This window comes from Amia ocellicauda, chromosome 7, assembly GCF_036373705.1.
Source record: "Amia ocellicauda isolate fAmiCal2 chromosome 7, fAmiCal2.hap1, whole genome shotgun sequence".
NCBI classification, from domain to species: Eukaryota; Metazoa; Chordata; class Actinopteri; order Amiiformes; family Amiidae; genus Amia; species Amia ocellicauda.
Genome location: NC_089856.1, coordinates 2,140,974 through 2,268,953, shown reverse-complemented (window position 1 = coordinate 2,268,953; position 127,980 = coordinate 2,140,974). Strand labels below are relative to the sequence as shown.

Genomic DNA, 127,980 nt, shown 5'->3' with positions numbered 1-127,980 from the left:
CATCTGGCACAGCTGCAGGACCCCGCCCGTCTGTATGGGGTCAAATTAGCGCCACAAGAATGTCATCAAAAATGAAACTCGTATTATACACTGGGGGAAAGATCAAGTTGAAAACGTCGCAGGAATCTTTTTGCGCAAGACTGAAAAAATGGATGTTGAGATCAAAAATGAAACGTTCAAAATCCAAATGTATAGAACTATTGAAAACCATTATAATGCAAGATTAAAACTTGCATTTTCCCCGACTGCCTTTGGTTTCGACACTAGGATCTCTTTCGCTGAATGTTTTTTCGATTCACTTTTGTCAATTTTTCTACAAAGGCGGCGATTAGAGGGAAGCGTGAATCGTGGCTCTCCATTGGTCCACTAGGTTGAGTGAAGGTTCTTCCAGGCCAATTAATGGCTGATCTGACGTGTCACCACTATGCACCAAATCTTTTCCTTTCCCTGTGTTTGTACCCACACGACTGAGGGGCTGCGTCCCAAATCGCACACTTGCTCCCTCGTTCCCTTCCCTTACAGGGTGGAAGTACTGCGGTGGCCATCTTAAGGGGTGTCCCAATAGCGTCTTTTTGTTTTCTAACGCAGTTATGCCAAAACCACGCCCTGTTTCCGTTAGGGGCATGCCCTAGCCTTATAGATCTGCGTCATTGGTCAACAGCCCGAGAGCGCTGATTGGACAGACTCGGAGAGAGCGAGCCCGAGACTCTCGGTACAATAGTGATGGGCAGTTCGACTCTTTTTAATGACTCGATTAATTTGATTCAGTTCGCTTAATCGATTCAATTAGTTCATTCCATTCACTGATTCAATGACACGAAAATAACCAATGCAGACTAAAACAGGATTGTTAGATTTATTTTAAAGGTGCAGGAACGAGTCGTTCACAAACTGCACCTCACAAAAGTGAGGAAAATCTGTATTTGGTTCACTGGGTTACATTAAATTATAGTTGTGACAAATATATATTTAGAGTCCTGCACATAACAGTTTGAAGCATTAACGTGTTGGATAAATAATCTAATTTAATCTTGTGCAGTAAGCAAGGATTTATGTAACCAACATGGGCCATACGGTCTTCAGTTTTGTAACACTCGAGTTGAGAGGCAACTTGGTTTCTTTTTAAGAAGAACGAATGTGCCAGACTCGAGTCAGTGATGCTTTCAGCTTGTCGCCATTGTTGACCCATATGGACTGAACAATTAACATCTTGTAAACAAACACTCTCAGATCGGATGCCGACGCAAAGGCCGAGCTAAAACACAACACCTGCGTTTTAATCAGAAAGTGTAACGTTTACATGTGTCTGGAGCTCATAAGGACAGGAAAGGCTATATGATGTTCAAACACTGAAGATCCATCAGCAATAAGTGTATGAGATGTAAGACTGATAAGCGCACTAACTGTTTATATGAAGGACTTCAAAACACACACACTAACAGCGTTTTTAAACAAGGGATGGCGGCTGAAGTGCATTCATCACATCTGTAAGCACAGTAATAGAGAGACCCCGCAACACTCAGCTGTCGCACTCGTATAAAACTGCAGAACCAGTACCGGTACTGTGGGTCTCTCAGAGTCTGTCCAATCAGCGCTCTCACGCTGTTGACCACTGATGCGGACCTATAAGGCGAGGACACTGGGTGTGGTTTGGTGTAACTGCGTTTGAAAACTAATCACGTGTCCCAGTCCCTCAGGGAGTGAAGAGCCTGTCGAGCGGTTTGTCCCTTCAGCGCTCCCTTCGACGGAGTGAACAGAAGAGCACACTGCGGAACAGTTTTAGCGCTGAAGTCCCAGACCTCTCTGCGTTCGAGGCGGAGACACGTCAACTGGGAAAATATGTCAGCGGTGGGTGTATGTAAATGTAATGTAATGCTACTTAGACAGTTGTATAATTCTGTATAATTTGCTTTCGATTTTTATTTTTATCAATTTTTTCACTCCTGCTCCAAAACAGTTACTTTTTCAACTTTATTTATGATATTTTTAGTTTTGAATTCAATACTTATGCTACTGATTTATACTAATGCTACTACTTTGCAACTGGGCGTGTGCACACAGGCCGTGTAGTGCTGTGCGTCTTCTGTGCCCATAAAAGGTCCACACGCTAACACAGCCCTTCTGAGATGCATGCGCAAGTTCATACAATGCGGACACTGCTGGGCCAGATCATGGCACCGAGATTAGAACCAGTCATCAATAAACGGTTCTTTTTCTTTATTTTGGTTACATTTTCTTCTAACTTTTTCCGAAGAAGATTATAATTTTCTTACAGTTTGAATAAGTTCGTTTCTGGCTGCCGGCCCAGCCCCAGTGAGGGCGTGGCCATGGACACCGCCTGTATACAATGGCTGGCTGTTTTTGTTTTGATCTGTTAAACTGAACTTGACATAAATCCTATTAATCTCTTTGAGGGAACAAGTGTGAAACAGCACAGAAGAATGTGTGTAGTGGGTGGAAATATGGTTGGAAAATAGAGGTTTGAGACACAATCCATTGCTCCAAGAGAATGATGTGGATTCTCGTGTTTTTAACAGGACTAAAACAGGACACCAGAGCCAATGGGTTTACAGCTGTAATTATGCAATTGTTTCCTTGCCAAGTTACATAATGCTTAAAAAATGCAGTACATTTTTATTTATGATCAGGGAATCAAGATTGTAAAACTGGAACCTTAATCTCTTGGTAGCTGCCCTGCATGTCCCCGTGAAGGCCCTTGAACAGTGGTTAAGCTATAGATCACATGACAGAAAAACATTTTAACAATAACAATCCTGAGACAAACACATGGGATATAATTAATGTTTTGCGCTTCATAGTGGAGTCTGCAGCGCTGCAGTGACAGGCTGCGCAGGACAGCAGTCTGCAGGGCGCGGCGTTGTGTGCAGGGCTGTCTGCGCAGAACTGCTCACTGTCCAACACATCCAGGGTCATCGCCGTGTCATGACTTGAACTGGCAGCCGTGACGGCCGCTCCTGGTCCATTGATCCTGGATGCCGGTGAGGACAGCATAACGATCCTTTGACCACACATTTCATTCAGTTAAGGTCTTAATCAAGAGCTCAGCGGGAACAAAAGCCACGAGAGGCCCGAGTGTTGGAGAAATGCTGCTCTGTTCACAAACTAATACCCGTCCGAACAACAAAACATTACAATCATGATCAAACTCCTAGATCTCACAGTGCATTGCAGAAACTCCCTGTGAAAGTCTTGGTCTCTCAGGACTGTCACGTCTCATCCTCCTGGTTAATGTACAATTACTGAACACAGAGCTTTCAGGACATGTTTTCTGTCGTTTCCATTAAGGGACAGGATATGCAAAACTTCCCCACTGCCTGGTTGCTTAATCAGACGGTTTCTGGGAATTATTTGAGGTTTTTTCCATTGTAAAAACTGATGTTATTTTAATAAAAAAGCTTTACAGTATTTTAGCCGAGTCGTTTTCAAATGTCAACACAGTTAACAGTGGAATTACAGAAATATCACCTTTCACTTTGAGTTTGACATACAAGCCGTGTAACGCTGAGGCCGCGCCCTTACTGACCAGGCTGTGTGTGCTTTTCTGCCGGTAATAAATACTACGGTGAAGGGACAGTTCAAGTGTTTATGGTCCATCGGCCACCGTTGCTGAGGTGCGTTCTGGGGGATCCTTCAAGACCTGTCTGGCTGAGTTTGTTCGATTATTATTAAAACGAACTCCACTGTGTCAGCACCACGGCCAGCCAAAGCAAACGCCTGCTGTACAAAGGAGCGAGTGCTGTGGGCACAACAACAGCGCTGTGCACACTTATGACCGGTGAGCTTGGCTCAGGGGAGCTGGCGCTGTATTCAGGTTTGTGATATTCGACTCACATAGGACTCCTTTCCTGCCCAGCCTGGACTGTTTTGTCACAGATCAGGGATTCACAACTCTGGACAAATCATTAGCTCATTTGAACCAAAGTAGCCCTTTTCCCCAGAGCTGAAACTGAGGGTGATTTAATGAGTCTTATAAGAAGGACTGGGATTGCATATCAGGAAGCTTTTGTCTCTCGTTTCTTTTTTTGAGGCATTTTCTTATTGCCGTAAAATAATGTTGTCAAACTACAATCAGTGGTTATCTGAGTCGCCCCGCAGGTGACAGTCCAAGAGTAAGGCAGGTCAGAGATTTACAGATTGACCGATATAAACAATGCTGGACACCGGGCGCACAGTCGGTTTTGTACTGGTGGGCTGCAGTCTGTTAAGCTGACCTCAATCAGGGCAGCTTTGGACCACTTGTATACGTCCGTCTCCACTGTCTTACAGTGGTGGTCAGCGACAGAGGCTGTAAAGACGGCCGGATTATGACTCTCCGGGACTAGGATTGTGCGCCCTGCTCCAGTCACGCCTGGTCACCCGTCTCTCTCTGACATAACAAAACATTGTGTAAAAATATATAAAAATCTTGTGTAGGATTACAGCAATTTCTGACACTTTACAACCCCCCCCCCCTTTTTTTTTTTTTTTTTTTACTTTGACAAAGTCTAGCAAAGTCTTGCATCTGCTGTAAATTCAAGAAACTTCCAGTCTGAGTTTTTAAAACATTCGAATCACCTCCGACATCCTGTTGGCAGGAGGTGCTCTTAGCTGTGGTTTAATAATTCTGTAGAAAGCTCATCAGTGAACATCAAATATAAATACATTTCTTGAAATGGTTATATGAAGATAAAAACATTAAAAGAATCTAAACTTCTGCCAAGATTATTTAATTTCCTTTGTTTTTGTAAAAAAAAGAAAGAAGGAACCCGATCCCCCACCCCCTCCCCTGGAGAAAAAGAGAAGGAGAATATCTGTTCTGGTGACAAACATGTTGCACAAGTTGAGGTCTGCTTTCTCTGTCACCCGTGTGAGAGCGGGTTCACGAGAACGGGTTCTCTATGGGTCTCTCACTGAGGGGCAGCGCGGCCCGTCACAGCACAGCCACACGGCAGCAGTTTGTCAGTAAAGGCCTGAGACAGAAGTCATGCTGGTCACCAAGGACATAGAAAGAGCCGGTGGGGGGTGGGGGGCAATTCCTGTCCCGGTGCGTCGGAGGGGTTGGGGTTTTCATGCCACCGTGGATCTCAATTGCTTCCCTGAAGTCAATATTAGACTCAAATCACCCTCTTTTGTATATCGAGGAGTGGAATTGCCTGCACCCCCTATGGAAAATGTTAAACCTCCTCCTCCCCCCTCCATCAAGTCTCCACCTCAATGTGGTTTGTTTTGCACAATTAATCTAATTGCAGAGGATCTGGAGTCTGAGTGACTGGTTATTTGTCTCTGGTTGTCTGGCACAAGATGCCAGCCGTGGACTTCAGCACCGGGGAGGAGGTTAGAGTGGGGAGAGTTGAGAAGGGAAAGAAATGCAGCGTGGAGATCAGGCAGACTAGGATATCTCCTGACAGTGTTTCAGTCAGAGGAAAAAAACAACAACAACTAACTAACAAACACACAAACACAGGAACAGACCTGGATACCAACATCAGCTATTTGAGCTAGGAAACCAACCACCACCCCCCACCTTCCAGTCTGACGCGCTCTCCAGGTCAAAGCCATGCATTTTCAGCCAGACACTCGTCACACAAAGCAGTTATCCATCATGCGCAGCAGAGAGGGGAAACGTCCGTCTTCTCTCGGGGCTTTAGATAATAGAGTTCTTACCCGCCCTGCTCTTTAGGATGACATAGCCAATGAGTAACAGAGCTGCCAGGGCAATTCCAGTCACAAGTATTGCCCAAAAGGTGGTCCTACTTCGACCTAGAAAATAAATAAAATCTATAATTAATATGGAGGCGGGGTTGAGGGGAGAGGATCTTCATTTTCTTTTTTTCTTTTTTAATCAGTAAGTCTCATTTTGCATTCCTCTGCTGGTCCCAGCACTTCCTCAAGTCTCCCCTCTTTCGGTAAACAAAGACACCAACTCCTATGAGTATTAGAGCAGATATAATTCCAACTATAATCCACCTCGTGATTCCGGGACCTAAATAAAAGGGAATATAAACTTGACTGTTAATCATCAGTGTCAGGTATTTATGTAGCCGACGCCTCCGCTCTCCCGTTCAGCTCCATGGAGTCGATATTATCAAATCAATTTTCACACCAGAGACTTATTCAGTAGTTTGACAAACCCCTACAGCAGCAGGTGGAAGACGGTAGAGCTGAAGTAATGGAGTTTATTTGCCCTGAACCCACTTGGCTGAGGGACTGACAGGCTGGGACTGAGGACAAGGTCATCGGGCCCCCCCACGAGGGATCCCTGGAGACTGGGGAGGCGGAGGGATGCAGATCCCTGATTGGTTGTGCTGTGGAGCACGGCTGCTGTGATTGGGGGTTGTCCTCCTGCCAAACTTCAGTTTAAAACTCCATGTAGTATGGCGATCAGGTGTGGTACTGAGTGGCATTTCCGTGCCCTGGAGCTCAGCTTAAGCATTAGAAAGTGTCCGTCTCAGTTGCATCCATTTGTCAGTGCAAGCAGTCTGTGTGACATCATCTGCCTCAGGGTGAGGCCCAACCTCCCCCCCAAAAACTCCCTGTATTCCCCACCCCCACCTCACTTCTCTCTGTCATTTCCCACCCCTCTCCACACACTCTGGAGTCGGGGTAAAAACAGGAGCGAGATTGGAGTTACACAAACACAACTAGAAGCGACGGACTGAGCTCGCTTCCTGCGTCACATTCCTACACGCAATCATCGATACAGTTGCTGTTAACGTGATATTGTCTAGTGGATCTGTGGAGGGGTCTGGGAAGGTGTTACCAGGTTCTACTTTACAAACCAGAGATGAATACTGTGGTGCAGAGGGGCAACCTGATAAGGAAGTATTGAGGCTTTGTGTAGTATTCTTATTGTTGGCTGTAAACACGATTTGAGAACTCGGAAAAGCAACACAAACGCACTGCTAGGGGCTCCCCAAAACTGCGTCCAGAAAAGCTGTGGAGGAAAGACAGGAGACTTGAACTTACCTTCCTCCAAGCTGACCACGAATGTCTTGGACACTGTGCCATAGCTGTTCGTAGCATTACACACATATTCTCCAGGGAAGACGGGAGACAGGTGCATCAGCACCCCCCCTTTCTTGAACTGGGATTGTTGGTCATTGGGAAGCCCGGGGGGGAATTTCCACTCGTATCTCGGGGCGGGGTTACCGCTGGCGCTGCAGGTCAGGTATTCGTCCTCCACACCATGTTTAACTAACACATGCTCAACATGCGGATCCTTTAAAACAGGCTTGTCTGGAAAAGAAAGGGTTAAGAAGTCTCGTTTATGAAAAGAAACCCAAGCACAGCACGAAACATTATTGTCCTCCTGCCTTCCAGCCCACGCTACGCAGGTAAAGACACGCATTTGTGTTGAAAATGTATTTTGACTGCATTGGTGATTTGTAGACTCCTTCAGATAAGACCCAGAAGATGGAAAAATCACTTCTGTGAGCTACAGTCAGACTAGCAGTTTGAATAACTATTTTGTGCAGTTTGTATTTCTGCACTTTTGGAACAGTGCTGAACGTTCATTGTGAAAACTAAGTCAACCTGGATACGGGCGTCTGCTATGAACCCAGTACTAGTAATAATGGACAGTTATTCAGTGTGGCTTCCCTTTAGTGGGGAGGGCCACGGACAGTGCGGCTCAGACCCCTTGGGGCTCTTTGTAGAATCAGTCCGATGGCAAGTGGTGAAGAAGGAAGTCTGTTAAGCTTGTTTTTATGGATTTGAAGAACTTTGTGTTTGCATGTTTTGGATGCACTGCATTATTATATTTTTTATTTTATCAGTCTTGTGTCGAGATACAGAGTTCCCTTCACACATTCAATTTCCCCTTGATCTGTCTTTCCTGAGGTTACAAGAGAGGAAAGACTGCTTTTCCTCTGCAGATCTCAAGGTAATCAGCACTTTTAATACTCAATCCCTACTTGGGAACGCAACAGCACTGCTCAGACAGCCCTCGCTTCGCTTTGATCAGGACGTCCTGAGATGCGATATGCAAAACTGTCAGAACTGCCTGTGCAGAAATCAAGCACCAATCTGCCCAACATGCATGGCGGTGGAACTCACACAGCACTGTGGTAACGAGGGGATCAGAGATCTTAGTAAGTTTTTGTGGTGGTCCTCCTGGTCCCAGTCTCAGCTCTGCCACACACATATACTGAGCTTTATTATCAGTGTGACTGAGTGTGATCAAGAAGGTAGGAGATACATCCACAGGTGTTCTCGTGGTGTCTTCAGAGAAGGTTTCATTGTAGAGTAACACCCCAAATCTATACCAGCTCACAGAGAGATACTGAACAGGGGCAACTCTGTGGACATCACACTGCAGCCGGTACGGTCTCCCCTCCTCCATTGCACCACTTGGACTATTGCTGATGGAGACACTGTCTGGATACTCTGTGGATGGAAAATCAAAGGATTACAATTGGAAGAAAACTAAAAATCCATAAAACCCTTAAAGAATTGGAAAATGAAAAGCATAAAAGAAACAAAAACTTCACACCTGCCATCTCCTTCATTCACTGGTGCTTCCAAAGTACAGCCCCATGTAAAAATATAAGGATACTTACTGTAGAGACTGATGTTGAGCTTTTTCAAACACTGCTTTGGCTCCGTATCAAAGTTTGCGTAGCATTTGGGCTCTACATTCCAGTCAGTCAGATTGCTGACGCTCCAGACGAGAGACTGGGGACCCGTCTGCATGTCTATGGATCCAACCGATGCCTCCCAGCCCATTCCTCTGGTTGTCCGTGTTACAGTGCAGTTGGCCGATACTGGATCTCCATATTTCACCACCACTCTCTCAGGGTTAATCTCAATGGGACAGTCTGCAGCAGCAGCTGAAAAACAACAACGACATCATCACTGAGGAACTAAACTGCAAGGGTTGCCCAAACATGTTCTGACTCTAGAAGTTAACATTAGTGTAAAATAACACCTGGCATGTTTGGTATCAAATGTAAGGTCATGCTTTGAGGGACTAAAACCTAGATCAACAATATAGAGAGTTAAGAACTCTAGGTAACATTTGTACCATTTTCACATTCCTCAAAACCATCACTCCTCCAATACACATCCTGCAGGAACCAAGGGAGAGGAATGGCAAAGACTGCTTCAGTTTGTATTTTCAATTTTATTACCCCAAACGTGACCAATCAGAAGTTTAGAGGGAAAGAGATTAGAATCTCTTTGTCTGAAAACAAAAGTTAAAATTGCATATGTTTTAATGTTTTAATTCATATCTTTGCAGCTGGTTTTCATTTCCATTTAGTAAAAAAATAATTACGAGAACAACTACACTCTCAAGGTCCTCCATATTGTCATCTGAAAAACCCGCCTATCTTTGGGCCTATGCACGGTTCTGTTCAGTGATCCGTTCAGTACGAATCTGGTTCTTTTTACTTTTTGATTTGTTCAGTTCTTCCGGGTGACAGAATGCACGTTAGCCGTAAATGCAGCAACACCAGGTAACTGTGTGTAGTATTTACTGAGTAAAGGTTTTGAAACTGGTGCTCGATGGGGTACATTTCAAGTCACGCTGATAAAGCTGAGCTCCCTGCGGCAGGGCAATGTGTCGGGTTATAAACTGGGCTGCGCACTGAAATCGTGAATGCGCAGTGGCTCCATACAGCCCTTAAATCTGAGCCACCATTCACGGTAATTTTCTAATATACCAGCTTTGTTTTTGGACAGTCTTTCCTTATATAAGAATTTACTTATGAACAGCTTTAAGCATTTCCTTCTTGAATCACTAGAACTTCACAGATCTGGCTGCTGTTTACAGTGGATTGGCACATTTCCTTGTAATGTACAGAAATCATCAATGGACTGTCAGATAAGCAGCACCGTTAACGTTTGGGTACCTTGCGGTATACCTGATTAATTCAAAATCATTTGTTCAGACTAGTGTGACAATCTGAGCTATAGCTCATCTGAGAGGGAAGCTCAGTTTGTCCGAGCAGCAGCGGCCTGATTATGGCTGCATGTCTCGCCCTGCTTTCTTGCCTTCGCCTAACGTTTCCGTTACCGGTACACCAACTCTCCCAGAAGTGACTGAAACCAGTGTGTGTGTCAGTCAGCCTATCAGCCCAGCAAAGCTGCAAGCGCAGCCCCAGATGAACAACTCAAATAGCAGAACCGTGTCTCCCGAGTCAGTGAACTGAAAGAACTGAAAGATTCGAAGTCCCCAGCTCTCTGGTGAACTGACAGAGAAAGACACAGATCTGCGCTGCTCGCTGCTGCACATGCGCAAGCATGAAACCCTGGTGATCCATTTCAACACAATATGTGCATGTAGTCATGCTTTCACAAAATGGATTGTTTTTATTTAAATAGACAATATTTACATTGAGTTGTCAAACCTGATTTGCTGGTTTAATAAATATATTTTAATGATAAAAGGAATGCCTATAAGTATTCTTTATACATCTCCCCCAAGAAATACCAGAGTACTATTTAACAGAGCAACATATATAAGACAAGTAATATAGGTTTTAAGATTTAATAAAATAATACAATTACTTAATAGCAACACTTTGATTTCAGTACGTATTTGGTTGTTAGTTTCAATTGATATGATTATATTTATTTATAATTAAATGGCTTAAAACAAATTGGAAATCTCGAAGCTGAATACCAACACAAAATTGGGCGCTCAGCCCTGGCAGGGTGGGCACTTGCTGCCCAGTCACAAGCCCGCTGCACTCAAACCCGGCTGTGTGTATGAGCAGCAGCATGAGGGGGTCAAACCAGCGACTCATAAAGAGAGGAGTCCGTTATTTCTGTTCACTTAACAGATCCGTTCAAAATGAACTGCCATCACTATCCACAGCGTGGGCTGCGTGCAGTGGGAAACACCCGACCGGTCAGGCCTCATCACTTTGAAACTCAGCTCAACCCGTCACAACCAAGCAAGGTCCTGAACTTTCTGTGTAAAACAAGGCCAGACTCCCACAGCAGCAATACGGCTCCGACGCACCAACGTCAGCACACAAAAATAACAGTGCAAAGGAAAATATGATCTATTGAGTAAGTTCATCTATTTTATTTAAGTCTACATCATTAAAAATTCCACCATTGTCTGCCAAACTTAAACCAAATTATTTGCACAGATTTGTCCATCATTGCTGTAATATTCACAAACACAGGAATGAGGTTAGTTGGCACAGACAGAAATAGCGCACTGGAGAAACTGGTGACTGTCATCCCATTGTCTGTCAAATATTAAACCTCAACTCTCTGCTACATCTCTCACTCTAATATTACTGTAAATTTCAGGAACACTTACTGTAGCATTCCCAGTTATGCCGCCCCAAAGTGGGCATGTAATTCACAACATAGGTGAATCTGCCATATTGTGCACTCCATGCATATTCCTCCATTGTCCATGGCAAACCACACTGGATTCCTATAACAGACTTCCCTCACTGGCATTTCCTAACTCTTGTGATTATTTACTGTAGCTTCATCCAGCTACGACACCCCAAAGTGGACACATGCACATTGAAATAGGTCAATGTGCCACATTATACTGTATAAACTGATTCCCCCATTATTATCTGTTGGTCTATATCAGTCAGGGAGGAGTATTCTACTGCTAACACTTGCTCTAGACAAGGGGGGAAATTAATTCAAATTATAGAGAATGACAGAATCTCTTATTCATTCAATGATATTTTGCTTTGGGTTATTGTTACAATGTTGCATTAAACTCACAGTACAGGAGCGAGGTCTACTGGAAGAGCTCAGTCTGATTTGTGGATTTGATGGGTTGACCACGGTGTTCAGTGTGATGAGAGCCTGACCTCAGTGGGTCAAGGAAACTGAGCACGCAGCTCAGCTCAGCCACATGGACAGTATGAAGGATCTGTACAGATGAAGCGATGTAAAATAGCACATGCACAGCAGAGACGCAGAACTGCACTGGGAACCGAGGTTAAAGATTCAGCAAAAAAATGAGGAAGCATTTTTAAAAGTAAATGGGAGTCATTTCTGCAACACAAACCACAGGTTGTAGCCAAATGTGTTTAGAGGACCTGTCCAGTGCAGTCAGGCCTGGGTTTATGGGGGTTGAGAGAATGCTACATTGCCCCCCCAATACTGTGTGCCTGGCTCCATAGGCATAGGGACCCCGGAGAAACTGAAAGCAAACCTGAGTACAGTGATGGCATAATATCAAGGTTATTCATATGAAACTACTGTTCCCTTCGTCTCTGACTGCTGCTCGTCTCTGAGCGCTGAAACGCGATGGCTTTGCAGGAGTGGCGCAGTGTCTCTCGCAGGCGCAAGTACACGGCAGCTGCAGATCTAAGGAGCACAAGCGATTCCACACATAGACATTGAAATGGGAATGCAGGGTCCCTTACCTGTGCGCAGCAGACACAGAGCCATGAAAGCGCAGTGTCTTGGCGCAGTCCAGTCCATGGCGGCGGCTGGGGGTCACCTGTGTGAGGGGTCTTCTGGGCTGTGTCTGTCACTGCAAATAGTAACTCCGAGGATCGCCTTGCTGAAGTGAAGTGTCCTAGGGTGTGTCTGAACGGCTGTGTCCTACCCCAGAAATAAAACACATGCCCTGTATATAAACCACTCCCCCGACCCTTCCCACAGAGCTGCTGTCCAGAGGACCGACGGGAACTGCAGTGAGTGTGTGTGTGTGTGTGTGTGAGTGTGTGAGTGTGTGTGTGTGTGAGTGTGTGAGTGTGTGTGTGTGTGAGTGTGTGTGTGTGTGTGTGTGAGTGTGTGAGTGTGTGTGTGTGTGAGTGTGTGTGTGTGATCGTGTGTGTGTGATCGTGTGTGTGAGTGTGTGTGTGTGTGAGTGTGTGTGTGTGTGAGAGTGTGATCGTGTGTGTGTGTGATCGTGAGTGTGTGTGTGTGAGTGTGTGTGAGTGTGTGTGTGTGTGTGTGTGAGAGTGTGATCGTGTGTGTGTGATCGTGTGTGTGTGTGTGTGTGTGTGTGTGTGATCGTGTGTGTGAGTGTGTGTGAGTGTGTGAGTGTGTGAGTGTGTGTGTGTGTGAGTGTGTGAGTGTGTGTGTGTGTGTGAGTGTGTGAGTGTGTGTGTGTGTGTGTGTGAGAGTGTGATCGTGTGTGTGAGTGTGTGTGTGTGTGAGTGTGTGTGTGTGTGAGAGTGTGATCGTGTGTGTGTGTGATCGTGAGTGTGTGTGTGTGAGTGTGTGTGAGTGTGTGTGTGTGTGTGTGTGTGAGAGTGTGATCGTGTGTGTGTGAGAGTGTGTGTGTGTGTGTGTGTGTGTGTGTGTGTGTGATCGTGTGTGTGAGTGTGTGAGAGTGTGATCGTGTGTGTGTGTGTGTGTGTGCGTGCGTGTGTGTGTGTGCGTGTGTGATCGTGTGTGTGTGTGTGTGTGTGTGTGAGTGTGATCGTGTGTGTGTGTGAGTGTGTGTCTGTGTCTGTGTGTAACTCTGATTTCAGTTATTGTAATGTTGAACACAGTAAAACACAAACACAAACCGCGGATCTCATCTCCCTCTACTGCTCAAATCTGGCATCACCACATTGAATTCTCCAAAGTCCTAAATGGTGACCTGTAAATATAGACTTAGCAAGATAACACTGAAATACGTGTTTTCTTGTTCTCTCTCTCCAGTTACAATCAAAGCAATTACACACACACATCAATAGTAACAATAAGCATCACACCTGTAAACACTGTGGACATTCCTTAACACAGGGAAGTGGGATAAGACACTGGAAACATATAGACAGTAAGTTTGAAACATGCAGCATATTCTCTGCTGTGTGGCTATAGGTCCCCAGTTTAAGATGAACCCTGGGCTTTTGTATTGTGTTATATATTACAGCCCCAGTTGAGCACATATATCTTATTGTATTTGTGAATGTTTAAGGGGGAGTTTAAGTAACTGTTGTGTTCGTTGTATTTCATAGAACTGTGCATTTTATGAATAAAGATTGATTGTACTCCTGGCCTCCTGATTGCTGCTTGATCTCCCAGGTGTGTAAATAGTGGACCTGTCTGATGTAGAGAAATATTGAAGCGACACTCCAGTCTAAAGAACAATGTTTGGAACAAGAAACAACAACTGGAGCAAAGGTCAAACAATGCGATGTGGTTCAACAGCGAGGCACAAGGTGGTGTCGTCTACACTACACCACATCTCCATTTTCATATTTGTCCACTGTCCTTAATTGCTCTATAAGGGATACCAAAGCAAAAGTGGTTTGACCAATCAATTGCATCACACTTGCTCTGGTTATTATTAGTAATAGTATTAAACACTTATCTCTTCTATTCCTTTATTTCATCATTATTATTTGAACATGCCCTGCTCAGTATAATAAAATAAATAAGTAAAACAGGTAAAGAACATGAAGAACTCAACTGTAAAGTCCTAAACAGTCCAAGCGTGTTGCTTTGCTGGTAGATCAGTTACAGAGCGAGTCTGTCTGGTGGTCTTGACTGTCTTTCACTGTGAGAGAAAACGGGGATCTTGTCCGCAGGTGGCTGTTTCCTCCAGGTGCTGTGTCTGAGGTGCTGCACTCTCCTCTGACTGGGGTGCTTGGCCCTGAAACACTGAGCGCTGTGCTAACTTGCACGAAGTCCTCATCCTGGTCACAGCAGCTGCACACTCTGCCCTGGTGGCTTCAAGCAGATCGGCTTTCTGATGTTTGGGAGTCCTTTGCAGATGCGTCGTATGACAGTTTGGAGATCCGTTTCCTCCAAGGCAGGTCCTCTAACACACTGTGCTACTGGCTATGAAGTCTTCATCCTCCTTGACTTCAGGCGCTGCGGAGGACCGCTCCATGATTTGCAAACTGCGCCTATGCCTGGCACCCCCCTATTTACATCACTTTGCTTTATTTATTGCTGTAAATAGTGAGTTTGACTACTAAGAATAATCAATTCTAACAACAATACTAATACAAAATTATTAAACACAAATATGGCAAGCACACACTGGCACTGATAAAAACAAATTATAGCTAAATTATTAGCTATATTAACTAGCGCTGTGTGTGTAGTGTGTGTGTATATATAAAAGGCAGCATTTTCAATGTATCTTTAAAATATAATGCACTGGAAATCACCTTTTGCAAGATTACATTGATTTTGAACTATTATTCATATTTCATCATTGTGATGGAGTGATCCCATCTCTATTACAACTACACTACTCATCGCTCGTTTAGTGTGATGCAGTGTGTTGTAGTTAAACTGGTTTTTAAAAGTTATTAATGGTGGTAATTTATTGTATTTAAAAAAGGGGAAAAATATTTAAAAAAAGGGCATGGTTGGTATTAACAACTCTTATGAACTTACCTGCAGTGAAGGGAAAGGGGGAGTTGGGCTGGAGTTGCTGGGGTTGGTGTGTGGGCGGCCATGTTGGTGAAGGGTATAAGTGGTTACAAAGGCCGTCATGGAGAAGTGCAATATATGCTTGGCCATTACCCTATTTATTGTATTAAGGTAGCCACTCTTAATTCTCTGGCCATAAGGGAAGGGTTCAAGGGGTTATAGGAAAGAGGTGTTTTCAATAATGTTTTGTTTTATTTTTCTTTGTGCTAATGTTGGTTTGTTTTTTTCATGGTTTTTGATATAATTAGTTTTGTTTATTGATATCATGATGTAGCGTAAGGTACACTTATAAATTTCAATTAAAGAAGTGAATTTACAGTATCACCTTATCACGAATCCTGGAATCTTGTAGAACTCAATTTCTGTAATAATTGGACGCAGACAGATATAAATTGTCAAATTTATTCAAAACAAAGACTAAATGTAGCACTACACTAATTATACAAAAGGGAAAAACTAATTAAAATTCAACTCTAGATCAACAAATCAAAGACAAATCACTTCCGTGACCAAATCAAAGACCATGGGATCGCATATGATAACACAAATCGTTAAACAAAAAAGGTTATAAACACATTGACTACAATACCGGTTAGTAAGACGAAGGTGAGTCTCTCATTAGTATTGTTAGTCAGACATGAAATAACTACACAGGTTAGTATTTATGTCAGGTAACTTCTCGTTATATATATATCAGTCTCATTTACGTTTAGGTGGAGAGAAAGATCCTATCATTACTTGTTACTTGCTTGATTTATGACTGAACGCAATCCATGCCATCTTTTGGAAATGCCGGTTGGCCTGGGTTCGTAGCTCTATGTCGGGATTTCGGCTCTCATCCACTTCAAAGAGTTTTTATCACCTACAGGCCCCTTTCTCCAGACATCTCATAGCAGGATTCCAAACTATTTGGCCTATTCTTGGTGCCGTCCTCCCCACAACTGTCACTTTGATGTAAACCAGTTCCAAGCTGATGAGCTAAGGGAATCTGATAACTTTGGGGGGGAGAGGTATTCTTTAGATCAGTGCTTCGGCTCAGAGCTAAAATGCTCTTATCAAAATACACCCAACATAACGCTACAATGATAATGGGTAATTTACTGTATTTGGGTCTATATCTATCTATATAGATATAGAGATATTTATAATTTATTAGTGGTATGTTCTTGGGGTATAAAGAGGGAGTGTGTGAACTGCTAGGGGTCAGTTGGAAGGTTGGGTTCCTCCAAGGAGGTGGCTAGAGTAGAGGGTAGCTCTTGTTTTCCCTGCTCTCAGGAGTTTTTCTGTTCTCTTGTGAAGGGATAGATTTTCTACCATTATTCTGTCCAGCTATTTGTTTTTTTGTGTATGTTAAAAAAAAACTTAATTAAACTACTTTCTTCTGGAGAACTGTCTATGTGGTCCTACGTGTTCCCTGCTTGATAACACCTGACCCTGGGTCCGTAACAATCATCATCAACTTTATGTAAATAGGACCATTTGTTTTAAAAGCAGAGCGCTGAACAATAGGCCTACATACAAAGACACAAACCCGGTTAATGGATAGTCTCTAATACAGTCAATACATCAACGTGAGCACATGTTCAGAAATGCAGCACAATTAAGGAAGTAATGGACAATTAGCACAGATAATTAGTGGATGATGGATGATAGTCCATTGATTTACCCTTGAAGTTGAGCAAAAACTGTGATCAAAACATGTTTCAAAATAAGTTAAAATTAAAGATAATTGAAGGAAACTTTCAACAAAACCAGGTTAAAGCATGTTAAAAAGAATGAGCCCGTAACCCCTTTGGTAGACAGTGGAATTAATTTAAATAACTACTTTCTAATAATTTAATCATCATGAAACTTCTTCAGTATTTAGATAAAACATATTAAACGTCCATTTACTTTTTTTTAGTGTCCAAAACTTATTTGTGACAGAGGAAGGTGGACATGCAGTGATATTGTGAAAGGAAACAAATTATGAGAGTTCACAGAATAAAATACTCTAAAGGCAGTAAGGTGATTTATCCTACGGTCTAGCAAAACATCTCAGAGAAACTCCGTTATGAAAGGCAACAGAAAGCCCGTTTACTGGGATCACCCTCTGCGCATGCGTAAGTAGCAAACAGTTCTGCTGTCCGCTGAGCCTCAGATTCTGTCAAACCTAATAATGTTGCATTTCTACCTCAACGACCAGACCTACGAAGTGACATGGCGAAGTTCTTCATCCAAACCTCAACCTCTCCTCACAGGCGTTCCCCAAGGCTACGTCCCAGGCCCCCTCCTGTTCTCTCTCTACACTCGCTCCCTGGGCCCCTCATCGCATCCCGTGGTTTCTCCTACCACTTCTACGCTGATGATGCCCAGATCATCAGCTCGTCCAGTCACTGGTCCTCTCCCGCCTGGACTACTGCAACTCCCTCCTGGCCGGCCCGCCTGCATCTACTACCCGCCGCTCCAGCTCGTCTGGTGTCTCTCTGCCCCGATTTGCACACGCTACTCCACTGCTCCGCTCCCTCCACTGGCTCCCGATAGCGGCAAGCATTCAGTTCAAGACATTGACCCTGACCTACCGCTGTCTGGACCACACTGCACCAAGATACCTTCAGTCACTCGTCTCTCCATACATCCCCTCCAGACCACTGTGCTCCTCCAGTGCCAGAAGGCTAACTCTGCCTCCTCTCCACTCTCCTTCCTCCAGAGCCGCTCCTTCTCATCCCTGAACCCTAAGTGGTGGAATGACCTGCCCACCGAAGTCAAAACAGCAGAGTCCTGGACCTCCTCCCGGGTAAAGTATTAATTTCTCTGGATAATTTTGATACGACAAATCATTCATCAATATAATCGAAAATGTATTACATTTTTTGGGAGGTTGGGGAGCCTCATGACCAAATCACTGTTTCCCCTACACAGGTTATTTGATCCCAGAGCAACCACAGAAAAGGACTCGAGTTAAAACATACAATATTTTATTCATCCTCTCCATACACACGCACACACACGCAAGGGAGATACATAATCATTTCCATAGTACACAGCAGCAAAAGCATAAAATACGAAGTGCGAGTGCATTTAATATCCCATTCCTTTTTAGTTCAATCCCGGCACCTAGTCCTAGTCCGTCCACAGCGGGGCCTTTGGAGAGGCTACCATCCCCCCTTACTCCCATTCCTTCGGCCCTCCGGGAATGGTCAGCGGCACAGTCCGTCATGCACACACACATTTTAAAATAAAAAATTGTGATGATTCCATACATTTTGTTTGCTTTTATTTGTTGCAAAGGAATTACGCATGAATTCATGAGGAACATACTGGAGATAAGAAGACCCTTAATAACCATGAATCCTAATGGATTCAGACCCTCTTACTCGCTCGCCAGGGGGTTGTGAAGACATGATATATACATATGATCAACTTCATTTATTAAAAATGAATTCCATATGATTAAGAGCCTTAATTCACATACTTGAATTACAAATTAATTTCATCTGAGTTCACATGAATTACATCATGTATTCATGTGTTTGTCCTGTTTGTCCTGTCGGAATTCATGAGGAATTAATGCCCATTATTTAAACGTGTTACCACACTGATGAACTTTTGAACTTATTATGTTATAATGCTCTTATGCTTTGTAAGTCGCACTGGATAAGGGTGTCTGCTAATAAATAAATAATACAAATAATAAAGTGTCGGTATTTAGAACTTTTTAAGAAATCTTTTGCGACAATTTGTTGTTTACACCTTGGGGTCTATTCATCAAAGTGTCAGTTTCAAAAATCAATATTATGGACAGATTAAGAATGGTGTGTGAATTATCACGTGGATTTCGTCTTTCTTGACAACTGCGTGGCGTTGTGGCATGTTAGATAGCGACTGTTTTCCACAATCTGACAAATCCCAATTACCTAATTTGAATATAATTGCCTAGGCAAGTAGGTTAAGGGAAGCAATTCATCAAACATTTTTGGTGCAAAGAAGGACCATTAACACCACATTGAAGCTGTTCGTAACACGGTCCAATCATGGATGGTGCTGCAGTGTTGGCAGAAAATGGGGGTGTGAATACATTTCCAATGGTAGCCCTCGCAGCATATGACCTTATAGAACACAAGGCTGCTATACAACAGCATAATCAGGGTCAGCAAAGGCAAATCCATCCAAGAGTCTTTAAGCAAACAATGTCTTTCCTTAACATGCCCAGTGATGAGGTTAAAAAGGTTCAGGCTGGAGAGCTGAGATATTTGACCTGTGTGAGGAAGGGAGATCTGCAAAGCCAGTGTAACACCTGCGCCCTGACTGTTCCCCGCTTTCACCGCTAGAGGTCACCCTAGCCACACTTTCCTCAGGCTCTGTTCCAGGACTCTGATCACTCCATTATTCAATCATCATCGCCACTGTTCTCATTAATCATCTCCACCGGTTTCCAATTCCCACACTCATTACAACCCTTATATATTCTCCATTGTTCCCTCCGCCAAACATGAAGTCTTGCCTTGTCTATGTGCAGCAATTCTTGTGTTTTTAACGGGACAGCATAGCCAATGGGTTTACAGCTGTAATTATGCAGTCGTTTCCTTGCCAAGTTACATAATGTTTAAAAAATGCAATACATTTCTATTTATTTATTATCAGGGACCTTTATCTCTTGGTAGCTGCCCTGAATGTCCCCGTGAAGGCCCTTGAACAGTGGTTAAGCTATAGATCACATGACAGAAAAACATTTTAACAATAACAATCCTGAGACAAACACATGGGATATAATTAATGTTTTGCGCTTCATAGTGGAGTCTGCAGCTCTGCAGTGACAGGCTGCGCAGGACAGCAGTCTGCAGGGCGCGGCGTTGTGTGCAGGGCTGTCTGCGCAGAACTGCTCACTGTCCAACACATCCAGGGTCATCGCCGTGTCATGACTTGAGCTGGCAGCCGTGACGGCCGCTCCTGGTCCATTGATCCTGGATGCCGGTGAGGACAGCATCCTGCGAGTCTCTCCTGCTGCACAAGGTGGCCGGTAACGGCGACCGCCCCGCCGTGGCTGTTCCCTGTACGCCATGTTCCCCACGCAAACCGCAGCTCCTCTCACACTGACAGAGCCGCAGCTCTCGGACCAGAGTCGGGCCAAACCAGCCCTGCGCTGAGCTGCTGGTTTGTGATCCAGCTGAGCCCCCGGTTACTTAACTAGTTAATTTGACTGAAAACACTTTTATTGGTGCTTCAAGACAATATGACCGATTAAACACACATTTCATTCAGTTAAGGTCTTAATCAAGAGCTCAGCGGGAACAAAAGCCACAAGAGGCCCGAGTGCTAGAACCTAAATACTTAAAAAGTAATTCTGTAGAAAGCTCATCAGTGAACATCAAATATAAATACATTTCTTGAAATGGTTATATGAAGATAAAAACATTAAAAGAATCTAACCTTCTGCCAAGATTATTTAATTTCCTTTGTTTTTGTAAAAAAAAGAAAGAAGGAACCCGATCCCCCACCCCCTCCCCTGGAGAAAAAGAGAAGGAGAATATCTGTTCTGGTGACAAACATGTTGCACAAGTTGAGGTCTGCTTTCTCTGGCACCCGTGTGAGAGCGGGTTCACGAGAACGGGTTCTCTATGGGTCTCTCACTGAGGGGCAGCGCGGCCCGTCACAGCACAGCCACACGGCAGCAGTTTGTCAGTAAAGGCCTGAGACAGAAGTCATGCTGGTCACCAAGGACATAGAAAGAGCCGGTGGGGGGTGGGGGGCAATTCCTGTCCCGGTGCGTCGGAGGGGTTGGGGTTTTCATGCCACCGTGGATCTCAATTCCTTCCCTGAAGTCAATATTAGACTCAAATCACCCTCTTTTGTATATCGAGGAGTGGAATTGCCTGCACCCCCTATGGAAAATGTTAAACCTCCTCCTCCCCCCTCCATCAAGTCTCCACCTCAATGTGGTTTGTTTTGCACAATTAATCTAATTGCAGAGGATCTGGAGTCTGAGTGACTGGTTATTTGTCTCTGGTTGTCTGGCACAAGATGCCAGCCGTGGACTTCAGCACCGGGGAGGAGGTTAGAGTGGGGAGAGTCGAGAAGGGAAAGAAATGCAGCGTGGAGATCAGGCAGACTAGGATATCTCCTGACAGTGTTTCAGTCAGAGGAGAAAAACAACAACAACTAACTAACAAACACACAAACACAGGAACAGACCTGGATACCAACATCAGCTATTTGAGCTTTGCAGTTTGACGCGCTCCCCAGATTAAATTCCAGACCAGATTCCAGTCCCAAGTATTGCCCAAAATGTGGTTGTAACGTACCGCGGGGCACGGGAACAGGCATCCCAGTTGCGGTGCGGGGTAGAGGTGGTCAGTCAGGTGTGGGTCGGATACCGGCAGAACAGGGCAAACAAGGACAAGGCAGAGACGTGGCCGTGGTCACAGACAAGGGTCGGGCGATCAGGCAAACTGGCAATCAGGGGAGGAGCAAGGTTGTGGTCAGGAAGTCAAGCGGGAGGTCAAGGAATCAAGGCAATAGCTAGGCATGGGTAAACTGCTCGGAGATGTAGATAAGACTGACAAAACTTTGCAAAGTGTGAGATACAGTGAGGGGTTTATATGTGGAAAGGATAACCAGTTTGAGAGGTGCAGGGCGAATGGGAGAAGAGGGTGACCAGAAGTGCTGGTTTTCAGGTATGTAGATTGAAAGGAGCTGGGAGAGGTGACTGGAGAAGAGGGGTGATGGTGACATCTAGTGGTGAGCTGGGGATGTGCTTAGAACTGTGACAGTGGTCCTACGTCAATCTAGAAAAAAATAAACTCTATTATTAATATGGAGGGGGTTTGAGGAGAGATTTTTTAATAATTAAGTCTCAGTTTGCCTTCACCTGCTGTTCTGCTGTTCCCAGCAGTTCCTCAAGTCTCTCCTCTTTTGGTAAACAAAGACAACAACTCCAAGTATTAGAACAGATATCATTCCAAATATAATGCACCTTGTGATTCCGAGACCTAAATAAAAGGGAATATGAATCGATTGTTACTCATCATCAGTATCAGATGATTGTTTATTTTGTTAGTTGTTGTATAAGACAGTAGAGCTGAAGTAATGGAGTTTATTTGCTCTGACTGACAGGCTGGGATTGAGGACGAGGCCATCGGGCCCCCCCACAGGGAGGAGGGCGCTGCTGCCGGGGCGGAGACTGGGGAGCCGAAGGGATGCAGGTCTTAATGTTCAGCGAGAGGGAGCGTGGGTGCGGCGCTGTGTGAAGCGAGGCTACGGACACTGAGGGAAGGAAGCCTGTAATCTGGGGTTCGTGACAGTGTTGCCCCTGATTGGTTGTGCTGTGATTGGGGGTTGTCCTCCTGCCGCACTTCAGTTTAAAACTCCATGTAGTATGGAGATCAGGTGTGGTACTGAGTGGCATTTCCGTGCCCTGGAGCTCAGCTTGCCATGAACGCTTAAGCATTAGAAAGTGTCCGTCTCAGTTGCTTCCATTTGTCAGTGCAAGCAGCCTGTGTGACATCATCTGCCTCAGGGTGACGCCCAACCTTCCCCCCAAAAACCCCCTGTATTCCCCACCCCCACCTCTCAGTCTTCTCTCCGTCACTCCACACCCCTCTCTTCACACTCTAGAAGTGACGGACTGAGCTCGCTTCCTGTGTCACATTCCTACACGTCATCACCGATACAGGCTGAGTTGCTGTTAATGTACACTATGAAAGACTCAGTCGAGCTTTAGAACAGAGGCCGTAAGACGCATGAGTTAGCTGTGCTGGAGTCATGTAAGAAGAAACTTTCTTCTATATGGAAAAAAATATATTTTTTACATAAAGTATATGAGGGAATAATGAAAAATCAGTACCAAAAGAGTCAGAATAAGATCATTATCACTGCGTCCAGAAAAGCTGTGGAGGAAAGACAGGAGACTTGAACTTACCTTCCTCCACGCTGACAACGAATGTCTTGGACGCTGTGCCATAGCTGTTCGTAGCGTTACACACATATTCTCCAGGGAAGACGGGAGACAGGTGCAGCCGCGTCCCCCCTTCCTCAGACTGGGGTTGTTGGTCATTGGGAAGCCCAGGGGGGAATTTCCACTCGTATCTCGGGGCGGGGTTACCGCTGGCGCTGCAGGTCAGGTATTCGTCCTCCACACCATGTTTAACTAACACATGCTCAACATGCGGATCCTTTAAAACAGGCTCGTCTGGAAAAGAAAGGGTTAAGAAGTCTCGTTTATGAAAAGAAACCCAAGCACAGCACGAAACATTATTGTCCTCCTGCCTTCCAGCCCCCGCTACGCAGGTAAAGATGCTCATTTATGTGTGAAAATGTATTTCAGCTGCACCAGTGATTTTCAGACTCCTTTAGATGGAAAAATCACATCTGTCACCTACAGTCAGACAAGCCGTTTGAACAGCTATTTTGTACAGTTTGTATTACTGCACTGTTGTCATGGACGTGCCAAAGCTCAATTATTTACTAACTGGTTAAACACCCCTGCAAATATCAAGGTAATCGGCACATTAACACACTTTTAACACATTCTCAGCAACGCAACAGCACTGCAAAGGCAGCCGAAGCCAATTAGAAATGTTCTGTGTCAAAGGGAGCGATTACATCCCATTATAGCAAGAAATTATGAATAACATTGAAGGGGGGGCATTCTTAGGTTGTTTTAATGAAAAATCATCAGCAGAGGTCCTGTGCACCACTCCACAACACAGGTCCGTCTCCTCAGTCCAGAGACGAGCCGCTCAGAACCGGTCTATCACAACTGACGGGCACTAGACCTCCAGACCTGGAGACTGGCAGGGTCGAACCTCAGTCAGGGGTCCTCACCCCACTTTCCTGCAGACCTGAGGCAGCGCAGTGTTCGCAGTGCTGCCTGTACCAGCAACTCATCTGACACCTTCCTGCCGCTGTGTGCTGTGGGTTTGAACCGACACGTGTGGTCGGAGAGCTGCTGTGCATTTGATAAGATAATTAAAACCTGCTGAGTCAATACATAGGAGCTCTATAAAAAGCTCCTCTGCCTGCAATGCTTCATTTGAAACACTTTTGTTTTGCAAACCAGGTGTGATCTGTGGACACTTCACTTCCTTTATATGCTCTTGCGTTTCTGAGAAACACCTCTATGTGTCAAACAACCAGCCTGCCTTGCACAGAACCAATGAGTGAGATCTGTTCAGGTTGCTTGTGTGAAATCTTCTGTCAGTTTGTTTAGTCTTGTACAACTCAGAGGGTTTGCTTTGATGGAACAGATAACAGACTTCAGAAGTGCTTTGTAGGCTGACAGTATCTGACAGTATCGCATCGAGGCTGTGCACGAGTTCAGGGACACTTCCTGGCTGTCCAGCCCGTGTTCAGACCCAGTCAGCGCAGCAGCCCGTGTGCTCTAGTGCTGCAGACGCGCAGGAAGAAACCCTTTCCTCTGCACTGACTCTCCTCATGCCTGCACACACAGACGCTGATACAACTGGTCTAGATCAGCACCCCCCCCCCCTCGCTAAAGAGCACCGCAGCTGCCCACTGCGGAAACACTGAACGCGAGAGAACACACCCTCAGGGTCACACGCAGACAGCCCGGTCCAGAGGGACAGTGTTGAACCCACACGAGGGATCAGACACCACAGGTCAGACAGCCCTCGCTTCGCTTTGAGCAGGACGTCCTGAGATGCGATGTGCAAAACTGTCAGAACTGCCTGTGCAGAAATCAAGCACCAATCTGCCCAACATGCATGGCGGTGGAACTCACACAGCACTGTGATGTTGAGGGGCTCAGACTTCATCACAGGGTTTGCTTGTAGTCCTTCTGGTCCCAGTCTCAGCTCTGCCTCACACATGTACAGAACTCTATCATCAGTGCGATTGGGGGTTATGGGGAGGGTAGGAGACACATTCACAGGTGTTCTAGTGGTGTTTCTAGTGAAGGTTTCTGTGTGGATTAATGCCCCCCCTCTATACCAGTTCACAGAGAGATACTGGACTGGGGCGATGCTCTGGACATCACACTGCAGCAGGTACTGTCTCCCCTCCTCCATTGGACCAGTGTGTCCCACAGAGCTGATAGAGACTCTGTCTGGATACTCTGTGGAGGGAACATTAAAGGGTTAAAATTAGAAGGAAATAAAATCTACAAGGAAACACATTAAAACACATTAAAAAAAAGACTTCACACCTGCCATCTCCTTCATTCACTGGTGCTTCCAAATTCTCTGCTACAGCCCCATATCAAAATATAAGGATACTTACTGTAGAGAAGGATGTTGAGCTTTTTCAAACACTGCTTTGGCTCCGTATCAAAGTTTGCGTAGCATTTGGGCTCTACAGCCCAGTCAGTCAGATTGCTGACGCTCCAGACGAGAGACTGGGGACCCGTCTGCATGTCTATGGATCCAACCGATGCCTCCCAGCCCATTCCTCTGGTTGTCCGTGTTACAGTGCAGTTGGCCGATACTGGATCTCCATATTTCACCACCACTCTCTCAGGGTTAATCTCAATGGGACAGAACGCAGCAGCAGCTGAAAAACAACAACGACATCATCACTGAGGAACTAAATTGCAAGGGTTGCCCAAACATGTTCTGACCCGAGAAGATTTCACTGTCTCTCTAAACCTGCAGTGTTGACATGGGTCTAAATGTGAGTTTTGAGGCAAAATGCCCCAAAAACAAGCAGGGACTAAAGACAGCTGCAGTGCAGGCCTGGCAGAGCATCACCAGGGAAGAAACCCAGCATCTACCTCAACTACCCTCACATTAAAGATGAAAGTCTGCACTTAAAGCACATCTTGATTGTTTCCTTTCAAATCCATTTTCAAAAATGATGACAATTGTGTCACTGTCCAAATATTTATGGACCTAACTGTATATAGCAGGACTGTATTTAGCAATTATTATTTCCTCTGATATCAATACAAGGTAAACAAGCTAAACTCCAGTTTAAAGTCCTAAGCCAATCGAAAGTAATAAAACGAATAACTGCAGAACGATGAATTAAAAACTATTTGTCCATTGCAGCTTGTTTGCTGTATCCTATCAGATCAGCATCTCCCTTCACTCATCCTTTTCTACATCATTTACAATGGGGTTAGTTTTGAACTGAAATCATGACTGAGGAGGTGGGAGTACATGGTCTGCAGGAAAATATTTTGACACGGTTAATACACCCGTCCCCACCTTACTCCTAAAGGCCCCGTCACCCTGAAACATTCCTGTTAAGAATGAGTTTCTATGTAGCAACTTATGCAGCAGACATTTTTGCGCATTAAATATAAAACAGGATATACGCACAGGAAGCCCTCTCACACAGCCCCCTCTACGTGACTCAGAGTGGAGGCCTCCACTTTCCATGTTCGAATGTCTCAGAGCCTTCTCACTCACAACATCAGCTCAATGAGACGCCAAAGATTTTAAAGATTTGTATATTAGTTCAAGAGCGAGTTCAGTCTTTTTCCCAGATAAACAGTTCTGCCCAGTAAAGCCTGTGGAAACGTGAGCAGCGCAGTATGAAGAGCATCATTCGGACTTCAGACACTCATATGCACACAGGCAGTCCTAATCATGGGGTCACATGCAGATCACAATCCTCCCAAAATGAGGAGAGCGATATCTAATCCAGTCTGATGCAAAAGTGGAATATCCACTGGAACAGAAAAACCTGAACGACAGTAGAAGCTTTGTACAGGTCATGCTGGTTACATCCATCGTGGGGCTCTGAGGGGACATTGCTCAAAGCAAAGGGGAAAGTGATGCCCTTCACGAGGGACAGTATTATCTGCCGAGAATGGTTTACACAACAGCCAAGTGAGACAACCCAGACTGGGACTCAAACTTTGCAGATTAGCAAATTGAAAAAATAAGTCTTATCTGCCAAAGAATAGACCTTTTGTGATTATTTACTGTAGCTCTGTCCAGCTATGACAACCCAAAGTGGAGACATGCACATTGGTGAAATAGTTTATACAGTTATATTGTGGGACATTCACCTAATGTCCCCCCATTATTATCCATGAGTGTTTCAGTATATCAGTCAGGGAGGAGTATTCTACTGCTAACACTTGCTTTAGACAAGGGGGGAAATTAATTCAAATTATAGAGAATGACAGAATCCCTAATTCATTCAATGATATTTTGCTTTGGGTTATTGTTACAATGTTGCATTAAACTCACAGTACAGGAGCGAGGTCTACTGGAAGAGCTCAGTCTGATTTGTGGATTTGATGGGTTGACCATGGTGTTCAGTGTGATGAGAGCCTGACCTCAGTGGGTCAAGGAAACTGAGCACGCAGCTCAGCTCAGCCACATGGAAAGTCTGGTAGCGATCTGGGACTGGTGGGGGTGGGGGTTTATGGTGTGTGTATGTGGGTGCTAGTTAGTGTAGTGGGGGATGTTCCAGGGTTAAGGGTTAGCCCTGCATGGGAACATGGGGGGCGCCGTGATTGGAGGAGCCAGTCTCGGAGCCAGAGAGTTTAAATACAGGTGCCCAGTTCCCGCACAAGTTAGTTTGAGAGTTAGTCCAGTTCCACTGCAAGAGTGCACAGCGTGTGAGGGTTGCGTGTTTGAGGAGTGTTGCTGCAGCCTGAAATTGCACTGTGCCAAATAAAAGTTCCTGTTTGTTGAACCCTGTGTCCTCTCCTTACGAGGAGAAACCAGAAGTTGTTACAGTATGAAGGATCTGTACAGATGAAGTGAAGTAAAATAGCACATAATAAAATAGCAGAACTGCACTGGGAACTGAGATTATAGAATTAGCAAGAACATTAGGAAGCATTTTTAAAAGTAAACTGGAGTCATTTCTGGAACACAAACCACATGTTATAGAAAAATGTATTTAGAGGACCTGTACTGTGCAGTAACAGCATAATATCACAGTTATTCATATTAAACTACTGGTTAACACTGTGGCTGCTGTTCTCGCCATTCAGCGCTGAAAACCTGCTTGTTTCAGGATGTTTCTACACTGTGCCTTTCTAAAAGTGTCGCACAGTCTTTCTCAGTTGGCTTTTTGTTCGTGTGGTTTCTTATTCATGCAGCTTCCTATTCAGCTAAGTGCACACATTTATTAATAGTTTAATATTTAGCAAAGTAAGTAACGGGTTAAAGCACCCAAGGGGCATTTTCTCTACCAGGTCGCAGTATGTTTACCCTGGCCCAACATGGCTTTCATTGGCAAAACAGCAGGTAAACATGCCACATATGCCAACCTATTTATACAAGTTTAATATCTAGCAAGGTAATTAATGGGTTAATTCGCATTGGTTCACTGATGTCTCTGCGTTTTCCTGAAGAGGGGAAAGGTCTCTATCAGGTCCCAGCGCGGGTCCCAGTGGTAAAATGGGAGGATACATGCCACATATGCAATGCAAAAACATAGCAATGTAAGCAACGGGTTAATTCACCTTGGGTCACTTACTTATCTGCAGATTCCTGTCCACAGGTCATTTCTCTACCAGGTCACAGTATGTTTACCCTGGCCCAACGTGGTTTTCATTGACAACACAGCAGGTAAACCTGCCACATATGCCAACCTATCTATCCAATTAACATTGACAGTAACGGGTTAAATAATAGCCTAATTGTTAAATCGTATTATTGTTAAATCTCCTCTTGTTATTGTTTACTCATCCATGAAGTCTTAATATTTCAGATAATTTTTGTATTATGCCGTGTTTGTTTCCATCACAGTGTGTCCCACTTTATTATGCTAACTGATATTGCTATTAATTGTTTCCATTTCATTATTTCCACTCTGGAGTGTTGGGATTTATATTTTGCATCTTTGTGTAACATTATTCTTTAAATATTACATAAATGGTGTTGTATCTCAATTCTGGCCTATAACATGTGGTCATTCATTTATATATACACTCACCTAAAGGATTATTAGGAACACCATACTAATACTGTGTTTGACCCCCTTTCGCCTTCAGAACTGCCTTAATTCTACATGGCATTGATTCAACAAGGTGCTGAAAGCATTCTTTAGAAATGTTGGCCCATATTGATAGGATAGCATCTTGCAGTTGATGGAGATTTGTGGGATGCACATCCAGGGCACGAAGCTCCCGTTCCACCACATCCCAAAGATGCTCAATTGGGTTGAGATCTGGTGACTGTGGGGGCCAGTTTAGTACAGTGAACTCATTGTCATGTTCAAGAAACCAATTTGAAATGATTCGACCTCTGTGACATGGTGCATTATCCTGCTGGAAGTAGCCATCAGAGGATGGGTACATGGTGGTCATAAAGGGATGGACATGGTCAGAAACAATGCTCAGGTAGGCCGTGGCATTTAAACGATGCCCAATTGGCACTAAGGGGCCTAAAGTGTGCCAAGAAAACATCCCCCACACCATTACACCACCACCACCAGCCTGCACAGTGGTAACAAGGCATGATGGATCCATGTTCTCATTCTGTTTACGCCAAATTCTGACTCTACCATCTGAATGTCTCAACAGAAATCAAGACTCATCAGACCAGGCAACATGTTTCCAGTCTTCAACTGTCCAATTTTGGTGAGCTTGTGCAAATTGTAGCCTCTTTTTCCTATTTGTAGTGGAGATGAGTGGTACCCGGTGGGGTCTTCTGCTGTTGTAGCCCATCCGCCTCAAGGTTGTACGTGTTGTGGCTTCACAAATGCTTTGCTGCATACCTCGGTTGTAACGAGTGGTTATTTCAGTCAAAGTTGCTCTTCTATCAGCTTGAATCAGTCGGCCCATTCTCCTCTGACCTCTAGCATCAACAAGGCATTTTCGCCAGTCCAGAATCTCCCATAGGTGTTCAATTGGGTTGAAATCTGGTGACTGCGAAGGCCAGAGCATATGAGTCACATCATTTTCATACTCATCACACCATTCAGTGACCCTCGTGCCCTGTGGATGGGCATTGTCATCCTGGCAGAGACACTCCCATCAGGACAGAAATGTGTCACCATAGGATAAAGGAGATCACTCGGAATAACTGTGTCATGATGTGCAGTGAGCCTTCCCTCTAAGGGGACAAGTGGACCCAAACCATGCCAGGAAAATGCCCCCCACAGCGTAACAGAGCCTCCGGACCCCCTCACTGTAGGGGTCCAGCAGTCAGGCCTGTCCCGTTCTCTTGGTGTCCCACACATGCACTCGCCCACTTGTCCAGAACACGAGCCAGTTGAGCGTCTGTGTGACTGAAGCTCCTGCCATTCGTGCCCCAATAATGCCCCCTCTTTCACAGTCACTTAGATCCTTTCCTCTTGCCATCTTGATCCAAAAGCGAGGTCAGCTGAACTGCTCAGCATTTGTATACATGCACAGAGCATGACAGGATGTTAATTGCTTAATTGTATCATGCAGTGCACCTGTTTGGAGGCATCTGCATTCGTTATGTTCCTCCACTCATTTATTCATGTTTTTCCTTGTCACCCGTCTGTATGTAAGTATGCATGTATATACACTGCCGGTCAAAAGTTTTAAAACACCCCCATTTTTCCAGTTTTTATTGAAATGTAAGCAGTTCCAAGTCCGGTGAATAACCTGAAATGGTAAAAAGGTAAGCGGTAAACTGCCAGACGTTAATAAAAAAGTTTACGTTACCAAAACTGGGAAATAATGTACATTTCATAGTTATACTGTGTTACTACACCCTCTTAAGCATTATTTGGTGTTACACGCAGCTCCTGTGCATAGAAGTCACACTGTATTCCTACAATGCACACATCGTTTGAGAGCTTATTCTCTTGGCTACCAGCGTGTTTCATTCTCAAACACATCCGATTCACCACCGTCATTCAGAGCCTGGGGGGTTCATTCAGACGGTCAAAGATTACTCAGTTTCGATCGGATTTCTTTGCAAATGGGCTTGTTTTGTTCAAAACAACCTAACGATTAATCCAGTATATATTATTTGATGTTCTAGTTCAGATCCAATGATGTAAAATCGTTGTGTATTAGTACACTGTAAACAGTTTTCCATCTTGACATGTTGAGCTTTCTACGGGTGTGTGTTGCTTCTACCAAAATTGCTTCTATTCCTACTCAGACCAAGTATCCCCCTACCCCCCCATTTCAGAATGCAGTAGGGGGGCGTAAATGCTGGAGGGTATAAAAAAAACACATTTTTCACATCAGAGAATGCTTCACATCGTCACAAAGCTGAGAGTCTCAGCTCTCATGGGATACCAAACACTTGGCAAACAACACAGTGAAGAGTCCACGTGGGATTAGAGAGAACAACACGGAAGTGGTTTAATAACAATTCCATTATACATTTTTTATCTCCATTTATTGTCAATTGTTTATTTGTTCTATGCTTTAATTTCAGAGTACATTGAGACATTACATTTTCAATAAACTTTTCAATTAAGTTTCAATAAAAACTGGAAAAACAGAGGTGTTCTAAAACGTTTGACCGGTAGTGTATGTATATATATATATATATATACACTCACCTAAAGGATTATTAGGAACACCTGTTCAATTTCTCATTAATGCAATTATCTAACCAACCAATCACATGGCAGTTGCTTCAATGCATGTAGGGGTGTGGTCCTGGTCAAGACAATCTCCTGAACTCCAAACTGAATGTCTGAATGGGAAAGAAAGGTGATTTAAGCAATTTTGAGCGTGGCATGGTTGTTGGTGCCAGACGGGCCGGTCTGAGTATTTCACAATCTGCTCAGTTACTGGGATTTTCACGCACAACCATTTCTAGGGTTTACAAAGAATGGTGTGAAAAGGGAAAAACATCCAGTATGCGGCAGTCCTGTGGGCGAAAATGCCTTGTTGATGCTAGAGGTCAGAGGAGAATGGGCCGACTGATTCAAGCTGATAGAAGAGCAACTTTGACTGAAAGAACCACTCGTTACAACCGAGGTATGCAGCAAAGCATTTGTGAAGCCACAACACGTACAACCTTGAGGCAGATGGGCTACAACAGCAGAAGACCCCACCGGGTACCACTCATCTCCACTACAAATAGTAAAAAGAGGCTACAATTTGCACAAGCTCACCAAAATTGGACAGTTGAAGACTGGAAAAATGTTGCCTGGTCTGATGAGTCTCGATTTCTGTTGAGACATTCAGATGGTAGAGTCAGAATTTGGCGTAAACAGAATGAGAACATGGATCCATCATGCCTTGTTACCACTGTGCAGGCTGGTGGTGGTGGTGTAATGGTGTGGGGGATGTTTTCTTGGCACACTTTAGGCCCCTTAGTGCCAATTGGGCATCGTTTAAATGCCACGGCCTACCTGAGCATTGTTTCTGACCATGTCCATCCCTTTATGACCACCATGTACCCATCCTCTGATGGCTACTTCCAGCAGGATAATGCACCATGTCACAAAGGTCGAATCATTTCAAATTGGTTTCTTGAACATGACAATGAGTTCACTGTACTAAACTGGCCCCCACAGTCACCAGATCTCAACCCAATAGAGCATCTTTGGGATGTGGTGGAACGGGAGCTTCGTGCCCTGGATGTGCATCCCACAAATCTCCATCAACTGCAAGATGCTATCCTATCAATATGGGCCAACATTTCTAAAGAATGCTTTCAGCACCTTGTTGAATCAATGCCACGTAGAATTAAGGCAGTTCTGAAGGCGAAAGGGGGTCAAACACAGTATTAGTATGGTGTTCCTAATAATCCTTTAGGTGAGTGTATATATATATATATATATATATATTAGGGCTGTAAATATTTGATTGTTTAATCAATGGGCATTAGTTGATTAATCTGTAGATTAATCAGGCACTTATTAAGTGTAACAGTCTTGAAGTGGTTGTGCCACACAGTAATACTTCAATAAATACTAGGCATTGAACGAACAGTATAACAATGCTGAATGGGAATGGTAAAAACAATATAAATTAATAATACTTTTTTTTTTTTTTAAATACACGTTAAATACACTTGGACCTGGTGCCCATGGTGAAGAATCCGCAGACACATCAGTGGCCCAAGGTGATTTTACCCGTTAATTTAATTACTAAATATACGACTTGTGCACGGATGGCGTGGCATGCTTCCCTGACGTTTTGCCACTGTGGACCATGTTGGGCCGGGCTAAATACACTGGGACCTGGTAGAGAAAATGTGCATCAACAGAAAACTGCACAACTGTGATCTGACCTGTTACTTTCATTGCTAACTGTTTAGCTATAAATAAATGCGTGAACATAAGCTGCGAGTAAGAAATCAACTTCAGCGCTGAGCTTGAGCTGTAGAGCTGCAGCAGAAACACCAGGGACAGGGACTGGGACAGGGACAGTGACTTGTGCAAAAAGGTACAGCTCAATGACTTGTAAGCATACATACTATGCATACTATGGTAAAGCAGAATAGTACATTATATACCTGTAGAGATCTAAGGAGGAAAGACGATTAAACACACAAATAGTCTGTATCCACACATAGACATTGAAATGGGAATGCAGGGTCCCTTACCTGTGCGCAGCAGACACAGAGCCATGAAAGCGCAGTGTCTTGGCGCAGTCCAGTCCATGGCGGCGGCTGGGGGTCACCTGTGTGAGGGGTCTTCTGGGCTGTGTCTGTCACTGCAAATAGTAACTCCGAGGATCGCCTTGCTGAAGTGAAGTGTCGTAGAGTGTGTCTGAACGGCTGTGTCCTACCCCAGAAATAAAACACATGCCCTGTATATAAACCACTCCCCCGACCCTTGCTGCCTAATATATCCCACCCACTGACTGGTGCCATGATAATGAGATTATCAGTGTTATTCACTTCACCTGTCAGTGGCCATAATGTTATGGCTGATCGGTGTATATATATATATATATATATATAGAACATCATAAAACACAAACACAAACCGCGGATCTCATCTCCCTCTACTGCTCAAATCTGGCATCACCACATTGAATTCTCCAAAGTCCTAAATGGTGACCTGTAAATATAGACTTAGCAAGATAACACTGAAATACGTCGTTGCTCGCTCAGTTCAATTTCAATTTCAACTTAAGGAGCTTTATTGGCATGACACACAAATTCATGTTGCCAAGCAATTGAACATTAGATACATGCATGGAAAATAAATACAATAATAAATCACAAAGCCTTATAAAATGTATTAAAATACAGAAAAAAGGACAATATAAATTATATTTTGTACATAAAAAGAAAGGAAATAGTAATATTAATATACATAAACAATTTACTTATTGTTTTTGCAAAAACACAGAATAACAAGAACATACATTTACAATTCCTCTGCCAGTCGGTGCTGGTGTGAAGTGTGACGTTGTGTCCCTCCCCCAGCAGGACTGAGTTTTTCTTTCTTATCCATTCTTTCAAAGGTTGGGCGAATATTTATTATTTTATTAAAGAATATGTCCCTTATTTGGGCATAGATATTGCAGTGCAAAAGAAATTGCATCTGTGTCTCGAACTCTCCTGTCTCTCAGTGACCACACTGTCCTCTCTGTGTCCATCTCTCCTGTCTCACAGCACTGCTCCTCTCTGTGTCCACCTCTTCTGTCTCTCTGTGACCAGTGTCCTCTGTGTGTCCACCTCTTCTGTCTCTCTGTGACCACAGTGTCCTCTGTGTGTCCACCTCTTCTGTCTCTCTGTGACCACAGTGTCATCTGTGTGTCCACCTCTTCTGTCTCTCTGTGACCACAGTGTCATCTGTGTGTCCACCTCTTCTGTCTCTCTGTGACCACAGTGTCATCTGTGTGTCCACCTCTCCTGTCTCCCTGTGACCACAGCGCCGCTCCTCTCTGGGCAGCCAGCTCTGCCTGTGTCGGCCCGTCTCTATGGCCAGGCTGTGATCACTGAGCCTGTACTGGGTCAGGATCCGTCTCTGCTTCGTATCTCTGACAGTGAAGAGAGACTGCCAGGGTGGACTCTCTGTTTTGGCCCCGATAGCAATCCAGTTCACTTTGGGATTTAGTTTCATTGTCCCAATGATCCAAAGAGGAGGTTTTGGGTTGTTCTGTAATCTGCTGGGCTCTGATTGGCTGTTCAGCAGTGCTGCTCTGAAGCTGGTCAGTGCTCTGGTGGTCAGTGCTGTGAGCTGCAGGGCCGGCTGACAGAGGGGACTCTTCCCTGGGCTGAGCTCTTGGGTTTTTATGGCTTTAGATTGTAATGAGTCTCGTGGGCTAATTTTGATCTCTCTCCAGTTACATTCAACTGGTGCATTATTGGCATGTCAGACATTTGTAGTATTGTCAAAGCAATTACATACACACGCCTCATCAGTAATAATCATCATCTATGAACACTGTGGACATTCCTACACAGGGAAGTGCTGGGGAAGCTACTGCACAAACCGTTTGGAAAAGTTATAAGAATACATTAGACTGGTTTGTTTTGTTTTGGCTTTGTTAGAGACAAATTTTGGTTTTTATTTTGATTAATGCATGTATTGTTAATTATAATAATGCATCAGATTGATTTTTGAATGTTCTGTTGGGAAGTTAATTTGATTTAGTTATATGCACTGATTGGTTTAAGTGCACTGGTTCACTTGTTTTGTTTTTGTTGAGATTTATTAGATTTTAAAATGAAAATGTTAGAAATGAATTTTAAACAATTTTAATCATAAGCATTAAAATTTGAATGTTTGTATATCTGTAAATGTAAAATACTATACCAATAAAAACAGTATTTTACTGGGAGCCAGTGTCCCCTCAGTGACCACCAGCTCCACTGACCGCATCATGGAAGCACAATCAGACAATTTGATGCCCTGATGACGCACTAAAACGGCTCTCATTACACGGGTTACTGACACCCCGCCCACTGCTGTGAGAGAAACGATATTTATTTTTAAAAAACAGGGATTTAGCATTTATTTAAGTATTTAATTAAAAAAACGAAATATTTATAACTGTGGAAAAAACTACTTAAGTATTTACTAAATCTGGTAACACAAGATATGTTAAATCTGTGAAAAATAAAAAAGTGTGCTGTTTTACATTTGATGCCCCATATTTAAATAGCTCACCAATGAGGCTTTAAAATTAGACACCGGTCTCACCTGCTACATTCAGAACTGTACATATTATCAATAAAGATTGATTGTACTCCTTGCCTCCCGATTGCTCCTGGATCTCCACAAATGTGTAAATAGCGGACTCTGACACACTCGCCAGTGGAAAGAACAATGTTTTGCAAAAAGTAACAACTGGGGCAAAGGTCAAAGAGTGATGTGGTTCAACAGTGAGCCACAAGGTGGTGTCGACTACACAGCTACCATGTCTCCCTTTTAATATTTGTCCACTGTCCTTAATTGCTCTATAAGATTTACCAAAGCAAAACTGGATTGCATCAATTGTATCACACGTGCTCTGATTATTATTTGTAATAGTTTTAAACACTTATCTCTTCCATTCCTTTATGTCATTATTATTATTTGAACATGCCCTGCTCAGGAGAAGAAAATAAATAAGTAAAACAGGTAGAGAACATGAACTGAACTGAACTGAACTGTTGAACTGATCTTGTCCGCAGGTGGCTGTTTCCTCCAGGTTCTGTGGCTGAGGTGCTGCACTCTCGTCTGACTGGGGTGCTTGGCCCGGAAACACTGAGAGCTGTGCTAACTAGCTTTAGGTCCTCATTCTGCTAACCCTCTGGATCGGCTCACCGATGTTCGGGAGTCCTTTGCAGATGCGTCGTATGACAATTTGGAGATCCGTTTCCTCTGACGCAGTTCCTCTAAGACACCGTGCACCACGCAGCGCCATAGCAACTTTTCATTACTGGCAATTACAGTTGGGTGCATAAATATGTGGTCAGTGATACAATTGTCATCATTTTGGCTCTGTACACCACCACAGTCCATTTGAAAGCAAACAATGTGCTTTAAGTGTAGACTTTCATATTTAATGTGAGGGAAGATACATCCAAATTGGGTGAACAGTGTAGAATTACATTTTTATATGTGGTCCCCCAATTTTAGGGGCTAAAAGTAATTGGACAAACTGACATAATCATGAATTAAATTGTGAGTTTCAATACTTGGTTGCAAATCCTTTGCAGCCAATAACTGCCTGAAGTCTGAACACATAGACATCCGCAGATGCTGGGTTTCTTCCCTGGTGATGCTCTGCCAGGCCTGCACTGCAGTGTCTTTAGTTCCTGCTTGTTCTTGGGTGTTTTGCCTTCAGCAAGTGAAATGCTGCTCAATTGGATTCAGGTCAGGTGACTGACTTGGCCATTGCAGAACATTGCACTTCTTCACCTTAAAACAGTCTTGGGTTGCTGTCGCAGTATGCCTTGGGTCATTGTCCATCTGCACTGTGAAGCGCTGTTCAGTGAGTTTTGAAACATTTGGCTGAATTTGAGCAGATAATATAGTCCTAAACACATCAGAAGTCATCCTGCTGCTTTTGTCAGCAGTCACATCATCAGTAAATACAAGGGAACCAGTTCCAGATGAAAGTCTACACTTAAAGCACACATTGTTTGTTTCCTTTCAAATCCATTGTGGTGGTGTACAGAGCCAAAATGATGACAACTGTGTCACTGTCCAAATATTTATGGACCTAACTGTAAGTTAGGATCGGTGATGATCTGGGGGTGCTTCAGCAAGGCTGGAATCGGGCAGATATGTCTTTGTGAAGGACGCATGAATCAAGCCACATACAAGGCTGTCCTGGAAGAAAACTTGCTTCCTTCTGCTCTGACAATGTTCCCCGACTCTGAGGATTGTTTTTTCCAGCAGGACAATGCTCCACGCCACACAGCCAGGTCAATCAAGGTGTGGATGGAGGACCACCAGATCAAGACCCTGTCATGGCCAGCCAATCTCCAGACCTGAACACCATTGAAAACCTCTGGAATGTGATCAAGATGAAGATGGATGGTCACAAGCCATCAAACAAAGCAGAGCTGCTTGAATTTGTGCGCCAGGAGTGGCATAAAGTCACCCAACACCAGTGTGAAAGACTGCCAGACACATGAAAGCTGTGATTGAAAATCAGGGTTATTCCACCAAATATTGATTTCTGAACTCTTTCCTAAGTTAAAACATTAGTATTGTGTTGCTTACAAATGAATATGAACTTATTTTCTTTGCATTATTCCAGGTCTGACAACACTGCATCTTTTGTGTTATTTAGACCAGTTGTCATGTTCTGCAAAAAAATGCTCTAAATGACTATATTTTTATTTGGAATTTGGGAGAAATGTTTGTCAGTAGTTGTCACAAACACAGAACTGTATCTGTCTTGTGGGGTGCAACACTATCAACATTAAACTGACTACACCACCCCAAGAAACAAACAAGGTTGGGGAGGGCTCTACACCAAGCTTACTTCTCCAGCAGGTTCAACAAAGATGCCAGTGCACCCAATCACAAACACCAGTTTAGCAGCAATTATCACTGTTTATCTGCTCATTAAAGCTGGGCAAGAAATCAGCTTCCTATCTGAAAAGAACAGTGGGAGGAACTAAAATAAAATAAATAATCACTAAAATCATCTTTAATATGACCAGGGCGAATAAAAAAATTCCTAAAATATATACCTAAAACCGAGCACAAAGCTAATAAAAAAACAATTATGGGCTCTATTCATCAAAGTGTCGGTATTTAGAACTTTTTAAGAAATCTTTTGCGACAATTCGTTGTTTACACCTTGGGCTCTATTTTTCAAAGTGTCAGTTTCAAAAATCAATATTATGGACAGATTAACAATGGTTTGTGAATTATCACGTGTGGATTTCGTCTTTCTCGACAACTGAATGACATCATGGCATGTCAAATAGCGACTGTTTCCCACAATTTGACAAATCCCGGCAAAACAAGTTCCCTCATTGGCATATAATTGCCTAGGCAAGTAGACAAAGGGAAGCAATTCATCAAACATTTTTGGTGCAAGGAAGGACCGTTTTTCTGTCCGAGTTAATACCAAGTATCGGATCCAGTTAACGCCATAAGAATTTAATAATAATAAACAAGATCATATTATAAGAGAAAAATTAATTGAAAACGTAACAAGAATATTTTTGAGTAAGAGTGAAATAATGGATGTTGAGATCAAAAATAAAACAATCTAAAGTACAATGTATAGAATTGTAAACAAAAAGAATATCTAAAGCAAAAAATAATGCAAAAGCAAAATATATATATATATATATATATATATATATATATATGTGTTATGTCTATATCTTTAATTAAAAATGTTTTGTTTATAATTAAATTTAAAAGCCACGTAGGTGCAACCCACTCAGTCGTGTAACAAATTTAGCGCAGAGTGGTGACATGTCAGACCAGCTCTCCTGCTCATTGATTGTGTTGGAAAAACTGTTACACAACCTGGTGAACCAAGAGACACATGATTTACGCCTCCCTCTAAACCCCGCCTTCACGGAAAAACTGTCAAATCTCACAATCGAATAAACATTGAGCAAAAGCAAATTTTCTAGTTTTGTAACCAAAGGCAGAAACTCCAGACAAGAGCATCAAGGAAACGGACTCAATTAGTTTTACTTTCGCTTTACAATTATTTGCTTTCAAGTTTTTTTTGCTTTTTATATAATTATTTTTGTTTACATTTACAGCCCGTATTTTGTTTTCTATTGTTCTATTTTTGATCTCAACATCCATTATTTCACATTTACTCGAATATATTCTTGTGACAATTTCAACTTTATTTTTCATTTTGAATTCAATACATATGACGCTAATTTGATCCCATACAGACAGACGTGCGCACTCATGCATTGTAGTGTTGTGCATCTTCTCCAACTTCTTTCCAAAGATTTGCTTACAATTTGAATAAGTTTGTTTTTGGGTGCCGGTCCAGCCCCAGGCACTGTATTCTGCAGTGGAGACAGCCTGTATACAATGGCTGGCCTTTTTTCTTTTGATCTCAGTTAAACTGAACTTGACAGTGTCATAAAACCCATTCATCTCTTCGACGGAACAAGTGTGAAACACCACCGAAGAATGTGTGTAGTGGGTGTGAATCCTCCCCCCCTCAACTTAATAATGTAATATAGTAGGACAACAAATAAAAGGAGTGGTTTACAAAACAATCCATTCCTCTGAGAGAATGATGTGGATTCTCGTGTTTTTAACAGGACTAAAACAGGACACCAGAGCCAATGGGTTTACAGCTGTAATTATGCAATTGTTTCCTTGCCAAGTTACATAATGCTTAAAAAATGCAGTACATTTTTATTTATGATCAGGGAATCAAGATTGTAAAACTGGAACCTTAATCTCTTGGTAGCTGCCCTGAATGTCCCCGTGAAGGCCCTTGAACAGTGGTTAAGCTATAGATCACATGACAGAAAAACATTTTAACAATAACAATCCTGAGACAAACACATGGGATATAATTAATGTTTTGCGCTTCATAGTGGAGTCTGCAGCTCTGCAGTGACAGGCTGCGCAGGACAGCAGTCTGCAGGGCGCGGCGTTGTGTGCAGGGCTGTCTGCGCAGAACTGCTCACTGTCCAACACATCCAGGGTCATCGCCGTGTCATGACTTGAGCTGGCAGCCGTGACGGCCGCTCCTGGTCCATTGATCCTGGATGCCGGTGAGGACAGCATCCTGCGAGTCTCTCCTGCTGCACAAGGTGGCCGGTAACGGCGACCGCCCCCCCGTGGCTGTTCCCTGTACGCCATGTTCCCCACGCAAACCGCAGCTCCTCTCACACTGACAGAGCCGCAGCTCTCGGACCAGAGTCGGGCCAAACCAGCCCTGCGCTGAGCTGCTGGTTTGTGATCCAGCTGAGCCCCCGGTTACTTAACTAGTTAATTTGACTGAAAACACTTTTATTGGTGCTTCAAGACAATATGACCGATTAAACACACATTTCATTCAGTTAAGGTCTTAATCAAAAGCTCAGCGGGAACAAAAGCCACGAGAGGCCCGAGTGTTGGAGAAATGCTGCTCTGTTCCCAAACGTATACTTGTCCGAACAACAAAACATTACAATCATGATCAAACTCCTAGATCTCACAGTGCATTGCAGAAACTCCCTGTGAAAGACAGGGCTTGGTCTCTCACGATTGTCACATCTCATCCTCCTGGTGCAATTATTGAACACAGTATAAATGAGGTAGGAGGCACTGCCTGTCACAACATGTTTTCTGTTGTTTTTCCCTACCAAGCAGTGAGAGGATATGCAAAACTTCCCCAGTGCCTGGTTGCTTAATCAGATGGTTTCTGGGAATTTATTCATTTATTCACTGGGAGTTTTTCATTGTAAAAACTGATCTATTATTTTAATAAAAGAGAGCTTTACAGTATTTTAGCCGAGTGGTTTTAAATGTCAACACATTTAACAGTGGAATTACAGAAATATCATTTTACTTTCAGTTTGATCTACAAGCCGTGTAACACTGAGGCCGCGCCCTTACTGCGCAGGTGACCAGGTTGTGTACGATTTCTCCTGGTAATAAATAATATGGTGAAGGAAAAGGCACTGCGAATCATGGCTTAGGGGAGCTGGCGCTGTATTCAGGTTTGTGATATTCGACTCGCATAGGACTCCTTTCCTGCCCAGCCTGGACTGTTTTGTCACAGATCAGGGATTCACAACTCTGGACAAATCATTAGCTCATTTGAACCAAAGTAGCCCTTTTCCCCAGAGCTGAAACTGAGGGTGATTTAATGAGTCTTATAAGAAGGACTGGGATTGCATATCAGGAAACTTTTTTTTTAATCCTTTCCTTTTTCAAGGCACTTTTTTTACACTGAAACATCTTTGGCAAACTACAATCAGTGGTTATCTGAGTCGCCCCGCAGGTGACAGTCCAAGAGTAAGGCCGTGTGTCCACCAAAGCGTTTTTTCCTGAGGTTGGCGTATTTTTTCAATTGTTTGCAAACAAACGCTCAGCGTGAAAAAGACAATGGCAGCGCCGCGTTTTTAAAACGCCGGCAGCGTGACACGGGGCTGCCATTGTCTTTTTCACGCTGAGCATTTGTTTCTGGGCGCCAAGAGTTGAAAAATGTTCAACTCTGTGTAAAACGCAGCACTCGTCACTGTCACTTTTTACCCAGCCGTCCTATCACAGTGGAGGAGGGGCGGGACAAACACCACACCGACCGTCCGTCCTCTCTCTCTACGCGCTTCAGCCTTCCCTCTACATTGTGCCGACATCGTACAGTCAGTATTTGTTAGCAACACAAACTATCTGCGACATTAGGCACTTCAACACATGACTGCCGCGGATATTCCGTATCAAAGCACTGAAACAGCGCTGCGCCTCCAAAGCTCTGTCAAGCGCTCGCAGTCGGGCACTTTCAGACGAGTGCCTGGCGTTTTCAGCTGCGGAAAACGCTTTGGTGGACACATGGCCTAAGGCAGGTCAGAGATTTACAGATTGACCGATATAAACAATGCTGGACACCGGGCGCACAGTCGGTTTTGTACTGGTGGGCTGCAGTCTGTTAAGCTGACCTCAATCAGGGCAGCTTTGGACCACTTGTATACGTCCGTCTCCACTGTCTTACAGTGGTGGTCAGCGACAGAGGCTGTAAAGACGGCCGGATTATGACTCTCCGGGACTAGGATTGTGCGCCCTGCTCCAGTCACGCCTGGTCACCCGTCTCTCTCTGACATAACAAAACATTGTGTAAAAATATATAAAAATCCTCCTTAGGATAACTACACTTTCTGACACTTTAAAAACCCGTTTTTTTTTTTTTTTTTTGACAAAAATCTAGCAAACTCTAGTATCTGTGATCCCCCACCCCCTCCCCTGGAGAAAAAGAGAAGGAGAATATCTGTTCTGGTGACAAACATGTTGCACAAGTTGAGGTCTGCTTTCTCTGGCACCCGTGTGAGAGCGGGTTCATGAGAACGGGTTCTCTATGGGTCTCTCACTGAGGGGCAGCGCGGCCCGTCACAGCACAGCCACACGGCAGCAGTTTGTCAGTAAAGGCCTGAGACAGAAGTCATGCTGGTCACCAAGGACATAGAACGAGCCGGTGGGGGGTGGGGGGCAATTCCTGTCCCGGTGCGTCGGAGGGGTTGGGGTTTTCATGCCACCGTGGATCTCAATTGCTTCCCTGAAGTCAATATTAGGCCCAAATCACCAGTTATTTTTTTGTTTTGTTTTTCTAAGCGTTAATCTGTCATGTTTTGAAAGGCACCTGTAAACCCCCGGGACGCCCGGCCTCGAGGAGTGGAATTGCCTGCACCCCCTATGGAAGATGTTAAACCTCCTCCTCCCTCCATCGAGTCTCCACCTCAATCTGCTTTATTTTCCCCCCCTAAGCACAATTAATCTAATTGCAGAGGATCTGGGCCCCGTTCCTAGTAGCTGGCTAACCGAGTTTGTGTTTAACGTGACAGAAGTCAGGCTTTTCCTGTTCCTCGAAGAAACTTCAAGTCACACTGAGTGAGTTACTGCAGCAACACATCCTTAATCGTAAAGCTGCTCCCCTCTGAAATGGCAACATTATGCAGAGATCCACAAAGTCATCGGTGCTGTAGAGTCAGATCCACATCAAGGCACCTCAGGACCAAATGAGGCAGATTTTGTGAACAGGAAATCACAGCATTAATGTACAGCTGCGAATGACAATTTTAACGACAATTATACAATGCCAGTGCTAGACAGTAGGGCATCAGATTTTGGATAATACTGCACATCATCCTTGACTCAGTTATTCAATGATGTCCACGACTAATGAATGTTCAGAGACTGTGCATTGTGTCAGAGATTTGAGAAAGGTGAAGGAAATAATCTTATTTGTCAGAAATCATTGCTTCATTTTTTTAATGTGTTCAAAGTGTTCATCTCATAGGTCGATATGATGGGATAATTTTCTGTTAATTTGGCTAAAGGCGAATAAACAATTTATATCAGACAGATTAATTAGTACAACATAATACTAAAGTATAATATTTTAAAAAGAACAACGGCAAAATATGACAATACAATAGAGATCTAACCGTTCTGCTGCAGCAAACTCAGTCCATGTTACATTCCATTACTACACGCGTGCCGATTTAAATTGGATGCGTGTGAAATTATTTCTTAAGTAGTGATCCAGTTAACGAGACAAGTTTAGCCTCTATTCGACTTTGAGGAACGGAGATACCCGAATTAAATCATCGGATTAACTGAATCTGGCTAACGTCTGGTTAGCCTGAATTAATTAAACCAGGTACGACGAATGGGGCCCTGGAGTCGATTGGTTATTTGTCTCTGGTTGTCTGGCACAAGATGCCAGCCGTGGACTTCAGCACCGGGGAGGAGGTTAGAGTGGGGAGAGTCGAGAAGGGAAAGAAATGCAGCGTGGAGATCAGGCAGACTAGGATATCTCCTGACAGTGTTTCAGTCAGAGGAGAAAAACAACAACAACTAACTAACAAACACACAAACACAGGAACAGACCTGGATACCAACATCAGCTATTTGAGCTAGGAAACCAACCACCACCCCCCACCTTGCAGTCTGACGAGCTCCCCAGCTCAAAGCCATGCATTTTCAGCCAGACACTCATCACACAAAGCAGTTATCCATCATGCGCAGCAGAGAGGGGAAACGTCCATCTTCTCTCAGGGTTTTGCTGCCCTGCTCCGCAGCTTTAGATTATAGAGTTCTCACCAGCCCTGCGATGGATTAGGTAGCCAACGACTAGCACAACTGTCACGGCAATCCCAGACCCAAGTATTGCCCAAAATGTGGTCCTACTCCGACCTAGAAAATGAATAAAATCTATTATTATTGTGGAGGGGGGGATTGAGGGCAGAGCATCTTCATTTTCTTTCTTTTTTAATCAGTAAGTCTCATGTTGCATTCCTCTGCTGTTCTGCTGGTCCCAGCAGTTCCTCAGGTCTCTCCTCTTTCGGTAAACAAAGACACCAACTCCTATGAGTATTAGAGCAGATATAATTCATAAATATAATCCACCTTGCGATTCCGGGACCTAAATAAAAGTGAATATAAACTTGAGTGTCACTCATCATCAGTGTCAGGTATTTATGTAGCCGACGCCTCCGCTCTCCCGTTCAGCTCCACGGAGTCGATATTATCAAATCAATTTTCACACCAGAGACTTATTCAGTAGTTTGACAAACCCCTACAGCAGCAGGTGGAAGACGGTAGAGCTGAAGTTATGGAGTTTATTTGCCCTGAACCCACTTGGCTGAGGGACTGACAGGCTGGGCCTGAGGACAAGGTCATCGGGACCCACCCACAGGGAGGAGGTCGCTGCTGCCGGGGCGGAGACTGGGGAGTGTGGCAGAAGAAATATTTGGAGTCTGCAAACTTTTAAAATCAGAACAAACCTTATACATCACTTCTGGGACAGCACACCCTCAAGGGGCCAAACAGTGTCTGATTGCCAAATTACTTCTATAGTTATTAGAAATGGCCATTCTCAACTAAGCCTTCTCATCTCATCAATATTATAATCAATACTCATGAATGATAATCATTAACCTCTAATTTGCCAGATACATTGGAAGGTAATTTGCAGATAATACGTTACAAGAAAGGAATGTGAGCTGCTGATAACCAAGATGGGAGTAACAGCACACCAAGGACAAAGGCAGGATAGGATTTCAACATTTTTCCCCCGCAGGAGGCAGAGGGATGCAGGTCTTAATGTTCAGCGAGAGGGAGCGTGGGTGCGGCGCTGTGTGAAGCGAGGCTACGGACACTGAGGGAAGGAAGCCTGTAATCTGGGGTTCGTGACAGTGTTGCCCCTGATTGGTTGTGCTGTGATTGGGGGTTGTCCTCCTGCCGCACTTCAGTTTAAAACTCATGTAGTATGGAGATCAGGTGTGGTACTGAGTGGCATTTCCGTGCCCTGGAGCTCAGCTTGCCATGAACGCTTAAACATTAGAAAGTGTCCGTCTCAGTTGCTTCCATTTGTCAGTGCAAGCAGCCTGTGTGACATCATCTGCCTCAGGGTGACACCAAACCTCCCTGGAATATCTCCCCCCACCTCTGCGTCTTCTCTCTGTCAACCCCCCACCACCCCTCTCTCTCTCTCTCTCTCTCTCCACACTCTGGAGGCAGGGTTAAAACAAGTGTGGATATTATTATGGCCTATTCAAACAAAACTCCTCTACCTGCAATGCTTCATTTGAAACCAGGTGTGAACTATGGACACAGGGCAACGCCCAACCTCCCCGCCAAAAAACTCCCTGTATTCCCCAACTCCCACCTCTCCGTCTTCTCTCCATCACTCCACACCCCTCTCTTCCCTTCAACACCCCCTCCCTCTCTCCACACACTCTGGAGTCGGGGTAAAAACAGGAGCGAGATTGGAGTTACACAAACACAACTAGAAGCGACGGACTGAGCTCGCTTCCTGCGTCACATTCCTACACACAATCATCGATACAGTTGCTGTTAACGTGATATTGTCTAGTGGATCTGTGGAGGGGTCTGGGAAGGTGTTACCAGGTTCTACTTTACAAACCAGAGATGAATACTGTGGTGCAGAGGGGCAACCTGATAAGGAAGTATTGAGGCTTTGTGTAGTATTCTTATTGTTGGCTGTAAACACGATTTGGGAACTCGGAAAAGCAACACAAACGCACTGCTAGGGGCTCCCCAAAACTGCGTCCAGAAAAGCTGTGGAGGAAAGACAGGAGACTTGAACTTACCTTCCTCCACGCTGACCACGAATGTCTTGGACGCTGTGCCATAGCTGTTCGTAGCATTACACACATATTCTCCAGGGAAGACGGGAGACAGGTGCAGCTGTGTCCCCCTTTCCTCAGACTGGGGTTGTTGGTCATTGGGAAGCCCGGGGGGGAATTTCCACTCGTATCTCGGGGCGGGGTTACCGCTGGCGCTGCAGGTCAGGTATTCGTCCTCCACACCATGTTTAACTAACACATGCTCAACATGCGGATCCTTTAAAACAGGCTTGTCTGGAAAAGAAAGGGTTAAGAAGTCTCGTTTATGAAAAGAAACCCAAGCACAGCACGAAACATTATTGTCCTCCTGCCTTCCAGCCCCCGCTACGCAGGTAAAGACACGCATTTGTGTTGAAAATGTATTTCAGCTGCACCACTGAAGATGTAAAAATCGCTTCTATCACCTACAGTCAGACAAGCAGTTTGAACAGCTATTTTGTAAAGTTTGTATTACTGCACTGTTGGATCCCTGAGGTTCAGAGTAGCAGCTTAGCCGTGTAAGAAGGGAGCAAACACACAATAGGCAGCGCAGACGAGAACTGGGAGACTTAGTTTGGCAGCGTTATTGAGGAGGGGTACTTTTAGTATAGGTTTTAGAATAGTTTTTGCCCTACTTTAATAAAGGTGGTTTTATTTAGTATAATTAATTTACCTTTCCAGCCACTGTAAACATCTTTTTAGTCAGACTTCTTGCCCTTCTTCTGGAAACTGTGTTTCAATAAACGTCATATTCCCTTTATTGCATTGCGTCAGCCTGCTGGAAACCTAATTAAGGAGTTGCTGAGCCTCCCCCCGTCCTCAATATTATTACTGCGGGTGTCATAGTTGGACATTCCAGTTACCAACACCATGTCCACTCCAGGTGCTGTTGCCCCCGCATGGGACATTGTAAGATGTATTGGTACGAACTGTACTCCTGCACTCTTGGAACGCTGTAAGATGGTTTTAGTACCGATTGTATTACTGCACTTTTGGAACGTTGTAAAATGTTTCTTGTGAAAACTAAGTCACCCTGGATAAGGGTGAGCCACGGACTGTGTGGCTCCAACACATGACCCCTTGGGGCTCGAGTGTGCAATCTGTCCGATGGCAACTGGTGAAGCAGGAAGTAATTTAAGCTTGTTTTTACGGATCTGAAGAACATTGTGTTTGCGTATTTTCAGGATGCATTGCATTATAGTTGTTTGTGGAGCTGTGAATGCAGAGTTCCTTTCATACTTTCAATTTCCCCTTGATCCGTCTTTCCTGAGGTCTTTCCCCTTAGGCAGTGGTTCTGACTAACCTGCTAATCCTAATAACTAGGGCCTATATAAACAAAGCTCCTCTGCCTGCAATGCTTCATTTGAAACACTTTTGTTTTGCAAACCAGGTGTGATCTGTGGACACTTCACTTCCTTTATATGCTCTTGCGTTTCTGAGAAACACCTCTATGTGTCAAACAACCAGCCTGCCTTGCACAGAACCAATGAGTGAGATCTGTTCAGGTTGCTTGTGTGAAATCTTCTGTCAGTTTGTTTAGTCTTGTACAACTCAGAGGGTTTGCTTTGATGGAACAGATAACAGACTTCAGAAGTGCTTTGTAGGCTGACAGTATCTGACAGTATCGCATCGAGGCTGTGCACGAGTTCAGGGACACTTCCTGGCTGTCCAGCCCGTGTTCAGACCCAGTCAGCGCAGCAGCCCGTGTGCTCTAGTGCTGCAGACGCGCAGGAAGAAACCCTTTCCTCTGCACTGACTCTCCTCATGCCTGCACACACAGACGCTGATACAACTGGTCTAGATCAGCACCCCCCCCCCCTCGCTAAAGAGCACCGCAGCTGCCCACTGCGGAAACACTGAACGCGAGAGAACACACCCTCAGGGTCACACGCAGACAGCCCGGTCCAGAGGGACAGTGTTGAACCCACACGAGGGATCAGACACCACAGGTCAGACAGCCCTCGCTTCGCTTTGAGCAGGACGTCCTGAGATGCGATGTGCAAAACTGTCAGAACTGCCTGTGCAGAAATCAAGCACCAATCTGCCCAACATGCATGGCGGTGGAACTCACACAGCACTGTGGTAACGATGATCTTTGACTTAATGACAGGATTTGGTTGCGGACCTCCTGGTCCCAGGTTCATCTCTATCTCACAGCTGTACTGTGCTCCATCATCAGTGCGGTTGGGGGTGATCACGAGGTTAGGGTATACAGTCACAGGTCCTGTACTGCTGGCTGTGGAGAAGGTTTCTCTGTGAATCACCACCCCAAATCTATACCAGTTCACAGAGAGATTCTGAGCAGGGGCAATGCTCTGGACCTCACACTGCTGCACGTACGGCATCCCTTCCTCCAATGCACCAGCCGGGTTATAGCTGATGGAGACACTGTCTGGATACTCTGTGGAGGGAACATGAAAGGGTTAATTTGTAGTAGAAAAAAGTCTACAAGGAAACAAACAGATAAAAATTTCATTCACTGGTGCTTCCAAATTCTCTGCTACAGCCCCATATCAAAATATAAGGATACTTACTGTAGAGAAGGATGTTGAGCTTTTTCAAACACTGCTTTGGCTCCGTATCAAAGTTTGCGTAGCATTTGGGCTCTACAGCCCAGTCAGTCAGATTGCTGACGCTCCAGACGAGAGACTGGGGACCCGTCTGCATGTCTATGGATCCAACCGATGCCTCCCAGCCCATTCCTCTGGTTGTCCGTGTTGCAGTGCAGTTGGCCGATGATGGATCTCCATATCTTACCACCACTGTGGGAGGGTCAATCACAATGGGACAGTCTGCAGCAGCAGCTGGAAAACAACAACGCCATCATCACTGAGGAACTAAATTGCAAGGGTTGCCCAAACATCTTCTAGGGTGAGAACATTTCAATGTCTCTAAATCAGCAGTGTCGACATAGGTCTAAACATGAGGGGGCCACGTCTGACTTGAGGGTGCTGGTGTATCAAAGTGGCGACTGCGTAGTTGGTGGGTTGTTTGGTGAAATGACGACTGGGGTGGGGGGTTGGTTTACCTTTTCATGTGCATTCAAATCACAAATTCCTGGTTTGCGGAGTTGACAATGGGGGTGGGGTGAAGTTACTGAACTGGGGAGTGGATGTACATGGTCCACAGGAAAATATTTTAATTGGTTGATACACCCATCCCCGTCATACTTCAAAATAAAATAAAAATGTGACTTTGATACATTACGTCCGATCACGTTTCAGTCTTCTTTAAAGGCAGGCCTGGTTGAAAACAGAAAGAGACCCAATGGCTCTCCAGCACTCGAGATTACAGCCACAGAAACGCCAGATTTCTTACTTATTTTTTCAGGATGTTGTTGTCATCCTGCTCCTGGTTTGTCCCCTTACACACTTCACTCACTGGGGGCCAATGGCATTTTTGGTTCCCTTTCAAAGGCACTTGAGAAGTATGGCTTTAGGAGCGATTGGTTATACTGTGGCCATGTAAACATGGAGCACCTTGGATAACAAGCACCGATTGTATATATCATTGCCTTCTTCTCTACTGGTGATATTTCAAAGGATATACGCACAGGAAGCCCTCTCACACAGCCCCCTCTACGTGACTCAGAGTGGAGGCCTCCACTTTCCATGTTCGAATGTCTCAGAGCCTTCTCACTCACAACATCAGCTCAATGAGACGCCACAGATTTTAAAGATTTGTATATTAGTTCAAGAGCGAGTTCAGTCTTTTTCCCAGATAAACAGTTCTGCCCAGTAAAGCCTGTGGAAACGTGAGCAGCGCAGTATGAAGAGCATTATTCGGACTTCAGACACTCATATGCACACAGGCAGTCCTAATCATGGGGTCACATGCAGATCACAATCCTCCCAAAATGAGGAGAGCGATATCTAATCCAGTCTGATGCAAAAGTGGAATATCCACTGGAACAGAAAAACCTGAACGACAGTAGAAGCTTTGTACAGGTCATGCTGGTTACATCCATCGTGGGGCTCTGAGGGGACATTGCTCAAAGCAAAGGGGAAAGTGATGCCCTTCACGAGGGACAGTATTATCTGCCGAGAATGGTTTACACAACAGCCAAGTGAAAGACAACCCAGACTGGGACTCAAGTCAAAAAACAATTGGGAAAACGTATCCGAGGATAAGGTGTGTGATACACAGACACAGAGTGGCTTATTGGGGAGCGGAAAGTTGCACAAATGGAGAGCATCACAGTAGAGTGGATGGAAGAGGAAAATGAAGAGGTTGGCACAAAAACAAGGTTTGAATTGAATGTTGCAATCTGTGAGCAACTGGCCTGGAAGTACAGAACTAAAATCTGCAAAGTTTATGTGCCAAAGAATAGATCTAATTCTTACACCACCTCTTCAGTTCTGTTATGTGTAAGTCTATAGTGATCACAGTGCAGGTCTATTACCCTTGTCTTGACAAGCAGATTCACAGCAAAACAATGACTGAGTGAATGAGTGAGTCCATCAATAAATCAATCGGTATACTACTGACACAATACAATGAGCACAGAGAGGAGTGCGTCATCAATACCCCTTTTCCACTGGCATATCTGACCTGAACCAGAACCAGACTGGCGCGGTGCGGCACGTTACCCACTGACTATAATGTCCCACCGACCCTGAACCAGGCCGTGAATTTTCAACCCTGCTGGGGAAGGAACAACTGAACTCGTCAACAAGTAAGGGCTAACCGTTTAGCACAGCTTTTAATCATAATTTATTTTCACAATTACATTCAAACATCCACAAACACAGCTGACACGGTGAAAAAAAAAACAGCAACGATTACAAATGAAAAGCATTACTAGGTTTAAATGCATTACAAATAATTAAACTACTATTTATATACTGGTAAGAAATCATAGGCTTGATCTACAGTGTAAACTCTATATACAGTTTAAATAAAATAATCTAGGTGTTTAGACCACATTTCCCCTCCCTCCCTCTACACCAGTGGTTCCCAAAGTAGGGGTCACGACTGGGGGTCGCGAGATGATTTCCAGAAATCAAATAAAAAATTTAAACTATTAGAAATAGTATATTTTAGCCATAATTGTAACAAAATATAAAAATAGTCGTTAAATTAGAAATAAAACCATGCAAATAAAATTGTCCTTGTCCCCTCATGACCCCGGATGTGATTAGATAGATTAACAACATTAGCATCAGCATCAGTTGCAGCAGGTCAATTTACAGCACCCATACACATTCTGATCATTTTTTAGGCTTTAAGTTTACGATATTATTTAAAAGGTCAATATATTTATACATTATTATGATATAATTGTACTGTTTCAGTGCATGCTGGAATACTCCGGGAATCAGGGTTCAATGACTACCTATAGCATACTATAACAAACAGAAATTACATTAAATTGCTACTGGCTTTCATATGTTGTATTTGTCGCACTTCATCTAAGAATATCTGTTAATGTTTTAATTAATTTAATTACAGTTTGGTAGCCAGGCCAGCTGGTTTTCACTTCCATTTAGTAAAAAATGTAATTACGAGAACACACTCTCCAGATCCTCCATATCGTCTGCGGTCATCTGAAAAACCCGCCCATCTTTGAGCCTCTTGCACAGAGCTCTCGTGCATACAAAAATAAAATGATGTATTGAGTAAGTTAATCAGTTTTATTTAAGTCTACATTATTCGAAATTCCACGATTTCTACATCATTGCTGTATTATTCACAAACACAGCTTTTACAGGAATGAGGTTAGTTGGCACAGACAGAAATAGCGCACTGGAGAAATTGGTGGGAATTGAATTCATATGGAGAATGACAGAATCCCTAATTCATTCAATGATATTTTGCTTTGGGTTATTGTTACAATGTTGCATTAAACTCACAGTACAGGAGCGAGGTCTACTGGAAGAGCTCAGTCTGATTTGTGGATTTGATGGGTTGACCACGGTGTTCAGTGTGATGAGAGCCTGACCTCAGTGGGTCAAGGAAACTGAGCACGCAGCTCAGCTCAGCCACATGGACAGTATGAAGGATCTGTACAGATGAAGCGATGTAAAATAGCACATGCACAGCAGAGACGCAGAACTGCACTGGGAACCGAGGTTAAAGATTCAGCAAAAAAATGAGGAAGCATTTTTAAAAGTAAATGGGAGTCATTTCTGGCTGCTGTTCTCGCCATTCAGTGCTGAAACCCCGATTGTTTCAGGACGTTTCTACACGGCGCCTTTCTAAAAGTGTGGCACAGCCTCTCTCACAGGCGGAGCCCCTAATGTAGAGCTGCACCCTCAATAGCTCCGATGCAAAACAACGTAAGAGACCAACGTTTCCTGCCTTCCCCGGGGCTTTGAGGAAATGTTGAAAAACTGGTTTATTAAACAGGACAGGTAACACACAGGTGTGGGAAATCTTTCACAGGGACTAACTTGTCCAATCAGATCTACATCACAAGAGACACATTCATTATCATTTACTTTATGACTAATTAAAGAGAGACTCTTTAAAAATCAACAGTACAATTGTCACGTTTTACCCGTTTCTCAGCAGTGTATCGAGCTTTCGAGGGTGCGGCCTGCAGTGCTCAGGCTGGCCAGGTGTGCAGCTGCATCTGCTTTGCGTAGAGCTGCCAGCAGAGGCCAGCCCAGCCCAGCCGAGACACAGAGATCCAGGGACACAGGGACCCAGGGACACAGGGACCCAGAGACACAGGGACACAGAGACCCGGAGACACAGGGACCCAGAGACACAGGGACCCAGAGACCTGGAGACACAGAGAACCAGAGACACAGAGACCTGGAGACACAGGGACACACAGACACAGAGACCCGGAGACAGAGACCCAGGGACACAGAGACCCAGGGACATGGAGACCTGGAGACCCAGGGACACGGAGACACAGAGACCCAGGGACACGGAGACACAGAGACCCAGGGACACGGAGACACAGAGACCCAGGGACACGGAGACACAGAGACACGGAGACACAGAGACACGGAGACACGGAGACACGGAGACACGGAGACCTGGAGACACAGGGACACACAGACACAGAGACCCGGAGACAGAGACCCAGGGACACGGAGACACAGAGACCCAGGGACACACAGACACAGAGACCCGGAGACAGAGACCCAGGGACACGGAGACACAGAGACCCAGGGACATGGAGACCTGGAGACCCAGGGACACGGAGACACAGAGACCCAGGGACACGGAGACACAGAGACCCAGGGACACGGAGACCTGGAGACACAGAGACACGGAGACACAGAGACCCAGGGACACAGACTGGCCAGGACGCACAGCTGGAGCACATGCACTCACACATGACACACCTGTGGACAAACGTGTGGCGCCACATGTGAAAACTTTCCCCCCCGAGTGTCTTTTTTCACAGATTGAACTTTTGCAAAGCCCAGATTTACGATTTATCTACATATTTAATCAAAGCATACAATAACGAAGATTTAGCATTGATTTAAAAGAAAACCGTTTACAGATGTGGGAAAAACGGCTTAAGTATTTCCTAACCGAGTTTTAGTTCGCCGTTCCCATGTGGCGCTGATCTGCAGACCCGATTAAACGCAGTCGACGCACATGGCGCAGCTCTTACCGCAGCGCAGGAGACTCAGGGCGGCGCACAGGGGCAGCGCGGCCCGGGCCATGGCGGCGGCTCGGAGGGTCTTCTGTGTCCGTCACACGCACGGAGCGGCTGGGAGGAGCGGCTGTGTCCGGTGTCTGAGTCTCTCCACGCAGCCGCTCACACTGCTTACAGCCCGGGCCGGCGCGGTGCTCTCCACAATGGCGCCGGGCGTGTGTGGCAGGGGTGGTCATGACGTCACTACAGGTGGGCGCGTCGCAGGTGTTGAATCACGCAGCGCCATCTTAGTTTGAAAACGAGGCTGTGAAACACGCAGACGCACCTGTCCGAGTTGGCCTGAGACACAAGCTGGCTCTGAAATGTGAAGAATTTCCCATAAACGCTGCAGGTGGAAGCAGATCAGTGGGCAGATGAAGAGGGAAGTCCAGGAGCAAAGCAGGAGAGGGTGATGCGCTCCAGGGCTGCCAGATATTATTATTATTATTATTATTTCTTGCAACATAAGTGCAATACAAAGTGTAAGAATACAGTTTAAGTACAAGGCATCAAACATTACAAATTCAAATTTACATTATACAAAGCAATTCAACATAAAAATACATTTTAAAACTTCCAGTTTCCACAGGCAAGTACAGTAAGTGAGGACCTACATCCTGGACGGTGAAAGCTAAGTGCTGTCAAGATGTAGGGTCACAGTCAAGGGTTATGGGAAAGGGAGCAAGAGGAAAACAAATCAGGAATGCAAGAAGCATGATAAAACTGAGAAGTGCTATCTAGCGGGGATAGAGGACTAATATTACAAGTGCTGTCGGAAGAGATGTGTCTTGATAAGCGCCAGGATGAGGTCAAGGACTCTGCGGTTTTGACTTCGGTGGGCAGGTCGTTCCACCATTTAGGGGCCAGAGATGAGAAGGAGCGGCTCTGGAGGAGGAGAGTGGAGCATATTATGCTGTATACTGAATATTTTTTCTCTTGGGAAGGGGATGTAAAATATTGCAGCAGGTATACTGAAATATTTCATTTTAGCGGTGCTGGGCTTTTCTCTGTGTTTTCATGTGACGTTTCATTTATTGATCTTTGTTCAGGGGGTTGATCACATAGAGACGCTGCTGATAGTGTCAGAAACCAATAAATCATCCTTTAGGCCATTAGACCCATCATGAAACCCAGCTGCTGCTTCCTTCCAGTTAAATGAGTCTTTTAGGCCCTTTCATAATTATTATTATTATTATTATTATTACTATTATTGTGGAGTGTGTAGTGGTGGTCAGGGCTCTGGATCAGCCAGTGACTTCCCACTTAGAGTGACTGGACTTCCACTGCAGTTAAATGTGCCAGTCAGAGGATCATGCTCAGCTTCCCGGGCACTCAACAAACACCAACAGAAAAGCATCCAAGAGATTCACATTCACAGATTAGAAAATAATGTGCCCTCATCTTTTTATTTCCTTTTATTCTTTGTTTATTTGAAGTTTTCCACAGACAACAGTATGACTTTTCCAGTACACAGTGGCACAACATCCGTCTTCCAGAGCTATAGTTTGGAAAGTATTTTGCAGATCTACTTTGTCATATGTGCTGTAAGTTTTTTTTCCTTTCTGATCAATTCCCTGGCATTCCCAGCTCAGTGAGATCAATCATGTGTAATTGCATGTACAGTGTAAAGGAGTGAAATGCTATGTTTTTATATTGTTTGTCCTGCTGAAAATGTGTTCCTGGAATTGCTCATGTCTATGCAAGGCTATCTGTGGACAGTATTCCCCAGGCGGAGGCACCGCAATGATAGTTAGATCTTTCCAGTGTAATACCTCTTGCAATTCAACTTTCAGGCTGGGAACCAGGAATTCTTACGTGGGGAAATCGTCTTTAAAAAGTTGTTTTAATATATAAATATTATACTTGCCTACTTGGCTTTCATTTATGTCAAAGGGGCTTCTGTGGGTGACCTTCCTTACAGAGGGGTGACTTATGTCACAAGTGGTGAAGATGATGGGGGTCTCAATATCATTGTAAGCAATCCAGTTTGTCCCAGACCGGGGCGGCTGGGTCGGGGGGCCTGGCAGCTGACGGGACCTGTTGGATCCCTCTCCCGGTAAATAGTTCTTCCCCTCCCAACCTCTACATTGAGAGCACAGCCCTCGCAATTTTAGTGTGCACTGTATTTTAGCTTTTCTTTGAATTATTTAAAGTTGCTGTGAGGGTATAGGTCCCCAGATTAACATGTGCTTTTCTATCACTATTGTATATTGTGATTATATTTGACAGCCCTTTTTATTTGAGCACGTAGGCCTATATCTTATTGTATGATATATGGGTGTTTAAGGGGGGGTTTAAGCAACTGTTGTGTTAATTGTATTTTAAAGGACTGTGCATTTTATGAATACAGATTGATTGTACTCCTTGCCTCCTGATTACTCCTTGATCCCCATATATGTGTAAATAGCGGACCCTGTTTGATGTAGAGAAATAACGACACGACACTCGCCAGTGGAAAGAACCGTGTTTTACAACAAGTAACAACAACTGGGTAAAAGGTCAAATGGTAAGCAGATACAAGTACAATGTGGTTCAACGGCGAGCCACTAGGTGGTGTCATCTACACAAGTACCACATCTTCCTTTGATATTTGTCCACTCAAACAGAAGTGAATTGACCAATCAGTTGCATCACACTTGCTCTGGTTATCATTTGTCGTATTATTAAACACTTTCATCTCTTCTATTCCTTTCTTTAAAAAATATCAGTAGAAGAAAATAAATATGTAAAATAGAGGTAAAGAACATGACCAAACTTGAACTGAACTCAACTGTAAAGTCCTAAACAGTCCAAGTGTGTTGCTTTGCTGGTAGATCAGTTACAGAGCGAGTCTGCCTGGTGGTCTTGACTGTCTTTCACTGTGAGAGAAAACGGGGATCTTGTCCGCAGGTGGCTGTTTCCTCCAGGTGCTGTGGGTGAGGTGCTGCACTCTCCTCTCCTCTCGTCAGTGCTGGTGATTACGTATGCATTCAATTATTTTCTGTTTTGTATTTGTAATTAATTTAGACCAACTTGCAGATTATATTTTTCAGTTTGACATTTTCTGTGTTGATCAGCGGCAAAAAATCCTGATTAAATCCATTTTAATTTCATGTTGTAACACAATGCAATCGGTAAAAGTCCAAGGGGGTGAATACTTTTGAGAGCCACTGTATGCATGTATCTACATATTAATGTACCTCTAAATTCAGCTAAACAACACATACATTTCTTGTAAAAAAGGTATAAAAGCAGTATAAAATCAACATAGATGAACAACAGCCCATTTAATCAATAATACACTTTGCATGTTGTGGACGATTCTGTTTTCTATGCGACTGTAGTGTGTGTAGTTCCCTATTTACCTCCTCTGCTACTCGTACCATCATGGAAATACACACCTGTGGTTTTCAGGAAGTCATGTATGTGCAAAGATGTCGATCAGACACAATGCCATTCCCGTCTGTCCCACTAGAGAGCGGCTCTGCTGCACCCCACAGAAAGGAGTGGTTTATTATAACAGTGCATTTATTTGCTTGGGGAAAGACAGAGCCGCCCACTCACGCCCTAATATAAGACACTCCACAAAGGCAATCCTCAGAGGTATTATTTGCATGTGGAAAGACACAGACCAGAAGACCCCTCACACAGGTGATCCTCCGAGCCGCCGCCATGGACTGGGCTGCGCTGCAACAATGCGCTTTCATGGCTCTGTGTCTGCTCTACACGGGTAAGAGGACCTCTATTCACATTTAGAGATCTATTTGTGGATACAAACTCTGTGTTTAATTGCTTTGCTTCCTGTAGATCTACAGCTACACATTTACTATACCATGTTATGTCCACACATGAATGTATGATTACAAGCTCTTGAGCTTCTTTGCACAAGTCTACTGTGCCTGGTGTTTCAGCTGGACTGGCCTCTGGTAGCAGCTCTAATCACAGTTCAAGCAGCCTATTGAATAGGGTGTGTAACCGCACCACCAGTGTGGAGACTGTGGGATACTTATAGATACTTAAGTCAATCCAGGGAACTCTTCCCTCCGGAGGCTGCAGGTACTCAGATAGTTGCTGCAATAGTTTCTAAGGGACTGAATTTACCACCTGCTTCATTGATCAGCATTAAATACTTCCCGGTGTTTATAAACTGGTGATACAAGGGTGACGTCTAAAACCTGCTGGATGGGGGCTCTCAGGACCAGGGCTGGACGCACCTGGTCTAAACCAAGTGTTAGCAGTAGGCTACACCTCCCTGATCAATATAATTGAAATACTCACTGATAATAATGGGGGACATCAGTTTATACAGTTATAATGTGGCACATTCACCTATTTCGCCATTGCACTCCATAATTGCATGTGTCCACTTTGGGGTGTCATTACTGGATAAAGCTACGGTAAATATCAACAAAAGTTACAGAAATGCCATTTTATTATAAGTGTATTATAAGAATCCAGTGTGATTTTCCATGGACAATGGGGACATAGATGTATGGAGTGCGCAGATTCACCTATTTCGTGAATTACGTGCCCACTTTGGAGCAGCATATCTGGGAAATGATACAGTAAGTATTGCTGACGTTTTCAGTAATAGTAGTTGGAGAGATTTACCAGAGAGTTTAAGTTTAATATTTGACAGACAATGAGGGTTTCTCAATATATCTGTCACGTGGGGTGCAACACTATGAACCTTAATCAAACCGACAACACCACCCCAAGAAATAGACGAGGTTGGGGAGGTCTCTACTCCACCCTTACTTCCTCGGCAGGTTCAACAAAGATGCCAGTGCACCCAATCACAGACACCAGTTTAGCAGCACTATTAATCTGCTCTTTAATTGTATAGAAGTAACAGGAAAGCTGGGCAAGAAATCTGCTTTCAATCTGGAAAAAAAATAATAATAACTAATCTCTTGTCTTATAATCGGAGGCAAACAAAAATGTTCCTAAATATATACCTAAAAATACTCCCCAAAGCTAATGAAGAACAAAACACAATAGCAAAAGGTTCCTGTTCTAGTGCTAAAACCAGTGGACTGACCATCTGGACCACCGGGAGAATTCAGGAAATGGTTTAAACAAAGAATTGTCACAAAAAATATTAAAAAAAGTTCTGAATACTGACACTTTGATGAATAGAGCCCCTTTCCTGAAATCAAACTTGCAGTTCAAAAATCCGACAGTCCTAAAGTCATTTCTGTCAGATTGCCATTAAATTAAAATAGAGGTTACCTACGGACCACCTACGAGACAGGACAATCCCAAGATAAAAGGAGCAAAATCAATTTGATTGTGGATGAGAGCAAGAGAGATGCACAAACCCAATAGTGAAGCATGAACCGATTCCAAGGGACATCAATACTGGAAAAGTTAAATTATGATGCTGATGGTCATTGAGCCACAAATATTACAGATTTGCTTTATTACTATATCTGTGTCTTTGAAGACTGTTGACATTTTTAATTCAACTTGGGGTAGATGCTATTACAGCCTGTGTTTCCTGTTAAATTGTTGCGATATTTCAGAAAAAACGAAAAAGCAAAACAATAAGCATTGGAGCAATTTGTGTTTTCTTGTATGAAACTCTGGTGTACGTGTGTATACAGTATTTTTTCTCAAAAATAATGTATGATTGTATGAAGTGTAAGTTCTCTGTTAAACTATACATGACCGCAAGATGTGTTTTAAGTGTGTTGAACACTATGTTCCTAACGCAAATAGAGGGTACGCGTATTTCCAACTTCAACTTTACAAATATAACTTATTGTTGTCATTATTATTAGCCCACCACAGTTGCACAGCAGTCAGGAGGCCAAAGTGCAGCTTTTTCTGCAGCGTTGGAAAGTGAACTCCAGTATCTCACATGAAGAGAAAACAAAAACATCAATTAAATTATGAAAGCATAGACCTATTGGTGAATGAGGTGTTAAAATATTAAACAGCACAGACAAGAAACATATGTCATATAGAAATTACATCATAGCCAACAAAATAAATGCCCAAGGGGCATGTACAAGAAGAACACAAAGTGGCATCCAGAAAAAATATTAACAAAACCGGGAGGAAATGATCCAATCATAAGAAAAAGATTCCTTGTGTTGTTGCTGCCATTGCTGTGTTCTCAGGAAATAAATGTAATAACGAACATAAGAATATAAGAAAGTGTCCAATCGAGAGGAGGTCATTCGCCCCATCGTGCTCGTTTGGTGTCCATTAATACCTAAGTGATCAAGGATCCTATCCAGTCTGTTTTTGAATGTTCACAAATTGTCTCTTCAGCCACATCGCTGGGGAGTTTATTCAGATTGTGACGCCTCTCTGTGTGAAGAAGTGTCTCCTGTTTTCTGTCTTGAATGCCTTGAAGCCCAATTTCCATTTGTGTCCCGGGTGCGTGTGTCCCTGCTGATCTGGAAAAGCTCCTCTGGTTTGAAATGTGCAGCCCAGAACTGTCCACAGTATCCAGATGAGCTCTAACTAGTGCATTGTACAGTCTGAACATCACTGCCCTTGTTCTCAATTCTACACTTTTGACAATATACCCTAACACTCTGTTTGCCTTTTTTATTGCTTCACACATTGTTTGGATGGAGAAAGTGAGGAGTCCACATAGACTCCTAGGTCTTTCTCATGCGTTACTTCATCTAGTTCTGTTCCTCCCATAGTGTAATTATAGTGGACATTTTTGTTACCTGCATGTAATACCTTGCACTTCTCCACATCGAATTTCATCTGCCAGGTGTCGCCCACAACTGAATGTTATCTGAGTCCCTCTGAATATCCTGTGCTGCCGAGATTGTATCTGCTGAGCCACCTATTTTAGTATCATCTGCAAATTTGACAAGTTTACTGACTATCCCAGAGTCCAGATCATTAATATAGATTAGAAAAAGCACAGGCCCTAGTACTGATCCCTGTGGAACTCCACTAACAACCTCACTCCAGTTAGAAGCGACTCCTCTAATCGACACCCTCTGTTTCCTAGACATCAACCAGTTCATAATAGTAAACAAAATGCTTCTAAATTTGCATATTGCCTAGGCAAGTAGGGAAAGGGAAGTGATTCATCAAACATTTTTGGTGAAAGGAAGGACTGTGTTTCTGTCCAAGTTAACACCACGTTGCAGCTGTTCGTAACACGCACAAAACATGGATGGGGCTGTGGCATTGGCAGAAAATGGGGGTGCGAATTCATTTCCAATGGTAGCCCTCGCAGAATATGACCATACACAATGCCATGCATAACATGCCCGATGATGAGGTTAAAATATAATCAGTCTGGATAGAACTGCAATATTTGACCTGTGTGAGGAGCTGAAGGGAAATCTGTTAAGCCAGAAAACTAGATCTCATGCCATACCAGTGCACATTAAGAGACCAGGAGGGGATCCATCATGGTGAGCCAGCCAACAATGTCACACGTGCTTAGTCAATTCACAGGAGCGTTGGTGAGACAGGCAGGCAAAACTGAGCCAGGAAACTACAGACCAATCAGTCTCACCTGCATCACCTGTAAAATGTTGGAAAAAATGATTAGACAGAAAATAGAGGAGCATCTTAATGAAAATCATATTCTTGGAGATAGTCAACATGGGTTTAGACGAGGCAGATCATGTCTTACTAATTTATTAGAATTTTTTGAACATGTAACTGCAGCTGTAGATCATGTGAAAGCATATGATATGATATACTTAGATTTCCAGAAAGCTTTTGATAAGGTTCCACACCAGGGCAATGTAAGTAGATGGATTATGAACTGGTTGATGTCTAGGAAACAGAGGGTGTCGATTAGAGGAGTCGCTTCTAACTGGAGTGAGGTTGTTAGTGGAGTTCCACAGGGATCAGTATTAGGGCCTTTGCTTTTTCTAATCTATATTAATGATCATTACATAATTACACTATGGGAGGAATAGAACTAGATGAAGTAACACATGAGAAAGACCTATGTGGACTCCTCACTTTCTCCATCCAAACTATGTGGGAAGCAATAAAAAAGGCAAACACAATGCTAGGGTATATTGTCAAAAGTGTAGTAATGCACTAGTTAGAGCTCATCTGGATACTGTGGACAGTTCTGGGCTCCACACTTCAAGAAAGATATCGCTGCTCTAGAGGCAGTTCAGAGGAGAGCAACCAGACTTATTCCAGGTCTGAAGGGAATGTCCTACTGAGAGACTGAGGACCTGAACCTTTTCACCCTGGAACAGAGGAGACTACGTGGGGACTTGACCCCATCCCTGCAACTGAACTCCCAGCTATTGAATTGAATCCTTAATTGAACTAAGCTTTTGCTTCATTTGATTAAATTGTTTAGCTTCCAAAATCATTGAGAACTCAAGTGCCTTATATCATGTTATATCCTTCCTGGTTAAGATAATGCACAGCTTAAGGGTCCCATTCAGTGAGTGAGTGAGTGAGAGAAGTGAAGTAAGAATTGAATGAGAAGTGAAGGCTTTGAGAGCTGAGCTGTGACGGAAAGAGGCCTCCAGCCCAGGGCTTAGGAACAGGGGCGCCACCACCAGGGGTGCATATGATTCCCCCCACCCAGAATATGGGTCAGAACATGTTTGGGCAACCCTTGCAATTTTTTTCCTCAGTGATGATGGCGTTGTTGTTTTCCAGCTGCTGCTGCAGACTGTCCCATTGAGATTGACCCTCCCACAGTGGTGGTGAAATATGGAGATCCAGTAACAGTTCACTGCACTGCAACACAGAGAACCAGAGAAATGGGCTGGGAGGTACCAAATGGATCCAGAAGCCTGCTACGAGGTAGTCAGTCTCTCCTCTGGAGTTTCAGCAATCTGACTGACTGGACCGCAGAGCCAAGATGCTACGCAAAGTTTGATACGGAGCCCAAGCAATGTTATAAAAAGCTCAGCATCCTTCACTACAGTAAGTATCCTTTAATTTCCTTTTGCCATGGGGCTGTAGCAGAGAATTTGGAACCACCAGTGAATTAATGGAGATGGCAGGTGTTTAATTTTATTTCCCATTTTTGATGTTTGTTTCCTTTAATGTTCCCTCCATATGGCAGGTGTTTTATTTTCTTCCAGTATTAACACTTTAATGTTCCCTCCATAGAGTATCCAGACAATGTCTCTATCAGCATTGTCAACCAGACTGCTGAGATGGAGGAGGGGGGACAGTACCTGCTGCAGTGTGATGTCAAGAGCATTGCCCCAGTAAAGTATCTCTCTGTGAACTGGTACAGAGGGGGGCTATTAATCAACACTGAAACCTTCTCTGAAAACACCACTAAACCTGTGGATGTGTCTCCTACCCTCCTGATCACATCCAGCTGCACTGATGGTGGATTAAAATTCAGTTGTGCGGCAGAGCTAAAACTGGGACAAGAAGGACCACAACCAAACCCTGTTATGAAGTCTGAGTCCCTCCACATCACAGAGCTGTGTGAGTCCCACCGCCATGCATGTTGGGCAGATTGGTGCTTGATTTCTGCACAGGCAGTTCTGACAGTTTTGCACATCGCATCTCAGGACGTCCTGCTCAAAGCGAAGCGAGGGCTGCCTGACCTGTGGTGTCTGATCCCTCGTGTGGGTTCAACACTGTCCCTCTGGACCGGGCTGTCTGCGTGTGACCCTGAGGGTGTGTTCTCTCGCGTTCACAATCGTGTTCACGTTCCTGCAGTGGGCAGCTCTGGTGCTCTTTTGCAAGAGGGTCGAACAACTTATATCAGCGACAGCCCCAGAGAGACGCGGTTTTATAAATAAATAAATAAATAAATAAAGGCCTCGGAGGCTAAAGACTTTGAAAGCAGTGCTGATCTAGACCAGTTGATTCGGCCTGCTCAGGAAGACCCACACTTGGCTAAACCGAGGAAAATTAAGGCATATGTAATGTTTAATATAAGGGGGATTTGTACGATGTATCGAGCCCAAATTATTGGTGAAAACTGGTTCTTATCAAACCCTGTTCTTCTAGGTATCAGGGTTGAACCATGGCTCAGTACCGTAGCAGACTAAGACCGTGAGACAGTGACCTTAAACACCTTAAATACTTCATCATCAGTCTGAGAGCCAGAGCGCGAAAGAGAGAGACATCGATTTAGCCTATTTATATTCCTAGCTAGCTCACATGCTCATCTTCATCCTTTCTTTCAAAATATTACTTGTCCAAATCTTCCAAATCTTCTCCATCACCTCCTCACGGACCTCAGACTCCTCTCCTTCGTTGCCATCATCATGTTTACCATCAGCTAATAATACTATGCACTCAGACTCTCAAAACAGCAAATACACGTCACACAATCAAACAATCAAACAAGCCCATCAAAACAGTATTGTTTGTCCTCTAATGAAAAGTTATTTTAAATCAGTCATTTCACAATGGCACAATAAACACTAATGAGGGCATCAATATAACATGGTCAGCCCTGTACTGCTCTCTCTGTCTTCTGCTTGTCTGTAAAATGAAGCGTAAATGGTCAGTACACATTTCACCCCAGCATGAGCTGAACTCATGTTCTCTGAGTGACTCGTATCAAGACCAATTACAAACAATTTCACTCAACAACTAAAAAAACTGACACAAGATTTGACTATATTCAGTTACAGTCATGTTCCTGATACATTGAATGAGGCTGGAATACTTTACAGAAAATATAAATCAAGTCCTCTGAAGATACTCAGGACCGAGTTACGACACAAATTTTAAAATAAAAACATAAAAAACGTAAAAAACTCAGTGTAATTGTTACAAAGCCTGGCATATCAGGCCTCACCAGCTCTCTCTCTTCAGGGGGTTCAATTATATTGTACAAGGGGTCCAGGAATGCCATTAGGTTGTATTGCTGTATTGTCTGGGCCAACAGTAACCTTGTCTTGAGATGCCGCACACAAAGGAGTGTCAAAGGAGGGTCATAGGTCATTAGACCCATCATGAAACCCATCTGTTGCTTTCTTTTAGTTAAGTGAGTCTCTTAGGGCTTTTTAAAATTATTATTATTATTATTATTATTATTATTATTATTATTATTATTATTATTATTATTATTGTGGAGTGTGTAGTGGTGGTCAGGGCTCTGGATCAGCCAGTGACTTCCACTGCAGTTAAATGTGCCAGTCAGAGGATCAAAATCAATTTCACTTTTCATGCACAGCTTCCTGGGGACTCATATACAGGTGGCCTGTTTAAAACGCCAATAGAAAAGCATCTAAGAGATTCACATTCACAGATTAGAAAAGGTAACATAATGTCTCCTCATCTTTTTATCTTTTGTATTCTTTTTGAAGCTTTACAAAGAAAACATCAGGAAAAGCCTGTTCCAGTAGACGGTCGCACAACATCGGTCCTCCAGAGCTACAGTCTGGCAAGTTGTTTGCAGATCAACTTTATCACATATGCTGTAAGCTTATTAAACATTTTTTTTGTCCTTTTCTAAACAATTCCCTGGTATTTTTGTTGCTCAGCTCAACAAGGTAAATCATTTGTAATTAGCAGTGAAATGTCATGTTTTTGTATTGTTTGTCCTGCTGAAAATGTGTTCCTGGAATTGCTCATGTCTATGCAAGGCTATCTGTGGACAGTATTCCCCAGGCGGAGGCACCGCAATGATAGTTAGATCTTTCAAGTGTAATACCTCTTGCAATTCAACTTTCAGGACTCCTGATATTTTGAAATGTTAGAAGCTACATTCAATTCAGGTGCTAGATCTTGCCCTGTTGTCATGCAAACCATTGTTTCTAAACAAAAGGAAACTAAAGGAAATCATAAACATATATACCTGCCTCCTGGTCTTTCATTTTTGTAATCCAGAAAGCGGAGGTGCATTTGTCATTGGTGTGGCATTTTATGTTGACAATAAACATGGTAATGGTGTGTGTGGGGGGGTACTACGGGCTTCATATCATTATTTTTGTTTACAATTCTATACATTTTGCTTTCGATTGTTTTATTGTTGATCTCAACATCCATTATTTCACTTTTCCTCTTAAATATTGTTACCCTTTCAAGTTTATTTTTCTTGTTTACGATATATTTTATTTTGAATTATGGTGGTAATTTGAGCCCATAGGTCACATTGTTGAACACCAAGAGAATCTTGTCTCCCTCTACTGATCAAATCTGGCATCACTACATTGAATTCTCCAAGGTCCAACATGGAGACTTGTAAAAATGGACTTGGCAACATTACACTGAAATACGTCTTTGCTCTCTCTCTCTCTCTCTCTCTCTCTCTCTCTCTCTCTCTCTCTCCTTCCAGTTACATTCAACTGGTGCATTAATGGCATGCCAGACATTTGCAGTATTGCCAAAGCAATTACACACACACATCAATAGTAACAATAAGCATCACACCTGTAAACACTGTGGACATTCCTTAACACAGGGAAGTGGGATAAGACACTGGAAACATATAGACAGTAAGTTTGAAACATGCAGCATATTCTCTGCTGTGTGGCTATAGGTCCCCAGTTTAAGATGAACCCTGGGCTTTTGTATTGTGTTATATATTACAGCCCCAGTTGAGCACATATATCTTATTGTATTTGTGAATGTTTAAGGGGGAGTTTAAGTAACTGTTGTGTTCGTTGTATTTCATAGAACTGTGCATTTTATGAATAAAGATTGATTGTACTCCTGGCCTCCTGATTGCTGCTTGATCTCCCAGGTGTGTAAATAGTGGACCTGTCTGATGTAGAGAAATATTGAAGCGACACTCCAGTCTAAAGAACAATGTTTGGAACAAGAAACAACAACTGGAGCAAAGGTCAAACAATGCGATGTGGTTCAACAGCGAGGCACAAGGTGGTGTCGTCTACACTACACCACATCTCCATTTTCATATTTGTCCACTGTCCTTAATTGCTCTATAAGGGATACCAAAGCAAAAGTGGTTTGACCAATCAATTGCATCACACTTGCTCTGGTTATTATTAGTAATAGTATTAAACACTTATCTCTTCTATTCCTTTATTTCATCATTATTATTTGAACATGCCCTGCTCAGTATAATAAAATAAATAAGTAAAACAGGTAAAGAACATGAAGAACTCAACTGTAAAGTCCTAAACAGTCCAAGCGTGTTGCTTTGCTGGTAGATCAGTTACAGAGCGAGTCTGTCTGGTGGTCTTGACTGTCTTTCACTGTGAGAGAAAACGGGGATCTTGTCCGCAGGTGGCTGTTTCCTCCAGGTGCTGTGTCTGAGGTGCTGCACTCTCCTCTGACTGGGGTGCTTGGCCCTGAAACACTGAGCGCTGTGCTAACTTGCACGAAGTCCTCATCCTGGTCACAGCAGCTGCACACTCTCCCTTTGTGGTTTCATACGGATCGGCTCGCCGATGTTCGGCTTGATGGGTCTTTTGCCTACCTGAAGCATGATGCTCCATATCTGGTCTAAATCTTGATGAAGCACTTCAGAAACTATCAAACAATCCAACTCTCTATGTATGTATCTATATATCAATCTACCTATCTCTCTATCTATCTAACAACACATACATTTCGTGTTCAATAAAAAAATATATAATATCGGTATAAAATCCACTTTGCATGTTGCTCTGTTTTGTGTGTGCGATTCTGTTGTCTATGCAAGTCTAGTGTGTGTAGTTCCCTATATACCTCCTCTGCTACTCATACTGTCATGGAAATACACGCCTGTGTCTCTCAGGAAGTCATTTATGTACAAAGATGTCGATCAGACACAATGCTATTCCCGTCTGTCCAACTAGAGAGCAGCTCTGCTGCACCCCACAGTTGTGAAGCTGGGGAGGGCAGTGGGGAGTGGTTTATCACCAGTGCATGTATCTGTGTGGTTAAGAGAGCCGTTCAGTCACACCAGACACTCCACAAAGGTGATCCTCACAGCCCTAGAAGACACTTCTCACAGGTGAAGTAGACATCATGGACTGGGCTGCGCTGCAACAATGCGCTTTCATGGCTCTGTGTCTGCTCTGCACGGGTAAGGGAACCTCTATTCACGTATAGACATCTATTTGTGGATACAAACTCTGTGTTTAATCGCTTTTCTTCGTGTAGATCTCTACAGCTACACATTTACTATACCATGTTATGTCCACACATGAATGTATGATTACAGGCTCTTGAGCTGTATTTCTTTGCAAAAGTCTACTGTGTCTGGTGTTTGAGCTGGACTGGCCTCAAGTTAGCCTATTCAATAGGGTGTGTAACCGCACTACCAGTGTGGAGACTGTGGGATACTTATAGAAAAGTGCAGTGAAGAAACGATGAAGCATCAAATGTAAAACAGCGCACACTTTGGTCCCTTTCTTGGGCTATATTCATCAATGTGTCAGTTAGGAAATCTTTTAAGACAATTCCTTGTTTTAACCTTTTCCTGAAATCATGCTTGTTTGGTGTCCATTGATAACTAAGTGATCAAGGATCCTATCCAGTCTGTTTTTGAATGTTCCCAAATTGTCTCTTCAGACACATCGCTGGGGAGTTTGTTCAGATTGTGACGCCTCTCTGTGTGAAGAAGTGTCTCCTGTTTTCTGTCTCGAATGCCTTGAAGCCCAATTTCCATTTGTGTCCCCGGTGGGTGTGTCCCTGCTGATCTGGAAAAGCTCCTCTGGTTTGATGTGGTCGATGCCCTTCATGATTTTGAAGACTTGGATCAAGTCCCCACGTAGTCTCCTCTGTTCCAGGGTGAAAAGGTTCAGGTCCTCAGTCTCTCAGTAGGACATTCCCTTCAGACCTGGAATAAGTCTGGTTGCTCTCCTCTGAACTGCCATCATCTGATGGATCTCTGTAATGAAGCATGAACCGATTCCAGTGAAAACGATACTGGAAAATTTAAATTATGATGCTGATGGTCACTGAGCCACAAATATTACAGATTTCCTATATTACTAAATTCGTGTCTTTGAATACTGTGGAAATGTTTAATTTGAGTTGGGGTCGATATTATAACAACCCGTTTCCTGTTAAATCATTGCGATATTGCAGGAAAAAAACAAATAATAAAACTTTGGAGCAATTAACATTTGTTTTCTCATATAAAACTCACTGTTGCCATTATCTTTCTAGCCCACCACAGCTGCACAGCAGTCAGGAGGGCAAAGTACGGCAGCTTCTGCACGGTTGGAAAAAGTCCTCCAGGAAAGGAACTTCTATCTCACAGGAAGGGAAAAGCAAACGTCAATTCAATTATGAAACCATAGACCTATTGATAAATGAGGTCCTAAAATATTAAACAGACCAATTCAGCACACACAAGAAACATATGTCATATAGAAATAACATATGGGACAACATAGCCAACAAAATAAATGCCATGGGGCATGTTCAAGAAGAACACGACGTGACATCCAGAAAACATATTACCAAAACTTTCTCGGGACAGAAATGTAATTGCCTGCACCGTCTCACAGCTCCTTTCACTTGATGGTGCACACATGGCATTGTTACCTGGCTCACCATGCTGATCCCCTCCCGGTCTCTGGCATGATCCAGTAGCATTAATTCCCAGTGCCATTTGGACTTTAATGTGCACTAGTTTGGCATGATATCTAGTTGTCTGGCTTTGCAGATCTCCCTTCAGCTCCTCACACAGGTCAAATATCGCCGCTCTATCCAGCCTGAATCTATTTTAACCTCATCACTGGTCATGTTAAGGAAAGACATTCTTAACTTAAAGACTCTTGGATGGATTTGCCTTTGCTGACCCTGATTATGCTGTTGTATAGCACCCTTGTGTTCTATAAGGTCATATGCTGCGAGGGCTACCATTGACAATGGATTTGCACCCCTATTTTCTGCCAACGCCGCAGCACCATCCATGTTTCTTCCGTGTTAAGAACAGCTGCAACGTGGTGTTAACATAAACACGGTCCTTCCTTGCACCAAAAATGTTTGAAGAATCGCTTCCCTTTTCCTACTTGCCTAGGCAATTATATGCACATTTTTGAAACCAACACTTTGATGAGTAGAGCCCAAGGTGTAAACAAAGGAATTGTCACAAAAGATTTCTTAAAAAAACACATTGATTAATAGAGCCCATAAAATGTACAAATGTAATATTCCAGAAATGGGCACAACAATATCTATTGAGTGGGCTGGCCCAGTTGGATGGCCTGGGCAGGGAGATAATATATATGATTTAAAACATATGTGACCCCATGATTATGTGTGTATATGAGTGTCTGATTATTATTTTTGTCATTTAGCTGACACTCTTATCCAGGGCAATTTACATTTGTACCCATTTATACAGCTGTGCATTTTACTGGAGCAATCTAAGTAAAGCACCTTGCTCAGGGTACAACAGCACTGCCCACCCAGGATTTGAACCCACAACCTTCCAGTTATGAGTGCAGAGCCCTAATCACCACTCCACAGCACTGCTGATGTTCTGTGCTGCTCAGTTGCTTCCACAGGCTTTACTGGGCAGAATTCCTTATCTGGAAAAAAGACTGAACTCCCTCTTGCACTAATACACAAATCTTTAAAATATGTGGCATCTCGTTCTGCTGATGTGTTGAACACATGGTGTTGAGGCTCACTTGAGTGAGAAGGCTCTAAGACACCATGTTGTAGCCATCCTGTTTAAAATAATGCAAAGATTAAGGGTCCCATTTGTTATTTTAATGTAAACCAAGTAAATCAACACCCTCCCCCCAAGTCATCATTTCACCAAACAACCCCCCAACTCCCCAGTTGATGCCTCAATGCACCAGCACCCCTCGAAACTCAGATATTCTGGCCCCTCACATGTAGACCCATGGGGACAGCACTGATTTAGACAGACATGAAATCTTCTAGGATCAGAACATGTTTGGGCAACCCTTGCAATTTAGTTCCTCAGTGATGATGGCGTTGTTGTTTTCCAGCTGCTGCTGCAGACTGTCCCATTGTGATTGACCCTCCCACAGTGGTGGTGAGATATGGAGATCCAGTAACAGTTCACTGCACTGCAACACGCACAACCAGAGGAATGGGCTGGGAGGCATCGGTTGGATCCATAGACATGCAAATAGGTGTCCAGTCTGCCCTCTGGAGCGTCAGCAGTCTAACTGACTGGACAGCAGAGCCCAAGTGCTTCTCAAACTTTGATACGGAGCCCAAGCAGTGTGAGAAAAAGCCCAGCATCCTTCTCTACAGTAAGTATCCTTATGTTTCCATTTGACATGGTGCTATAGTGGAGAATTTGGAACCACCAGTGAATGAAGGAGATGGCAGGTGTGGAGTTTATATTTTATTTTCATTTTATTTTTGATTGTTTACTTGTAGATTTTAATTTTTCTTACATTTCTTTAATGTTCCCTCCACAGAGTATCCAGATAGTGTCTCCATCAGGTCTGTCAGAAACACTGGTCCAATGGAGGAGGGGAGACCATACTGGCTGCTGTGTGAGGTCAAGAGCATCGCCCCAGTCCAGTATCTCTCTGTGAACTGGTATAGAGGGGGGACTTTAATCCACAATGACACCTTTGCTAACTTCACCACCAGAACACCTGTGGATGTACCTCGTACCCTCCTGATCACCCCAAGCTGCACCAATGATGGAGCACAGTACAGTTGTGAGGCAGAGCTGAAACTGGGACAAGGAGGGCCAAACCCTGTTATGAAATCTGAGCCCCTCCGTGCCACAGTGCTGTGTGAGTCCCACCACCAGGCAGGCAGTTCTTACAGTTTTTTCACATTGTATCTCGGGATGTCCTGAGCAAAGCGAAGTGAGGGCTGTCTGACCTGCGGTGTCCGTTGAAGTCTTTACAGACATCAGTAATTTATTAACAACCAATAGTTGTTCGAAAAGGCTTAAAATTGGCGAACACTTTCACCGTACACATCATCATTCATATATGATTGAATTGTAGCACTGCTTGAGCAGAAGGGATAAACAGTCATCATTTCCCCAAACAACCCCCCAGCACCCCTCAAAACTCAGACATTCTGGCCCCCTCACATTTAGACCCATGGTAAGACCACAGGCTTTGAGCAACATGGAAATCTTCTAGGGTCAGAACATGTTTGGGCAACCCTTGCAGTTTAGTTCCTCAGTGATGATGGCGTCGTTGTTTTCCAGCTGCTGCTGCAGTCTGTCCCATTGTGATTGACCCTCCCACAGTGGTGGTGAAATATGGAGATCCAGTATCGGCCAACTGCACTGCAACACGGACAACCAGAGGAATGGGCTGGGAGGCATCGGTTGGATCCACAGGCATTAAGACTGGTCCCCAGTCTCTCCTCTGGGGCGTCAGCAATCTGACTGACTGGACTGTAGAGCCCACATGCTTCTCAAACTTTGATACGGATCCAAAGCAGTGCGGGAAAAAGCTCAACATCAGTCTCTACAGTAAGTATCCTTATATTTCCTTTTGACATGGGGCTTTAGCAGAGAATTTGGAAGCACCAGTGAATGAAGGAGATGGCAGGTGTGAAGTTTTTATTTTATTTTTAACATCTGTTTCCTTGTAGATTAAACATTTTTCTACCAATTCACCAATCTTTGATGTTCCTTTCACAGAGTATCCAGACAGTGTCTCTATCAGCTCTGTGGGACACACTGGTCCAATGGAGGAGGGGAGACAGTACTGGCTGTTGTGTGAAGTCAAGAGCATTGCCCCAGTCCAGTATCTCTCTGTGAACTGGTATAGAGAGGGAGCTTTAATCTACAATGAAATCTTTCCTGAATTCACTGCCAGAACACCTGTGGATGTGTCTCATCCCCTCCTGATCACCCCCAGCTGCACCAATGGTGGAGTCCACTACATGTGTGAGGCAGAGCTGAAACTGGGACCAGGAGGACCACAACCAAACCATGTGATGAAGTCTGAGATCCTCCGTGCCACAATGCTGTGTGAGTCCCACCGCCATGCATATTGGGCAGATTGGTGCTTGATTTCTGCACAGGCAGTTCTGACAGTTTTTGCACATCGCATCTCAGGACGTCCTGATCAAAGCGAAGTGAGGGCTGTGTGACCTGCGGTGTCTGATCCCTCGTGTGGGTTCAACTCTGTTCCTCTGGACCGGGCTGTCTGCATGTGACCCTCGTGAGGAGAGTCAGTGGAGAGGAAAGGGTTTGTTCCTGCGCGTCTGCAGCACTGGAGCACACGGGTCTGAACACGGGCTGGAAAGCCAGGAAGTGTCCCTGTACTCTTGATAATGATTCTTTCATCCCATATGTTTATTTTCTTCTTACATGACTCCACCACAGTTATCTCATAATCAGTGAAGCGTCTTACAGTCTGTGTTCTAACATTTGACTGTCTTTCACAGTGCATATTAACAGCAACTCAGCCTGTATTGATGATGTGTAGGAATGTGTTGACAAAGGAAGTGAGGTCCCTCCGTCCCTTATAGTTGTGTTTGCGAGTGTGTGTAACATTAATCTCATTCCTGTTTTAACCCTGCCTCCAGAGAGAGTAGAGAAAGAGTGAGGGGGGGGGTGATGGGAAGAGAGGGGTGGGAAATGATAGAGAGATTCCAGGGAGTTTTTAGGGGGAAGGTTTGGCATCGCCAGTGTTTAATTTGTAAATCTTGAGGTGCCGGAGGGCAGTGTGAACTGGAACGCTTAATGTGACAACATGCGCATTAAGCTTAACATCAATATAATGCACTTTCAATGCATTTTCAAGCCACAACTGTAAATAACATGCTAACAAGGAAACTAAAAATAATAAAAATGATTAATTTCAAATACCATAATCATATGCTATTAGGCCTGCTCTATTTTTTAAACATTTCCACTCTCAAGGATGCATCGTCGGTCTGTGGAGATTCAGAAACTGACTGTATGACCTCCCACTACACTGTATACAGCAGCCCTGGCCTTGGCCATTTTTGTGCCCTGTGTGACAGCTATTAGCCCCCCTCCCCTGGCGTTTCCTTAGAAATGGATACACCATTACAAAAACGAAGCAGTACAGCTATAGACCATGGAGGTTAAACACAGCAATCACGTTTGGCTCTGTGAAACTTAGACTGAATTCTATCTATATCTGCATAGACAAAATATAGACATCATTATAATGTGCATAGACAAAAAAAACATTCACCAGACAGCAAGAAAGCAACAGTATATTCTTACCACTAAAGCTGACCTGCCTGGCTTTTCTCCCAAAACTGCGTACAGTCTCCGTCAAATCCAATTGTTGAGCCAGGTCATGCTCGATAGATGTTGTAAGACCATTCAGTTGTTGCTCTGTCATCATTGAGCAAATGGAGTTCAATCAGCTTTAGTTTTGAAAAGCTGTGCGTGCCACTTGAAACAGTGCCTGTCATCAATGCATTAAATAGGACAAAATCTAGGTTCAGTCACCCGATAAGCCGCACATGAACAGCATTCACAGCATTCACACTGTACTTGATCGTTATATTTAACTCCTATTTCACGGTTTCCCGTGAAGATCTTGCAGCTGGTCGCTATTTTCACAATGTTTCCAAACTTTAGTATTAATTCTTCATGGCTTTTTCTTCAATATAATCCTAACCTGTCAATAGCCATCTGGACTGTCACTCTGCTTAGTCCCGCCTTCAAGCAGAAGTAAATGACCCAATCAGTGAAGCGAGGTTTTGAAAACCAACTCTGTTAGGACTGAACTTCTCTGGGGCCAGAACGTATATGATGGGTTTGATTGGTTACTTGCCATTAGAAGGCGGGGGCCACACCTGGGCTGCCCAGGAGCGAGGACCGGAGTCTGTCCGAGAACTGTCTGCAATCAACATATACAAAGCGGGGCTACAGAGGTCAACTCTTACACCCTCTGCTTACAATAGCAAGTCTGGCTGCTCTACTAGTGCAGCTAGGAGCGTGGCAGTATATCAACTTGCACAATATATGGCACGGGGCAATCAAGCAACTTGTGTGCCCTCTGTGCATTAACATGACAGTGGACCCCTGATCCTGTAGGAGTGGGGCCACAGAACAACTGAATAACACACAGCTGGCTAGTCAACTGAGTAGCCACAGCTGGACATAACAGTATATACAGCGTGGCAGCAGGAATATTCATGCTGCCTCCAGGCTCGACTGCAGCCAACACCGGGTTCCCAATGGAAAGGACCGGTCCCGTCACATCCAACCTGTGGAACCGGACAAATGTAAGCAGCGAAGCCCAAGCTGCAGCTACACAGATGTCTGCCAAGGGGGCGCCTTGCAAAATGGGCCACCAGGTGTTCAGGCACCGGGGTCCCGGTGGACTCGTAGGCCGTGGTAATGGTGTCCACAATCCAATGCGAGAGGCGCTGCTTTGAAAGCACCTGGCCCTGTGTCCACACTCCATAAAACACAAACAGTTAATCCGGGTTCCCAATGTCCTTAATGTGTTCTAAATAGCACCTGAGGGCCCGCACAGGGCAGAGCACATGAAGTTGATTTGATAATATCAAACGGGAGAGCGGAGACGTCGGCTACATAAATACCTGATACTGATGATGAGTAACACTCGGGTTTATATTCCCTTTTACTTAGGTCCCGGAATCACAAGGTGGATTATATTTGGAATTATATCTGCTCTAATACTCGTAGGAGGTGGTGTCTTTGTTTATTGACAGAGGAGAGACTCTGATTTAAAAGATTTAAAGTATAAAGAAAATGAAGATGCTCTCCCCTCAACCCCCCTTCATGTTAATAATATACTTTTTTCTAGGTGGCAGTTGGACCACATGTTGGACTATACTTGGGGTTGGAATTGCCATGGCACTGTCATATGTTGGCTACCTAATCATTAAACACATGGCTGGTAAGAACTCTATTATCTGGGCATGTCGATATTCAAAGAAAACCATTTTCTTTTTGATCAGAAACTGTTCAAATAATTACAATTTTATAATAAGCACAACATGAACTCTTAAAAAGGGACATTTGAAATTACCTTTTACCTTTATTTTTACATTTTTATTTGGAGAAGTGAGTGAAAAGTCCTCACATATTGTTTTCAAATATAAAGATTTTGCATGTTTTAGAAGATATATGAATGAAACTGACTCCAATCCAATTATTTTTCTCAATTATGATTGTTTTTTTTCTTTTTTTAGAAGTGTATGGCCTAACCAACATGCCAATTTGAAAACATGAGAGAAGTTTTAATATGAAAAAATTATGCACATTAAAAAGCTAATTTGTGATAAACTAGTGTGTGTCGGTGTGGACATTTCAATGTTGGTGAAGATGTTGTTGTGATGGTCAAGACAATTACCCCTGAATTTGAAGAAAAAAAATATCAAACCAAAATAATGTTTTTTAAACTATAATAATTTCACATTTCAATCCTTATTTAATTGTGAATACTGGTTGGGTGGTTATGTGAAACTTAAAATATTGCATCTGGGAAAAGAGGGTGTCAAGGATTCTTTGTAGCCAATACTTGTTTTAAGTAATACACATCCCGTTACTTGCGCACGTTCTTCCACAACTTATGATTCAGTCTGAAGTGTCGCCCACTTTGTTCTATTGGCTCAAGTGATTCTGACTGTGTCAAGGATATAGTACATACAGTCCATTGCAGCTGAAGACCAATAGAACATATCGGTCCCCACACAGTGCATACATTCAAGCTGTAGCTGGTCTATGCACTCAAATCAGCGCCATAAGTAATGCATTCAAAATAAAAAATATTGATGTTGAGATCAAAAATAAAACAATTGAAAGCAAAATGTATAGAATTGTAATCAAACAAAAAATGATATCAAAAGCAAATCATAACAAACTTGAAAGCAAATAATGTTAAATCGAGAGCAAAACTCGACCTGATTGAGTACAGGTCACTGCTGCGCTGATGTGAGCCTCGCTTTCGCCGCCGGTTTCTTTGCTTTCGGTTGTTTTTTTTGTGTACGAGTTTTGACGCTGTTTTGCCATGAGGGCGGGATCTACAGGGAGGCGTGGATCCTGGGTCTCCATTGGTCCAGCAGGTTTGAGTGACAAAATCAGAATCACTTGATCCACTAATCTTTCCAGGACACACATCTCCATCATTAAAAGATTTCAGGAACAGCTCTCCACCAATTATTCAATAATTTAAGCAATAGGCTGCCACTGTACTAGAACAGCAAAGAACAACCATAATTTGCGTAAACGACATGGAACGGTCTTCACCGACATTACAATTTTTTAAGTACAAATGTTGGTAGGACAATAAGTAGGCCTACAGAATGTCAGTGATGACGAAAGAGATCTGAAAACCTTAATTTAAAAAGGCCGGGGCCACTGATATTTCAACTTGACATCAAGGTACTGCAAGCACACTATGTTTACGATCCACAGACCTAATTTAGTTGGCCGTGGTGCTGACACAGTGGAGTCCGTTTTAATAATAATCGAACAAACTCAGCCAGACAGGTCTTGAAGGATCCCCCAGAACGCACCTCAGCAACGGTGGCCGATGGACCATAAACACTTGAACTGTCCCTTCACCGTAGTATTTATTACCGGCAGAAAAGCACACACAGCCTGGTCAGTAAGGGCGCGGCCTCAGCGTTACACGGCTTGTATGTCAAACTCAAAGTGAAAGGTGATATTTCTGTAATTCCACTGTTAACTGCAACATCAGCAACATCACAGACAGATAGCCTTCACAGTTTGAAAAGTAAAAAGTTATTTCTGTAATTGCACTTAATGATGTTGACATTTTAAAATGACTAAGCTAAAAAAAAATACATTTCTTTAAGTTCAGTTTTAACAATGGGACAAAAGCACAACTAAACACAAACATTATTTCTCATTAAGCAACAAGGCAGCGGGGAAGTTTTTAAAGTCCTGTCACTAAATGGCTGCTTGGTGGGAAAAAACAGAAAACCTGTTGTGACAGGCAGTGACTCATTTACAGTGTGTTCAGAAAAGTACAGTATCCCGCAATACGATATGACGATCCTGAGAGACCAAGCCCTGTCTTTCACAGGGAGTTTCTGCAATGCTCTGTGAGATCTAGGAGTTTGATCATGATTGTAATGTGTAATGTCTAATGTGTAATGTGTGTTCAATCAATCGTTATGTGTCTTCATGCCCCCAAAAACAAGTATTATAATCAACATTAACTAGTTAAGTAACCGGGGGCTCAGCTGGATCACAAACCATTATCGGCCACCTTGTGCAGCAGGAGAGACTCGCAGGATGCTGTCCTCACCGGCATCCAGGATCAATGGACCAGGAGCGGCCGTCACGGCTGCCAGCTCATGACACGGCGATGACCCTGGATGTGTTGGACAGTGAGCAGTTCTGCGCAGACAGCCCTGCACACAACGCCGCGCCCTGCAGACTGCTGTCCTGCGCAGCCTGTCACTGCAGAGCTGCAGACTCCACTATGAAGCGCAAAACATTAATTATATCCCATGTGTTTGTCTCAGGATTGTTATTGTTAAAATGTTTTTCTGTCATGTGATCTATAGCTTAACCACTGTTCAAGGGCCTTCACGGGGACATTCAGGGCAGCTACCAAGAGATTAAGGTTCCAGTTTTACAATCTTGATTCCCTGATCATAAATAAAAAACGTTGGCCTACCTAATTTTGTAAGCATTATTTAACTTGGCAAGGAAACAACTGCATATAGAATTACAACTGTAAACCCATTGGCTCTGGTGTCCCGTTTAAGTCGAATCCAAATAATTCTCAGAGAAATGGATTGTCTGTAAAACCACTTTTTTTCTTACCATGTTTAATGATATATACTCACTACATCTTCCCTCAGCAAATCACAGCAAACTATGGCCGTGTGTCAAATTGCGTGGGCAAGAGCCCCACTAAAGAAATAATCCACCCGGAAACATAGTTATTCCTCATACACTCATTATCCACGTCAATACATCATACATGACTTCATAATAAATATTACACAGTTTCTGTACAATCAATTAATCATGTTAGACAAGAAGTGTGTATATTTCTGAGTTAAAATCACTCTCAGCAATCTGGTCTCAATCCAGCTGTGGGGCAGTATCAGGGCAGGGGGCAGCAGGCAGGTTTATTATGGCAACTAGTGGTCAGATATGGGACGTGCAGGAAGCGCTAGAGACTCGTAGGGGCAGCCAAGCCTCGCTCCTCACAGCCCACAACCTGCTGTGTGCAACAGTGTTGAGTTTCTTTCTAAAAACACACTGGAATGATTACAGTTACAAGACAAGTTGATAATTAAGCAGTCTGACCAGACCAGACATTAACATTACTAAACAAACACAGGACAATGGGGAAATGCACAAGAAGACATGTTCAAGTGCATGGTACGACGAGGGAACGGCTCTGTGGCGGCTGCACACAATTGCTGTTTTCCCTGCCTATTGTCCCGGTCATCGTTAGCAGGAGATCTATGGACAGTCACGGGGGGACAGATCTGAAACAGTCAGAACAGGTTGGGGACATGAAACACAAGACTAAACTGATGAGGACGCAACCCTCCTTCTCCTTTTTTAGAGTTTAGTTTACCCTCGTGCCTTTTTTTGTCAGGGACACTTGGGATAAAGACCATCCATCTGAAGTATGTAGGCAAAGGCGACGCTGTGCGGGCTGCTGTGTGGGCTGCTAGCTGCTCTGGTCTCAGTAGGGTCTGTGGCCATGCGCTGCTACTGGGTAAGAATAGCTTTTATAGCAGGGTTTTAAAAAGGTGATCCCATCTTAGAGGTGCTGGGCTTTTGTGTGACGTTTCATTTATTGATCTTTGTTCAGGGGGTTGATCACACAGAGACGCTGCTGATAGTGTCAGAAACCAATAAATCATCCTTTAGGTCATTAGACCCATCATGAAACCCAGCTGCTGCTTCCTTCCAGTTAAATGAGTCTTTTAGGCCCTTTCATAATTATTATTATTATTATTATTACTATTATTGTGGAGTGTGTAGTGGTGGTCAGGGCTCTGGATCAGCCAGTGACTTCCCACTTAGAGTGACTGGACTTCCACTGCAGTTAAATGTGCCAGTCAGAGGATCATGCTCAGCTTCCCGGGCACTCAACAAACACCAACAGAAAAGCATCCAAGAGATTCACATTCACAGATTAGAAAAGGTAAAATAATGTCCCCTCACCTTTTTATTTGTCAGAAACAGTCTGACAAGGCTGTTCCAGTACACAGTGACACAACGTTGGTCCTCGAGAGCTACAGTTTTGCAAGTTCTTTGCAGATATACTTTATACATATATGATGTATTTTTATTTCTCAGCTCAGTGAGATCAATCATGTGTAATTACATCTACAGTGTAAAGGAGTGAAATGTCATGTTTTTGTATTGTTTGTCGTGCTGAAAATGTGTTCCTGGAATTGCTCATGTCTATGGAAGGCTATCTGTGGACAGTATTCCCCAGGCGGAGGCACCGCAATGATAGTTAGATCTTTCAAGTGTAATACCTCTTGCAATTCAACTTTCAGGCTGGGAACCAGGACTCCTGATATTTTGAAATGTTAAAAGCTACATTCAATTCAGGTGCTAGATCGGGTGTACAGATGCCTTGTTGACACTCTGTGTGTTGATGTCATGCAAACCCTTCTTTGATTTGTTTCTAAATTCCTTATGTTTAAAATCCTCTTTTTTAATATATAAATATTATACCTGCCTCCTTGGCTTTCATTTATGTCAAAGGGGCTTCTGTGGGCGACCTTCATTACAGAGGGGTGGTTTATGTCACAAGTGGTAACACAGAGTCCTAAATACTTCGACTCAAGGTCTCCTGATGATGGGGGTCTCAATGTCATTGTAAGCAATCCAGTTTGTAATCCAGAAAGGGGAGGTGCAGCTGTCGTTGGTGTGGCAATTTGTTGTTGACAATCTGCGTGGTGGGGGGGTTACACTGTTGAACACAGTAAAAAAATAAAATATCATAAAAGAATTGCGGATTTAATCTCCCTCTACTGCACAGATCTGGCATTTCCACACTGAATTATCCAAGGTCCTAAGTGGTGACTTGTAAAAATAGACTTGGCAAGATTACACTGAAATTCTCTCTCTCTCTCTCCAATTAAAGTCAACTGGTGCTTTATTGGCATGTCAGACATCTGCAGTATTGCCAAAGCAATTACATACACACACCTCAACAGTAACAATTATCATCACATCTATGAACACTGTGGACATTCCTTAACACAGGAAGTGGGATAAGACAGACATGCAAAATGTTCTGTGCTGTGTGGCTATAGGTCCCCAGTTTAACATGAACTTTTAACCCTGGCTTTTCTGTCACTATTGTACATTCCTATTGTGTTTTTACAGCCCTTTTTTTTAGCACGTAGGCCTATATCATATTGTTTTGGAACAATGTTTTGGAACAAGTAACAACAACTGGGGCCAAGGTCGAATGGTAAGCAGATACAAGTGTGATGTGGTTCAACAGTGAGCCACATGGTGGTGCTGTCTACACAACTACCACGTCTCCCGTTTGATATTGATCCACTGTCATTGATTACTCTATAAGGGAGACCCGAACAAAAGTGAATTGACCAATCAATGGCACCAGACTTGCTCTGGTTATTATTAGTAATATGTTTATAATGCTATCTCTTTATTTATTTATTTTCTTCTACTGAGCAGGGCATGTTCAAATAATAATAAAGACAAAACTAGAACTGAACTCAACTGTAAAGTCCTAAACAGTCCAAGCGTGTTGCTTTGCTGGTAGATCAGTTACAGAGCGAGTCTGTCTGGTGGTCTTGACTGTCTTTCACTGTGAGAGAAAACGGGGATCTTGTCCGCAGGTGGCTGTTTCCTCCAGGTGCTGTGTCTGAGGTGCTGCACTCTCCTCTGACTGGGGTGCTTGGCCCTGAAACACTGAGCGCTGTGCTAACTTGCACGAAGTCCTCATCCTGGTCACAGCAGCTGCACACTCTGCCCTGGTGTCTTCAAGCAGATCGGCTTTCTGATGTTTGGGAGTCCTTTGCAGATGCGTCGTATGACAGTTTGGAGATCTGTTTCCTCTGATGCAGTTTCTGTAAGAGACTACACAGGGCTCAAGCAACGTTTTGGCCAATGGCAATGAAATCTTCAGCCTCCTTGTCTTCAGGCGCTGCAGTGGACTGCTCTCAGTGCCCTCAGTTGGAGTTTTGCTACAGTGTAGGATGGCTTTCCATGGGTCTTTGCCATCACGCTGCACTTTCTTGCACAGATTACTCACTGCAAATCGGGGTCCATTATCTGAGATCACTCTGTCTGGTTGGCCTTAATGTACAAACTGTTCTTTGCAAAGCCTGAATGTGGCGTCAGTGTTCATGTCTGGGAGCAGCTCTATCGTCCAGAAGTCACAGTAATGGTCAACAGAAATACTTGCCCTACATAGATACATATATCCATGCTTATAATTTTAATTAGGCAGTGCATGAGGCATCTTGGTTTCCTTCTGTAGTGGCGTATATTCATTGCAAGTCTTTGACCTCATGTTGCATGTTGGGCCAGCACAGGTATCGCAAGCATGGTCCTCCACCAATGTGGCTCAAGTGTACATGTGGAAACATCTCAGGTCTTAATGCTTTGGAGTGATAAAAAATACGCAATTTAAATAAATCCAATACAATTCTGTGTAATTGGCAAAATGCAGGCTGTAATGAGTTCACAATTGGGGAATCCCTGTTTTGTTTCTCTCCTGCTGTGTTGATAAGGGGAGTTTATTGTTTATTGGTTATGCATTATTTGTCATTCTGATGTTGTACTTTTAATACAATATTACATGCCCAAAGATAACCAATTAAACGATCTACCAATGTATCTATATATCTATATTGTGCTGTCTATGCGAGTCCAGTGTGTGCAGTTCCCTATGCACCTCCTCTGCTACTCCCACTGTCATGGAAAAACACGCCTGTGTTTTTCAGAAACTCATTACAGTCCAAAGCTGATGATCAGACACATTCCCATTCCCATCTGTCCCACTAGCTGGCTTTCAAGTTTGCGGAGCTGGGAAAGGAGTGGTTTATTATAACGGCTGGTTTATAAGCTCGGGGAAAGACACTGCCGTCCACTCACGCAGTGACACGGACACTGAAGTCGGTCCTCGCAGTCATTTTTGCGGTGGAAAGACAGCAGACCCGCCGCCATGGACCGGACTGCACCGCGCCTGCGCGCCGTCCTGGCTCTGTGTCTGCTGCGCACGGGTGAGCACCTCTACTCACATTTCTGTCTGTGTCTACAGACTGGATTGGGTCGCTTTTCTCATTGTACGTCTCTACAGCTGTGCATTTACTATACCGTGTTATATCCAGTCCACACATGAACGCATGCTTACAGTTCCTGAGATGAACTTTCTTGTCCAAGTCTGCTGTCCGGGTGTGTGAGCTGGACTGGCCTCTTGCAGCAGCAGCTCCACATTGATCTCAGGATTGAACAGGGGGTGACTGGGAGAGACTGGGATACTTGCAGGCGCAGTGAAGAAACACCTCACAATCGGACGAGAACAAACAGTTCTGATTGCAAACAGCTATTGGATGTTAATAACCAGGGCATTATGCCGTTACTATACTATACTATACTATACTATACTATACTATACTATACTGTACTATACAGGTCTAGGCTTGAGACGAAGTTCGAATCTGCATTCACACGTTTAGCAAATCCGGATTCCGTCGAAACCTAAACCACACAAATGTGTATTAGTATAGCGCCCTTCACAGGGTGGCCACAGAGCGCTTTACAGACTGGTAAACACACAACAAACGTACAGCTAAATAAAAACATAAATACAATAAAATCAAATATAGACCTGTAAACATTTTACATGATCTTGAATAAAGTAGGTGAACATTTAAGTAAATAAACCATTTAGGCACGGAGGAGAGAGAAAAACAAAAAGCTCCTATGGACGGCAAGTAGGAGAAAATGAGTCTCTGTGTCTGTCCATCGCAGCCCGCACATGCGTGCAGTCAGTGCTGTTTCACAGACGGGGTTGTGTGTTGTGTGCTGTGTGCTGTGTACTGTGTGTTGTGTACTGTGTACTGTGTGCTGTGTGTTGTGTACTGTGTGCTGTGTACTGTGTGTTGTGTACTGTGTACTGTGTGCTGTGTGTTGTGTACTGTGTGCTGTGTACTGTGTACTGTGTGTTGTGTACTGTGTACTGTGTACTGTGTGTTGTGTGTTGTGTGTTGTGTACTGTGTACTGTGTGCTGAGTGTTGTGTACTGTGTACTGTGTACTGTGTGCTGAGTGTTGTGTGCTGTGTACTGTGTACTGTGTACTGAGTGTTGTGTGTTGTGTGTTGTGTGCTGTGTGTTGTGTACTGTGTACTGTGTGCTGAGTGTTGTGTGCTGTGTGCTGTGTACTGTGTACTGTGTACTGTGTGCTGAGTGTTGTGTGTTGTGTACTGTGTACTGTGTGCTGAGTGTTGTGTGCTGTGTACTGTGTACTGTGTGCTGAGTGTTGTGTGTTGTGTACTGTGTGCTGTGTGTTGTGTACTGTGTGTTGTGTGCTGTGTGTTGTGTACTGTGTGCTGTGTGTTGTGTGCTGTGTGCTGAGTGTTGTGTACTGTGTTGTGTGCTGAGTGTTGTGTACTGTGTACTGTGTGCTGAGTGTTGTGTACTGTGTACTGTGTGCTGTGTGTTGTGTGTTGTGTGCTGTGTGCTGTGTGCTGTGTACTGTGTACTGTGTGTTGTGTGCTGAGTGTTGTGTGCTGTGTGTTGTGTGCTGTGTGCTGTGTACTGTGTGCTGTGTGCTGTGTGTTGTGTACTGTGTGCTGAGTGTTGTGTGTTGTGTGTTGTGTGCTGTGTGTTGTGTGTTGTGTACTGTGTACTGTGTGCTGAGTGTTGTGTGCTGTGTGCTGTGTACTGTGTACTGTGTACTGTGTGCTGAGTGTTGTGTGTTGTGTGCTGTGTGTTGTGTGTTGTGTACTGTGTACTGTGTGCTGAGTGTTGTGTGCTGTGTACTGTGTACTGTGTGCTGAGTGTTGTGTGTTGTGTACTGTGTGCTGTGTGTTGTGTACTGTGTGCTGTGTGTTGTGTACTGTGTGTTGTGTGCTGTGTGTTGTGTACTGTGTGCTGTGTGCTGTGTGTTGTGTGCTGTGTGCTGAGTGTTGTGTACTGTGTGCTGTGTGTTGTGTGTTGTGTGCTGTGTGTTGTGTGCTGTGTGCTGTGTGCTGTGTGTTGTGTGCTGTGTGTTGTGTGCTGTGTGCTGAGTGTTGTGTACTGTGTTGTGTGCTGAGTGTTGTGTACTGTGTACTGTGTGCTGAGTGTTGTGTACTGTGTACTGTGTGCTGTGTGTTGTGTGTTGTGTGCTGTGTGCTGTGTGCTGTGTACTGTGTACTGTGTGTTGTGTGCTGAGTGTTGTGTGCTGAGTGTTGTGTGTTGTGTACTGTGTACTGTGTGCTGTGTGTTGTGTGCTGTGTGCTGTGTACTGTGTGCTGTGTGCTGTGTGTTGTGTGCTGTGTGTTGTGTACTGTGTGCTGTGTGCTGTGTGTTGTGTGCTGTGTGCTGTGTGCTGTGTGTTGTGTGCTGTGTACTGTGTGTTGTGTACTGTGTACTGTGTGCTGTGTGTTGTGTACTGTGTGCTGTGTACTGTGTACTGTGTGTTGTGTACTGTGTACTGTGTACTGTGTGCTGTGTGTTGTGTGCTGTGTGCTGTGTGCTGTGTACTGTGTACTGTGTACTGTGTGCTGAGTGTTGTGTACTGTGTACTGTGTACTGTGTGCTGAGTGTTGTGTGCTGTGTACTGTGTACTGTGTACTGAGTGTTGTGTGTTGTGTGTTGTGTGCTGTGTGTTGTGTACTGTGTACTGTGTGCTGAGTGTTGTGTGCTGTGTGCTGTGTACTGTGTACTGTGTACTGTGTGCTGAGTGTTGTGTGTTGTGTACTGTGTACTGTGTGCTGAGTGTTGTGTGCTGTGTACTGTGTACTGTGTGCTGAGTGTTGTGTGTTGTGTACTGTGTGCTGTGTGTTGTGTACTGTGTGTTGTGTGCTGTGTGTTGTGTACTGTGTGCTGTGTGTTGTGTGCTGTGTGCTGAGTGTTGTGTACTGTGTGCTGTGTGTTGTGTGTTGTGTGCTGTGTGTTGTGTGCTGTGTGCTGTGTGCTGTGTGTTGTGTGCTGTGTGTTGTGTGCTGTGTGCTGAGTGTTGTGTACTGTGTTGTGTGCTGAGTGTTGTGTACTGTGTACTGTGTGCTGAGTGTTGTGTACTGTGTACTGTGTGCTGTGTGTTGTGTGTTGTGTGCTGTGTGCTGTGTGCTGTGTACTGTGTGTTGTGTGCTGAGTGTTGTGTGCTGTGTGTTGTGTGCTGTGTGCTGTGTACTGTGTGCTGTGTGCTGTGTGTTGTGTACTGTGTGCTGTGTGCTGTGTGCTGTGTGCTGTGTGTTGTGTGCTGTGTACTGTGTGTTGTGTACTGTGTACTGTGTGCTGTGTGTTGTGTACTGTGTGCTGTGTGTTGTGTGCTGTGTGTTGTGTGCTGAGTGTTGTGTGTTGTGTGCTGAGTGTTGTGTGTTGTGTGCTGAGTGTTGTGTGTTGTGTACTGTGTGCTGAGTGTTGTGTGCTGAGTGTTGTGTGTTGTGTACTGTGTACTGTGTACTGTGTGCTGTGTGTTGTGTGCTGTGTGTTGTGTGTTGTGTGCTGTGTACTGTGTGTTGTGTGCTGTGTACTGTGTGCTGTGTGCTGTGTGTTGTGTGCTGTGTGTTGTGTACTGTGTACTGTGTGTTGTGTACTGTGTGCTGTGTGCTGTGTGTTGTGTACTGTGTGCTGTGTGCTGAGTGTTGTGTGCTGTGTGTTGTGTGCTGTGTGCTGTGTGCTGTGTACTGTGTGTTGTGTGCTGTGTGCTGTGTGTTGTGTGTTGTGTGCTGTGTGCTGTGTGTTGTGTGCGGACTCGGGGCTGTGTGCTGTGTGTTGTGTGCTGTGTGTTGTGTACTGTGTGTTGTGTACTGTGTGCTGTGTGTTGTGTGCTGTGTGCTGTGTGCTGTGTGCTGTGTACTGTGTGCTGTGTGTTGTGTGCTGTGTGCTGTGTGCTGTGTGCTGTGTGCTGTGTGTTGTGTGCTGAGTGTTGTGTGCTGAGTGTTGTGTGTTGTGTACTGTGTACTGTGTGCTGTGTGTTGTGTGCTGTGTGCTGTGTACTGTGTGCTGTGTGCTGTGTGTTGTGTGCTGTGTGTTGTGTACTGTGTGTTGTGTGCTGTGTGCTGTGTGCTGTGTGTTGTGTGCTGTGTACTGTGTGTTGTGTACTGTGTACTGTGTGCTGTGTGTTGTGTACTGTGTACTGTGTGTTGTGTACTGTGTACTGTGTACTGTGTGTTGTGTGTTGTGTGCTGTGTGTTGTGTGTTGTGTACTGTGTACTATGTACTGTGTGCTGAGTGTTGTGTACTGTGTACTGTGTACTGTGTGCTGAGTGTTGTGTGCTGTGTACTGTGTACTGTGTACTGAGTGTTGTGTGTTGTGTGTTGTGTGCTGTGTACTGTGTGTTGTGTGCTGTGTGTTGTGTGCTGTGTGTTGTGTGTTGTGTACTGTGTGTTGTGTACTGTGTACTGTGTGCTGAGTGTTGTGTGTTGTGTACTGTGTGTTGTGTGCTGTGTGTTGTGTGCTGTGTGTTGTGTGTTGTGTGCTGTGTGCTGTGTACTGTGTGCTGTGTGCTGTGTGTTGTGTGCTGTGTGTTGTGTACTGTGTACTGTGTGTTGTGTACTGTGTGCTGTGTGCTGTGTGTTGTGTACTGTGTGCTGTGTGCTGAGTGTTGTGTGCTGTGTGCTGAGTGTTGTGTGCTGTGTGTTGTGTGCTGTGTGCTGTGTGCTGTGTACTGTGTGCTGTGTGCTGTGTGTTGTGTGCTGTGTGCTGTGTGTTGTGTGCTGTGTGCTGTGTGTTGTGTACTGTGTACTGTGTGCTGTGTGCTGTGTGTTGTGTGCTGTGTGTTGTGTACTGTGTACTGTGTGTTGTGTACTGTGTGCTGTGTGCTGTGTGTTGTGTACTGTGTGCTGTGTGCTGAGTGTTGTGTGCTGTGTGCTGAGTGTTGTGTGCTGTGTGTTGTGTGCTGTGTGCTGTGTGCTGTGTGTTGTGTGCTGTGTGCTGTGTGTTGTGTGCTGTGTGCTGTGTGCTGTGTGTTGTGTGCTGTGTGCTGTGTGTTGTGTACTGTGTACTGTGTGTTGTGTGTTGTGTGTTGTGTGCTGTGTGCTGAGTGTTGTGTACTGTGTACTGTGTGCTGTGTGTTGTGTGCGGACTCGGGGCTGTGTGCTGTGTGTTGTGTGTTGTGTGCTGTGTGCTGTGTGTTGTGTACTGTGTGTTGTGTGCTGTGTGTTGTGTACTGTGTGCTGTGTGTTGTGTACTGTGTGCTGTGTGTTGTGTGCTGTGTGTTGTGTACTGTGTACTGTGTGCTGAGTGTTGTGTGCTGTGTGCTGTGTGTTGTGTGCGGACTCGGGGCTGTGTGCTGTGTGCTGTGTGTTGTGTGCTGTGTGTTGTGTGCTGTGTGTTGTGTGCTGTGTGTTGTGTACTGTGTGCTGTGTGTTGTGTGCTGTGTGTTGTGTACTGTGTACTGTGTGCTGAGTGTTGTGTGCTGTGTGTTGTGTACTGTGTGTTGTGTGCGGACTCGGGGCTGTGTGCTGTGTGTTGTGTGCTGAGTGTTGTGTGCTGAGTGTTGTGTGCTGTGTGTTGTGTGCGGACTCGGGGCTGTCTGCTGTGTGTTGTGTGTTGTGTGCTGTGTGCTGTGTGTTGTGTGCTGTGTGCTGTGTGTTGTGTGCTGTGTGCTGTGTGCTGTGTGCTGTGTATTGTGTACTGTGTGTTGTGTGCTGTGTACTGTGTGTTGTGTGCTGTGTACTGTGTGTGGACTCGGGGCTGTGTGCTGTGTGCTGTGTGTTGTGTGCTGTGTGTTGTGTGCTGTGTGTTGTGTACTGTGTGTTGTGTGCGGACTCGGGGCTGTGTGCTGTGTGTTGTGTGCTGTGTGCTGTGTGCTGTGTGTTGTGTGCTGTGTGTTGTGTGCGGACTCGGGGCTGTGTGCTGTGTGTTGTGTGTTGTGTGCTGTGTGTGGACTCGGGGCTGTGTGCTGTGTGTTGTGTACTGTGTGTTGTGTGCTGTGTGTTGTGTACTGTGTGCTGTGTGTTGTGTACTGTGTGCTGTGTGCTGAGTGTTGTGTGTTGTGTGCTGTGTGTGGACTCGGGGCTGTGTGCTGTGTGTTGTGTACTGTGTGCTGTGTGCTGAGTGTTGTGTACTGTGTGCTGTGTGCTGTGTACTGTGTGTTGTGTGCTTTGTGTTGTGTACTGTGTGCTGTGTACTGTGTGCTGTGTGCTGTGTATTGTGTACTGTGTGTTGTGTGCTGTGTGTTGTGTGCTGTGTACTGTGTGTTGTGTACTGTGTGCTGTGTGCTGTGTACTGTGTGTTGTGTGCTTTGTGTTGTGTACTGTGTGCTGTGTACTGTGTGCTGTGTACTGTGTACTGTGTGCTGTGTGCTGTGTATTGTGTACTGTGTGTTGTGTGCTGAGTGTTGTGTGCTGAGTGTTGTGTGCTGTGTGTTGTGTGCTGTGTGCTGTGTACTGTGTGCTGTGTGCTGTGTGTTGTGTACTGTGTGCTGTGTGCTGTGTGTTGTGTGCTGTGTGCTGTGTGCTGTGTGTTGTGTGCTGTGTACTGTGTGTTGTGTACTGTGTGCTGTGTGTTGTGTGCTGTGTGTTGTGTGCTGAGTGTTGTGTGTTGTGTGCTGAGTGTTGTGTGTTGTGTGCTGAGTGTTGTGTGTTGTGTACTGTGTGCTGAGTGTTGTGTGCTGAGTGTTGTGTGTTGTGTACTGTGTACTGTGTACTGTGTGCTGTGTGTTGTGTGCTGTGTGTTGTGTGTTGTGTGCTGTGTACTGTGTGTTGTGTGCTGTGTACTGTGTGCTGTGTGCTGTGTGTTGTGTGCTGTGTGTTGTGTACTGTGTACTGTGTGTTGTGTACTGTGTGCTGTGTGCTGTGTGTTGTGTACTGTGTGCTGTGTGCTGAGTGTTGTGTGCTGTGTGTTGTGTGCTGTGTGCTGTGTGCTGTGTACTGTGTGTTGTGTGCTGTGTGCTGTGTGTTGTGTGTTGTGTGCTGTGTGCTGTGTGTTGTGTGCGGACTCGGGGCTGTGTGCTGTGTGTTGTGTGCTGTGTGCTGTGTGTTGTGTGTTGTGTGCTGTGTGCTGTGTGTTGTGTGCGGACTCGGGGCTGTGTGCTGTGTGTTGTGTGTTGTGTGCTGTGTGCTGTGTGTTGTGTACTGTGTGCTGTGTACTGTGTACTGTGTACTGTGTGCTGAGTGTTGTGTGTTGTGTACTGTGTACTGTGTGCTGTGTGTTGTGTGCTGTGTGCTGTGTACTGTGTGCTGTGTGCTGTGTGTTGTGTGCTGTGTGTTGTGTACTGTGTGCTGTGTGCTGTGTGTTGTGTGCTGTGTGCTGTGTGCTGTGTGTTCTGTGCTGTGTACTGTGTGTTGTGTACTGTGTACTGTGTGCTGTGTGTTGTGTACTGTGTACTGTGTGTTGTGTACTGTGTACTGTGTACTGTGTGTTGTGTGTTGTGTGCTGTGTGTTGTGTGTTGTGTACTGTGTACTGTGTACTGTGTGCTGAGTGTTGTGTACTGTGTACTGTGTACTGTGTGCTGAGTGTTGTGTGCTGTGTACTGTGTACTGTGTACTGAGTGTTGTGTGTTGTGTGCTGTGTACTGTGTGTTGTGTGCTGTGTGTTGTGTGCTGTGTGTTGTGTGTTGTGTACTGTGTGTTGTGTACTGTGTACTGTGTGCTGAGTGTTGTGTGTTGTGTACTGTGTGTTGTGTGCTGTGTGTTGTGTGCTGTGTGTTGTGTGCTGTGTGCTGTGTGCTGTGTACTGTGTGCTGTGTGCTGTGTGTTGTGTGCTGTGTGTTGTGTACTGTGTACTGTGTGTTGTGTACTGTGTGCTGTGTGCTGTGTGTTGTGTACTGTGTGCTGTGTGCTGTGTGCTGAGTGCTGTGTGCTGTGTGCTGTGTGCTGTGTGCTGTGTGCTGTGTGTTGTGTGCTGTGTGCTGTGTGCTGTGTGTTGTGTGCTGTGTGCTGTGTGTTGTGTACTGTGTACTGTGTGCTGTGTGTTGTGTGCGGACTCGGGGCTGTGTGCTGTGTGTTGTGTGTTGTGTGCTGTGTGCTGTGTGTTGTGTACTGTGTGTTGTGTGCTGTGTGTTGTGTACTGTGTGCTGTGTGTTGTGTACTGTGTGCTGTGTGTTGTGTACTGTGTGCTGAGTGTTGTGTGCTGTGTGCTGTGTGTTGTGTGCGGACTCGGGGCTGTGTGCTGTGTGCTGTGTGTTGTGTGTTGTGTGCTGTGTGCTGTGTGTTGTGTGCTGTGTGTTGTGTACTGTGTGCTGTGTGTTGTGTGCTGTGTGTTGTGTACTGTGTACTGTGTGCTGAGTGTTGTGTGCTGTGTGTTGTGTACTGTGTGTTGTGTGCGGACTCGGGGCTGTGTGCTGTGTGTTGTGTGCTGAGTGTTGTGTGCTGAGTGTTGTGTGCTGTGTGTTGTGTGCGGACTCGGGGCTGTCTGCTGTGTGTTGTGTGTTGTGTGCTGTGTGCTGTGTGTTGTGTGCTGTGTGCTGTGTGTTGTGTGCTGTGTGCTGTGTGCTGTGTGCTGTGTATTGTGTACTGTGTGTTGTGTGCTGTGTACTGTGTGTTGTGTGCTGTGTACTGTGTGTGGACTCGGGGCTGTGTGCTGTGTGCTGTGTGTTGTGTGCTGTGTGTTGTGTACTGTGTGTTGTGTGCGGACTCGGGGCTGTGTGCTGTGTGTTGTGTGCTGTGTGCTGTGTGCTGTGTGTTGTGTGCTGTGTGTTGTGTGCGGACTCGGGGCTGTGTGCTGTGTGTTGTGTGTTGTGTGCTGTGTGTGGACTCGGGGCTGTGTGCTGTGTGTTGTGTGCTGTGTGTTGTGTGCTGTGTGTTGTGTACTGTGTGCTGTGTGTTGTGTACTGTGTGCTGTGTGCTGAGTGTTGTGTGTTGTGTGCTGTGTGTGGACTCGGGGCTGTGTGCTGTGTGTTGTGTACTGTGTGCTGTGTGCTGAGTGTTGTGTACTGTGTGCTGTGTGCTGTGTACTGTGTGTTGTGTGCTTTGTGTTGTGTACTGTGTGCTGTGTACTGTGTGCTGTGTGCTGTGTATTGTGTACTGTGTGTTGTGTGCTGTGTGTTGTGTGCTGTGTACTGTGTGTTGTGTACTGTGTGCTGTGTGCTGTGTACTGTGTGTTGTGTGCTTTGTGTTGTGTACTGTGTGCTGTGTACTGTGTGCTGTGTACTGTGTACTGTGTGCTGTGTGCTGTGTATTGTGTACTGTGTGCAGTGTGCTGTGTGTTGTGTGCTGTGTGTGGACTCGGGGCTGTGTGCTGTGTGTTGTGTGCTGAGTGTTGTGTACTGTGGGCTGTGTACTGTGTGTTGTGTGCTTTGTGTTGTGTACTGTGTGCTGTGTGCTGTGTGCTGTGTATTGTGTACTGTGTGTTGTGTGCTGTGTACTGTGTGTTGTGTGCTGTGTGTTGTGTGTTGTGTGTTGTGTGCTGTGTGGTGTGTGGTGTGTGGTGTGTGGTGTGTGCTGTGTGCTGTGTACTGTGTGCTGTGTGCTGTGTATTGTGTACTGTGTGTTGTGTGCTGTGTACTGTGTGTTGTGTGCTGTGTGGTGTGTGGTGTGTGGTGTGTGCTGTGTGCTGTGTGCTGTGTACTGTGTGCTGTGTACTGTGTGTTGTGTGCTGTGTGCTGTGTACTGTGTACTGTGTGCTGTGTGCTGTGTACTGTGTGTTGTGTGCTTTGTGTTGTGTACTGTGTGCTGTGTACTGTGTGCTGTGTACTGTGTACTGTGTGCTGTGTGCTGTGTATTGTGTACTGTGTGCAGTGTGCTGTGTGTTGTGTGCTGTGTGTGGACTCGGGGCTGTGTGCTGTGTGTTGTGTGCTGAGTGTTGTGTACTGTGTGCTGTGTACTGTGTGTTGTGTGCTTTGTGTTGTGTACTGTGTGCTGTGTGCTGTGTGCTGTGTATTGTGTACTGTGTGTTGTGTGCTGTGTACTGTGTGTTGTGTGCTGTGTGTTGTGTGTTGTGTGCTGTGTGGTGTGTGGTGTGTGGTGTGTGGTGTGTGCTGTGTGCTGTGTACTGTGTGCTGTGTGCTGTGTATTGTGTACTGTGTGTTGTGTGCTGTGTACTGTGTGTTGTGTGCTGTGTGGTGTGTGGTGTGTGGTGTGTGCTGTGTGCTGTGTGCTGTGTACTGTGTGCTGTGTACTGTGTGTTGTGTGCTGTGTGCTGTAGTGGTAAACCATACCACTAAATGCTAGTAACCCTTCCTCATCATCGGAAGAAAGAGAAGAACCCCATCTTGTCTGCTTGTTCAGCCTTTACACTCATTCCCCAGAAATGGAAGAGTCCACCCGCCCCAATGCAAAGGCAGGAAAAAAAGAAATCAAAACAAACATTACATTTGTACTGAAGCTGTGCACAGAATAATCTACACTAATATTCATTTCAATCAGCCTAGCAGGATAATACTTTACTTGCACAGTTCCTAGTACTTATGTAGGGTATGCATCGCTATTCCCCCCCTCCATGACAATATGCGTAAACACACGCCTTTAAAACAGAGGAGATTACGCGGCACTCGCCTACAGGAGAACTAATTCCTCCCCGGTTGAAGCCCCTACAACACTGCCGCCGTGCAGAACCAAAGGAAAGGCACATTTCCCCCACCCATACACAGATCGGTTGCCTTACAAGAGCCCCTTCGCACAATAAACATATGCATTCGAATAGATTACTTATTAACACAAAAAAACATCTTCAGATCAACTCCTCACATTTATACGCACGTATGTGTGTGTGTGGACTTAAAGGAGAGTTGGATTATGAAGTTAGAGGGAGTTTTAATACTGAAATATAGACTAATCAACTAGATAAAGAGATGGATAATGCGCAAAACTGTTTACATCCGACAACACACACACAAATTAACGGCATATTTTTGGGTTTCAGTTTTAAAGACGCGATGACGGCTCAAGCCCGTTCATCACAACATGTTTGGGCAACCCTTGCAATTTGGTTCCTCAGTGATGATGGCGTTGTTGTTTTCCAGCTGCTGCTGCGTTCTGTCCCATTGAGATTGACCCTCCTGCAGTGGTGGTGAAATATGGAGATCCAGTATCGGCCAACTGCACTGTAACACGGACAACCAGAGGAATGGGCTGGGAGGCATCGGTTGGATCCATAGACATGCAGATGGGTCCCCAGTCTCTCCTCTGGAGTGCCAGCAGTCTGACTGACTGGACCGCAGAGCCCAAATGCTACGCAAACTTTCAGACTGAGCCCAAGCAGTGTGAGAAAAAGCTCAGCATCCTTCTCTACAGTAAGTATCCTTTAATTTCCTTTTGACATGGGGCAGTAGAAGAGAGTTTGAAAGCACCAGTGAAAAAGTTTTTTTTTTTGCATTTAATTTTCCAAGTTTTATCAGTTTGTTTCCTTCTAGATTTGTTATTCTTTAATGTTCCCTCCACAGAGTATCCAGACAGCGTCTCTATCAGCTCTGTGGGACACACTGGTCCAATGGAGGTGGGGGGACAGTACCAGCTGCAGTGTGATGTCCAGAGCATCGCCCCAGTCCAGTATCTCTCTGTGAAATGGTATAGAGGGGGGGCATTAATCCACACTGAAAACCTCTCTGAAGACACCACTAGAACACCTGTGAATGTGTATACTGCCCACCTGATCACACCCAGCTGCACTGATGATGGAGTTCAGTACACGTGTGAGGCAGAGCTGAGACTGGGACCAGAAGGACCACAAGCAAACCCTGTGATGAAGTCTGAGCCCCTCAGCGTCACAGTGCACTGTGAGTCTCATCGACATGCATGTCTGGCACATTGGTGCTACTAGGGATGGACCGATATACATCAAAATTGAAAATTCACACTATTGGCTATCGGCTGATTGCTTTTATTGCCCGAAAACTAGCTTTGCAAAACGCTCGTGTGATGAGAGAAGTGTTTCAGATGAAGCATTGCAGGCAGCAGAGCTTTTTTTATAGAGCGCCTAGTTATTGAGGTTTTAATTATCTTATCAAATGCACAGCAGCTCTCCGACCACACGTGTCGGTTCAAACCCACAGCACACAGCGGCAGGAAGGTGTCAGATGAGTTGCTGGTACAGGCAGCACTGCGAACACTGCGCTGCCTCAGGTCTGCAGGAAAGTGGGGTGAGGACCCCTGACTGAGGTTCGACCCTGCCAGTCTCCAGGTCTGGAGGTCTAGTGCCCGTCAGTTGTGATAGACCGGTTCTGAGCGGCTCGTCTCTGGACTGAGGAGACGGACCTGTGCTGTGGAGTGGTGCACAGGACCTCTGCTGATGATTTTTCATTAAAACAACCTAAGAATGCCCCCCCTTCAATGTTATTCATAATTTATTGCTATAATGGGATGTAATCGCTCCCTTTGACACAGAACATTTCTAATTGGCTTCGGCTGCCTTTGCAGTGCTGTTGCGTTCCCAAGTAGGGATTGAGTATTAAAAGTGCTGATTACCTTGAGATCTGCAGAGGAATCTTGTAACCTCAGGAAAGACAGATCAAGGGGAAATTGAATGTGTGAAGGGAACTCTGTATCTCGACACAAGACTGATAAAATAAAAAATATAATAATGCAGTGCATCCAAAACACGCAAACACAAAGTTCTTCAAATCCATAAAAACAAGCTTAACAGACTTCCTGCTTCACCACTTGCCATCAGACTGATTCTACAAAGAGCCCCAAGGGGTCTGAGCCGCACTGTCCGTGGCCCTCCCCACTAAAGGGAAGTTCATAGCAGACGCCCTTATCCAGGGTGACTTAGTTTTCACAAATGTAAATGTACAGTAATAGAAATACAGTAATTAAAACTGCCTCCAGAATGTGAGGAGAGAGGGGAGGGAGGGGAGGGTGACAGAGAGAGAGCGGTGGGGGGGATTCCAGGGAATTTTTCGGGGAAAGGTTGGGCGTCGCCTGTGGCAGATGATGTTACACAAGCTGCGTCCAAAACTGCATGCTACATACCTCACACTAAAGTTACACTGCAGTATGTACTGTGGAACGCACGCATTTGGATGCAATAATGATCAGATCGAGCCATATTGAACTTTACCTTTGTGGTTTAATGACGACTTTCTGTAAACAAAAGACACCGTGGTAAATAAAAAATGTCTGACGACTATTTATTTACACACATATAAATCATTCTTAACATACCTGGCCTATCTTTACAGTTTTTGCTATTTGCACTTGAAAACTGAGTTCTCAGACATGAAATGACCACATCAGACACGCCCCTTTTTTACACATGGCCTTATGAGATTGAAAACTGTCCAGTGCTCCCGTACTTTGTTTTTTGAAATGGAAGCACTACATCTTCCGGGTACTTTTCACATATTACTGTATTCATACTGTGTATTTGGAAGTACTACTAATTAAGGTGTACTTTAATGACATAGTATTTAGTACGCTAGTATGCGGTTTTGGACACAGCCACAGACTGCTTGCACTGACAAATGGATGCAACTGAGACGGACACTTTCTAATGCTTAAGCTGAGCTCCAGGGCACGGAAATGCCACTCAGTACCACACCTGATCTCCATACTACATGGAGTTTTAAACTGAAGTTTGGCAGGAGGACAACCCCCAATCACAGCAGCCGTGCTCCACAGCACAACCAATCAGGGACCTGCATCCCTCCGCCTCCCCAGTCTCCAGGGATCCCTCATGGGGGGGCCCGATGACCTTGTCCTCAGTCCCAGCCTGTCAGTCCCTCAGCCAAGTGGGTTCAGGGCAAATAAACTCCATAACTTCAGCTCTACCGTCTTCCACCTGCTGCTGTAGGGGTTTGTCAAACTACTGAATAAGTCTCTGGTGTGGAAATTGATTTGATAATATCGACTCCGTGGAGCTGAACGGGAGAGCGGAGGCGTCTGTTACATAAATACCTGACACTGATGATGAGTGACACTCAAGTTTATATTCACTTTTATTTAGGTCCCGGAATCGCAAGGTGGATTATATATCGAATTATAATTTCTCTAACAATACTCTGTCTTTGTTTACTGAAAGCGGAGAGACTTGAGGAAGTGCTGGGAACAGCCCCGCTAACACACAACATTGTACAATGCTGTGACAATGTAAATTACGTTGCTGCAACGCTGTGGCAACATTGTGTGTTAGCAGGGGATACGAATAGCAGGGGAACACAAACTGAGACTTACTGACTTAAAAACAAAAAGAATGAAGAAAATTAAGATCCTCTCCCCTCAACCCCCCCTCCATATTAATTATAGATTTTATTTATTTTCTAGGTCGAAGTAGGACCACCTTTTGGACAATACTTGTGACTGGAATTGCCCTGGCAGCTCTGTTACTCATTGGCTATGTCATCCTAAAGCGCAGGGCGGGTAAGAACTCTATTATCTAAAGCCCCGAGAGAAGACGGACGTTTCCCCTCTCTGCTGCGCATGATGGATAACTGCTTTGTGTGACGAGTGTCTGGCTGAAAATACATGGCTTTGACCTGGAGAGCGCGTCAGACTGGAAGGTGGGGGGGCGGTTCCCAGCTCAAACAGCTGATGTTGGTTTCTGGATCTGTTTCAACGTTTGTTTGTTTTTTAGTTGTTGTTGTTGTTTTTTCTCCTCGAGAAAAGATATAGATATCCTAGTCTGCCTGATCTCCACGCTGCATTTCTTTCCCTTCTCGACTCTCCCCACTCTAACCTCCTCCCCGGTGCTGAAGTCCACAGCTGGCATCTTGTGCCAGACAACCAGAGACAAATAACCAATCGACTCCAGGGGTCCGTTCCTTGTATGTGGTTTAACAAAGCCAGGCTAAATTGATTTATCTCGGATTGAGCTAACACGCTAACTGATACCCGGGATTTTTGGTTCTTCCAACGCTTATCTCGGATTTAATTCACTCAATCACTCAAGTAAATCATCTGTATGATTTATAGACTTTAATCTCTAAGAATTGTTTCTCGACACAATGCTTGCCTTATTAAGATCAATTGTCATTGTCGGGGGTGTCTGCTGTCTTTTTATTGGACAGGATTATATATATTCAGACTCTTAGCTGGCTAACCTACTTCCACATACAAAGAACGGGCCCCAGATCCTCTGCAGTTAGAGTAACTGTGATGAGAGGGGAAAAAGACACCGTATTGAGGTGGAGACTCGATGGATGAAGGAGGTTTAATGGATGGATGAACATCTTCCATAGGGGTGCAGGCAATTCCACTCCTCGAGGATGGGAGTCCCAGGGGTTTATAGGTGCCTTTCAAACCACAACTGATTAATGCTTAGAAAAACAACAACAAACAAACAAAACAAAAAAAAGATGATTTGGGCCTAATAATGACAAATGAGCCCCGTGACCCACCGGGACAGGAATTGCCCCCCACTGTGTTCTTGGTGACGAACAAGACTTCTGTCTCAGGCCTTTTCTAAACTGCTGCAAAAGAAAACAGACCTCAACTCGTTTCTGTCAGGTGTCTGTCACCTTCTCTTTTTGTCCAGGGGAGGGGGTGGGAGATTTGGTTTTGTTCAAAAACAAAGGAAATTAAATAATTTTGCCAGAAATGTTGTTTCTTTTCATGTTTTCATAGATGAAGATTCTAAACTACAAAGAGCAGAATAAAAATCTGCCGATTTAGAAAATTTTCCAAAAGATTTTTGACTACTGTAGACTCTTACTAGACTTTTTTTAAAGTACAAAAAAGTGGTTTTAAAGTGTCAGAAATTGCTGTAATTCTAAGCAAGATATTAATATATATTTTTACACAATGTTTTGTTATGTCAGAGAGAGAGACGGGTGACCAGGCGTGACTGGAGCAGGGCGCACAATCCTAGTCCCGGAGAGTCATAATCCGGCCGTCTTTACAGCCTCTGTCACTGACCACCACTGTAAGACAGTGGAGACGGACGTATACAAGTGGTCCAAAGCTGCCCTGATTGAGGTCAGCTTAACAGACTGCAGCCCACCAGTACAAAACCGACTGTGCGCCCGGTGTCCAGCATTGTTTATATCGGTCAATCTGTAAATCTCTGACTTGTCTTACTCTTGGACTGTCACCTGCGGGGCGACTCAGATAACCACTGATTGTAGTTTGCCAAAGATGTTTCAGTGTAAAAAAGTGCCTCGAAAAAGGAAATGATTAAAAAAAAGTTTCCTGATATGCAATCCCAGTCCTTCTTATAAGACTCATTAAATCACCCTCAGTTTCAGCTCTGGGGAAAAGGGCTACTTTGGTTCAAATGAGCTAATGATTTGTCCAGAGTTGTGAATCCCTGATCTGTGACAAAACAGTCCAGGCTGGGCAGGAAAGGAGTCCTATGTGAGTCGAATATCACAAACCTGAATACAGCGCCAGCTCCCCTGAGCCAAGCTCACCGGTCATAAGTGTGCACAGCGCTGTTGTTGTGCCCACAGCACTCGCTCCTTTGTACAGCAGGCGTTTGCTTTGGCTGGCCGTGGTGCTGACACAGTGGAGTTCGTTTTAATAATAATCGAACAAACTCAGCCAGACAGGTCTTGAAGGATCCCCCAGAACGCACCTCAGCAACGGTGGCCGATGGACCATAAACACTTGAACTGTCCCTTCACCGTAGTATTTATTACCGGCAGAAAAGCACACACAGCCTGGTCAGTAAGGGCGCGGCCTCAGCGTTACACGGCTTGTATGTCAAACTCAAAGTGAAAGGTGATATTTCTGTAATTCCACTGTTAACTGTGTTGACATTTGAAAACGACTCGGCTAAAATACTGTAAAGCTTTTTTATTAAAATAACATCAGTTTTTACAATGGAAAAAACCTCAAATAATTCCCAGAAACCGTCTGATTAAGCAACCAGGCAGTGGGGAAGTTTTGCATATCCTGTCCCTTAATGGAAACGACAGAAAACATGTCCTGAAAGCTCTGTGTTCAGTAATTGTACATTAACCAGGAGGATGAGACGTGACAGTCCTGAGAGACCAAGACTTTCACAGGGAGTTTCTGCAATGCACTGTGAGATCTAGGAGTTTGATCATGATTGTAATGTTTTGTTGTTCGGACGGGTATTAGTTTGTGAACAGAGCAGCATTTCTCCAACACTCGGGCCTCTCGTGGCTTTTGTTCCCGCTGAGCTCTTGATTAAGACCTTAACTGAATGAAATGTGTGGTCAAACGATCGTTATGCTGTCCTCACCGGCATCCAGGATCAATGGACCAGGAGCGGCCGTCACGGCTGCCAGCTCAAGTCATGACACGGCGATGACCCTGGATGTGTTGGACAGTGAGCAGTTCTGCGCAGACAGCCCTGCACACAACGCCGCGCCCTGCAGACTGCTGTCCTGCGCAGCCTGTCACTGCAGAGCTGCAGACTCCACTATGAAGCGCAAAACATTAATTATATCCCATGTGTTTGTCTCAGGATTGTTATTGTTAAAATGTGATCTAAACCTGGTGGTGCACTTAACCACTGTCCACAGGCCTTTACAGGGACATGCAGACAAGAGATAAAGGTCCCTGATAATAAATAAATAAATAAAAATGTAGTGCATTTTTTAAGCATTATTTAAACTGGCAAGGAAACTACTGCATATGTAATGATGATTGTAAACCCGTAGGCTCTGGTGTCCTGTTTTAGGGGGCATCACACCCCCTACACACATTCTTCTGTGGTGTTTTAGACTTATTCCCCAAAAAGATCAACGGGTTTTATGAAATTGTCAAGTTTCAATGATATTAAACAAGTATCTTCTAACTGAGATACAAGAAAAAAAGGCCAGCCATTGCATACAGGCTGCGTTTCCATGACTTCCATGATCACAATCTCTCTACACAAAACAGTTGCTAGCGCTGGCCAGCACCCAAATATTATCTCATTCAAATTGTAAGCAAATGGAGACTGCCTACGGAAAAAAGTTAGAGAAAAAAATAAAAATCCACCATTTATTGCGGACTGTTTCTGAGTTCACTCCCATGAGCAGCTTTGTACACGGTTTGATCCGGGTTCGGTACAGGAGTGGAGTAGACAGTCCCTTAAACGTGCCTGCTTATCCGACCAGCTTCTTATTTGTGCAGCTTCCTATTCATTTTATTTACACACACATTTATTTATACAAGTTGAATATTTAGTAATTAAATTAACGGGTTAAACCACCTTGGCCCACTTATTTCTTTTCAGTTTCCTGAGGAGGTACATTTTCTCTACCAGGTCCCAGTGTATTTAGCCTGGCCCAGCGCGAGTCCCATTGGCAAAACAGCAGGGAAACATGCCACAGAGCCTGCCAACAAAGGAATAATTAGCCCTGAAGTTAACAGACAAAATACCATAGTCATATAAACACATACACCACACACACACGAATCATGCTCACATAACGGTGAGAAAAAACTGATTCATAGCCTGTACTACTACTACTACTACTAGTACTGTACACAAACATGTCTGAGAAGAGGATGATTGTTAGCCAACCCAACATGGAGTAAACAAATCCCTCCTCCGCACCTCAGCTCACAGAAGGAGAATAAATCACACACTGGACAAAACAAGGTCTCTTTCGCTTCCATAATACACAACACTATAGTATATGCTAACCCACAACTCCCTTATGCACTCAATTATAGCCTATGGCCAATCCGAATTTGCCATCTACCGGCACAGATGTGTAACAGAATAGCCCAGAACAATAAAGACAGTTATAGTATGAAGGTATTGACAATGGTCAAACTTGCCCTATCGTATACCAACATGCTACAGGGCGACAGCTTTGGGGAAAAATATGTCCTACTTCCAATTAAACAAACCCCAAACGTGGACTCTCACAAAAAAAGCCCGGCGTTTCGATTCTGACGTCCATATTTTAGGCGTGGTTAAAAAACAAACAAGGTCACCGATCATGCGCACTGAAGGGCTAGGTGAATTTTTGCCCTCTCCGGACGGATTTTGTTCGCTCTAAATCGAGGTAAAGGACTGAAATAAGCAAACTGCTAGTTAAAGTATAACAATCAGATGGCAACGATTTACCAATGTGGAATTTCCCCTAAAATGCCAAAGCCGTTATTTGAGAGGGGAACCCCATATGGATTTTTGCACCACCTACTGGTCTTTCCAGGACAACACACGGAGAGGATTGAGTTTGCCTGCTGCCCCTGTGCAATATCGACCCCCTCCCCCCACCCAAGTGCCATTTCCAGCCCTTCCCCCTTCCCCGGCACTCTGTATCAAAATAAACCAGTTCTCGGGTTTCATTTGCTGCAGACCCTAAAGGAATGGACTCTTGACGGCATATTCTGATTCCTCTATTGGGGTTGATCCACCGAATCCCATTGTGGGTTAAAAGAAACAAGATCCTCCCAATGACTGAGCTGCAGCTGCTTCCACTCGGACACTGGTTTGACTGCAGCAAAAACATTCACACCCACCCACACACAAAAAACAGCAGAATATTTCAGTGCAAGGTCTGATGTAAACAAACAAGACTTGATCCACACAACCCAGAGGAGGGGTACATGTCAGGCTTCCCCCCACTGGAGAACACCCCCGGAGTCGCCACTGAGGAAACGGCACAGAGGCCAGTAGGTTCAGGTGAAGCAGGTATTTTACTGATGCTGGCGCCTCCGTTGCAGCCCTAATGCATCGTTACTATACATGTAATATCTGTATCTTGGATTCAGTGAATATTAGGAACAGTTTTCTTAGTCTGTGATTAATTTTAAAATCTAACTAATGATGACTACAATTAAGGAATGGAGATCTGGGGTGGCATGAAAGCCCCACCCCTCCGTGAACAACCAGTGTATAATTGTACATCAGAAAGCATTTCAATTTTTTGTCTGGTAAATTTAGGTAAATGTGTAAAAGATTTGACCAGTAGAGGGAGACAACTACTGTGTTTCCCTGGTGTTCAGTAGTGTTGGCAACGCTCTGGGTTTCCTGGTCCGGGAAGTCAGCTCCAGCTCTGGAGCCACAAAAGAATAGTGCAAACCAGCAAGGGATCATTATTTATAAAGGTTTTTAAAGTTGTGTTGCATTGCTATACATTTTACAAGATGATAAAAGAGATAAGAAAATAGAAATCTAGTTTTAAAGCTTCAGTGTTTCAGTTAACAGCTGGCTATGAAATGAGGTGAATTTAGGCAGATAAAGAATTGGGTTCAAATGAAATCATTTGGAGATAATTTAATGTGTGGAGTGAAAATAGACTTTCTTTCTTTTGCAGGTGGTTCACGAGAGATGTGCACCGAGATTATACAATCACTTCTTGAACTGAGAAAGTGAAGAGAATTACAATTCATTAAGAAATAAGAGCTGGTGTGGGAACTGATATTCTTGTATAACTACCAACGCACAACACACCTATGAAGTTGCATACTTTGTAAATTCAAGAAAACTGGGCTTAATATTTGGGAGAGTTTAACAGAGGGGGGAGAAGTCCTGAAGCCGCTGTACGGCCGGCCCTAATGCACAGCCTTTTCAATTTGAGCAACATTGAAGCCCTGTAAGCATGCAGGTTGTCAACAACAAATAATTGCCTTGCAAACGCCAGCCTATAAATACACCATAGCAATCTGGACTGAGAAGCACGCTCCCCCCCGAAAGGCAGGCCAGGAATGTTGGCAGGGTACACACGTACATACAAATCCTTATTAAAAACAAACAAAAAGGCATTTCATTAACTGTAGAAAAGCATGGTAATCAGTAACTCAAATGCCAAACATTCAGAAAAGATATCCACACACATTAAATGATACCTGGTAGGTGCAAATACTGCTGTTTTATGGTTTTAAGTGGAACCACTCAGACAATGGGCTTCTGAGTGCATTTCCATCAATCATGCCACTTTCGGACACATCACCCATATGTGGTAAGTGCCAAAACAGTGTTATTCTAAGCCAGAGCACTCTTTAACGATACAGCTTGGGAGAAAAGCACAGGGGAGCCCCACCCTTCGTTTACTTTGTTAACCCGGTCAGGAAATGCATTCTAAACCACTGAAGCCTTTGCTAAGCACATATTTAATACAATCCCAGATATGTCACTACTAATTAAAAAAGGATTGAACTGCAGCTTTGACACAGAAAGAGCAAAATCTCAGATAATTGACGGAACAGAGTGGGGTGAACTGACGACTTATTGAACAGCCTCAGCTGAAGTAACACAAGCTGTGGCGTTGATCGAGGTCAGATGTGTTGAACCCTTCGGAGAACGCGGAAGCAACACCAAGCCTTGATTAAAAGCATCTGCCGGCCATGTCTGTTTGCAACATTGGCCTGTTGCACAATTGCTGTTGGAGCGGGGGTGAGGATGTTTAATGTGTAGGTTCATTTCCTTTTGACTAAAAACGCTGACTCTGTTGTACAGTTCTTGTAACTGAGACTCATCAGCTGCACATTGCCAGTACCAGGACTTAGTCTTGCACGCACAATTGCACTCTTTCGGTGCGCACAGTATTTACAAAAATCAATAGGCTGCTTTTCTTATATTTCTTCGTAGCAGATCAGTGTTTGGACTTGCAGAACGGTACATGGAGACTTGTGGGAGTCTGTGGCCACAGTTACCGAGCTCTCGGTTCTACAGCCGAGCTAAACAACAAACAAACTTGCTAACCGAAAGACAACACACCCGTACTCGGCAGCAGCTCTGCCATGTTTCATCCTTCTTCTCATAAACATGACCGCTTCTGGGCACGTGTCGGCAGGGTGAGACTTCTCTTGGTCACGTCTTCTTCAGAACTCCTTCGTTTGAACAAAAGGAAGACTGAGGAGCAAGAGCAATTTATAAATCGATCGCATGGATGGGGGTTATCATAATAATAAAACAAAAATCTTGAAACTGTTTCACATTCCTCTCAAAAGCATACACTGGCATGTAGCAATCCCCTGAAATGATATTGTGCAATCTGCAATTCTGAGACACTACATTTACATGAGGTCCTGTTTTCTTGCAGTTTGTTTGTGTTGTCTGTCCCTTACATCAGTGGTTCTTGACCCTTGTCCCGGAGGACCCCCTGCCCTGCTGTTTTTGTTCCAACTGAACTCTCAATTACTTCATTACTAGTAGGGTAATTAATTGAATGAAAAAATTAACTAATCTGTGATCTTAAATGATTTTAAACAGCTGTAGCGTTCATGTTCAGTATGAAACTGTAGATGGAACTTGAAATCTCCAACTGGTTAAAAACCACACAATTTAATGAAGAAATATAGTTCAATTGAGGGTCCAATTAAGTAATTCAGAGCTCTGTTGGAAGAAAAACCACCAGGGAAGGGGGTCCCCAGGACCAGGATTGAGAAGCAGTGCCTTACATAACTCTAATGCCTTTGTATTTCACAGAATGACACAAGGTGCAAAAGCTCTGGATAACACCTGGCCAGGCTTTGTCTCCATATCCTAAATAATGTCCAGTCAACAGTATTAGGGTTATACTTAGCACAGTGATTCATACCAGGTCAGAATAAACCACTCCCATTATCAGATTATCTCTTAATATGTTTGAGCAGCTGCTGCTCAGTAACTGAGACTGGGTCGAGCTTGGCTCCTGCTGGACTGAGGAAAGTATTCAACTGGTTGCTATCGCGCCGCAGGTGGCTTCATTAAAACAGCGCTCAGGGTTTCTGAGGAACCTTCCTGAGCTACAGAATGAGGACACAGAAAAAGCACCTTTCGCTTTGTAGACCAGAGCTGCCAGGCTGGCTTTCCATTAAAACAATTGGGCTTGTTAATTTACTGAGTTTTTGGAGAAGGGGGCTTGTTTTATGTTCCCCTTTTTTCACTTGGTCATGAAATGTCTTTGTTTTATTTACTCAAGACACACGTGTAATACAGCAGCCTGATCCCCTGGGCTGCTCAGCTCTCTTGCGATTTTGCACTTTATTAAACTATACTTCCCTATGCTCCTGCATACTAGCACTTCTATTGTGTTACTGCTGACTTCTCCCCACCCCCCCAGCTCCCTTTAGCACAAACCTCACAATCTGAATTTGTAAATTGCATTATGCCTTGAACTGCACTGTATTATTGCACTTTGTATTGCTCTTATCGTGTAAGTCACCCTGGACAAGGGCGTCTGCTAATAAATACATAAATAAATAATAATAATGAAAATAATAACTGTATTTTGTCTGCACTTGTTACCTCATTGTACTGGGATGAATGCTTATTGTATTTTATACTGATTGTATCACTGCACCTTTGTAATGCTTCTTGTGCAAACTGTAAATCACCCTGGATAAGGGCACCTGCTCATTTCTATGTCCTTTTTTGCAACAGGATAAGATTCATTGGATAAATAGTTGTGGGCGTAGTTTCAGTGATTGACAGATGGACGTGCCCAAAGACTTATTTATTTTCAAATGATCAAATGCATGGTCACACCTGTCCCACCCACGCCAGACAAGAGGAAGAGCAAGACCCGTGGGGCTGAAGTGTGCTGGGCCAGCTCTCACAGGTGCGACTACGTCTTTCTCTCACAAGACTTGACAGTTGAGTATCTTTATTTTTAGGTGATTTGACATTAAGTCAACTGAAACCCAACAGACGTGGGATCAGTGTCTGTATCCAGAAGACCCCAGAGACAGCCTTCAGACACACAGACAGGGGCCAAGAATTAAGAATTCCGTATTTTTAAAATCATTATACAAATTTGAAATGTATGTACATTTAAAAATGCACACTGAGTCTCTACCCATTGAAGCATCTAGACTTTCCTAATTTACCGAGGCATGTTGACACATTGTTGCCAAAACCACCAACAGGATGGACATATTTACAATGGCAGTGGAATCAGTTTAGCAATTTATTATGATTTATTTTCATTTCATTTCATTGGTTTGTCCGCAATAACCGGCACAATGAGTTTGTTGATTGTTGTTCTTCCAGGGTTACTCCTAGTTACACTCAACTCAATCTACATTCAAATGCTAGGGATCTGTGGGAGAGAATTACTCTCATCTTCACTCACCGAATTTGAAGAGGGTGGGGGGGTCTGTGCACCGCTTGGGCTTTTTCCCAAAAAACAAGCCAATAAATAAACAGACTTTACTTCTATTACGGATTGAACAGCAGGGATTTTCCACAGTAGGGAATGTCACATTGAACATCAGATAAGGATAATTCCTATGAAGCCCACATCCTAAATTCATCGTATTTCATAGGAAATACAGGACCCCAGATATATATCACCCCAGTGGAGAACAACGGACAATTAAAAACAAACTCCAGTAAAGAAAGCCCAGTAAACTAAACAGTAAATACAAAAGACTTCAAATCATTTTTTAATTAGATCGTTATTTAAAAAAATACCAATAATGCCATTATTTTAACAATAACAAAAATTGTAATTTAAAAACCTTCAGTGCACATTTCATATAATACAGTTTAAATATAAATATACACATTTACATTTCCTTATAAAACTAAAAGGCACAGATATGAAAACAGCTGGAGCTGCCTCTCTGGACACTTTGAAACCATTCAGAGCAGTGACTTCAAGGTACATTTAATATAAAAGTATATACACTTGACCTATCATTCATTCAGAGGTTTGTCAGCCAACGGTACGAAATTTCTAAGTCTAAAATGGGAGTTCAGGGCCTGTGAAACTGAAACTGTGGAAAATAAATTAACCAAAGTAATTTAGTCATAGGATAAACCCACGAGCAGACAATTGCCACAAACCTCAGAGTTGAGCACACACTGAGACAGGAACTCCCCCCTCCCCCCAGCGTCAGGTGGTAATATCTGCTCAATTCCCCCCGACACTCCAGCCCAGAAACAGCCTTTCGAAAGTGATCACCCTTTCTCTGCTTCTGGGACAATTTCAATAATTTAGACATGTTTAGAGTCTCCAGGTGGGAGGCATTGAGGGGGTGCGTACCATGATCACGAGCATGAATCATGACCTGCCCTGAAAAGTGGGAGTGATCTGGTCCGTTATCTCTTACGGGAAGTGCCTCAGGCTGCGGGGAGGGGGAACGGGGGCCGGCGTACACATCCATCACCGACACCTCCATGCAATCATACCCTCGACACGGTACACAGGGTTTTCGCTTCACTCTGCCGTGTGTAGACCATGTTGTAGCCCACGATTGCTCCCACAGTGAACGAGGAAGCCACCAGGCTCAGTCCCTGTCCTCCCGACTCTCGTAGTTCCAGCGTGTGCAAATAGACACCATCCTTCTCCGCTGGTAGTAAGCCTGGAAGGAGTTCTTGCTGCCCAGAGATTGGCTCCGCATGCCCCAGACTCGGTCAATCCCCAATTTGTGCCTTGGTCTCTTTGGTAGATGGCTGGATAACTGCACGGCAGCAACTAACTCCTCTCTCTACCTGGGATGCCTGGAGAACATCACCATCCAGATCTGCGTCCCTCCTGCGGGGAAGTGCCGTACCCGTAGCGGTTTTGGGATGCGGTGGGGGGTGGTTTGGTGAGTGTTAATTCCCACTGAATGACATGTGGCGGTGGGAAGTATGGGGGGATTGAGGGGTAGTAAAAACAGGATCCAGTTAGAATGTTAAGAAGAAAACTAAACCAAGAAAAGGTAACACAATTGAATGGAGCTTCTCAAATTTTAAGGTGCCAGAGAAGACACCCCTGGAAGGTTAGTGTGGTAGTGTGTGAGGCGGGACCATCAGCCTTTGCTGTAAGTCCCACAGGTGCTCTCCAATCAGAGTCCGACTGAGGGGTATTTACTGGCCCTGTCTCCAGCCTCCTCTCCCTCACGCCAAGTTTGTAAAGACTGTGGGTCTCTTGAGGGGGCGGGTCTTTACGCGGTGTATAATTTGCCCATGGGAATGGACGTGTCCTTGCCATTCTGCGCCACGTTCCCGTTCTTGGTGGGGATCTTCCCATTCTTCAGGTTGTACTGTCCCGTTTTCTTCTTCTTGTAGTACATAGAGAACACAATCAGGGTAACGATCAAAAGCACCAGGACGGTGGCCGCGATGATGCCAGCGAAGACCGGAAGATAGTCCTCTGTTGAACAAATAAATACAGAAAATTAAATAAAGTCATCTGTGATACACAACAGCGTTTGTATGAAGCAGCCATCGTGCAGCTGAAAGGCGCTCAGAGATCGATTTCAACTAACAAGTGAGTAAAACCGGACCTTACCTATAACTTTTACTTCAGCTATTATGGAGTCTTCACCCAATTTGTTTAGAGAAATGCACGTGTAAATCCCAGCGTGGGCGAACGAGGCTCCAGCAATCGTTATATTAGACTCTTTATCTTTGAAGCTGTTTGGGATGATCTCATTCAAATTGTTAACCCACATCAGCTTCGGGGTGGGGTTACCCACAGCAGCGCATGACAGAATGACGTCCCCTCCTCTCAAGACGGCCGTCACAGTTTGATTTTTAGATGTTACACTTGGCTTATCTGGAAATGAAAAACAAAAGGAGAATAGCACATGAACACTAAGCCGGACAGAGGGATGTAGACGTCGGGAATCACGCTGTCAGCGAGAGAAAGAGATCAGAGCAGAGGTAACAGCTGTGAGAAAACACCAAGCACAAAAGCGAGCCCGGTATGCCACTGCCTTGAGCATCTTGTGTGTGAAGCTGACTTTACTACTTTTCTTGCAACATATTGTCACACTCAGTGTTGTGCTTTCTGCCCATAGAGACGTTGGCCCTACTACATATTTTCCCGACTATTCAAGCACTGCAAAGCTTCTGATTGGCACTTTCTGTCCCTGCGCTGGCTGCGGATTAATCTGTCACGTGTATTTGTAGCTAATCTGTCCAGAAACAAAAAGATTTGGTCCACAGAAAAAGCAACAACATTAAAATGGGTGTCAGATGTCCTTAAAAGGGCAAGTGCAGAATTTAGCTAGCGCACGAGTAATTATTGTGAATGTAGATGGGGCAATTCTCATTATTATAGGTCAGGACGAAATCTACTCAGGCTGTGCTGTGAATTGAGGGAAGTTTGTTTCCAGTAGACAGCAGCATTTCTCTGAACACTAGTGTGGTCTTGTTTAACTGCAGGCAAAGACTCTTAAAAGATAAGAACCGAAGCATGCAGGGATAACAGCGTATTATATTTATAAAAACCTATTTTCCCACCACTTATTTCCCTCATTGCGATAACAGGGGAACTATGTAGCTGGACTATAAAAAAAAACAGCGACCGAGGAGCCGCGTGGTTCTGCGCCCCTTAGAGAATGTCCATACCGTCAAAATGTATATTTTAATAGTTGGTAGACGTGTGATGGTTATATTTCTGACCTGCCACCATTTACCCCTTTCTCGCTTATTTAAAATGTATGGGAGATATAATCAGTCTGTAATCCATATATTTATTTTCTAGGTTGAAAATATATTGTTACTGTTACGGTTCCCTACGACGTTTTGCATATTTGCACAATTCTAGAGCTGTTATGCTAATTAAATGTTCTAACTATTACCTGCATATGTCTGTGTGTTGCATTTCTAGAGTTGCCATATGTAAATATTCAATGCAATCCAATATATATTCTGATATGTTCATGCTTGGTCTGTGTTGTTTTATAGTAATGCGTGTATTGATGACATGTATATATGATCTGTCATACACATAGTTATCTCTAATATACTACACAACTGCATCAGCGTGGTTGACTGTAATTTCTTATAGTTCTCAGTGTATGGAGAGTGCATTGTGGATATAACAGAAAATATACATTTGTCCTATCTCAGCTAGTGAATACCAATTAATGTGCGTGTAAAGGTTTTTCCATGGGGGTTCTGTAGGTAGAAACAGTTTTGCTACAGGGTCCTACGTAACTGGTTTTGTATGGTCTTTTATTTCATTTGGTGGGATTAATATGCTCACCTGGTGCCCAACAATGTTTAACCCATACGTATTGTTAGAGAATTTAACCTCACTGTGTATTTTCAACCTATAAAATAAATATGAGGACTCCCGACTAAAAGATATGTACAAAATATCCCCAACATTGTAAATATCCAAAAAGGGGACAATTATAGCAAATGAAGACTATACATATACTTTCAAATTACATTCATAAACAAACGTGTTACAATAAACTAAATGTGTATGACAGTAGAGGTCATGAGGAAATAGTATATCTATATAATGTATATATATCACTAGTGTGCTTTAATGTGCAAAGTGCAGTTTAAGCTGTTATATCAGTAACCATAAAAAGGACAAATATATATTTGTTTAAATGGCCTAAAGAATGTATATATTAAGAATGACAATATGATACTGTTCTTTCAACTCACAGTGCACTGTGATGTTGAGGGGCTCAGACTTCATAATAGGGTTTGGTTGTGGTCCTCCTGGTCCCAGTCTCAGCTCTGCCTCACATGAGTACTGAACTCCATCATCAGTGCGGTTGGGGGTGATGAGGAGGGTACGAGACACATCCACAGGTTTAGTGGTGTTTTCAGAGAAGGTTTCTGTGTGGATTAATGCCCCCCCTCTATACCAGTTCACAGAGAGATACTGGACTGGGGCGATGCTCTGGACATCACACTGCAGCCGGTACTGTCTCCCCTCCTCCATTGGACCAGTGTGTCCCACAGAGCTGATAGAGACACTGTCTGGATACTCTGTGGAGGGAAAGAGAGTTGAGCCGTTAATGTGTAGAACATCCTACAGATAAACAACCGGACAAAACAGGACAGTAGAGAGAAAAAGGGAATAAAACACATTCACTCATTAATTGATATTCTATCTAATTAATTTACTATTCGTGTAAGATTTACTCTTGTAGAGGATATCAAAGTGACTTACTGTAGAGAGTGATGTCAAGCTTTTTCACACACTGCTTGGGCTCAGTCTGAAAGTTTGCGTAGCATTTGGGCTCTGCGGTCCAGTCAGTCAGGCTGCTGACATTCCAGAGGAGAGACTGGAAATCTGTTTGCATGTCTATGGATCCAACCGATGTCTCCCAGCCCATTCCTCTGGTTGTCTGTGTTACAGTGCAGTTGGCCGATACTGGATCTCCATATTTCACCACCACTCTCTCAGGGTTAATCTCAATGGGACAGAACGCAGCAGCAGCTGAAAAGACAGAAATGAGGAAACATGAAAACAAACTGTAGGTGATTTTATATCTCAACATGACTATCTGTGACTTGCAGATAACAGGCACTGACCGATTTTATTTGTTTAATAAAAAGGCCGTTTCCATAGGGGTGGTCCTGTTTAAAGACAGGACTGTTTATCAATGTAATATATAATCACAAAGTTATTGCATTTTGTTTTCTGTTTCATATGCTATAGTTCATGTCCCAGTTTTTATATGCATTGGACTTGATTGCGTGAGAAGAGGCTGAGGTTTCTATACACAACTAACTCTTCCACATACAATTATTATTATTATTATTATTATTTTTTTTTTTTTTTTTTTTTTTTTTTATAATTATTATTTATTAGCAGACACCCTAATCCAGGGCAACTTAACTTACACAATAAACATCTTAAAGCATTACAAAAGTGCAGTGATACAATCAGAGGTCACACATTAGTATACACAATCACTTTATTACACCAGTACTCAATGTATCACCCTCAGATGGATTTTTCTGGATTTAGAATCTAGCGTGTTCTTAAAAACTATGATGAATGTTATTATTTCAAAATTAATCATGCCAGTATATAAACAACTATCCAATGGAGACATTTAAAAAGCACAAAACTTTGAACTCTATTTACCAATGAGCCGATCTGATACCCAGACAGAGACGCTAATTCTGGGGGCTGTGTGTGAGGCGTGTTGAATTGTGCACATTTAGGATTGACAATTCTGCTGCACTTTTACTGGAGTAAAGCTTTCCACTGATCGAACACCACAGAGGGACAGAGCTCAGCTGTCAATCACCTGGAGGCGGACACAACATCCCTTGTACGGCCATTGCCAAGGACAGATACTGTTGCCAGTCCCCATATAGGAGTAACTTGTGTAGCAAGAACCCAGCCTACACAGTTCATTCTGGCAGCGTTGTGCCAGGCTGTAGCTTGGTTGTATTTCGGTTCGGTGAGAGAAATGGAGCACATAGAGTCGGTGATGTTCTCCGGTGGTTGCACAATGACGTTGTCTTCGCGTATGGTGGGTCCCTCTCTGCAACCAAACACAACCAGACCATCTGTGCTATCACTGTACTTACAATATTATTCTGCATATTTTGATTTTGCCATCTGTGAGAATTTTTCTCTTCTAGTTGTTAAACATGTCGTTACTTTGCAAAGTTTTTTTACAACACCCCCCTAGAGTTTGCAACTATCTGTGGCCGCAAAATCCCCTTTGTTCTCCCCACAATGGTATTCGGTGAGCTGGGGATCCCCCGGTTCCAGCGCAAACGCATGCAAGTTCATTACCGTTGTCATCCCAATTTTTCCGTTTGTGGTAAACTCTGCAGATAGTTATCCAAAAAAAAGGGATTTGCAATGCCCCACGTCCTGTTTGTGCTGTACTTGGCTCCCCCACCTCAACCACCACTGGGCTTATCAGGGAGAAAACAGCATTTCACACGGACGGCAGACATTTCCTGTCCACTTCCTGATCCCCCCCGCCGAGACATCCATATGGGCTCGCTGCCATTCCCCGGCGGTAAAATCCAGGTCTCATCAGCGGGCTGGTCTCCACGTTGAGACAGTGGTCCGCTAGCTTGGCATTCCCCTCTCCGCTTCTCCCACAGAGCCGTCTCACCTCACTAGGAAGCAGCTGGAGGGGAACTGAGCAGGACTGATCCGGCCCTTGGTCACTGGCTGCTTCTGTAACCCATAATAATAATAATAATCTAAAAAATATGATGTGATGATCTCTCTCCTGCTATTGGAAAGGAACATTCAAACAACTGCATGAACGTCAAGTTTGATTCACGTCTAAGAAATAACGTCTACTTCCCCCTCCTTTCTGTTCATAAGGCCATTCCTATGTGAGATGATGGAGGAGACCATTGTGCGGCCCTTTCCTGGAGCATTTCCCCCCGAGTCCGTCCGGTCACAAGAGCGTGGCTCGGTACCGCTGCAGTCAAGCATTTTAAAATGACTTCAGCCTCACAAAGCACTGTAAGAGCAACACCTCCACGAGCAAACAAACACAGACAGCCGTGTTGTCGTTCGTGTTTTCTTCTGGGCGGCGGGTCTGGCTGCAGCAGGGGGTGTGGTGACATGTGAACGTGACACACTGGGATCTCCCAAACTCTTTGAATGGCTCTGAGAGTTTCAGCAAGGCCTCTCTTACAGGAACTGTGCTCGCCACTTTAACCAAGCCTTTGTGGTAAAAGCCAGGACAAATACGAGAATAGAAATGACTTCAGCAAAAATGACTAATCCATAATAGAGAGTATCTTATATATAATAACAGAATACGCATGATCACCCAGCCTATTAAAAAATGTGATTGGGTGTGTCCAGGTATGTGTCTTCTTATGCACTAAAAGAACAGAGGTACAAACTGAAGTGCTAAAAACAATGGAGGGGAACAGAAACGACACGTTGTATCTTTAAGCCACAGTGAGTGAGTGAAGCACAATGAACAGCAAGACTACAGGGTAAAATGAACCGAGACTCCCAAACATATAATCTCTGCCCAGACACTTTTTCCTCGCCAGAGCAATATCCTGTACCGCCTTTAAATCAAACACAACGTCGAAAATGTTCAAAAGTGACTTGAAAACGCGTTATAAATACAGCCCGATACTTACAGGCACAGAAACCAATGTGCGCAATCTTTGACTGTCTGTCTGACTGAGGTGCAAATGCGAGGACTGTTTTCTCTTCTTCTCTCCTGCACATACTTTCGACATTGTGTCAGCAGAGCCAGCCCGTTATTTAACCCTTCAGCCATGAAATCACACGTTAAAGGTTTGAAAGCATTACATAAGAAAAGACCGAGACCAAAGTAGCCCAGTGGAGCTGAATAATCAGACACTGCATGGGGTATCCACGTCCGAGGGGGCAATAAAAGCCTTGCAGGCACACACGTACAGATGCCGCTGGCAGTCTGGAGACGACGGCACGTTTACGGGCAAATATCAATTCATCCACAATAGCACAAACCGTAACAGCCATAAACTTACCGCAGGCGCTAAAAAGTAGCTGCAGTGCTAGAATAGCGCTTGCCGTGTGGATCTGCGGCCGCTGCATGGTTTGCGTCTTCAGAAGAGCCGTCTTACAGAAGAGCCGCTGTGTTGGTGGGACAGGACTGTGCAGTCTGCGCTTTCTTCCTCTGGTTTATATAACCTCACAGGAAACTCCGGAGACTGCCCACTTTTCTTCCCTCTCTTGGACGGGAAGCCCCCCTTATGATATTATTGCAACCCCCCCTCCAGAATAGGACTTTCCCCAGATTTCCCCATCATAAGTTTAGCAACTTTCAATATTACTGATTATTCACCATCTTCAAACTGAGAGTACACAATAGACCTCTGGTTGACTTATCCAGTTTATACACTGTAAAAACAGCTCTAACAACTTCAACTTCTGTCTGTGTTTGTTTAAGACAACACACTTTTGAGCTAAAATTCACCAAAGCTCTACACAATTAAGTGTGGTAAGGGGAATAGACACAGGATGTGTTCAATTTAACAGTTACTCAGTGTACACAGTGTGCAGTATATCCCCCAGTTTCAGTTTCGGTAAAATAATGTAATTTAACTTATTTTAACCTACTGTCCAAAAGGCAGCCTGTTTATTATTAGTATGAGAAATAATACTTGTAAAACATTATGGTCACAGATTAAATGTGTATTTTTCTATTTGTCAAACGAACGAAATGATTGCGCCACTTTTATTTTCACCTCTAACGGTGCAAGTCATGCTGCTCCGGTGATTGACAGCTACACAATGGACGGATAAAACAGAGTCCAACTCCAGACTTAGAAACGACTGGTAATCAGTGTCCAGCCTGTATGATTTTCACTGAGGTGAAAATGCGAATGTTACAATTTTAAAATTCAAAGATGACTAAATACTCACAGAGCACCTCAACGCTGACATTGTGAGTCATGGATCCATACGTATTGAAGGCTCTATAGGTGTACAGTCCTCCGTCTGTCCTGCTCAGGGGAGCAGAGGCGTCAACCTCTCGTCCATCCTTGATCCACCTGGTCTCAGGGGCAGGACTGCCCTGCACTGTGCAGACAACACTGTCGCCCAGGGTCTGGTGCTCCATCACTTCAACACGGTCACGACACCCTGATAGCTCAGCACCAACTGTGGATCGAGGAGATGACATATTAGGCCAATTGGGTATTACAATTTTTTTCTGCATGTATTTTAATAATAATAATATTAATAACAATAATAATACACAGTGGTGACGACCTACACAATGTACATAGAGAGAGACAGACACACAAACTGTTACCAGTGCACTGGAGCAACTTACACACAACTGCAACGTTCACTGTGTGCGTGGCGTTTCCATTTGGACTGGTAACTCGCAGGGTGAACTGTCCTCCCTCAGTCCTGCTCAGGCCTGCAGAGATGTCAATGGGCTGTCCACCCCTGAGCCATGTGATCTGCGGCTGAGGATTGCCCTGCGCTGTGCAGTTTACAGTGCTGCCCAGACTGCGATTCTCCTGCACAGACACACTGTCGGGACACCCTGCTATCTCCGGCCCGTCTGTGGATTGAGGAGATAAAGGTAAACGTCAGGTCTGCCCTTCAAATGAGGCGCCACAATGCAGACACACACTCGGGGACACAGGGAAGGAAGGAGACTCATAGGTGACACTGACAGGCTGGAGAATTAGGTTCCTGGCTGACCTCCTTCATGGTGACTATTGATGCAGAGTAAATACACCGTAGTGTTGTTTTGCGCTTGTGTCTTTTATTAACGGGTTAATTGGTTTTAAAAGTGCCGAGAGCAGTAAGTCAGTAGTAACTCAATTGACAGAAACTCTCACTGGATGTGAACTAGCGGAAATGAAAACACTAAATCTGTGTACTGAGAAAAAGAAAGAGAATTTCAAATAATGTGCAGCTCAGACTCACAGAGCACCTCAACGCTGACATTGTGAGTCGTGGATCCATACGTATTGAAGGCTCTATAGGTGTACAGTCCTCCGTCTGTCCTGCTCAGGGGAGCAGAGGCGTCAACCTCTCGTCCATCCTTGATCCAGCTGGTCTCAGGGGCAGGACTGCCCTGCACTGTGCAGACAACACTGTCGCCCAGGGTCTGGTGCTCCATCACTTCAACACGGTCTGGACACCCTGATAGCTCAGCACCAACTGTGGATCGAGGAGATGACACATTAGGCCAATTGGGTATTACAATTTTTTTCTGCATGTATTTTAATAATAATAATATTAATAACAATAATAATACACAGTGGTGACGACCTACACAATGTACATAGAGAGAGACAGACACACAAACTGTTACCAGTGCACTGGAGCAACTTACACACAACTGCAACGTTCACTGTGTGCGTGGCGTTTCCATTTGGACTGGTAACTCGCAGGGTGAACTGTCCTCCCTCAGTCCTGCTCAGGCCTGCAGAGATGTCAATGGGCTGTCCACCCCTGAGCCATGTGATCTGCGGCTGAGGATTGCCCTGCGCTGTGCAGTTTACAGTGCTGCCCAGACTGCGATTCTCCTGCACAGACACACTGTCGGGACACCCTGCTATCTCCGGCCCGTCTGTGGATTGAGGAGATAAAGGTAAACGTCAGGTCTGCCCTTCAAATGAAATGCCACAATGCAGACACAGTTCACAGCAAAGTACATGTTGCCACTGCAAGCCTACAGAGTCCATCACTCACACCAGTCAGAGGATACGATACCTGTGGATGCGTTACCCTTGTGCAGATTGATGCTGGTAAATTTGCCATTGGCTTGCACACTCTAACCTTGGTTTATTTAGTGTCTTGTTTACGACAAACTGAATCTCCCCTGTCCGATTCCACTCACCCCTGCCCCCCAGTGGTGCTCGACCAACCGCGTCTAACCCCCCCGGCCAGCAACCAAAGCCAGCCATTGTCAGAGGCTAGAAAACAAAGGCTTTACTCTCTGTTGTGTGTTTGGGAAGTGCAGTGCCGCAGTAGGCCAATGGTCAACTTGTAAGAAGGAAATCCTCACTTATTCATTCTCCTATCGGTCACATCAACAGCACATGCCAGCAATAAATAAGGAGATGTCAAGACTAATTTTGCCCCCTCTCTGCTGTCCCCTTCCTCCAGAGCTGCTCCATTTCAACCCTTTGCCCACTGGAATGACCACTGTCCGGCCATAACTCAAGACACATCTGTTCAGACTGTACCTGTCATACAGCAGCTTCTTCTCCTGAGCTGTTCAGCACTCTTGTAATTATGCTCCAGCCGAGTTATACATTGTTAGATTTCCTGTTGTTTTACTGTGACTTCTCCTGTGCCCCCCTCACTCTTTAGCACACACTTAGGAGTTAACTGCATAATGTCTGCACTGGTTACCTCTTTGAACTAGGATGTATGCTTTGTGTTTTGTATTAATTGTTCTAATGCGCTTTTGTAAAGTTTAAATTGTACTCTGTATTGGATCGTTTAACTACACTTTGAAATGCTTGCGTAAACTGTGTTAAATAAATAAAAAATAAAAAATAATTAGATTATCATAGGATGGTATAAACTCACACAGCACTGTGATGTTGAGGGGCTCTGACTGGTTTGGTTGTGGTCCTCCTGGTCCCAGTCTCAGCTCTGCCTCACACGTGTACTGAACTCCATCATCAGTGCGGCTGGGTGTGATCAGGTGGGCAGTATACACATCCACAGGTTTAGTGGTGTCTTCAGAGATGTTTTCAGTGTGGATTAATGCCCCCCCTCTATACCAGTTCACAGAGAGATACTGGACTGGGGCGATGCTCTGGACATCACACTGCAGCCGGTACTGTCCCCCCTCCTCCATTGGACCAGTGTGTCCCACAGAGCTGATAGAGACGCTGTCTGGATACTCTGCAAAGACAATTATGTATACTTTTAGTACTCCATGCTGACATATCTACATACAGGACCTAATTGTCTAGTACACAGGAGGTAAGAGCAATTATTTTAATAAAGTTTGTCTGTGGTACTCTTTTAAATGTATAACATGCACAACCTGTGCCCTTGGAGAGAAGACACAAATCACGGACTTACTGTAGAGTCTGATGTTGAGGTTTTGATTGCACTGCTTGGGCTCAGTCTGAAAGTTTGCGTAGCATTTGGGCTCTGCGGTCCAGTCAGTCAGACTGCTGACACTCCAGAGGAGAGACTGGACATCTGTTTGCATGTCTATGGATCCAACCGATGCCTCCCAGCCCATTCCTCTGGTTGTCCGTGTTACAGTGCAGTTGGCCGATACTGGATCTCCATATTTCACCACCACTGTGGGAGGGTCAATCACAATGGGACAGAACGCAGCAGCAGCTGAAAAACAACACTTGTGCTTAATCTCAACACTTGTCCTGGGACCCCACTGTCCTACTGAATTACTTAATTGATCCCTTCACTGAAATATCACTAGCTTGTGGCACAATCTTGACCGGACAGCAACTCATAAAAAATGATAAAAAAACCAATTAATTCCAACATTAGTATTACTTTTTCCTTCAGAAAGCACAATTAAAGCTGCCATTCGTGTTTCACTCAGCTGTTTCCTTTTGAGTGTGGCATGTCCTCTGTGTTTAAACTTAATCTTTTGATAACAAGACCTGTGCATCACAAGAACCAACACAACACTGAAAACATGGTTAGAAAAGTGAGGGCAGGAAAGATACAAATGAGTCCAAATTGTGTTTGTGTTTGGTGTTCAGCCAAAACACATTCTCTTTAGTTTTACAGGAAACAGAGTGAATTTAGGAAGGAAAGTAATCTTTTGCTTCTTTTGTACAATCTCTAGGGAGCCCTATTCCTCACCATAGTTTGGCAAAGCAACAATCAGTGAAAATGATTTAATTGCATAACTCATATGTCATTATCTCGATGTGGAGTAACTTGAAATGAAGCTGGCCAGGAATGTTTTATGTATAACCAGCCAGGGGTGGTGCTATGGGGTGCCTCAGGGAGAGTGCCATTGGCCACTCATATTTTATCACTAAAACTGTCTAAAATACACTCACCTAAAGGATTATTAGGAACACCATACTAATACTGTGTTTGACCCCCTTTCGCCTTCAGAACTGCCTTAATTCTACGTGGCATTGATTCAACAAGGTGCTGAAAGCATTCTTTAGAAATGTTGGCCCATATTGATAGGATAGCATCTTGCAGTTGATGGAGATTTGTGGGATGCACATCCAGGGCACGAAGCTCCCGTTCCACCACATCCCAAAGATGCTCTATTGGGTTGAGATCTGGTGACTGTGGGGGCCAGTTTAGTACAGTGAACTCATTGTCATGTTCAAGAAACCAATTTGAAATGATTCGACCTTTGTGACATGGTGCATTATCCTGCTGGAAGTAGCCATCAGAGGATGGGTACATGGTGGACATAAAGGGATGGACATGGTCAGAAACAATGCTCAGGTAGGCCGTGGCATTTAAACGATGCCCAATTGGCACTAAGGGGCCTAAAGTGTGCCAAGAAAACATCCCCCACACCATTACACCACCACCACCAGCCTGCACAGTGCTAACAAGGCATGATGGATCCATGTTCTCATTCTGTTTACGCCAAATTCTGACTCTACCATCTGAATGTCTCAACAGAAATCGAGACTCATCAGACCAGGCAACATTTTTCCAGTCTTCAACTGTCCAATTTTGGTGAGCTTGTGCAAATTGTAGCCTCTTTTTCCTATTTGTAGTGGAGATGAGTGGTACCCGGTGGGGTCTTCTGCTGTTGTAGCCCATCCGCCTCAAGGTTGTATGTGTTGTGGCTTCACAAATGCTTTGCTGCATACCTCGGTTGTAACGAGTGGTTATTTCAGTCAAAGTTGCTCTTCTATCAGCTTGAATCAGTCGGCCCATTCTCCTCTGACCTCTAGCATCAACAAGGCATTTTCGCCCACAGGACTGCCGCATACTGGATGTTTTTCCCTTTTCACACCATTCTTTGTAAACCCTAGAAATGGTTGTGCGTGAAAATCCCAGTAACTGAGCAGATTGTGAAATACTCAGACCGGCCCGTCTGGCACCAACAACCATGCCACGCTCAAAATTGCTTAAATCACCTTTCTTTCCCATTCAGACATTCAGTTTGGAGTTCAGGAGATTGTCTTGACCAGGACCACACCCCTAAATGCATTGAAGCAACTGCCATGTGATTGGTTGGTTAGATAATTGCATTAATGAGAAATTGAACAGGTGTTCCTAATAATCCTTTAGGTGAGTGTATATTAGTAGTCCGTATTAATTTGTGTCCCATCTCAGGTCTCATATGAACATGAATTTGTTTTTCATCCAACTGACCATGTGAGCGAGGTTGCCATGATCCAACTCGGAGAGATCCGCTAAAGTAATCCCTTCTTCAAGTAAGTAAAAAACGCCTTGCTTGCTAAATTAAATGTTTTGTATGTTGACTGTGTAAGCTTGATAAAATAAATATATTGATTAATTTCACTCTACCTGCAGCTGGCAACTGGCAGATGGCTAACTTATAAGTAGTCAAAGCTAAACATCTTGGATATTGCATGCTAGCTCAGTTTAGCGTCCTCTTTGCATGGCAGATTGCAAGCTAGCTATATTAGTTAGACAACCTAGAATTACAATCTAGAAACAATAGCTTTGAGACACAGTCAGGGGTGGAACTGCAGCGACTGAGTGAATTCCAATCAAAGGAAAATTATTAAAAGCAGCATTCTGTGTTTTTGAGGTATTGTAGGTAGTTATTTATAGTCACTTATTGTTTATGCAGTTTTTTTCTCGTATAAAACTTTTGAACAAATGATCTGTCTTGATCTGTAAGCCATACTGCTGTAATCTGTCAGAAATCTTTGTCCCATCATGGCCACCCCTATTCCCCTTTCTTCTGATGACTGCGTTTACTCTTATCCAAATGTAATTACACTGTGTGGGAACCTACAGCACCCACATGTGAGTTGTATTAGACATCTACTGGCAGGGGCGCAGGGGTGCAGGCAGTAGATCGTGTGCCAGCTCCTGCTTTACACCACCAAACAGCAGCACAGCCCACCTGATACTCATACCACAAATATAATGCAATCACTCGGTTTTCAGACTCTAGTAATTATCACAACATTTGAAGAGTAAAAGGTGTTTTATGATAAATAAGCTACATATAAGAACATATTCAGCATGTGTAAACCACTCTGACCCTGAAAGAGTTTCTACACATAATAAATACAAGAATTATCAAACATTTCTTTCTGTTCCTACACTGCATTAAAGGTTATCTATAATACGCAAAAGTGTGATGGACTGAGAAAGACGAGTAAATGGTCACGAAAATGCCTCTTTAACCGACTATAAAAGTCACAGTTAGTGTTTGTTTCAAATCACACATCTTCAGATAAGCACCTGTAATTATCATGAGTAAAATCAAATAATGGAATAAACCACAACAGTCATGTATTAAAAACGTAAATACACAAATAAAAGCCCTGGTCTGTTCTGCCTATTGCAACATCCATTGTGATGATCGGTGTTGATAATTAATCACTTTCTAGGGAGAACAGGATTAGTCCTTGAATCGGAGACACTGGATCTGAGAGGCGACGCCAGCTTTTCTGTGCCCGAAATGAACTCAGGTCGCGTTCCTGCAGCGCAGATGTCCGCAGCTGTGCGCAGATCTGCAGAATCCAAGAGATCCCATTGGTGGAGACACGCAAAGCTGCGCAGAGCTGCGGACCTCTTTACCCGAGACTGAATTCACTCCGACGCGCAAAGACAAAAGAGCACGTTTAGTGCACGTTAATAACCGCAGTTTTACAACACAAATCTGAAACTGGCTCATTCATCTTGTACTGATAACCTGAGTTCCCCCTCAGCCTATTGGACAACTACACACACTCACACACACACACACACACACACACACTCACACTCACACACTCTCTCACACACTCACACACACACACACACACAGACACACACACACACTCACACACACACACACACACAGACACACTCACACACACACACAGACACACTCTCTCTCACACACTCACACACATACATACATACACACGTACACACTCACACACATACACACACACATACACACACACTCACACACATACACACACATACACACACACTCACACACATACACACACATACACACACACGCTGAGTATCCATTGAGTTGCCACAGTTACTGAAAGTACAATCTGTGTGTGAAAATCTTCATGCCAAATGTAGAAATCACATTTGATGGTTTTAAAACGAGTATGCCGCCTCTCTACGCACCGCTGCTGTTATTTTAACATTTATTTATTCAATGCATAGCCTACATTGTAACACTAGTATTTTCAATGCATATTCTTCGAATAAATGTGTCAGAAACAAGTCGTGAGTGTGATAAAGGACAACTTTAGCTGTTACATCTTGCAGTTCTGCAGTAAAAAAAATTAAAAACATATTTTGTGAAATTTCCCACAACAGTATCGATGTCAAAAAACGTGCTTTTCAATATTTAAATTAATATTATGATGACGAGGATGAAGAATTAGCGAATGGATAGAAAATACGAATAGGCAAACTGGTTTGGGAATAAAACTTACTTGTCATTCCAGTGGAAAGAATCATCCCCCAAACAATTACAACAGTTGTGATTCCCGACATTGTAATTCCAGTCCTAAAAACACAGTATTTCTTGCTAAATCAATATATCCTGTAAAAGCCCAACGCTGGCACAGATCCCCAGACGCGATGGTCAGCAATGGGTCTGCATGCCCCGCCGTGTCCTTAACAGTGCCCTGCTAGGTGTGGATGATCCCAATATATGAGCATGTGCTCCAAGCAGCCACTGCACCTCCAGTCCGCCCACCACTCCTTTTTTGGGAACAGGAGGAGGTGTCATTGTCATTGCATTAGGCTTCTTGCGATCCTTTAACAATGCGGTCGGACTGACAGGGGCCGCAGCTGCAGGACAGATACAGGGAGCAGTGCGGCTTCCAGATACCCCGATATACCGCGATCTGATGTGAGCGCCTTCGGATACAACGCGGCCAAGCAACGTCGAAACGCAAAGCATTTTAACACGTTCACAAAAATTATGTATTCTGTATGCCTGGACACACCTTGCCATGAACAAGATCAAACTGAGAACAAACAAACACACACCGAGTCTGTATTACAACAGTCTCTATCTACCCAGAAATACGTAACCTTCCATTGGCTAACCACTATCTAAACCAGTCTTCCTTCCTGCTTCTTTCTCCCCTGAGAGAACTGAGGAAGAGGGCTTTCTTTATCCTCTGCAGTCCCAAGAGGTAAAGATGACTCCAGGTGAAACCACTCATCCCCCGATCAGCCCTCTCCAGCTCTAGTACCATCAATTGACCACCCCAGCTGCCCTGCCCCATTCCCTGGCCCTCAGTCAGATGCCTGTCCTCAGAAACAAGAATTCCCCTTTAATAGGAAATAGCTCACAATATTATATTATTGTGCTGTCGCATGCAGCTTAATACTACTAAAAATAATAATAATAAGAAGAAAGTAGAATAAATAGTGTGCTTCTTTTTGCAACAGAGTAGCAGTTCCTCCCCCTGCAGCTATTCTGTCATGTGACAGGGGTTAATTTGGGACAGAGCCCCCTGCCAAATCTGCTCGGGTCCCACCAGAGGAATGCCCGCAGTGCCGAGTGAACTGGTGTAACTCAGTAAGGTCAGCTCAGCTGGAGGCTGGCGGAGGGGTGTCAGGAAGCACGACAGGGAACAAACACAAATTCAAATCGCAGCAGAAGGAGTCGGATCATAACTGAACGGTATGATCTGTGCAGCCCTCCGCCACGCTGGGACTAAACCATCTGGATTCGATTGACTATCACTCTTATTATTATTGCTGTTGTCGAAAAAATGTAATACATTGTCCAACTTTTTCTTCTTTATAATGGCACCACACGAACGAAGGCCAAGCGATGGTGTCCAATCCCCACGGCTCATCTTTATTCTTGGCTAGCAAAGAGAAGTTTTATTACGTCCTGATGTTCTCCGGATGCCTGGACCCACACCCGTGAAGTTTGCCTTCAGGGAGGGTTGCGAGGCTGGTGTTTGGCCGGAGGGGAGTCGTGCTTCTCTCCTGCCCCTGATACTCGGGACATGTGCATCGGTGTTGCACCACTCATGTGTTTCGCAACAGGCCAGATAACTCAACTGGAATGGGTGGGAACTCTGAAACTATGGGGGATCAATCTGGAAGACTCTGACATCACCACCGTTAACGGGCGAAACCTGAATTGAATGTGAAAAAATGTTAGGCAGGTATGTACTTAACGTATAACGCAAAATAGGTGTGCTTTGGGTCATGTACGTACACAAGGGCTTCGACGTGTATTCAATGTTCTGAAAATAATTATTCTGGACCTTTTTGTTCATCAGATTTAACCCCCATTAGGTCTTAAATGAGATTAGGCATGGCTCAGACCTCAGCAACCAGCCGGCCGGGATAATCTTTGGAAACTCAAGTCCATCTTTGCCCATTTCACTCACACTTAACGAAGGCAGGGAAATTCAGAGATTATGCAATCCCTGCCAGGGTTTTGTTGGAGCTGTCTCGACTGACCCATGCTTTATCATCCCCTCCTGGATTATAAAGAAAGTCTTGTATCTGAATTCCAGTCATGCGTGACTTAGTTACACGCCTTACAAGGGGAACAAAATGTCGCATTCCTTTTACTTTACATATTTTTCACCAAAATGGGAGCCCTTGGCACGCCTGTATTACAATATTATAATAATAACATCTGCTGATCAGAGATTAAGACAAAAAAAATGCCAACCGGACTCCTTATTTGTTCCCCTGGGAAAAGGGCTGGCAGGCACTTCAGGGGTTTGGAATTAAGTGCTGCAAAAAATGGCCTTAATTTGCCTTTCTTCAGGGCAGTACAGCGGAAACTTTCTGCGTGATTTATTCATTTTGATCTGCTGCATTTCTTCTAACCTTCGGAGTTACTAAACTGATTTCCTAATTTACATGAATAGCACTTTTGCTTTTTCTTAAGTCTCCCTGGAAGGTCATGGGACTGTGAGATAGGGGAAATTCCTCACACAACTTGTGTGGGCATTGTTTATTTTTAGTTCCTGAGATTAGAAGTGTTTATATACTCCCTTTTACTTCGGCTGCTGGTGACCACATCTGCAGCAAAGCCAGGGAGGGAAGCAGCTTAAAAAAACGTCTCTCTATGCTTACAGTTCAGGATGTTTCACTCGCTCCTCCAGAGAAACTATTTCGAAGGGTTAAACGGACTCTCTTGCTCTGTTCCCCACGGCAGTGGGCTGCGCAGACCCTGACAAGAAGATGTTTGTGAGAATGGCCTCACAGACAGATGACAGGGGTTGTGAAAGTGTAAGCCAAATTTAAATGAAGAATAGAGACCGCCAAATACTTTTTAATTGTCATGCACACATTCCACCAGTGCAACATAAATACATGTCACAGCTTCGAAGGGGATCACTTGATAATATTTTCATAACTCACAAAAAGCAGGCCCAGTTAATGCAATACAAGCTAAAGCAGAAGTCACTGCAAGGGAAATGGACTATTTCAACAAGGTTTTTTTTACGAACAGACAGGAAGATCTGAGGAATCACATTTGTTTCAATAGAGAAATGGTCTCAAAACAGCAATCCATAATCCCAGCCTGCTTTACTGCCTCACACATTTCCTCTTCAATGGTGGGAGTTCAAATTCAGCCAGTAAATCACAATCTCCAACTGAATTCGCTGTCAAAAGGTTTGGCGTGTCAAATGCCTGGCAAGAAATAAGTTTAGTGGACAAAAAAAAGGTCTTACTCTCTAGTCAGGAAAGGACAGTCTGTCAAGTGTTTCTACGTGTTAGAAAAGGGTTTTAGTTTAAAGTTACCTCCATCACATACTTGTGCTGATGATCTCCAGTTTGCGATTCATGGCGGTGCCAATGGGAGTGGGGATCCGTGGTGCCGGCTTATGTCAACAACCTCCTTACATTGTTTAATCCTGAATGCTCGTCAGGAGAAGCAAGCAGGCCCGCCAAAGAGATCCCAAGCTAGTAGAATAGTGTAGAATACACCAACATACGATCTTCTGTGTCTCAGAATTCATATCTCAAGGAACGTATCTGTCAGGGGTCAGAGACAGAGAAGAGAGACTTGACATTATTATATATAAAATGGGTAACACACAATAACAGGCACCAGTTCATAATGAATCCCACAGGAATGTCACATGAAAGCCTCATGCACTTCCTTGATCATGTGTGTGAGCCCTGACCCCAAACCTAGTCTGCAACCCGGTCCTGAACTCTGACCCTCAACCTTTGGGATGTGATTAACAGCAGAACTCGCAGTGTGTCGTTCCTGGGATTCATACATCAATTAATTAGGAGTTGGTTCCCCATTATTGCAACCACTCCCCGCCCCCTCTCAATGTACAATCGGGCTATTTCACAAACAAAGCATCAACCCTGAAGAATGGAGAGCCATGTGAGTGCCTTGAGGACGGTGCACGTGCCACCTTGTGAGAGGGAGGGAAAAAGAGTGTATTACCTTATTTTGCCACTCGGCAGTCACACTTCCTGTGTGGTCATTGAGTAGTTCCCCTCTGTGTAATAGCCTCCTTTCTATATGACGAGCACCTTCCTGTCACAATAGGTCACCATTGTACATGGCTTTCCTCGACCTTCAATACGAAAGTTACGTACGTGGGGTTGAGATGGGAGGGCTATGGCATATTTCAAGCATATTTAATTGCACAGACACACTCCCCCTGTCTGCAACATGATCTGCGATTAATTCACTCTTGAGGCACTCAGTCTCCTAATA

General features: G+C 44.2%; 6 protein-coding genes and 1 long non-coding RNA gene across 9 annotated transcripts; 3 read left to right on the top strand and 4 right to left on the bottom strand.

Annotated features, from left to right (window-relative positions):
* Nucleotides 1-2,562: 2,562 nt before the first annotated feature.
* Nucleotides 2,563-12,705, bottom strand: LOC136752502 (vascular cell adhesion protein 1). The gene is made up of 5 exons (XM_066707869.1): nt 12,354-12,705; nt 8,559-8,828; nt 8,056-8,385; nt 6,967-7,236; nt 2,563-5,760 (listed from the first exon to the last, which is right to left on the bottom strand). Exons 1-5 carry the CDS (start codon nt 12,409-12,411, stop codon nt 5,645-5,647), a joined length of 1,044 nt encoding a protein of 347 aa, XP_066563966.1. The 5' UTR covers nt 12,412-12,705; the 3' UTR covers nt 2,563-5,644.
* A 5,545-nt stretch (nt 12,706-18,250) lies between these two features.
* On the bottom strand, nt 18,251-39,243 carry LOC136752500 (intercellular adhesion molecule 2). 2 transcript variants are annotated; one of them, XM_066707865.1, is made up of 6 exons: nt 33,708-39,243; nt 25,531-25,800; nt 25,034-25,366; nt 23,213-23,482; nt 22,163-22,283; nt 18,251-22,079 (listed from the first exon to the last, which is right to left on the bottom strand). In XM_066707865.1, exons 1-6 carry the CDS (start codon nt 33,763-33,765, stop codon nt 22,070-22,072), a joined length of 1,062 nt encoding a protein of 353 aa, XP_066563962.1. In that variant the 5' UTR covers nt 33,766-39,243; the 3' UTR covers nt 18,251-22,069. The 2 variants fall into 2 exon arrangements, with proteins under 2 accessions (XP_066563962.1, XP_066563963.1); XM_066707866.1 differs by lacking the exon at nt 22,163-22,283 and having other exon boundaries at nt 18,251-21,743; nt 33,708-39,242.
* A 1,092-nt stretch (nt 39,244-40,335) lies between these two features.
* Nucleotides 40,336-54,617, bottom strand: LOC136752501 (intercellular adhesion molecule 1). Its single transcript, XM_066707868.1, has 5 exons — nt 54,406-54,617; nt 49,361-49,630; nt 48,898-49,227; nt 46,812-47,081; nt 40,336-44,892 (listed from the first exon to the last, which is right to left on the bottom strand). The coding sequence occupies exons 1-5, from the start codon at nt 54,455-54,457 to the stop codon at nt 44,780-44,782; spliced, it is 1,035 nt and encodes a 344-aa protein (XP_066563965.1). The 5' UTR covers nt 54,458-54,617; the 3' UTR covers nt 40,336-44,779.
* Nucleotides 54,618-58,033: 3,416 nt separating this feature from the next.
* On the top strand, nt 58,034-66,986 carry LOC136754007 (uncharacterized). The gene is made up of 4 exons (XR_010817483.1): nt 58,034-58,138; nt 63,028-63,297; nt 63,487-63,816; nt 65,658-66,986. It is a non-coding gene; the product is annotated as an uncharacterized LOC136754007 (long non-coding RNA).
* Nucleotides 66,987-71,353: 4,367 nt separating this feature from the next.
* Nucleotides 71,354-73,283, top strand: LOC136753572 (uncharacterized). The gene is made up of 4 exons (XM_066709808.1): nt 71,354-71,486; nt 72,413-72,682; nt 72,854-73,184; nt 73,274-73,283. Exons 1-4 carry the CDS (start codon nt 71,354-71,356, stop codon nt 73,281-73,283), a joined length of 744 nt encoding a protein of 247 aa, XP_066565905.1.
* A 9,837-nt stretch (nt 73,284-83,120) lies between these two features.
* Nucleotides 83,121-99,335, top strand: LOC136752499 (intercellular adhesion molecule 3). Its single transcript, XM_066707864.1, has 4 exons — nt 83,121-83,388; nt 94,224-94,493; nt 94,644-94,976; nt 97,462-99,335. Exons 1-4 carry the CDS (start codon nt 83,331-83,333, stop codon nt 97,575-97,577), a joined length of 777 nt encoding a protein of 258 aa, XP_066563961.1. The 5' UTR covers nt 83,121-83,330; the 3' UTR covers nt 97,578-99,335.
* An 8,053-nt stretch (nt 99,336-107,388) lies between these two features.
* On the bottom strand, nt 107,389-123,956 carry LOC136752498 (vascular cell adhesion protein 1). 2 transcript variants are annotated; one of them, XM_066707862.1, is made up of 11 exons: nt 123,743-123,956; nt 119,217-119,486; nt 118,713-119,033; nt 117,508-117,744; nt 117,096-117,332; nt 116,488-116,724; nt 116,076-116,312; nt 111,885-112,154; nt 111,371-111,700; nt 109,251-109,517; nt 107,389-109,112 (listed from the first exon to the last, which is right to left on the bottom strand). In XM_066707862.1, the coding sequence occupies exons 1-11, from the start codon at nt 123,801-123,803 to the stop codon at nt 108,904-108,906; spliced, it is 2,676 nt and encodes an 891-aa protein (XP_066563959.1). In that variant the 5' UTR covers nt 123,804-123,956; the 3' UTR covers nt 107,389-108,903. The 2 variants fall into 2 exon arrangements, with proteins under 2 accessions (XP_066563959.1, XP_066563960.1); XM_066707863.1 differs by lacking the exons at nt 116,076-116,312; nt 116,488-116,724.
* Nucleotides 123,957-127,980: the final 4,024 nt, after the last annotated feature.

Coding starts and splice junctions, on each gene's coding strand:
- LOC136752498 (XM_066707862.1), bottom strand. CDS start 123,803: ATGTCGGGAATCACAACTGTTGTAATTGTTTGGGGGATGATTCTTTCC. Junction 117,745..118,712: donor CCTCAACATCACAGTGCTGT/GTGAGTTTATAC, acceptor CTCAATCCACAG/ACGGGCCGGAGATAGCAGGG. Junction 112,155..116,075: donor TGTCAGCGTTGAGGTGCTCT/GTGAGTATTTAG, acceptor CTGTCTTTTCAG/CTGCTGCTGCGTTCTGTCCC.
- LOC136753572 (XM_066709808.1), top strand. CDS start 71,354: ATGCAAATAGGTGTCCAGTCTGCCCTCTGGAGCGTCAGCAGTCTAACT. Junction 71,487..72,412: donor GCCCAGCATCCTTCTCTACA/GTAAGTATCCTT, acceptor GTTGTTTTCCAG/CTGCTGCTGCAGTCTGTCCC. Junction 72,683..72,853: donor GCTCAACATCAGTCTCTACA/GTAAGTATCCTT, acceptor TTCCTTTCACAG/AGTATCCAGACAGTGTCTCT.
- LOC136752500 (XM_066707865.1), bottom strand. CDS start 33,765: ATGGACTGGACTGCGCCAAGACACTGCGCTTTCATGGCTCTGTGTCTG. Junction 25,367..25,530: donor GCTCAACATCCTTCTCTACA/GTAAGTATCCTT, acceptor TTCCCTCCACAG/AGTATCCAGACAGAGTCTCT. Junction 23,483..25,033: donor CCTCAACATCACAGTGCTGT/GTGAGTTCCACC, acceptor TTTCTTTTCCAG/ACGAGCCTGTTTTAAAGGAT.
- LOC136752501 (XM_066707868.1), bottom strand. CDS start 54,457: ATGGCCCGGGCCGCGCTGCCCCTGTGCGCCGCCCTGAGTCTCCTGCGC. Junction 49,631..54,405: donor CCTGAGTCTCCTGCGCTGCG/GTAAGAGCTGCG, acceptor GTTGTTTTCCAG/CTGCTGCTGCAGACTGTCCC. Junction 44,893..46,811: donor CGTGGTCAGCGTGGAGGAAG/GTAAGTTCAAGT, acceptor TTCATTTTCTAG/GTCGGAGTAGGACCACATTT.
- LOC136752502 (XM_066707869.1), bottom strand. CDS start 12,411: ATGGACTGGACTGCGCCAAGACACTGCGCTTTCATGGCTCTGTGTCTG. Junction 8,829..12,353: donor TCTGTGTCTGCTGCGCACAG/GTAAGGGACCCT, acceptor GTTGTTTTTCAG/CTGCTGCTGCAGACTGTCCC. Junction 5,761..6,966: donor CGTGGTCAGCTTGGAGGAAG/GTAAGTTCAAGT, acceptor TTTATTTTCTAG/GTCGAAGTAGGACCACCTTT.
- LOC136752499 (XM_066707864.1), top strand. CDS start 83,331: ATGGACCGGACTGCACCGCGCCTGCGCGCCGTCCTGGCTCTGTGTCTG. Junction 94,494..94,643: donor GCTCAGCATCCTTCTCTACA/GTAAGTATCCTT, acceptor TTCCCTCCACAG/AGTATCCAGACAGCGTCTCT. Junction 94,977..97,461: donor CCTCAGCGTCACAGTGCACT/GTGAGTCTCATC, acceptor TTTATTTTCTAG/GTCGAAGTAGGACCACCTTT.